Source organism: Microtus oregoni, unplaced genomic scaffold (assembly GCF_018167655.1).
Source record: "Microtus oregoni isolate MIOR12 unplaced genomic scaffold, Mior012 000010F_ref0000083, whole genome shotgun sequence".
Classification (NCBI taxonomy): Eukaryota; Metazoa; Chordata; class Mammalia; order Rodentia; family Cricetidae; genus Microtus; species Microtus oregoni.
The window spans coordinates 25,762,607-25,906,408 of record NW_024543069.1 but is presented as its reverse complement, the minus strand read 5'-3'; the positions used below and the strand labels follow the sequence as shown (position 1 = coordinate 25,906,408).

The 143,802-nt window shown below is 42.1% G+C and overlaps 4 protein-coding genes and 2 non-coding genes across 7 annotated transcripts in view; 4 read left to right on the top strand and 2 right to left on the bottom strand.

Moving 5' to 3' along the window:
• The first annotated feature begins 11,926 nt into the window (after window positions 1–11,926).
• Trnap-ugg lies at window positions 11,927–11,998 on the top strand. Its single transcript has one exon. It is a non-coding gene; the product is annotated as a tRNA-Pro (tRNA).
• A 966-nt stretch (window positions 11,999–12,964) lies between these two features.
• Window positions 12,965–13,036, top strand: Trnap-agg. Its single transcript has one exon. It is a non-coding gene; the product is annotated as a tRNA-Pro (tRNA).
• A 19,798-nt stretch (window positions 13,037–32,834) lies between these two features.
• LOC121452972 (mitochondria localized glutamic acid rich protein) lies at window positions 32,835–40,682 on the bottom strand. Of its 2 annotated transcripts, XM_041659462.1 has the most exons (5): window positions 40,588–40,682; window positions 35,540–35,643; window positions 35,154–35,247; window positions 33,386–33,744; window positions 32,835–33,343 (listed from the first exon to the last, which is right to left on the bottom strand). In XM_041659462.1, the coding sequence occupies exons 1-5, from the start codon at window positions 40,667–40,669 to the stop codon at window positions 33,113–33,115; spliced, it is 870 nt and encodes a 289-aa protein (XP_041515396.1). In that variant the 5' UTR covers window positions 40,670–40,682; the 3' UTR covers window positions 32,835–33,112. The 2 variants fall into 2 exon arrangements, with proteins under 2 accessions (XP_041515396.1, XP_041515395.1); XM_041659461.1 differs by having other exon boundaries at window positions 32,835–33,744.
• Window positions 40,683–46,524: 5,842 nt separating this feature from the next.
• Ndufc1 (NADH:ubiquinone oxidoreductase subunit C1) lies at window positions 46,525–50,065 on the bottom strand. Its single transcript, XM_041659230.1, has 4 exons — window positions 49,934–50,065; window positions 49,191–49,294; window positions 48,218–48,297; window positions 46,525–46,666 (listed from the first exon to the last, which is right to left on the bottom strand). Exons 1-3 carry the CDS (start codon window positions 49,998–50,000, stop codon window positions 48,238–48,240), a joined length of 231 nt encoding a protein of 76 aa, XP_041515164.1. The 5' UTR covers window positions 50,001–50,065; the 3' UTR covers window positions 46,525–46,666; window positions 48,218–48,237.
• A 6,463-nt stretch (window positions 50,066–56,528) lies between these two features.
• Window positions 56,529–126,817, top strand: Naa15 (N-alpha-acetyltransferase 15, NatA auxiliary subunit). Its single transcript, XM_041659053.1, has 20 exons — window positions 56,529–56,824; window positions 86,853–86,937; window positions 90,130–90,234; window positions 92,133–92,290; window positions 93,198–93,332; window positions 94,924–95,077; window positions 96,555–96,674; window positions 98,837–98,932; window positions 99,056–99,162; window positions 101,861–101,933; window positions 105,393–105,562; window positions 106,852–107,004; window positions 108,299–108,427; window positions 109,835–110,048; window positions 113,196–113,389; window positions 115,974–116,082; window positions 118,733–118,831; window positions 119,513–119,656; window positions 121,041–121,138; window positions 124,137–126,817. The coding sequence occupies exons 1-20, from the start codon at window positions 56,771–56,773 to the stop codon at window positions 124,335–124,337; spliced, it is 2,598 nt and encodes an 865-aa protein (XP_041514987.1). The 5' UTR covers window positions 56,529–56,770; the 3' UTR covers window positions 124,338–126,817.
• Window positions 126,818–135,546: 8,729 nt separating this feature from the next.
• Window positions 135,547–143,802, top strand: part of Rab33b (RAB33B, member RAS oncogene family) — an 11,778-nt gene continuing 3,522 nt past the window's right edge. The window contains exon 1 of the mRNA XM_041659463.1: window positions 135,547–135,961. Coding sequence (XP_041515397.1) covers window positions 135,713–135,961 — 249 coding nt within the window. The 5' untranslated portion in view covers window positions 135,547–135,712. The remainder of the gene's footprint in view (window positions 135,962–143,802) is intronic.

Below are 143,802 nucleotides of genomic sequence, written 5' to 3'. Positions count from 1 at the left end.
GCTATACAAAGAAACCCTGCCTCAAAAATAAATAAATAAATAAAAAAGGCTCCAAGTCTGGGGAGATACTTTAGTTGTTGAAGTGCTTGCTGTGTAAGCCTGAGTAACTGAGTTTGAACCCCAGAACCATGGGGTGTGTGTGTGTGTGTGTGTGTGTGTGTGTGTTTTAATTTTATGATCATCGGTGTTTTGCCTGCATGTCTGTTAGAGCCCTGGAACTGGAGTTACAGATAGGTGTGAGCTACCATGTATGTGCTAGAATTGAACCCAGGTCCTCTGGACTAACAGCCAATGCTCTTAACTTATGAGCCATCACACCAGCCCCCAGAATCTAAGTTTTCAGAAAAGCCATTCCTGAGCACATACCTTTAATCCTAGACCTTCAGAGGCTCAGGCTGTAAAATCTCTGTAAAATTCAAGGCCAGCCTGTCTACATATTGAACTGTAGGCCAGCCAAGGCTACATAGTAAGACCCTGTCTCAAACAAACAGACAAAACAAAAATCAGGCATGGTCACTTGTAACTACAACACAGGTCAAGACCTGGACTAGGCCTCCTGAGGACAAACATGGGGGGTTGACCTTGGCTAGCTTCATATTCACACACAACAGCAACAACGAAACGTTGAATCCAAGCCCCTCTATAGTTAGGCTCTCTTACTTCCCCAGTCATTCCACAGCTCTCCTCGTTCTCGAATACCCATAGAAACAGTCCAGCACGTACCTGGATCCTCAGCAAGACCTCCAGCACAGGTTTCAGATGTTTTATGTGCACATATATGCATATGCATATGCACATGTGAAGGCAAATTAAAATATACACGGGATTATATAATGTGTGTTGGTGGAATATTTTTATGCATCTTTTCTCTGTGTTTATTCCCCTCTGCTCTCTCTCTCTCTCTCTCTTTTTTTTTTTTTTGTGGATTTTTCGAGACAGGGTTTTTCCGTAGCTTTTTTGGTTCCTGTCCTGGAACTAGCTCTTGTAGACCAGGCTGGCCTCGGACTCACAGAGATCTGCCTGCCTCTGCCTCCCAAGTGCCGGGATTAAAGGCGTGCGCCACCACCATCCGGATCCCTCTGCTCTCTTTAATCACACAGGAAGTCTTTTTAAATTTTAGCCTGTCTTCAGTAGGACCACTTGAGCAAAGGAAGAGGTTTTCCTGCTTCAATACCAGTATGTTAAATGGGAAAAGGACCCTTCAGGGCCCATTATAGGGGTTGCGGTGACAACTGTCACGGAAAACACAAGAGGAAACTTTCCACAGAGTTGGCCACTAAACTAGTTCCCTCTACTTATCAGGGTATTTACTTTTGGGTGATCAGAGTTATTCTAATTAAATAAAGCCATACTTCTTTATAACCTTGGAAGTCGGTAGTCTAAGAACAAGGTATAGGCTACTCTGACCTTGCCTGGGAACTTACACACCATCACTTCTGACATAGTGACCTAGTCCAGTGTTGAAGGCCACTACTCAAAGATATTAGTAAGCTGAGAGGTGTCAGGGATCATGCTCATAACAGTTTTTAAACCTTACCAGTGTTTAAACTCATGTCTCTATCATCTCAGGCTGGGATTATTTCTGGCTATCAATGACCATACATACCTTATGAGATCAACCAGGAAAAAAAAAAAAAACTTCTTTTGCCCCTTTTCCTTCCTTTCTTCCTTCCTTATTCCTTTTGTGCCGAGTCAGGGTTTCCTGGTTATCTGGAACTCACTCTTTAGACCAGGTTGGCCTCAAACTCCACCTGCCTCTACATCCTGAGTGCTAGGATTAAAGACATGTGCCACCTTTGACCCCTCCTTACACAAGTGGTTCTGAGCAACCAGCCAGTTGAATTCTGGTGTTGGCATACTCTGTCTATATGGACCAGTATTGCTGTCTGTCCCACTCTCCTTTCTGAACTTCAGCAGAGAAGGTAATTCATGCTTCTACAATGGGGCCACAAAGGAACTGCTCATTATTTAGTTTAGATATTGTCTGGCCTATTTTTTTTAAGTAATTTAATTTATTTTATGTGCATTGGTGTGAGGGTATCAGGTTCCCTGGAACTAAGTTACAGACAGGTGTGAACTGTCGTGTGGGTTCTGGAAATTGAACCCGGGTCCTCTTGAAGTGCAGCCAGTGCTCTTAACCACTGAGGCACCTCTCCAGCCTCTTTTTTTCTTCATTTTTTATGTGTAAGAGTGTTTTGCCTGCATGTATGCCTGTGTACCACCTGCATGCCTGTTGCCCAAGGAGACAAGAATGAATGCATCAGAAAACCTGAGATTGAAGTTACAAGCAGTTGTGAACAACCATGTGGGCTCTAGGGATTGAACCCATGTCCTCTGGAAGAGCAGCCAGTGCTCTTTACCGCTGAGTCATCTCTCCAATCCCTTGTCTTTTATGAAGCAGAATCTTTTAAAACCTGTGTAATGATCAAATTACCAAAGAGTTGTCAGCTGGGCAGTGGTGGTGCACACTTTTAAGGCCAGCGCTCAGGAGACAAAACCAGGTGAATCTGAGTTCAGGGCCAGCATAGTCTATAACAGTGAGTTCCAGGACAGACAAGACTACACAGAGAATCCCCTGTATAAAAATAAATAAATAAATAAATAAATAAACTGAAAACATAAACAACAACAACAAAACCAGGTATCTTAGAGAATCACAAACCCAAATTGCTTTTGAGAGAACATGTTAAATTTCTAGACTACAATTTAAAAAACTATTTTTTACATTTATTTATTGTGTGTGTGCCTGGTAGTGCAAACAGATACCAGGACACACTTGAAGAGGTCAGAGGACAACCTGAGAGAATCAGGCCTCTCCTTCCACCATGTGGGATCCTCGGATTGAACTCAAGTCATCAGACTTGACAGCAAATGCCTTTCCTTGCTGAACCATCTCACTGACCTTCATAAAGCAATTGCTTGTTAGTTTGTTCATAGCCTTGGCCAACCTGGAATGTCCTATGTAAACCAGCCTGGCCTCCTCCAGTTCATAGAGATCCTCCTGCCTCCTCCTCCCGAAGTGCCAGGATTAGAGGCATGAGCCAACCTCTAATGAAGTAACCTTTGAGGATGAAATTTGTACCATCAGATGCAATCAGATTAAATAAGCAGAAAGTACACCATTTTCAACAATGTACAAAAGAAGTTAGGTCCTCATAATTCTGCACATAATGTTTTCTATGAAACTGTCATTTTATAACTCGTGTTATAAATCTATATATACTATATTATAATTTTCTATGTTACATATAATCCATATATAATATATAGAGAGAATTTTCCTTCCCCTTTGGTTATTTGTTTGTTTGTTTTGAGACTGGGTTTCTTTGTGTAACCACCCTGGCTTCCCTGAAACTCGCTCTGCAGACCAGGTTGGCCTCGAACTCACTGAGATCTGCTCTCTCTGCCTCCGGAATGCTGGGACTAAAGGCGTGCGCCACCACTGCCTGGTCCCTTTGGTTTTTAGAGACATAATTTTACTCTGCATCCCACGCTGTCCTGAACTCACAATGCAGCCCAGGGTGGCTGGCCTCAAACTCCTGGCAATCCTCATACCTTGGCCTCCTTCCGGAGTCCTGGGATTAAAGGTTTATCTGCTCATGTCAGCCACCAAGGACAAAACAAATACTGTCCTCTGCTTCAGCCTTGACACCAGCATCATTTCCATTCCCCCAAATTCATGAATGGCACTACCCGACTCTTTTCTACCTTGCCTGCTGTCTCTGCCTGTTAAACCAAGCACTATCTCAGAGGCCAGGCTCCCTAGCTCCAGACATCCCTACACCATGCTTGCCAACAGATCCCTCTGCAGCCTGTGGCTTCTGTATCCTGCTCTTCCTGCTCCCCTTCCTGTCTGAACACACAGTCTCTTTTCCTTAACTGCTGGTTAACTGTTGCTAAGGAGAGAGGGGGAGGAGTCGGAGTAGCAGGAGAGTCAAGATAAGCCTGCTAATGCATTCACAGGAGGCCCCGGGATTAACATAAAGACCAACTACCTGTAGCTCCAATTCACAAGAATCTGATACATTCTTCTGAATTCTGTGAATTTACATGTGAATACATACAAACAGTTGGAAGAAATACAAAAGAAGGCCTGAGAGTCATAAAATATAATGAGGGTCAGGGAGATAGCTCAGAAGCTAAAGGTACTTGTGGCCAAGCTTGATGACCTGAGGGAGGAGGTCACATGTTGGGAGGAAAGAACCAAATTGTACTCTGACCTGTGTATATATACACTGTGTTATACACACCCCTATCCATACACAAAATAAACAGCGAGTGAGCCGTGGTAGCACGCGATTTTAATCCTAGCACTCAGGAGGCAGAAGCAGGCAGATCTCTGTGAGTTTGAGGTCAACCTGGTCTACAGAGGAAGTTCCAGGACAGCCAGGGCTACACAGAGAAACCCTATCTCGAAAACAAAATAAAACAAGAAAAAATATGGATGGATGGATAGATAGATAGATAGATAGATAGATAGACAGACAGATAGAGGTATGCATGCATGTACCTGGTGCCCACAGAATTCAGAAGAATGTATCAGATTCTTGTGAATTGGAGCTACAGGTAGTTGTAAGTCACCATGTAGATGCTGGGAATTGAACTCAGGTCTTTTATTAAAGCAACGAAGGCTCCTAACTGCAGAGTCATCCTTCGAGCTCCATTGTGTGATGATTCTGAAGCCTTTGGCATAGATTAAAATTTGTTTTGTTATTGTTGATTTGGAAAAGTTTGTATCAGCCTCACAATTTGTAATCAATAACATCTTATGAACTCTTAGGTTTGTCTTTGATTAAAGGAAACCTCTGTCACTTTTCTTTCATATAGAAGTATTTTGGGGGCTGGTGAAATGGCTCACAAAGATAACAGGCTACTCTTCAAGAGAAACAGGGTCCAATTCCCAGAACCCACAAGGTGGTTCATATAACTATCTATAACTCCACCCTTACGGACTTTAATGCCCTAATCTGGCCTTTAGGGCACCTGCATGCATACAACATACCCAAATAGACACACACACTTGCACACAACGCACATATACATATGCAATTTTTAAATTTTTTCGCTATTGTTGTTTTTGTTTTTCAAGACAGGGTTTCTCTGTGTAGTCCTGGATGTCCTAGAACTTGCTTTGTAGACCAGGCTGGCCTCAAACTCAGAGATCCACCTCCCTCTGTCTCCAAAATGCTGGAATTAAAGGCATGTGACACCACCCAAAGTCCAACATGGTGAACATCATTGAGTTGCTTTGGGATAACTTATAGGAATACTGGTGAGAGGTTACCTATGAAAGCAGAAATGACTCAAAGACAGCTGCATCAACAGAGCCTACCCCAGCATGGGTGACAGTTCATGAAAGCTAATAAACTGGAGCATGCTCTATAGTATGCAGGCAGCTCACAGGTTGCGGGGTGTCCTTTCCACGTGTCTCAGTTGGTCTAACCTCTTCCAAGCCACTCAGCTGCTTTCTGCTTCTTCCAAGCAGCTATTTTGGTATCAAGAGCCCTTTCTGAAGTTTGGCTTTGCTCTTCTGAGGGGGACTCTCAGCTTTTCTTTCTTATTCTAGTAGGGAGGGGCCTAGGGAATCCACTGAGTTTCAGGGACTTCCTGAAACTCTTTTATTTACCTTCCTGCTTAAGGAACGTCCCTGCAGAGTGAAATGCTGTAATCTAGAGAACACTGTTACACAACATTGGCGCAAAACACTGAAATAAAACCTCAAACATTGCACAAGCAGATTTTCTCACTCCAAACTCCCTCCCAAGTGAAAATCGAAAAACAAAGTCTGTGTGTGCTGTTCACTCTTCCTGGGATTGAGTCAACAAATATCTCCTACCAGTTAGGGAACCAAGGACAGCTCAGGGTGAGTGATTCCACCAAAGCCCAACTTGGTAACCAATTAGTGTATTGGGCTTGCTTAACAAGAGTGAGGAAGGGGTTACTTTGGGCCTCAAGGGTGACCCCAGAACAACTCTGTCACCAACAAAGTCTATACCATCATAATGATGACCTCTGGGAAGTCGCATCACTAAGGACTTTTTTCAGTTAACCTTCATTTCATTATAAATGCTAGCATCTCCCCAGATCCCTTGCAGCTGGCAGGAAGGGGGAGAGGGGCTAGTTGGGAGGGGGTAGAGCTATGACATTTGGAATTCCAGATCCCAAACCTGTGAACTTTCCTCTCTCCTCCTAACTGGAGAACGTCAATAGCTCCTTAGCATTGTCACGGGCCTACCTCTCTCCACTGGTGTGTTTATTTCATTGAGAATGGCAATAGGATGCCCACGTTATACCCACAAGAAAAAGCTACACTACCACATACTGTATTGCACAGACCTCAGGCGTGTGCAGCTAGAGTGATCAGGGTTGAATCTCACGGTGGTTAAAATGTCTTACGTTGCAGTTACTTGGCCACTTGAGTAGTTAGATTTCAAGGGCTCACCCATATTCCCTTCCCGAAGCAATCAGTTTGAGAGGCCCTCATGTTCAGGTTCACTGCTCTGAGGCTCACCTGTCCCTCAAAGGTTTCTAGATCACTTTTTCCATAATATACTGTCATTTCCTCCTTCGCTTAGATCAAGTTGGTTCCCATTCTTTACAAAGTGTCTCATTCAAACTAGTATTAGATAGTGTGCGTAGATTGCTGCATCGGAATCTCCGACAGGAGAATAAAGACTGGGCAGCCTTCTGCACCTGTGTTTCATAACACAGAGAGATGCTCAACAAAACCTGCATCCTATAACCCTGGGCGAGGGGGTTGCCATAGAATGATTTGGAACGGGTCCTGGGCCGCATGGCCAACTGCTGCTTAAGCTATTCTTTTAGCTCACTGGTCAACTCCCATTCTCATGCTTTCTGCTTCTCAATAAACTGTGCCTCTTGGTGTGTTTGTTTCCTTGTTTGTGTGTGTAATGGTCCTGGCTTTATAGACCAGGCTGGCCTTGAACTCACAGAGATCCCCCCCCCACCTCTGCCTCCTCAGTGATGGGATTAAAGGTGTACACCACCACATAGGAAATGACTCTTCCTTTTTCTAACCAAGTGGTTCAACTCTTGGTGTGGTACCCATCCTTAGGTGCACACCTGTACATGGTATTCTCAGCATGAAAACAAAAACACAACTCTCACCTCGAAGGGGATAAAAGGTAATGTATTTTGGAGCCAAACATGAATGACCATGCCCATGGAATTTAAGTTACCCCAAATTCCATATTGCAACATGGGAAGCAATTTCAGGAAGGTTTTTTGGATAACAAAAAAGTTAGACATCAAGACACTTAAAAACAAACAAACAAAAACAAAACAAGCTTTTAACTTATTCTCTAAATTAGATTTATTCATTTTATTTTATGTGTGAGTGTTTTCGTGTGTGTGTGTGTGTGTGTGTGTGTGTGTGTGTGTATGCACACAACACTCATCGTTGGTACCCACCGAGACAAGAAGAGGCCATTAACTGGAGGTACAGATGGTTATGAACCACTGTGGGTGCTGGGTATCAAATCTAGCTCCTTTCTCTCCAAGAGCAAGTGCTCTTAATTGATGCTTTATCTCTCCAGCCTGCCTTTGTACTTCTTTTTTATGTGTATGTGTGCCTGTGTGAGGTTACTAGCTCTACTGGGGTGCAGGAGCCCATAGAGGTCAGAAGAGAGCCCTGGATCCCCCAGAACTGCAGTGGAGACCTCTGTTTACTACCACGTGGGCGCTAGACCCAAACCCTGATTTTCTGCAAGAGCAGTAAGTTCTCCTAACTGCAGAGCCACCTCTCCAGCCCCAGGCCATCTCCTAAACACATGTGGTGGAAACACTCAGTAGGCACACAGCAGGGAACTCTCACCTCTAACTTTCAGATGCTATCAGTGAACATTCTCAGCTTCTGGTTGGGTAGAACCTGGTGTCTGCTAAAGGAACACATTCCTGAAGGTTTTTAATCTGTTAATCAAGGAATGTTAGGTCCAACACAGGTGGGCAAGGAAGGGCTATTTAGGGAGCCTAAATATAGCACAAGATAAATAGTAGTTAGGTTCTGGACCGGCAACATTCCAACCTCCCCAATTACTGAGGCTCTTATCAGTCAGCCTTTGCAGACACAGGTTCTCTCCAAGAAACATCATAGAAGGATGCCTTACTATGGACTGATCCTGCCATTAAAGACCTCTACACATAGTCTGAGTCAGTCCTAGCCGTCCAGACAGACCTCCCAAGACTTTTCTTTACTTTTCTTCCTCCCTCGCTTCCTCTTCTTTTTTGAGGGTCTGACTAGCAGCACTGACTAGCCTTGGACTCAGAGAGAGTCTGCCTGCCTTTGCCTCCCGAGTGCCGAGATTAAAAGTGGAAGTTTCTGGACTGGAGAGATGGCTCAGGGGTTAAAACACTAGCTGCTCTTCTTGAAGTTTCTGGACTGGAGAGATGGCTCAGGGGTTAAAATACTAGCTGCTCTTCTTGAAAGAGGATTAGGTTCCCAGTGTCCACATGGCAGTTTATAACTGTAACGCCAGTTCTGGAGACTCCAGCCCCCTCTTCTGGTATCTATGGGTACTGCATGCATGTGCTGCAAGCACGCATGCATAAAATAAATAATCATTAAAAAGAAAAAAGTGGACTCTACTACTTGGTTCTTTTTCTTTTCTTTTTCTAACAGTTTACTGAGCACAGCACAGGAGGGCGGTAATCTGGGTAGTAACTAGAGTACCTACATGCAACCCCAAAGCTTATCTTTTTATTATTACTGCTATCACTATTATTATCATCATCACCATCATATATCTGGGTGTTTTGTCTGCAGGTATGTCTGCACCACTAGTGTGCCTGGTGCCCACGGAGACCAGAAGAAGGTATCAGAGCCTCTGGAGATGGAGTTACAGACTGTGATGAGCCACCATGTGGGTGCTGGGAATCGAAGCCAGCTTAGTCATCTATCTCCAGCCCTCAAGACTTTTCTTAATGGAGTCACAAATGGTTTCTCATTGGTCACACCTCGCTGTCCTTGCAGAAGATCTCCCTACCCCAAATTCCCTCCCTTGCCCTGTCTGTCAGAGGTGCTTGTCTTTCAGATTCGAATTTCACATCCAGGAAGCCTTTCTGGTTTCCCAGCACGTCCCTCAGCTTCCCTTGGACTCACCACAGCCTTTGGGTTCCGCTTCCCCACCAGCACTGAGTTTCACCTTAGTTTATAGTTGTTGTAATCAGCAGCCTTAAATCTCAGACTCCAAAGTCAGCAAGCAAAGGGGTGGGTGGATGGCATGTGTTCAGAACGGCTACTGGAAATTTCTTAAGAAGGTACTAATTTAAAGAGCAATTTACTGGTCTACACGCTCCTGCAGGATTGAAGGCACGATAGAAAGATCAGACTCCAGCGGGCTGGAGAGATGGTTTAGCATTTAAGAAAACCCACTGCTTTTGCAGAGGGTTTGGGTTGGTCCCCAACACCCACATGGTGGCTCCCAACTGCCTATATAACTCCAGTTCCAGAGGACTTAACATGCTCTTCTAATCTCCTGAGGCATCAGGCACATACATGGTGCCCAGACAAACCACTCATATAAATAAATCATATATATTAATTACATAAGATCTGACTTCACGTAGGGACACTCACATATTAACTGCAAAATCTTCAAGGCAGAGTCACAGGACCCAAAACACCTTAATCCCAGACATGTGATAAGATGCCTGACTCATTTAAATTCTTCCCTCCTTCTCTGAGAGCTCGCAGTTGACCCCGTGTATTCCAGAAGCACTTACAGTGGAACTTTACAATACCTAAAGTAGATTTAAGAATGATTAAGACCCAGACTCTGACAATAAACTGGTTGTTCCATCCCTGGCTCCACCACTTACTGAGACGTACGTAACCTTGCGGAGGCACTTAAGTCACGTGTCTCGTTCCATCGCCACACACGTCTGCAAAAAGGGAATAATAATAAGGCCAAGTTAGTAAGCTTGTTTGAAGGATAAAGTTAGCCAGTCCGGAAAAGTGTCGTACCCTCAAAGCCTGCTCTGTGGCTGTTGTCTTCTGTTGCTCTGTGGCTCTGGCTGTAGCCTGGGACTCAGCCTGTAGCCCACTCAGGTTGACTCAAATTGACAGTCTCCTGGGTGCTGAGATTCATAGGCCTACACCATGCCTTGCCACACCCTTTATATTTTGAATAAAAGTTAAAGGAGTTAATATATACATATATTACACACTTCACACAGGAGTTGATGCTCGGTAGATGCGAGCTAGTATTCCTTGCCCTGCCTGTGTTCTCACCTTCAGCTCCCGGTGGAGAGTAATGGGACCTTTCTCATCTACTTAAAAAGGATTGCATAAAGCCGGGCGATGGTGGCGCACGCCTTTAATCCCAGCACTCGGGAGGCAGAGGTAGGCGGATCTCTGTGAGTTCGAGACCAGCCTGGTCTACAAGAGCTAGTTCCAGGACAGGCTCCAAAGCCACAGAGAAACCCTGTCTCGAAAAACCAAAAAAAAAAAAAAAAAAAGGACTTCCAAAGGTCAACTCCCAGCAACCACGTGGTGGCTCACAACCATCTGTAATGGGATCTGGTGCCCTCTTCTGGCCTGTAGACATACACACAGACAGAACATTGTATACATAATAAATAAATAAATATATTTTTTTAAAGCGTTACATAGCTCGGGCTGGCTTCAAACTCACAGTAGGCCTCCTATCTCAGCCTCCCAAATGCTAGGATTGTCTTAACACCTTTCTAATTCCCAATATTCCTGATTTAGGTAATGTCTTTGTGTGGCGTGTGTGAGAGAGAGATGGCAGAGACAGAAATGGGGACACAGAGAGACACGTAAAGAGAGACAGAGAGGTATGCACGGGTGCCCTCTCCATGCAGGGCACGAGGAGGCCAGAGGCTGGCATCAGGTGTCTTCCACAATCAGATTGCTGTAGCTTATTTTCTGAGACGTGTTCTGCCGCTGACCCTGAAACGTGCTGATTTGGCTAGGCCGGTTGGCCCCGCAGCCGCAGCCGGGAGGATTGTCTACTGTCTCCACCTCCCACTGCCAGCACTGGGCTGCAGGTGTCTTCTGCTGTGCCTGGCTTTTATGCAGATGCAGATGCTAGCGACCGTTTGTGCAGCTAGCACTTTATCCGTGGAGCCCTCTCCCTAGCCCTCAATACCCTTTTGTAGGTCAAAAACAAAAACAAACAACAAACAAACAAAAAACAGGGTTGCTTGCTTTCTAATTGGAGCGTATAACTTGTTATATAATTGCGTCTTTTACATTTATTGTTTATTTGTTTATTTGATGGTGGGGTGGGACTGTGAGCCACAGCTTGCGTGTGGAGGTCAGAGAACAGCTTGCGGGAGTCAGTTCTCTCCTTTCTCAATGGGAGTCCTGGGGTCTAACTCCGGCTTGGCTGCCAGTGCTGTTTCCCCACTGAGCCATCTCACGTCGTGGGTGAGAATGCTGTTAGTTCAGGGAAGCCTGAGGATCGCAGCCCATATTCAGCAAAGGGTAACCACAACCACGGGGAGCTGGATTCTGCTCTTGACTTCCCGGATCAGGTGAGCAGTGACTACACAGAGAAACCCTGTCTCGAAAAACAAAAAGAAAGAAGAAAAAAGAAGAGAGGGAGGGAGGGAGGGAGGGAAGGAGGGAGGGAGGGAGGGAGGGAGGAAGGAAGAGAAAATGTAAATTCGGCGCTTCCCTTTGAGCTTCCTAACACAATCATGCCTGTAAACCCGCCACTTCACCGACAGGTCCGAACACCTGTGCTATACATTAGACAGGCCACTGGAGAATGGAAAAATTGTGGGCTCAGCAGCTCATTCGTGTGTGTTCCAAATTAACACACCCTGGACATTCGAGGTGAATTGTGGAATCCCTAGTAACTACTGAGCTAACAGAATGATTGGGACGACAGTCCTTTTATCTCACTGCTGTGAGGAGGGGAAAGGTACATTCTAGCCTGGTGGCTCGTTGGTCTAGGGGTATGATTCTCGCTTTGGGTGCGAGAGGTCCCGGGTTCAAATCCCGGACGAGCCCGGTGTTTTTATTCGTTTATTTATTTTTTTACTCTCCAACTTCTTGAAAGTAGTTGTGAAGTTCCTCCTGTTGAAGCCCCGGCAAACAGCGAGACAAGTAGAAGAGCGGATAGCCCTTCCATGGGGTTGGCTGGGTGAAGGTCTCGGTTCCTCGCTACCCAAGCCCTAGGAACTCCACAGAAGGAGGGAACTGGTGGTTTTGATCTCCAAAATCCAAAGACCTGTCGGCCCAGATCTGCTGGATGTTTCGAAGACAACGAAACCTGCTTCGGAGAGGGATTTCCAACTCTGGACAGAGTCCATGGTGCCCCAGAGGCGGCTAGGACCCAGCGACTGTCCCGGGGGACGGAGGAGCATCGCAGACTGGGTTGTGCTCTGCTACGTGGTCCACCAGCATCCCCCGTGTGCGCACCCTTTCTTCGGGTCTGAGGCCACGCGTGCGACGAGCGACTTGTCCAGCCCAAAGGGTAGCGGCTCTTAGCATCTGCCTCTAGTCCACACAGGCAGTCGCCTGCTCTCATCTAGGTTTTGGCCTCGCTGGTGGGCGAGACACAACACACAAGCGGGAAATGCTACAGCCGGCTCGCTCTACCCCAGGGTGCGTCGCCGTGGGCTGCCTGGCGCGATCTGGTGTTCTAGGAGGGGCGGCCCAAGGAGGCTCCAGCAGCCGTCTGTCCGGCTCAGTGACTGTGACCTCCAGGGCGGGCTTACACGTGGGCAGCGTGAACTTGCCCGCCAAGAGCCGAGTAGCACCCGCCTGCCAGGACCAAAGTCGCACTCGCAGGCTAGGGCTCCTAACTTTGTCTGTGATGGAGAGGGACCAGAATGATGGAGTTCTTCCGCAACGGCAATCACGGTCTGAATTCACCCTTTCAGGGCGGGTCTGAAATCCGATTCTCCTTCCAACTCAGTACCGCCCTAAGACGCCTGAATGGTCATAAAATGGATCAAGGACGCTAGTCTACGTGGCTCGTTGGTCTAGGGGTATGATTCTCGCTTAGGGTGCGAGAGGTCCCGGGTTCAAATCCCGGACGAGCCCATATTTATATTTCACACAACTAAAAAACTTGTACCAGGATACAGTTTGCTGTTACAATCTCCGGATCTTTAGGAAGACTAGAGCTTTCAAAGACCTAAAATTCTGCTAGTTAGAAAAGAGCAAAGTCGGGGCTGGAGAGATGTCTCAGAGGTTAAGAGCATTACCTGAGTTCAATTCCCAGCCAACCACATGGTGGCTCACAACCATCTGTAATGGGGTCTGGTGCCCTCTTCTGGCCTGCAGGCATACACACAGACAGAATACTGTATACATAATAAATAAATAAATATTTTTTTAAAAAAAGAAGAAAAAAAGAAGAAGAAAAAGCAAAGTCTTACCCTGTGATGGTGGTGTGGTGTCCTCCTTTAATGCCCACACTAGGTAAAGGCAGGCTGATTTCCTAAAAGTTTGAGGCTAACCTGGTCTACAAGTGTTCAAAGACAGTGGGGAAAAACACTTGATCAGAAGCCAAAAATCTAACATTTCCTTGGTTCGGTTGGTTAGGGTTTCTCGGTATAACAATTCTGGCTACCCTAGAACTCCATTTTAGACTAGTCGGGCCTCGAACTCAGAGAGCTCCACCTGCCTCTGCCTCTGGAGTGCTAGGATTGAAGGTGTGTGCCACCACCGCTCGACTTAACATTTTTTTTAAATATTTATTTATTTATTATGTATACAGTATTCTATCTGTGTGTATGCCTGCAGGCCAGAAGAGGGCACCAGACCTCATTACAGATGGTTGTGAGCCACCATGTGGTTGCTGGGAATTGAACTCAGGACCTTTGGAAGAGCAAGCAATGCTCTTAACCACTGAGCCATCTCTCCAGCCCCCTTAACATTTTTTTAAAATTATGTTTTGCCTTACTATTATTAGGGTGAGGGGGTGACGCCACTGGGGAGGTCAAAGAACACCTCAAGGAAGTCGGTTTTCTGTTTCCACCATGTGAGTCGTTGGCGATGGAACTCAGGTGGTCTTCCCAGGGAGGCAGAGTCGATGAGCCTGGAGCCTGAGGACAAAGAGTGGCATGTTAGACCACCAGAGTCTAGGGCTCCAACCCTACAGGAGACTTTATTTAGGTTTGGTCATAGCGGAGAAAACGTGCTGGGGAAAGCTCTTTGGTTGTTGGTTTATTTCTTTATTTTGCGACTCTCAGACATGGAATCCAGGTACTCAAGAGAGTTGGTCAACGGCTGCCTCCTCCAGCAGCTTTTTCTCTTTTAGTCACATTTATGTCACACGTGTGTGCTTGTATGTGAGTGTGTGTGTGCGTACATGTGCATGCACGCGTGTATGTGTGGAAGCCAGTGGAGACTTTCAGGAACTGGCTCTCTCCTTCCAGTTTACCATGTGTGGCCTGGGGATTGAACTCAATCAGCTTGGCAGCAAACTCCTTTAACCAAAGAGCCATTTCAAAGGCCCTGCTTGTTTTGTTTTCGTTTTATTTTAGTTTTTGGTTTCTTGAGACAGGGTTTCTCTATGTAGCCCTAGCAATCTGGAACTCGCTCTGTAGGCCAGGCCTCGAATTCAGAGTTCTGTCTGCCTCTACCTCCCAAGTGCAGGGGTTTAAGGTGGACCACTACAGGCAGGCTCTATTTTTTAAACAGTACAGTGAAATATCACCTGGTACATTTGGGAGTCAGAAAAGTGATTAACTAGTAAGTCATTAAATATATTTTCTTGAAGGAAGAAAAAGGTTCTTTGGAGGTCAAAGCTTTTGCCCAGTACTCTAGTTATGTAATTTGTAAGGCTCGGTGGAAGGTGAATGACAGGGCCCTTCATATAATAACTTAGAGATTAAAAAAATGTTCTGTTTCTTTTGTTTTGATTTTAGGTTTCTCGTTACGGGGTTTCTCTCTGTAGCCCAGGCTGGTCTTGAACTCACAGAGATTCACCTGTCTCTGCCTGAGTGCTGGAATCAAGACAAGTGCCACCATGCCTGGCTTATTTGTTTATTTTTTTAAAGTGTTATTTTTATTTTTGTGTGTGTATCTGCCAGGGTGTGTGTGCGCATGAGGGCTGGTGGCCCCAGAAGCCCAAAGAGGCTGGCCTGATATCCTGGAACTGGTCTTACAGGTGGTTATGAGTCACCCGACAATGCTACAAACTGAACGTAGATCCTCTGGAAGAGCAGCAATTGTTCTTACCCACTGAACCATCTCTCCAACCTTTAGAAGTTTTCAGCCACACCAGACTAGTAAACCAATCAGTGAGCCTTCCAAAGCATGAAGACCTTTGTACGTGCATAGGCTGCATTCCCTTGAGCTATCTCAAAAGGAGTAAAGTCAAGCTGGAGTTTGAAGCACCATACTGGCCTTTGCGCAAGATGATTTGCTTGTGCAAGTTTGTAGCTGGAGGCTTTTCTCGTCCTACTCAGTCACACCGAACCTGTTTCTCTCCCACCCACCTGCTGGTCCCCACAGCCACTTATAAAATAATCATTCAGAGGCTTGATATTGATTGTAATTGCTTGGCCAGTTGCTCAGACGTATTACTGGCTAGCTCTAAGATATATTGACCCAGTTCTAATAATCTGTGTATCGTCACATGACTTCATGGAATTACCTGTTCCTTAGTACATCTTGCTGCTCTAGTAACTTGCTGGCATCCCTTTGACTCTGCCTTCTTTCTCCCTGTATTTCTGCTTAGATTTTAAAATTCTGCCCTGCTATAGACCAAAGCAGCATACAGGACATCCCACATCATAGTTCCATAGCTAGTTCCTCTGGATTGAAACATTCTCTACTAGATGACAGAAAGATAGACGGAGAGTCATAAAACTTAAGAAACCACCTGACAGTGGTGGCCTTTAATCCCAGTATTCGGGAGGCAGAGGCAGGTGGATCTCTGTGATTCAAAGCTACCCTGGTCTACAAGAGTGAGTTCCAGCCGGGCAGTGGTGGCGCACGCCTTTAATCCCAGCACTCAAGAGGCAGAGGCAAGAGAATCTCTGTGAGTTCGAGGCCAGCCTGGTCTACAAGAGCTAGTTCCAGGACAGAAACCAAAAGCTACGGAGAAACCCTGTCTCGAAAATTAAAAAAAAAAAAAAAAAAAAGAGTGAGTTCCAGGACTGGCTCCAGACCTACTGAGAAACCCTGTCTCAAAAATAAATAAATAAATAAATAGCCCTTGAGCTCTAGTGCAGAGCAGACGGCTGGGTATGAGGAGCAGCAGGTGAAAATCAAAGTTCAGCCCACCAAGAGGAAACTCTCTGATGGGTCAGTCTTGGACAGGCAAGACCCCAGACCACAGACCAAAGGCTTCTGCTGTGCCTTTAAACGTGTGCTGCTGTTATCTTTCTCTACTATCTGGCATGGTGTGAACGGGTACCTGTAATGATCCACAGAGATTCCTCCCTAAACTGTACAGTCTAATTGATAATAATAATGTTGGCTTGTACAGAGTTTTGAGAAATAAAAATAAATACAAGAAAATGTAAGTAGCTGCACAGACCGTAGCTCAAGTTAATGATTAAAAAACAAAAAACAATTGAGCTGGGCGGTGGTGGCACACACCTTTAATCCCAGCACTCAGGAGGCAGAGACAGGTAGATCTCTGTGAGTTCGAGGCCAGCCTGGTCTACAGAGTGAGTTCCAGGACTGGCTCCATAGCTACTGAGAGAAACAATTGAGTCCCTGGAGCCAAGCTGACCCTAATTCTCTCGATGCTGAGAGATGCAGCCACAGTATTCGCTGTGCATCCTTAGCTGAAACAAAGCTTTAAATAACTTCACATTGGATCAGATGTTTCGATAATAGTTTTCAGGAGGAAAACCCTAGAAAACAATCTAAAGTTTCCAAGGACATATAGCTGAGGTCAAAAACACAAAGCAGTCCAACTGTTACTAGCTGATGTACTTTCCTTGCTAGGGTTGGTTGATGACCAAAGGTGATGATTAATCCCTTGTACCCATTTCTGCCCTCAATCTCCTGTTATAAAAACTATTGGTGAGCCGGGCGGTGGTGGCGCACGCCTTTAATCCCAGCACTCGGGAGGCAGAGGCAGGCGGATCTCTGTGAGTTCGAGGCCAGCCTGGTCTACAAGAGCTAGTTCCAGGACAGGAACCAAAAGCTACGGAGAAAGTCTGTCTCGAAAAATCAAAAAAAAAAAAAAAAAACCCAAAACTATTGGTGAATGGGTTTGCACCCTAAGTATTTCAAGTAGATCTGATTCTTTTTCATATATAAAAGTTTAGGTTTGTGATTCCTTTAAAATTACGTATAAGATTACCTTTCAAGATAAGTAATAAAGTAATTGCCCTTTTCTTTATAACCGAGAGTGTGAAATGGAAAGGCAGCCATTGTGGACGGGCAAGATGGGAATCCTGTAAACTTCCTGCCCCGATAGACCTTGAAACATCAAGCAGTACTGACTGCCCGCAAATCTGTGCTGAAATGACTGAAACTTTCAAAAAGCTGGAAAGACTAGAAGTTAGCCCAACCCAAAGGCCTTCCTACAGCTTGGTACGTGGCCTGTGGATACAGAGAGCTAAGTCAGGCAGTCACCCCATCTACACCGCTATACCCGACATTGTTCTTTTGCCAGGACAACTGAAAAAGTTGTGGGACCTTTTCATGTAGTGTTGGACCTTGCTAATACTTTATTATTGTTATTGTTGTTTTGTATTCTCTTGGTTGCTGAATTCCCAAGGTCAGTTTGCCTTCAGAGGAGCTTCAGAATACTCATGTAACATTCCCCTCACACATTGTGTATTTGGCAAGGGAAAGAGGCCTCAGGACCTCGTTTTCTTCTCCTGCCTTCTCCTCTTTGTGAAAAAGCTTCACTACATATAGTGTTCGGAAAGACTTACTGGTGTGCACCTCAAGGAACCAGGATGGGCGGTCAGCCCACGCTGCACAAGTACCGAGCCCAGCTATGAAATTCCTAGGAGTGCTGTTCTCCTGTAAAACACACGTCACATCCAACAGCTTAGTTAAAAGGTATTGTGGTTGCTACCAAAATAAAGAAATCAATGGCTCAAGAGGTTACTGCATAAGCTAAGATCCTTGCCAGATCATTTGTGTTAGAAATCACCAGAAGTTCGGGAGACTACAGATAAAAACAACCTGAGCTGTTTGCTTCCAATGGCTTCTAAAAGGATTTGGGTCCCAGGCATGGAAAGGGAAGGAAGCAGTATATAGTACTAGAGCAGCAATTGCTGACGAACATGAGATATTTCTTTCTTTATTTATTTTTTATTGTTTTTATTGAGCTATATATTTTTCTCTGCTCCTCTCCCTTCCTCTCCCACTTCTACCCTCTCTCATGATCCCCACGCTCCCAATTTACCCAGGAGATCTTGTCTTTTTCTACTTCCCATGTAAATTAGATCCACGTATGTCTCTCCTAGGGTCCTCTTTGTTGTCTAGGTTCTCCATGGATGTGAATTGTAGGCTGGTTTTTCTTTGCTTAATGTCTAAAAGCCACTTGTGAGTACATATTATGTTTGTCTTTCTTTTTTTTTTTTTTTTTTTTTAAAATATTTATTTATTTATTATGTATACAATATTCTGTCTGCATGTATGTATGCAGGCCAGAGGAGGGAACCAGACCTCATTACAGATGGTTGTGAGCCACCATGTGGTTGCCAGGAATTGAACTCAGGACCTTTGGAAGAGCAGGCAATGCTCTTAACCACTGAGCCATCTCTCCAGCCCTTATGTTTGTCTTTCTGGGTCTGGGTTACCTCACTCAACATGATGTTTTGTAGATCCATCCATTTGTCCACAAATTTCAAGATGTCGTTATTTTTTTCTGCTGTGTAGTACTCCATTGTGTAAATGTGCCACATTTTCCTTATCCATTCTTTGGTCGAGGGGCATCTAGGTTGTTTCCAGGTTCTGGCTATGACAAGTAATGCTGCTATGAACATAATTGAGTACATGTCCTTGTGGTATGATTGAGCATCCTTTGGGTATATACCTAAAAGTGGTATTGCTGGGTCTTGAGGTAGGTTGTTTCCTAGTTTTCTGAGAAATTGCCATACCCATTTCCAAAGCTGCTGTACCAGTTTGCACTCAAATGAGAGACATTTCAAAAGGTGGGACCTGCTTTCTCAATAACAGTGAAGGCTGCTCATCCGACTGAAAGTCTCCAGCGGCATAGACTCAAACTTGCACAAGGTGGCAGGCATATTTCCAGCGGTGTGGGTGTGGTGTTGGCAAGTCCTAAGGCTGACGCCAAGTGAGCTGCACTAGGGCCAGTGTTTTGTCCAGTTTCTGAACCTCTGCCGGTAACTGACCCGAGAGCTAAGACAGATAAAGTGCGAAGAGAAGCCCCGGCTGTCTGACGATGCCTGCTACATGCAAGGCCTAAGTGCAGCACCCAACAGGACCGGGCCGCTGCTGAAATGCAAATGAACACTGACCCCGTGTGGCTGGAGAGAGAGAGAGAGAGAGAGAGAGAGAGAGAGAGAGAGAGAGAGAGAGAGAGAGAGAGAGAGAGAGAGAGAGAATAGCCAGTGGGCTGAGAGAAGAGCCGCAGGGAAAGCGCCAGTGCGCGGAGGTTTACCCTGTGACAATCTGTATCCACAGCTATTGGGCTATAGTCAAAGGTCTGACTTTATGGATGGCCCAGTGGGGAAAAAAACGGGCACGTGCTGGTTCCACCACCATGGGGACAGCAGATGTCGGAGGGACTACATAACGAGTTCAACCCGAGTCAGTAGATTTCCATATGGCAGCCCATAGCTCACTGAGTTTTGGAAATCAGGAAGCATATGTACTTACCAAACTATAAGCCATCTTCCCCCACAGACAGCTGGAGGCTCGTTGCTACGCTTCTCTAAAGTCTGGGAACCGACACAGGCTGGAAAGTAGCAAAAGCTACCAACATTGTCACCAAGTGTTCTGATGTTCGGCATGGTGACCCACAATGTGAGGCATGTTCCAAATCACAGCACTGAGAGATTAGACGGGGCCTGTACAGGTCAGTAAGGATGCAAATGCATGCTCACCTGTGGACACTGCCACAAGCCCATTGAAAACGTTTTTACTTATTTATTGTGCAAGCAGTCAACCGATGAAGCCCATAGGGTCATGTCCAAATCAGACACCCCCCCCCCCCGCCCCGCCCCACCCCGGAGAATGGATAGCAATTAGAGACACTCATTTCACAGCCAATGATGCAAAGGACTGCGTTAAGGACCTCAGGACTAATTGTACTTCCGTTTGTTTTACAACTCTACACAGGCTATATTGATTGAAATAAATAACGGGTAATTGAAACAGAAGTTAAACGGGGTTGAAAGGGTGGCTCAGTGGTTAAGGGCACTTGCTGCTCTTTCAGAGGACCTGGGTCACTTTACAAAACCAACCTCATGCAGTTCACAACTGCTTGTAACTCCAGCTCCACGGTTCCAATGCCTTCTTCTGGTCTATGAAGACACTGAATGCACATGGTGCACATACATACACTCAGGCACACACACATACACTCAGGCACACACACACACACACACACACACACACACACTCACACTCACACACATTAAATAAACAAACATACAAATAAATACAGATTTTTCCTTTCTTTCTTTAGTTTGGTTTTTAGAGTCAGAATTTCTCTGTGTAACAGCTCTGGCTGTTCTGGACCTCACTTTGTAGACCAAGCTGGACCTCACTTTGTAGACCAGGCTGGACCTCACTTTGTAGACCAGGCTGGCCTTGAACTCACAGAGATCTGCCTGCCTCTGCTGGGATTAGAGGCATGCACCACCACCACCTGGCCATAAATAAATATTATTTACTTATTTATTTGGTTTGCTGAGACAGAGTTTCTTTGTGGAACAATACTGGCTGTCCTGGAAGTTCCTTTGTAGACCAGGGTGGCCTCGAACTCACTGAGATCCACCTGCCTCTGCCTTCCAAGTGCTGTGATTAAAGGTGTGTGCCACCACCACCTGGAAAATAGATATTTTTTTAAACCCAACAACTAGAGTGTGAACAAAGGTGTCCTGCACAGGAGGGGAAAGGCTCTCCTCAGGGCTGGTGAGATGGTTGGTGTTTAAAACACTTGCACTAAGCCTGAACACCTGAGTTTCACCCGCTCCCTGGCCCCCCCAGGAGTCATATGATGGAGGGAGAGACTTGGCTCTTATAAGTTGTCCTCTGCTCACCACCCTCATGCACAAACATTAAAAATAAAGAAATGTAATTTTGGGGGATATAAGATCTCACTAAGTAGTCCTGGCTAGTCTGAAACTTTCTTTGTAGACCAGGCTGGCTTCAAACTTGCAAAGATCCACCTGCTTCAGCCTCCTGAATGCTGAGACTAAAGGCTTGAGCCTGGCCATGCCCACCTAATGTCTTTTTTTTTTTTTTGCAGGGAGGGGCAGGATCTTACTATATAGCCCTGGCTGACTTGGAACTGGCTATATAGACCAGACAGCTTTTGCACTGGAGAGCTGCCTGCCTCTCCTCTCTGGTGCCAGCGTGAAAGGTGTGTAAGCTCAGTGCACACTCTTAACTGTTGGACCATGTCACTGCCCCATGGTTTTTAAAAGAAGGACTCCCAGAAGCTATGAGGTTATGGAATGAAAAATGAAAAATCCCTGTACCAGAAGTGGACTTACTGAAAAAAATAAATAAAAAGTAGACTTCCCTGTGGGTTGTCAACCCCTGAGACTCCACATTCAGTAAAGCCGTTGATATTGATTGCATGCCAGAACTAGATGTTAAAGCCCCACTGCAGAAGACAGCACACACTTTTGCTACAGAGCAAGGAGAAATCAAGCTGTGATGGACCTGGAGGCTTTCCTGGTTCTGGAAGACACTACAAGCTGCTGAGCAAAACTGGTTGTTATCAGTCCAACTTAATAATGAACGCCATGTGCTACACTATTGTCTTACTTTGGGTTTCTATTGCTGTGATAAAACATCCTGGCCAGAAACAACCTGGGGAGGAGAGGGTTTATTTCATCTTACAGCCTGTAGTCCATCTTCCTGGGAAGTCAGAGCAGGAACTCAGAGCAGGAGCTGAGTCATGGAGGGGTGCTGCTTACCAGATTGCTCCTCCTATCTTGCTCAGCCTGCTTTATTATACACTCCAGCACCACCATGCCAGGGGTGGCACCAGAGGAAGGAAGGTGAGGGCTGCAGACAAGGATGGAGTGTCGTGTGGTTATTTCCTCCCAATTTAACATCCTCTCCAGGAAGGAGAGGGAACTTCATAAGACTCAGGAATGTCATGAAAGTGGTTTTGTTCTTGGCTGTTCTTGGCTGCATGCTCCAGATGCAAAGCTGCCATCATGAAGAACATTGACAATGGTTCCTCAGACCTCCCTTATAACCTTGTTTTGAAGGGATTAAATATATATCTATTTAATTTAACATATATATATATATATATGCTATTTGCTTCAACAGAAAGCTAAAAAGGTAAATTACCCTAGATTTTTACACTTTTTCATATTTTGACATTGACATATATTCACAATGTAGTACTGAGTGAAAACTCATATTCCACATTGAGGATATGATTAATAGGTAAGAATATTAAAAAGGGGTGCTATAGAGATGCCTCAGCAGTTAATAGTGCCTACTGCTCTTGCAGAGAACTGGGCCTGGTTCCCAGTACCCACACCAGGTATGGTACTCCAGTTCCAGTGGATACAACGCCTCCTTCTGGCTTCCACCAGAACTGTACCTATTAGGTAGACACAGAGACAAGCAGGCACACTTATAAACGTATAAATAAAAAGAAAAAAATAAAATAAAGGAGAGTAGGAAAGATAAGGTTATCTGAGTTTACTTTTCATACTCTTAAATTATTAAATTTCTTTACAAGGAGCATATACAAAGTTTTTTTGAAGGCTGGCAAGGTGGCCCAGTAGGTAGAGGTGCCACCAAGCCTGATGACTTGAATTTGATCCCTGGGGCCCAAATAGTGTAAAGAGAGAATAGATACTAAAAGTTGTCCTCTGACTCCCAGTAGAAGCTATGAAAGATTTGTTTATTACAGTGAAAGTTATATTTATTACAGTGTTCCATCTGTTTGTTTGTCTGTACACCAGAAGAGGGCACCAGATCTCATAAATGATTGTGAGCCACTCAATGTTACTGGGAATTGAACTCGTGACCTCCAGAAGAGCAGTCAATCCTCTTAACCTCTGAGCCATCTCTCTAGCCCCATAGACTTAATTTTTTAAGATTTATTTCTTTTTTTTGGGGGGGGGGTTTCGAGACAGGGTTTCTCTGTGGTTTTGGAGCCTGTCCTGGAACTAGCTCTTGTAGACCAGGCTGGTCTCGAACTCACAGAGATCCGCCTGCCTCTGCCTCCCGAGTGCTGGGATTAAAGGCGTGCGCCACCATCGCCCGGCTAAGATTTATTTCTTAAATATATTTATTTCTTTTTCTTTGGGTCTTTTACATTTTGCATCTCAGCCCCATTCATCTCTCATCCCTTTGTATCCATACCCTTTCAACCTCCCCGCCGCTGAAAAAATACAATAATATAAAATTTAAGATTAAAAAAAGAGAAAATTCTTGTCGTGGGAGCTGTAGTGAGTCACACAGTATACCCTTACTTACTTGCAAGTGCTTATTACAGAATCATCGATGTGATTAGAGGCCTCTGGTTTTCACTACACTTTGGTGCTGGGCTCTCACTGGGTCTCTTCTTGGATATCCTGTTGTTGTCCTGTGTCGTGGAGATCCTTCAGCATTGGGTCTGTATGATCTGACCCTTCACATGCTCCAGCAGACCATAGATGGGATGGATGTTGGGGTGTGCCAACTCATAGCCCTGGTTCTGGGCCTGGGTAGTTGCAAGACAGCCAGGGCTACACAGAGAAATCCTATCTTGAAAAAAAAAATCAAATCAAATAAAATTATTTATTCATCTTTAACTGTAAAATAATATTTGTGTACGCATATGTGGTGTTATCTATATTTTATCTATAATGACATGGTAGAAAGAGTCAACCAAGCTGTTTACCTACCGTGTCTTATTTTTAAGGTGAGAACATTAAGAATCTATTTTAGCAATATAGTACTGGCCACTAGGGGGAAGAGTAGAACGCCAGAAATTTCAAATGTCATCCAGAGATTTGCAATGTGTGGTGTTAGCTTCTTCTATAATAATAGCTCTGCATAGAAGTTCTACTCTATTTCTTATTATGAAAGGTCATTTTAAAACAAAGTCCATACCATGCATGCATATTTCTTTCTAAAAGAGGTGGATATAAGAGATTATATATTTTGTGATTTTTGTTTAAACGAAACATTCAGAGATAACAAAGCTGTACAGGCATAAAGCAGATTGGCAGGTGGAAGGACCAGAGGCTCGGGAATTGGGGTTCACAGTATACGCTCTTGAGGAACCTTCTGCGTGATGAAAATGTCCTAAAACTGATTTACAGTGACAGTTGCATGGGCAAAACTGTAAACATAAATGTACAAGTCAGTGAATTGTGCAACTGACATTAGTGAACTATATAAAGTGTAAAATAAGCTTCAATAAGTTGATCTGGAGGGGGCTGGAGAGATGGCTCAGTGGTTAAGAGCACTGACTGCTCTTCCAGAGGTCCTGAGTTCAATTCCCAGCAACCACATGGTGGCTCACAACCATCTGTAATGAGATCTGGTGCCCTCTTCTGGCCTGCAGGCATATATGCAGGCAGAATACAGTATACACAATAAATAAATTAATAAATATTTTAAAAAAAATAAGTTGACCTGGAGTAGTGCAAGGATTCCTCCTCTGATGCCAGCCTGTGGTACAGGGGGGCCACTCAGAACAACCCCTCACCCCAACGAAGGTAAGGCTCGTGAGAACTGTGGGCTTAGATCACCCACTTATTCTCACCAGGACTATTCTCCTATCTTGAGGAGATGGCTCTGACCCCACTGCCCCGCCCCACCCCATGAGCCTATGGGGACATTTCATGCTCAAAGTACCATGGCAACGCACAGATGTTCTGAAGAAAGGGAAATCCGCTGGGAGCCAAAAGGCAGGGCAGTGAGATCCGGAAAACAGGGCTTACTCCTTTATGTTGATTTTTAAATTTTATTGATTTACCTTTTGGTGTGTGCATGGCCTGCAGGTGTCTATGCACCAGATGCATGTCTGATGCTCTGATGCCCAAGAAAGGCAGAAGAGGGTGTCTGGTCGCCTGCAGCTGGAGTTACAGACAGTTGAGACCTGCTGTGTGGGTACAGGGAATTGAAACCAGGTCCTCTGGAAGAGCAGTCAGTGTTCTTAAGCGTCGAGTCATCTCTTAGTCCCAGGACTGCTTTAAAAAAAAGTGTGTGTGTGTGTCTGTGTGTGTTGTGTCTGTGTGTGTGTGTGTGTGTCTGCATCTGTGCTAGAGGGATGGCTTAGCAATTAAGCGTACTTATTCCTCTTGTAGAGGACGAAGGTCCAGTTCCCAGCACCCACGTGGTGGCTTACAACCAACCAGTTTCAGAGCAGCCAACGCCCTCTTCTGGTCTCTGCTAGGCACACAGAGTGGTGCATACATACATGCTAGCAAAACACCCATACACATAAAACAAATACAATGTGCTCTGGAAAGATGGTGTAGTGGTTATGAGCACCGGCTGCTCTTCCAGAGGACTGAGCTCAGTTCCCAGTTCTCCAACACCAGGTTCCAGTCTTCTGTGAATCCAGTTCCAGGACATACGATGCCCTCTTCTGGCCTGCACAGCCATCGGGCACACCCGTGGTACATAGACATGCAGGCAGGCAAAATACCCATACACATAATATAAAAGTTAAACAAATTTTAAATATGTAAATAAAAATAAAAATGAATGAAAGTATGGAATTTTCTTTTGTAAGGACTTACAAAATGTGATTTGAATGTAAACCATTCCCCACAGGCTTACGTGTTTGAACATTTGGTCCCCAGCTGATGATGCAGTGTGGAAACGTTGTGGAGCCGTAGTTGGAGTCTTGGGAGAGGAAGTACATTACTGGGGCCAGGCCTTGAGGTGTCCTATAGCCCTGACCCACTTCCTGTCCTTTGCTCTACACACTGTCTGCTGATACAATGTGACAAGCCGGCCCGCTGTGATAGACTGTCTCTGTGGAACCATAAGCCAAAATAAATCCTTTCTCCCCTACATTGCTTTAGCCAGAACATTCTATCGAAGCAGAAACTAAGACAAGAGAGTATTACTTGGCCAAAACTCAGACCTCTCTTTATCCCTAGCCCATATCTTACATTCCTGAAGATAAAACAGGAAATTACTTCAAGGAAATCTCTAGAGTAAAAGAGAATATGTTCAAATCAATCAAAGGAATAAATTTTTTTAAAGTTAATTAAAATTGGCCAAAGGGAGAATAAAATCAAGTAATAACTGATTATTTAAAATCCAGGAGGGGAAAGGAAGTAGTTATTCAACTATTCAGCTACCCATGCCATCATGTCTGACCCTCGCAGAGCTATTTATTATTCGTATCTGGGAGAACAACTGGGCTTCCTCTGACCTCTTGTGTCCAGGAGACCCATGAAAGGGAAAGCAGATGACTTCCTGTGGTTTTATTTTATTTACCTTTTTTTTTTTCTTTTTAAGAGAAAGAAGGGCACAGTTGAACTTAGAGCCCCATGCTCGTGCTTGTTGGGAAAGTACTCTACTACTGAACCATAGCCCCAGCTCTCCCTTAGCTTCTGGGTCAGGGCTTAGCTAAATTGTTCAGGCTGGCCTTGAACTTAGGATCCTCTTGCCCCAGCCTCCTGAGTAACTGGGTTGACAAGCCTGCGATACCAGGCCCGGTTTCCTTGTTTCTCTGTGATCCGGCTGTGGAGTGTACTTCAGCTGACACATTCTGCTTCCAAATAGCCATGCTGACTGGAGACAGGTCTTGCTGCCTTAGGGTCGAAACGATGCCTTAACACACTCTCTCTCTCTCTCTCTCTCTCTCTCTCTCTCTCTCTCTCACACACACACACACACCTAACAAATAAATGCTTTAAAAATTCAATAAATAAATTAACAAAAATGTAACACACTATATGGTACTTGTTAGGAAAAATCCTAAGACAAGCTGCTCTGCCTGCACAAAGATGTCCAATCAGACCAGATTAAAACACATCAAATGCCCATGTTTAATAGACCGCAGTCCTGGGTGGCTAGAAGAGCATGGCAAGGGAAAGACAGAGAGCGCGTGCGCGCACACACACACACAAATCACATGTTCTTCTTTCCGGCACAAGCCTAAAAACCTTGGGGGGAGATTGGTCCTGACCCTCCCCAGGAAGGGGTCAGCACTTGGTAGGCTGGGAGCTGGAGTCCAAGCCAGGGCAACTGCCAGGCCAAGGGCTTCCAATCATCCCAGACTTCTTGGATATAGGGGTGTTAGAGGGCTGGGGTGATGCCTCCAGCTTAATATTACATTTCAGACTCTTTGGATATAGGGGTGTGACAAGGAGCTGAGGTGATATTTATGATATGGATGCCAGGGACTGGGGTGACGCTTCCAATCAGTACTTATATAATGCAAGTTTATTTTATTTATTTGGGGGGGGATAATAATGAAAGAGAAAAAGAAATAGATTTCAGGAGGATGAGTAACTTATTTTCAAATACTCAGAATAGCCTCTGAAAAAGACCAAGACAGAAGAAAAGGGAGGGGGATGGGTGGGAATGGTGACTATGGAGAAAAGTTAAGATTAACCCCTTACAGCTGTGCATATCTGAAGTAAGCCCAGCATTTGGGATGTGACTGCAGGCAGGATCAGGTAGGTGTTCAAGGCTATCATCAGCTGCACAGGAAGTTAAAGGCTAGCCTGGGCTACATGAAACTCTATTTCAAAAGAAAGAAAGAAAGAAAGAAAGAAAGAAAGAAAGAAAAAACTAAGGAAGTGGGCTGGAGGTATAGATTAGTGGTAGAACATGTATGTAGCATGTGCAAGATCATAGATTCAACTCTTATCACTCCTTTCCCCGAGGGAAGCAAAACACCCATTGGAACTCTAGATTGTGGGTCAACAAATGAATGACGCTAACGGGAGCCATTCAGATGACCAGCTGGTGGAAAGTGCTGAGGCCTCTAAGCATGCTTTCATCTATTTTGTTTATTTATTTGTATGCATGTGTGTGGCTGAGCATGTGCCACCGCCCATGTGTGAGGTCAGAGGACAACTTTTGGGAGTTAGCCCTTTCCTTCCACCATGGGGATGCCAGGGCTCAAACTCAGGTCCTCGACGGTGGCCGCAAGTGACCTTCTCGGCCGAGCCATCTCATCACCCTGCTATCCTCACCCATGTGTTTGCAGCTAGAAAATTCCTCCACAGGAAAACAATCGCAGACAGTTGAGACGACGGCCAAGTATGAGTGCCGGAAAAGGGCAGAGAGATTCTGCTTCCGATTAATACCTGCAAAGAAACAGGAAATTAAGTTTTCGAGAGAAGCCGGAAATACCCCTGCCGCCAAAACCAGTCAACAGGCAAGAAAGAATGAAGACGGTCTTAGAAACCAGGCCTCAGTGCTGTCCTCACGAAATCCTCTTTGGAAGCTGCCTGTCACTGGACCAAAACCAATGTCCTTGCAAGAACTTATGTAAGTTCTCTCAGTAACTTTGTGTTGCCGATTTTTCTTGAATGAGCTTTACAATGTACTGTGACACAGGTTGTTTGTTCAGCATTCAGCTTAGGAGAGGGCCAGTCACCCTGATGCGAGGAGTCAGTTTTGAAAATAGCTGGGAACATCTCTTGAGGGGCAATGAAGCTAAACTAATTCGAGGCGGCAGATGCATTCGCATTCGGCCGCGCCTGGCCCGCGGCAGGGGCAGTTCTTACGTAAGCTGATTAGGATGAGCAGCTTGGTGGACTGTTCAGAGCTCTGCTGAGCCCACGCCCTGCATTTGCCCTCTCTGGGTTAGCCGAGGCACACACCAAGGGCAGTGGACTAGAGGGAGAACAGAATAATGCATCAATAAATAGCATGCTTCTTGAAAAGGAGAGAAAAATCCCACTTGGTATAACAAGCGGGTTTTCTCCTAAGCAAAACATAGGCTTTCTTCTTTTCTCTGAAAGACTCATTTATTTCTAGTTTATGTGTATTGCTGTTTTGTCTGCATGCATGACTGTTTGAGGGGGCCAGATTCCCTAGAACTGGAGTTACAGACTGTTGTGAGCTGCCATGTGAGTGCTGGGAGTTGAACCCAGGTCCTCTGGAAGAGCAGCCCATTCACATAGCCACTAAGCCACCTCTCCAGCCCCAGACTTACTTCTTTAGGCAAAATATTTGTATTTGTATTTGGGAATTTTTTTAGTTGAGTACCTCTATAATCTGAGGAGTACATACCTTGATGTTGGGGAGGGGTGCGTGTGTGGACATCAGAAGACAACTTGATGGTGTCAGTGATCGAATCTTTCAGCTAACCTAGAGGGACTTCAGCTTGTGAAATGTCTCTTACAAGCTCCTGTTTGCACACTTGGTCTCTGGCCACTGGTGCTGGGGGAGGCTGTGTAGCCTCTCTGGAGGAAGTGGGTCTCTGGGAAAGAGCCTCAGTGGATCTACATTTAATTGCTGCCCTTTGTACAATGCTGGTGATTGAATGCAACCAACCCTAGCCAAATTCTCATTATCCTGTTACACACGTAGGTTTCATTTTGTAGGTTTGCCCTTCACATCTGGTATTAGCTACAGGCAGGGCCCAAGACAGAGTGGTTGAAGGCAACGGGGGAAGTATGAACACAAGGTTTACCGCACGTTTCCAGTTGGTAAAGCTTCGCGTAGGGCACATGAAGTTTTATTACACTATTCCTCTTTTGTTTGAGGTTTTTCTTTTTCTTTCTTTCTTTCTTTTTTTTTTATTTTTTGGTTTTTCAAGACAGGGTTTCTCTGTGGCTTTGGAGCCTGTCCTGGAACGAGCTCTGTAGACCAGGCTGGTCTCGAACTCACAGAGATCCGCCTGCCTCTGCCTCCCGAGTGCTGGGATTAAAGGCGTGCGCCACCACCGCCCGGCGGGTGTTTGAGGTTTTTCTATAATAGAGTATTGAAAAGAGAATTCTGCCTTTAAGGTTTGCTTTCTAAGACAAGAGAACTTCTTGTTGTGAATAGGACCTGGTGATGTGTCCTGCGACGATGAGGAAGACTTGCTGTGCCCAAAGTAGTGGCTGGCCTGGAACTCAGAGACTGCAGCCTCTGCCCCCCAAGTGCTGGGATAAAAGGCTTGTGCCACCGTGCCTGGCTTGCCAAACAGCCAAACATTCATTCATATATATATATATATATATATATATATATATATATATATATTTCAGTACAGGATTTCTTTTTGTATGCTAGGCTGTCCTAGAACTCACCCTGTAAACCAGGCTGGTCTCAGACTCATAGAGATCCACCTGCTTCTGCATCCCAGATGCTGGGACTAAAGGCATGCACCACCACCACTGGCTTTACATTTTATGATTTTTATGTATGTATGTATATGTGTATCTGTCTGCACGTGAGTGGGAACAGAGGGACATCAGATCCCCTGACACTGGAGTTACAGGCAGCTGTGAAATGCCAGATGTGGCTGCTGGGGATAGAACTCAGGTCCTCTGCAAGAACAATATGTGCTCTTCACCCCTGAAGCATCTCTCCAGGTCCAGCTGCCAAACATTCTTGATTGGAAGCTTGATGATAAACATCCCAGCTCTTGATGACCGAGTCACAGAAACCAGCTCTGGACACCAAGTTGTGTGACAATGGCCTCTGTCCCTGGATCATTGTCAGTTAGTCTCGCCTTTGCAACAGAAACTATCCCAACTAAAATAGTACAAAGATCTGGGCAGTGGTAGCGCACACCTTTAGTCCCAGCATTCTGAAGATGGAGGCAGGAGGATCTCTTAAGTTCAAGGCCAGCCTGGTGTACAGAGTGAGTTCCAGGACAGCCGAGATTACACAGAGAAACCCTGTCTCAAAAACAATAATGACAAAAAGAAATTAATTATAAAATAAAACACTGACTTCTGTGTACTGCTTCTGTGTGTGTGTATGTGTGAGTGAACGAAGGACTGTTCTCTGTATGTGTGTAGACCAAGGAGTGTGTCCCTGAGTGTGACAGCACTAAGGAGGGTATGCCTGAGTGTGAGTGCACTCAGGAGGGTATCCTTCAGTGTGAGTTCTCTCAAGAGTGTATCCCTGAGTGTGAGGGCCCTAAGGAGTGTATCCCTGAGTGTGAGGGCCCTGAGGAGTGTATCCCTGAGTGTGAGGGCCCTAAGGAGTGTGTCCCTGAGTGTGATTGCACTAAGAGGCACTTCTGTTTCATCTCAGAGGACTGGTGAGTGTTAAATTTATGTATCTCACAAAGGATTGACACTGAGACAAACTAGAAGCAAATACAAGGTGACATTCTGTCCACAGAGTTGTGATTAAACCCTGCAGTTTCTGTGTCTCTACCTCTCAAATCCCATGGTCATTAACTGCTCAGTCTATTGATTTCATCCATCTAGTCCTTCCTAATCTAGACACGCCCACTGCCAATCATCCGGAGCACTGTCCCTGGAAGAATGTTCTCTGGAGAAGGCGAGAGGGAAGCAGGATATAGTCTCTCCCAGGGACCAGCATCCGTTCTGAACCACTAGAGCCCTGGAGCACTGTACTTCAGCTGGCCCCACCTTCCGTGGTGCTCTGAGGTCAGTCATGGTTATAAGCTGCCTGGAGTGAGGGCCAGGCAGGGTGGGGGCTGGGGAGGGACGTGAACAGTCATAGCAGCTGGGAGCAAATGCTCCGTTAAGGGGATCAAACCAGAATGTCATCAGCGGCCACATGCCCCAAATCTTGCATAACTCCGTGTTATCTAGGCCATCTCCCCCTACCCCACCCGTCTTCTCTCTTGAAACAAGGTTCTTTTATTGTATTTAGCTAAAGATGACCTTGAACTCATGAACTTCCATGCTCAGTCTCTGAGTGCCGGGGGTAAAATACGCAGGCATCACTATGCCTGGCTTCACCCCCTCCCTTTCTTTTCTGAGACCGCTCCAGTTATTCTCCCTCCTTCTGACTCCGCTTCACTCATATGGACCACCTCAAAATTCTGGATTGTCCCAGCATGCTTTGCTGCAGATCAGGTGTGTTTCCTGTTCCCCCACCTGGCATGACGTCCTTCCCAGAACCATCAGTCTTTATTAAAAGACACCTTTGTAAAAAGTCTTGCTCTGGTTGGGTGTGGGGGCACACATCTATAAGTTTAGCACTTAGGACACTGAGGCAGGGGGATTAGAAGTTAAAGGCTAGCCTTGGAGCTATATAGTGAGTTTGAGGCAAGGACTGTCTCATAAAATAAAGACTTGTTTTTACTGCCGTATCTAAAGTGACAATTTCACTCCCAACTGACACTTTCAGACTCTACCTAATCCCTGTATATAATTTTATTTGTCTTATTATCTAGTCCCGCTCTAAGCTATAAACAGCGGCTGGTGGGCCGAAGGCACTCTGAATGTTTGCTGCCTGCATTCGTGCACGAATGAGTCCTGGCAGGGTGTGTAAATCCTCAGTAAACACTGCACTGAACCAGAAAAGCCGGGCACCCCCTCTCATCCTCTGCCCCCTTACATAACAGCCAGGGAAAGGGCAGAGCTCTCCAGAGCCCTGCTCTTCCTGCAGTAATGTTATAAAGCTTGGTTTCTCCATGTGAGGGTGTTTGTGTGGCTGTTAATAGGAAATACAGTGCACATCGTGAATATAGAAACCGTAGGCCTGGTGTGATTGCAGCTCAGGACTGAGCAAGGCTGCCAGCCTGGGTCATGGTCATCCTTTTCCCAATCACAAGTCCCCGCGCCCCCAACAAGAAGAAAGAATAGAAACAGTTAAGATTTTCTTATTTTATTTAAATGAGTTCACATCAAACTCAATAATCCGGTCTTACATATAATAAAGAGAAAGGTAGAGCAAAAATCAAAGGGAATACAGGCTGCATGGATACCTTAATTTCTAAAACGTAAAATGTAAATCCAAAGTTAATACTATTTAAGCTCTTGACACAGCCTGATCTCAGAGGGTAGAAAACTATTAAGACATATGAAATACCAAATCCCAATCAAACATCTATTAGTAAAAGCCAAATTCTTTAAGGAATATTAAATTCTAGAAAGAAGGTCTAAGGTTGCTAAAAATACAAAAGCAACTCTGGAGTTTTGCAGATCAGCCTTGAGGCGAGGCTCCTTCTGCGGTGACCTTGGTGGATTCTTCTTGTGAATCCTGCTGGGCAGAGGGCTCTGAGCCTAAGGGAGGGTTTTCTTCTAGTTCAGCACCCTCCTGGCAGCTCCGGTTCCCAGCAGTACCCTCACCCTCCTCTCTGGTACAAGCCCCGTCCGCCTGGTCCGCAGCTGCGCTCTCCACCTCCGCTGTGGGTTCAGGAGCCGCGCTCTCCACCTCTGCAGAGGATTCAGAGGATTCAAGAGCCGCGCTCTCCACCTCTGCAGAGGATTCAGAGGATTCAGGAGCCGCGCTCTCCACCTCTGCAGAGGATTCAGAGGATTCAGGAGCCGCGCTCTCCACCTCTGCTGTGGGTTCAGGAGCCGCGCTCTCCACCTCCCCAGTGGGCTCAGGGACTTCCTCGGTGGTCTCCCCCGGAGAAGCCTCGGTGATCTTCAGATCAGTCTCCTCTCTCAGTGTGGATGTCTCCTCTAGCGCAGCCTCTGAAGGGACCAGGGACGTCGGAGACCCTTCTGGAGGCCCTGCTGCAGCCTTGGGCACTTCCTCAGCAAGCACCAATTCAGTTTCCTTTACAGAAATTTCTCCGGCCCCAGCTTCTGCCACATTCTCCTTTTCACCTTTACGATTCGGTTCATTAAGCAAAGTATTGATTTGAAGAACATGGGAATAAAGTGGAATAATGTAATCAATTTATCTTATTTTAATTTGGGGAAGGGAATTTTTTTGAGACATTTACTACAGCCTAGGTTAACATGAATCTGCTATGTAGCCTGGGTGACCTCGAACTCCCAATCCTCCTGCGCCAATTTTGCAAGTATTGTGATTACTTTTATTCTCCTGCGCCATCTTGCTGGCTATAATATTCTGTTTCCTAGTACCCTAACAAAAAATTATAATTGAATGTCTGGCCCTGTAGTGCACACTTGTTAGTTCCAGGACTCCAGAAGTGGAGGCAGGTGAGTTCAACCAGCCTGGCCTACATAGTAGATTCTGTCTCGAAAGAGCCAAACAACCAAAACAAGAACCCAAACAACCACAACAAAAAACCTCAAACCAAACCAAAACAACCTTCCGGCCAAAACAAAGAAAGCTCCCAAAGCAAAACCTGACTCCTGAGTTGCTAATATCCTTATTCCTAAACAGTTACCCCAGTAATTGATAATAATTTTGAGTTGAGACAGAAAAAAAAATTCATTTAAAGTAATTAGGTTGGGGCTGAGAGACAGTTCGATGTTAGGAGCGGGGCTGCCCTTATAGAGAACCTGGGGTTTGTTGTCCAGCATCTGTTATTCTGCTCTGGGCTCTGGGGATCCCTCTTCTGACCTCTGGGGCTGGGGCGCAGGTGGGACAGGATGGGACACTGATGATAACCAGGTATGCCACCTGTACTTACTTATCTACATGCAGGCAAGACACACACAAAATAAAATAAATATTTAAAAAGTTAAAGTAAGTAGTTTAAGGCAAGAAGTGGATGTGGGGGTGCAACTGTGAAGTTTCTGTCCCCCCAGGGGCCATTTTCCAGGCTCAGGGTCTCAGGATGCTCAACTGATTTAACTCACGGGAAGCAAACTTTGAGAAAGACACAGTGGTGGTGCTTGCCAACACTGAAAAAAAAAAAAAATCAGCTTACAATTGAAAACAATGGTGGGGGAAATGAGAGGTCAAACTGCTGAGACAGATGCTAAAATTATGCTTGCATGAATGGGTGTCTACGGAGTAGAAATAATATTACCACACAGAGGAATGAAAACTGCCTCTCAGCAAAACACACACAGAAAACTCGCTCATTTATCAAATGTCCTCATCCAAAGCTCGAGGTTACCACGATCTTCTTCCTGATCCAACCCCTACACATAGTCGTTCTAGATAAAGAACGGAAAGAAAGAACCTAGGGTGGGGGTATATGACTGTCATCCCAGCTCAAGAAGTGGAGGCAGGGGTACCACACAGTGTAGGGTCATCCTGCCTGGGGTTCATGAGACCTCTTGTTTAGTAAATAAACAAAATAAGAAATTCCCTTTACCTGGAAGTGGCCATGACTCTGCTTTTTTTTGTTCTTTCACGTCCCTTATGCGGTCTGTATGTCTGGCTTGCTTTGATGTGACAGCCTTGTAAGTCTGAAAGAAAACGTGTGCTTAGCTCTCTTTCTCCTGCTTTAAGATTCATCATATACATTTCTCTGTGCTACCGCCATTAGAAGTTTCAGGAACAATTTCAGTGCAGCACAGAAACCAACGCCTACCCACCACCCTCTCTTTGGGGAGACAGGACCTGTCTCCATAAGGGACCTTTGCTGGTCTGGAACTCAGAAAGCAGACCAGACTGACCTTGCATGCAGAGTACTGGGATTAAAGGTGTGAACCAGCAAACAGGGCACGGGAATTCTTTAGTAGGTCCTTAAGCACTTACATAATATCCACCAGCACTAACGGTCACACCTACAACCAGGTAATAAATCATATTGGACCCAGACGTTCCAGGGAGTTTTCTGGATGACATTCGGCGAAGAGATGCTAGGAAAACAAATTTAAACATGGTTACCTTCACCACGTGTAAGAACAGGCATTTTAAATAATTACATCTTTTAGGCATTTTCTCCGCAGGGAACTTGGAACCTATTAACATGGGGGATTTTCACTCCAGCAAACACAGCATTAGAGGCAGGGGTAGTAATTCCACCCAATGGCCTCTAGCCTGATTTGAAGAGTGCTTGAGAAGTCTGCCATCTTGCTGCTAGGCACCGGGAAGGGCTGATGTGGATGAGGGGAAATGACAGAAGAACTAAACAAGCTGACCAGCCAAATGAGATGCAGAAGAAAGACACGCCTCCGTATGTAGCCAAAGCAGACACCATCAGAATTACTTCTTTTTTTTTTCAGTTGTCCACTTGAGAAAGAAGGAACTGATTGCTTCAACAGTTAATTAAACACACGTATACCTTAAGATAAAATTTGTATTTAAGGGGCCAGGCAGTGGTGATGCTCACCTTTAATCCCAGCACTCAGGAGGCAGAGGCAGGTGGATATCTGTGAGTTTGAGGCCAGCCTGGCCTTCAAGAGCTAGTTCCAGAACAGCTTAGGACTGTTACACAGAGAAACTTTGTCTCAAAAAAAAAACCAAAAGAAAAAAAAATGCATTTAAGGATGGGTGGGACACATGCTTAGACCCTAAGCTTTTTGAAGTAAGATCTCACTAGTTAGCCAAGGCCAAACTCTTGGCCATTCTCTTGTCTCAGCCTCCTGAACACTGGGATTACAGCCTCATGGCTGGTTTGCAGTGACACTTTTGTGGGCTTAAAAACATATCTGTGGGGCTGGAGAGATGGCTCAGAGGTTAAGAGCAGTGCCTGCTCTTCCAAAGGTCCTGAGTTCAATTCCCAGCAACCACATGGTGGCTCACGACCATCTGGAATGAGGTCCGGTGCCCTCTTCTGGCCAGCAGGCATACACACAGACAGAATATTGTATACATAATAAATAAATAAATATTATAAAAAAAACCATATCTGTGATCTGGATGTACATTTCCCTGTCCCAGTCGCTTAGGAGGCTGTAGCAGGAGGGCGTCTGGAACATGCTTTCATTTAGCCCGTATGTGGAGGTCAGAGGACAACTTGTGGGAGTTAATTTTCTCCTCTACTGGGTGGGTCCTGGAGATAAGACTCTGGTCATCGGGGTTGACGATGAGCACCTGTACCTGCTGAGCCAACCCCCTGACCCAAATGTCACAGCTAAAACAAGCAAACTTCCCCCCCAAGCCCCACCCCACCTATCTTAGAGTGTGTGTCAAATATGTAGGAGGCCTGAGTTCCTTCCTCAGCACCAAAAATAAATGAAACCAAAACAAAACAAAAACCTCACAACCTTTTTGACATTTGTGTGTAATTATGTTTCTTATTTGATCTAAGTTTTTTTGTTTTGTTTTGTGTTTTAAATACTAGGAGTGAAATCCATTGGTTTCTGTTTGCTGGGTAAGCTATGCCCCATGTACTCCAGAGAGTTCTTATTAAATAGGTAAAAATAAAGAAAATTGTTAGTGATGGGATGTGGTGGCCCATGCCTTTAATCCCAGCACTTGGGAGGCAGAGGCAGTCTAATCTCTGAGCTCAAGCCCAGCCTGGTCTACAGAGGGAGTTCCCAGGACAGCCAGGGTTACACAGAGAAACCCTGTCTAGACAAAAACAAAACAAAAAGAAAACTTCAGCAATACAAGTAGACTTAAAAATTATTTCAGCTGGGGCTGGAGAGATGGCTCAGTGGTTAAGAGCATTGCCTCCTTTTCCAAAGGTCCTGAGTTCAATTCCCGGCAACCACATGGTGGCTCACAACCATCTGTAATGAGGTCTGGCCTGCAGACACACACACACAGACAGAATATTGCACACATAATAAATAAATATAAAAAATTATTTCCGCTGAATTATTTAAAATAGCAATAAGAGAACCATCTAATATGAATGAATTAAACATATTTTAGGTTGGGGGTTTAGCTCAGGGCTTGAGTGCTTGTCTAATAAGCATAAGGCCCTGGGTTTAGTCTTCAGCTCTGGACAAAAAAGATAAAATAACATAAAAAGCTTTGAAGTTTATTTTAAAAACCTGTATTTTAGTAGTCTCATACAAAGTGAAAACTAGGATTTACTTATATAAGAAAAATTTGATGTTTTTAAGATTATTTATTATTTTATGTGTATGAGCGCTTTGCCTGAATGTATATATGCACCATGCGCATGCCTGGTGCCCTTCAAGGTCAGGGTGGGCTTCAGGTTCCCTGGTACTGGAATCACAGACTGTTCGAGTAATCTTGTGGGTACTGAGAATTGAACCCAGATCCTTTGCAAGAGCAAGAAGTTCTCTGAACTGTTGAGCCAACTCTTCAGACTATGAGAAAATTCTACCACACGTTATATGAAAATCTACACAAAAATCTTGTGACACAGATCTCAGGTGTAAGAAGAAAAAGACCTGCAGTTATCACATGTGCTGGTGCACACCATAATGCAAGTACTTGGGAGGTTGAGACAGGGGGATTAAGTGCTTCAGACAAGTTTGGGTAGCTAGTCCTGTTTCTATAAAGCAAGAACAACAAAAATCTCTAAAACTAAGTAGACTAACCGTAAACAATGATATTTACTAATAGGAAGATTATATGTGATTTATGTATTATATCTTGCCTTTTTGGCATTTTCCCAATGAACTGTTCCAAGCCTAAACTACTCATTGAAAAGTTACAGTTATTTTGAAAAGTCAAAAAAGTTACATTTTGGGCTGGAGAGATGGCTCAGAGGTTAAAAGCACTGACTGCTCTTCCTGAGGTCCTGAGTTCAATTCCCAGCAACCACATGGTGGCTCACAACCATCTGTAATGAGATCTGGTGCTCTCTCTGGCGAGTAGGCATATATGCAGACAGAACACTGTATACATAATAAATAAAAACCTTTAAAAAAAAGTTACATTTTGCTGCAAAAAGAACAAAATTTAATGATAGTTAAAATGTGTCTTTCAAAAAAGAAACCACTGAAACAAATTTATTACCAAAGTAGAAAGTACCAATAAGACATCAATCAATGCCCACAAAGGAAGACAAATTCCCGATTCCAATCAATGCTGGACTGTGGTAACACCAGCACTGGAAGGCAGAGGCGGGAGGCAGAGGTGGGAGGATCTCTGAGTTTGAGGCCCCTGGTGAGTTCCAGGACAACCAGGACTACACAGAAAAACCCTGTCTTAAAAAAATGAAAAAACAAACAAAAAAAAAAAGCAGTAATTATGACTGTGGCTGTAGCTTAGTACTCAATGGAAGCATGCTTGCCTAGAAAAATGATGGCCCTTAGATTCAACCTACGCTGAATGGACGCCATAAAAAGTGAAAGTAATTAGGGGAAATAAGGTCAGTGCCCTTGTGCCTGGAACTTTTAACTGCAGTTTAGAAGGTTAACATTGCCTTTATTTTGATGGGTCCTGAGGAGGGGGTAGAGGCATATAACAGTGTGGTGCAGACTAGAGGGTAAAGGTGTCTGCAGTCAAGTTTGAAGACTTAGTTCTGCCCTGGGACCCACTGACTCCTGCAAGCTGTCTTCTGAACACATGCAGGCTCTAGCATGTGTGTGTGTGTGTGTGTGTGTGTGTGTGTGTGTGTGTGTGTGTGTTCATCTTTCTCCTTCTCCGGACATCAGAATAGCCTCAGCATCTTCAGCTTAAACTAAACGGCTTCTCCCTACCTCATGGATGATGAAAATTGCTATTTTAAGAGTTAAACAGTGCCGGGCGATGGTGGCACACGCCTTTAATCCCAGCACTCGGGAGGCAGAGGCAGGCAGATCTCTGTAAGTTCGAGACCAGCCTGGTCTACAGAGCTAGTTCCAGGACAGGCTCCAAAGCCACAGAGAAACCCTGTCTCGAAAAACAAACAAACCAACAAACAAAAAAAGAGTTAAACAGTGAGGAGAAGACATCTTAACACGTGTGGGGAGACGTCTTTGAAGTAACATTTAAAAGAACAGGAGGATGGATAGATCTTCTTCTCACCCCCCACCACCCACATAGGCCTAATCAAAGCGGGGGAAACAAGTGGACAAACGAAACTCAAAAACCCCTGAGGCTCATGGAATTTTCTGCACGCGTTTTCCTGTCTCCCTCGCTTAAATCCTTGCTCTGGATGCTGCCATAGATGCCTCAGGGAGTCGGGTGAAGCACCCAAGAGCTGGGATTCAGTGAGTGATGGACGAGGGGCGCGGGGCGGGGGGTTGGACCAGGAAAGGCGGCTAGGAGAGGAACTGCAAACCCGTCTAGATCCGGCACCTTTTAAGCACCTACTCTGTTCTAAGCGGTGTTATGTTACTTGGTGCTTTCCTCTTTAGAAAATTCCCAAGAGCTCTTTCCTCGCGCATTCCCTAATCCAAAGGTGATGGAGCTGTAAGCTTCTCAGCAACGTCAGAAGAATGACCAGAGGCCGAGGCCACCCCCTTTGAAGGGACGCTCAGGGCCGGGAGATTCCGGGATCAAGACCACCAGTGTTCCCTGAACCGGGACCTTGACTGGAGCCCACCTGCTGGCGTGTGGACAACCCACGTCCACCTATCCATCCGTTTCTTTATCTCTTGGGGAGCCTAGAGGTTCATTGAATAATCGACATGGGACTCTAAGAGTGAGCCAGATGCTCTTCGAAGTGATTTTCCACTCCACATTTATTGATTACAGCCACTGTGATCCTCACTTAAAAAATAAGAGACATTACTCGCCGGAGATAAGCGCTGGAACCCAGGAAATCTAATTTGGATTCAGAGGCATACCTAGAAAAACTCCCTATTTCCAAAGTTTCCAAGAACTTCGGAGTGCTTGCCTGAGACCCTCCCTCACTGTTCCTTCACCTCTGGTCCAGGCTTCTGTGACTAGGTGCTGGCGGGTTCGGGGCGCTGGTTCCAGCCTGGACCCACGGAGATGTGCGGGGCACTCACCGTCTCTCCCCAGTGGCACAGGTCCGGAGGGCGCCCTCCGGGGCAGCGCCAGAGTCTTAGACACAGCCCTTCGGAGATACATCGCCCGACGCGCAGAAATGCAGCCGGGGAGCAAGCAACCCAGGCTTCGAGGGCGGAGCCTCAGGAGCGCCCCGCCCGGCGGTGGAGTTCCAGATCCCGTGCCTCCCTAGCCCGGGGCACGTGGAAGGGGGTTTGAGTTAGTGGTCTGCACCTTGGTCCGCTTATCCTGCTCTAATAGTGCTGCTTTCCTGCGCCCCTTCCCGGGCAGCCGCTTAAGGGCTGCATCCCAGAAGAGAGATTGGTAACTGAGAAGTAGCTGTTACGTGCCTGACCCGCTCTGTTCCATGGAGAAACTCTCCTCCAGGTCACGCTGGACACCAGATTCAGGATTCATTGTGTAGGCAAGGTTTTTCCTCCAGGTGGAGGCCACTTTATCCCACCCACTGCGTTAGCTTTCCTAGGAAAAGGTAGTGGGGAAACTTCACAGGCGACAGGTTTATGAATAAAGGCTGCTGCGTAAGGTTTCCCCCTGGCGATGGCTGAATTCTAAGCGAGCCACTGTTTCCAAGACCTTAAATACAGGATAAAGCGCTTACCTAGCATGGGATCAATACCCAGCAGCGCATAAAACCAGGTGTGCTGGCGCAAGCAGATAATCCCAACACTTTGGGGGCGGGGGTGGAGGCAGGAGGATCAGGAGTTCAAGATCTTTGGCAACATAGCAAGATATATATAACAAGGCTATATGAGACCCTGTCTCAAAAAAAAAAAAATCACTAAGAGCATTGGGGTGGGAGGGAGAGGGAGGAACGAAACTACTAACAGGACAAGTAGGTAAAGGCACTCTGGAGTAGCAAGCGCTTTTCAACACCAAGCCATCCCTCCAGCCAGAGTTGTGAATCTTGGTTTTTTGAGACAGGGTTTCTCTGTGTAGCTCTGACTGTCCTGGAATTCCTGTACACCAGGCCGGCCTCAAAGCTCAGAGATCCTCTTGCCTCTGCCTGGAATGAAAGGTGTGAGCCACCGCCGCTGGGTCAGAGCTGTAAATCTTGCAGGACTGAGTATCGCAGCTGAGGAGAGTTCTGAGACACACTGGATGTGAAACGTTCTGAGTCAGATGGAAGAGGCAGCGCTTGGCCTCAAGCTCACGATTCCTCTGCACCCGTTCAGTCTGGCATACAATTTTGGTTGTATCTGCCAAGAATGGCCGTCCCAATTGGGAGAGACAGTACTGGGACATCGTACACCTCCTCTAGATGCTTTTCCTCAAGGCTCGGGTCTCGGGGCAAAGGAATTTTCTACTTACTCTTCCATTCTTGTGGGCTTTGGTGGGTTCTTTTTATATTTTAGTGAGCTATTTTCAGAAATACACAAAATAAAACAAAAATCCAAAAAACCCATGCCTTTGGGTTGTCAGATTTGCCTGCTTTCCAGCTGCTTCCGCAGAACCCCAGACATTTCCACATTAACTCTTGCTGTGGCTGACCAGGCTCAGACATTCCCCTGCAGCTCAGATTCTTCACTGCCCTTGAGAGAATCCTTGACATTTTTAAAACGTCTAGGGTCAAAGAGATATATTGGCTTAGCTCAGATGACCTCCACTGAAACTCTGGTTGTTGACAAAGATGCCACTTTTGAAAACATCGGAAGAGTCCAGTGCTAACAATAATTATGATTTCATGGCTTATGTGCTGGGTAACTTTAAAGTATTTCGGTTCCCTGTGTGATGGCGCACACCTTTAATTCCAACACTTGAGAGGGAGAGTATTGCATATACTGGCTTTGTGGGAGCCTAGTCTGTTTGGATGCTCACCTTCCTAGGCCTGGATGGAGTGGAGAGGACCTTGGGCTTCCCCACAGGGCAGGGAACCCTGAATGCTCTTTGGACTGGAAAGGGAGGGGTAGGGGAAGTGGGGGGATGGGGGAGGGAAATGGGAGAAAGGGAGGAGGTGGAAATTTTTAATAATAATAATTATAAAAAAAACCACATTTAATAAAAAGAAAGAAAAAAAGAAAGAGAGGGAGGGAGGAAGAGTATTATCCCGCGAGTTCAAGGCCAGCCTGGTCTACATGCTACACACCGAGACCTTGTCTCAAAAAGGAAAAAAAAAAGCATTTGAAGAAATGACAGCCAGGCAGATGTGAGTCTTCAGCTGGCAAGCCTGATGCCCTGAGCTGGCTCCCTGGACTGGCATGGTGGAAGGGAAAGAACTGACTCTCGAAGAACTGTCTTCTGATCTCTGCGCACCCACCTATGGCATGTGCACCCGAACAGATACCCACACCTAAAGAAATACACCTAAAAAAGAAAGAATCCTAGCCTGGCGGTGGTGGCGCATGCCTTTAATCCCAGCACTTGGGAGGCAGAGGCAGGTGGATCTCTGTGAGTTCGAGACCAGCCTGGTCTACAAGAGCTAGTTCCTGGACAGGCTCCAAAAAAAAAAAAAAAAAAAAAAAAACCACAGAAAACCCTGTCTCAAAAAAAAAAAAAAAAGAATCCTTTCCCAAACTCTACAGAATCCTAGAAACAAGTGGATAAGACCTTGTTGCTCCGACAGAGGACTAGGGGTTTGTTCCTGGGTGGTTTACAACCTCTTAAATTCTGAACACACATATACACAAACATTAAAAAAGTTAGGAAAACCGAAAAAATTTTTGGGAGGAGGAAAAGAATTTTTTGTTTTGTTTTGTTTTTCAAGACAGGTTTTCTCTGTTTAGCCCTCGCTGTCCTGAAACTTACTTTGTAGACCAGGCTAGACCCAAACTCACAGAGATTTGCCACCTCCCCCCCCCCAAGTGCTGGGATTAAAGGCATGTACCACCACCACTATTTATTGAGACCAGATGTCTGAAACCACAGTGTGGGCCAAGCCATGCCCTGTATTTTGTAGTTTGGGTTGTCTTCCAGTAACCTTCGGCTTGTAGATGTCCATGATTATCACAGGTGGATTTGTGAGTGTAAGGCCAGCCTGGTCTACAGAGGAGCTCCAGGCCAGCCTGGTCTACAGAGGAGCTCCAGGCCAGCCTGGTCTACAGAGGAGCTCCAGGCTAGCCTGGTCTATAGAGGAGCTCCTGGCCAGCCAGAATTAGAGCTGCACATTAAGATTCTGCCTCAAAAACAAACAAGCCAAATTAAAAAATCCTTTGTTCTAAATTCCTTTGGGAATTTAGAACCAAATTATTCTTGTGCAGCCCATCTCTTCATTTGAGTGCAAAGCCTGGCACTATTTGCTTCTCCTTACCATGTGGGTGGGGGTGGCGGTAGCGCTGAGGAATGATGCAGACACATAGTTAGCAAAGCTAAAGCTAAGAGTGTTTTTTTTCTTCCTGAGGATGGCTCTCACTGGCTTCAAGTTTACAATTCTCTTGCATCCGTCTGCTGAGAGCTGGCCTTACAGAGTGCTCCCATTATGGTAGATTCTTCCCTTCACCCACAGCCCAGGTTATCAGAAGGGCTCTCCCTAGAGTTAAAATGGATACACTCAAGAGAAAGGCTTAAACTAACTGCAGTCTCAAAGCCTGACATGCGCAGATTCTATTTACTAAGTTTCTAAAATTGCAGATGTTTTGGTGTTTTCTGGACTTTGTGGAGATATGAGTTGTTACAGCGCTATTACTTTGGACTTAACTGACTTTTTGGCCTCTTGTGCTGGCACCAGTTTCCTGCAGGTGTGCTAACCCCAAACACCGTGCATTCAGTAACTCGAGGCTCATGGGTGTCTCACTCGGCTTACATTCAACAGGGGCATTCACTTTTTTCTTGCTCTTCTTAGCTCTTATCCTCCTTCTACCTTGAAACCCAGAAATGGTGGGGATGGAGCTAAGGGGGTGCTTGTGTGGCAGGTGCAGAGCCCTAGATTCTCCACTCATACACTATAGCAGACACCCCAGCAACAGCAGGTTGGTGTCATATAGCCACGTGTAAAGAAAGACCCTTGTGATGAGATACTCCAGGGCAATTTCCTCAGGGTTGCCCTATCCGCAGCCCTAATTCCACCTGCGACTTCTTCACTCCCTTTGCCATTGGGTCTAACAGTTAGACGTGTCCTCGCGAGAACGTGGCTTTGTTGGACTTCCTTCCTGATAGTGTCCTTTTCTGTTCTTGCATTTGCATGAAATTGATCTACAGTCTCCTAAGTTTTCCCACACTAACAGGAATCCAAACCGACACAAGCTAAGTCACTACTATATCTGACTTTTCATGGCATTAGCATATTATCAGATACTACAGTTTTGAATTTTTGTCCAGAAGTGACATCAAAAGACACTAGGCCATGCTTTTTTCCAGGCCCCAAACACATGCCATATCATTTATAGCGGACTTCAAAGCAGAAATCATTTTAGACCATATATATATCTCTTTCCTTTTTAACATTTTCATGATACTCGTGATTAAACCTAGGGCTTCAAGAATGCCAGGTAAGGGTTTCACTAGTGGGCTGTCTCCAGTCTTTTGAGGCAGGACCTTGGTAAGTAGTCCTGGCTGGTTTCAAGACCACCATGTAGCGCCCCCACCTTTACTCTGTTTTAGTTTATTGCTACTATGCGTGTTTGGTCAGAGGATAATCTTGTCAACTCTCTTCTACCTTTCAAGGATTCTAGAGATTCTATTCAGGTGGTCTGGACAGCAAGTTCTTCCCCCACTGAGAATCTTGCCAGCTTGGTCCTCTTCTTTAAAAACCTATAGCTAGCTGGGCGGTGGTGGCGCATGCCTTTAATCCCTGCACTCGGGAGGCAGAGGCAGGTGGATCTCTGTGAGTTCGAAGACAGCCTGGTCTACAGAGGGAGTTTCAGTACAGCCTCCAAAGCTACACAGAGAAACCCCATTTCAAAAAACAAACAAACAAAACGCTATAGGTTGTTGTAACTCGACTGAAAGCCAATGGGAAAACTTCATGTGACCATAAGAGTGAGTAGAAAGTCACTCTGGGGCTAGATGGCCTGGCATTCAGGAGCACTGGGCTGGTTCTCAGTGCCCACATGGAAGCTCACAAACAGTTCCAGGGCACAAGACTGCGTGTGGTCTGCACACACAGGCAGGCAAACACCCCTCATTCACATCAAAACAAACAACACGGGAGCTGGAGAGATGGCTCAGAGGTTAAGAGTATTGCCTGCTCTTCCAAAGGACCAGAGTTCGATTCCCAGCAACCACATGGTGGCTCACAACCATCTGTAATGAGGTCTGGTGCTCTTGCAGGCATACACATAGACAGAATATTGTATACATAATAAATATTAAAAAAAAACAAAAAACAAACAACACCCAGTCATGCCAATAAAAACATTCATATTCAAGTAAATGGAGACAGAGGCAACTGTCAGAACAGAGTTTATCTTTACTATCTGACTTATACCTCTTCATTAATAAAATATTACTTGGACTCTTTGGCATCTAAGTGTTTCGGTAAAAATGTTGAGGGCTGGCCAATGTCTTAAAAAAATAAATCAAAATAAAAAAATAACCAAGTAGTGGTGGTACACTTGGGAGGCAGAGGCAGGCGGATCTCTGTGAGTTTGAGGCCAACCTGGTTTACAGAGTGAGTTCCTGGTCAGCCAGAACTCTGTCTGAAACCTTATCTCAAAAAACAAAAACAAAACAAAAAAAAAGGAAGAAATGGAGGAAGGGAAATAAGAAGAGAGGGAGAAGGTAGATGAGGAAGGAGGGAGGGAGGGAAGAAGGGAGGCAGGAAGGAAAGTGACAGAGAGGCTTAGCAGTCAGAAGCACTTGGTGCTTTTGCAAGGACCCAGGTTTGGTTCCCAAGGCCTTTGTCAAGCACCACAGCTCCAGCTTAGGCTTCTATGAGCACTGCATGTTACAGTACACACATATATACAAGCACTCATACAAACACATAAAAAGTTAAAAGCTGAAAAGAGTCCATCAGCACTGATTAGTGAATCCATCTCTACACATGAAGAACATAAGTACTTTTATTTAATAAAGTAAAAGCCACGTTAACTTGACTGATACATATTTACATATACTTTCCCTTCATATCCACAACTCAACAGATGGATGAATCCAGAGGAATGGACTCCATCACATGAAGAAGACCTACAAGGAAAAGAAAAGAAAAAAAATCAATCCAAGGCACTGATCAGATAATGTTAAAACCAGACTTCTCTGACTAATTCACCTTTGAGTACCAGAAAAAAAAATCTAGAAAATATATCTATTAAATAGAATCAGTACTTGATTTTAAATTTATATCAATAATACTGAAATGGACAAAGTGGTATTAATAGAAAAAAGAGGCAAAAGATTTAGATGATAAACCCTAAAGTGTTAATTTGAGAATTCTTAAAATGTGTTTTGTGATTACTATGTTTATAGCATGCTTATCACCTACTAGATTTAATCCACGGGCACCAAGATATGTGTATGGGGTGTGCATGCATGTCTGCATTTGTGCACGTGAAGGCCCACTGATGCCGGGAGTCTTAGTCACCGAAGTAGGGTTTCTCAGCTGACCCCAGAGTGCACCAGTGTTAATTAGCCTTCTTATTCTGGTGATCCTCTGCTCACCTGCAGAGTTTTGGAATCACAAGTGGTTGCCAATCATCCTTACATGGGCTCTGGGGTTCTGAGCTCTGCGCTCATGCTGGTGTGGCAGCTGTTTTAACCCCTGGGCTATCTCCTCAGCCCAGAAGCTAAGGGCTTTTTTAAATGAGGGATTTTTCACTTCATAAAGAGTAAAGGATTTCTTTCAAATAATTTCAGGAATAAAGTATATATGTTACATGTTTATATAATAACATAGCATATGCATGTTATGCGTGTGATACATGTGCACATACACAGACTCACAAACGTCTCTCTTTTAAATTAGAGCATGTAAAATACATTATCTCATTAATATTAGGTTTTACCTGAATTCTTCAATTGGATGCTAGCTACAGTAACAATCATAATGAAATGGTTAAGCAGAAAAATGCAGAATCCATTGCCTTTACACATTCATTCGTTCTACGAACATTAAAGTCCTAGAATGGCTGGGTGCTCAGTGCAGTGCAATGTTGAGAACATAAGCATTAATAGATAGGAACTCTGCTCTTACAGAATCCACACACAGATTATACCAACTGTCCAGAGCGCTATGAACACAATGGGTGAAGTACTAGTGAAGAAGACATGATTTTAAGGTGATTTTGGTTTTATTGTTGCTTGTCCTTACTTTGTTTGGGACTGGGTCTTGCTGTGCAGACCAGGCTAGCCTCAGATTACTTCCTTGTCACAGACTCTGCAGTATTGGCATTATAGGTATTGACTTCATCTAGTACTGGGGTTATTCTGCAGGTCCGGAGTCCTGGCATACTCCTAAAATGCCAGCACTTAGGAGGTAGAGGCAGGTGGATCCTTGTCTACATAGAGAGTTCAAAGTTATACAATAAGACTCTGCCTCTCTCTCTTTTGAGACAAGGTCTCTCTGCTTAGCCCTGGCTATCATGGACCTCACTATGTAGACCAGGCTGGCCTCACAGAGATCTGCCTACTTCTCTACCTCCCTAGTGCTGGCACTAAAAAAGGCAGTGGAGAGCCTGTCACAGCCACAAACAGGCAGATCAATTAACTTCCATCATCTGTATACTTTATAAACATACTTACTATATTAATATCTCCGAAGTTTATTCCAATCCATTTCTTCTTTTATACTCCAAAACATCTTCATTATGTTGATTGATGAGCTATAAGTTAATGATTAAAACTAGAAATGTAATCTTTCTGTTATCTTAAAGAGGAGGAAACCAAGTAAAGATCCTTATGATTCATAAGAGAAATAGGGTAGGTTAAAACAATTACTATTTTACTAGGTGTAAAAAGCGAAAAAATTCAAATCGAGATAATTTCATGACAGAAGAACTGTCACACGTGTCCAGGCTGGTTGATAAGTAAAATGCTATACTTTTGTGTACCTGTGTGTATGTGCAAATCTATGGACAGGTGAGCTTGCCTGTGTACGTGTGTGTGAGAGAGAAACTATGGACAGGTGGGCTTGCCTGTGTGTGTGTGTGTGTCTAAATCTATGGACAGGTGAGCTTTCCTGTGTCCGTGTGTGTGTGTGTGAGAGAGAGAGAATTTATGGACAGGTGGGCTTGCCTCTCTGTGTGTGTGTAAATCTATGGCCAGGTGAGCTTGCCTGTGTGAGCTCACATAGAGGATCGGCCCACTGTATCCTACGGTGCATGCTCTATTCCAGTCTTAGCAGCCTGCCACTGTGAGTGAGTGACCGAGCCATCCCTCACCTCTCTGTGTGTTAATCAGAAGTCCGGGAACAACTACTTTCTTAGATCCACTGTCTGATAGATTATGTAGCTGGAACAATGACTGATACATGATGGCATTCATGGGAATCAAAGACCTAATTTCAACCTTTAATGTTCTTGGCAGTAATTAAGCCTTCCACCAGCAAAAAAAATTTGAGAATGAAATATGAAATTGGGGCTGTGGAGATGGTTTCGCAGTTAGGAGCCTTGTACTGCTCACAAAAGACCCAAGTTTGGTTCCCAAGACCAACAACTGCCAGTTCACAAAAGTTTCTAACTCCAGTTCCTCGGATCCCGATGGGTAGGGTACTCACATAAACCCACAGGAAAACCGAGGTGCCCAAGGTCAGCCCAACTTTCAACCAGTCAGGTTTGGCATGGACTGGCTCCCGGACGTAGAACTTTGACCGCGTTGAATCTGAAAAGAGAAAGAGAATATGTATCTTACTGACTTGTAGTGAGGAAAACCTAACATTTACTAGTGTGCGTGCGTGTTAGTGCATGAAATTCTCTCTTCTGAGACAGGAGTTCTTGTAGTCTAGGGCGGTCTTGAATTCCTGATCACCTGTCTCCACCTCCCCAGGGCTGGGATTCCAAGAGAGCCCCACCATCCCTGGCTTTACATTGTCATTTATACTCTATCTGCCCAACCTCAATTTGGGCATAGTCCAGAAAACAAAAGTAACTTGTCCGGGGCCACTGGCAGAGCCACACGGCCGTCCTTGGGACTCAGGACGCCTTCAAAACCTCGTTAAAGTGTCGCTGGCCTTCACAGGCTGGGGAGTGGGAGGGTGAGAGGCAGCCCCGGGAGGACCTCCCTGTTTGTTGTCTCCTGGGCATGTTTGTAGAGCCGGGGGGCAAAAAGACACAAAATCCACTCTCAAGAGGTCAGGTAGTTTGGAGGGCCGACAGCCGACGATGCAGAGTGGAGAACGCGGATCGCGGCCTGTGAAGGTCACTGCAGGTCGGCCTGAGCCGCGACCTCCTCCGGAGTTTCCAGGGTGGTCAGTGCCGGGTGGGAGTAGGCCGGGAGCCCAATGGGCCTGGAGACACTCACAGCAGCTCGGGAACCTGGCAGGGGCCAGCAGCCGCGAAAACGGGCGCAGTACGGCAGACGGCGCCATCTTGCCCTACAGAGTCCGTCTCTCCTGGGCATGCGCGACGTGTCGGGCGGGCACCACCTTCTCACTGCGCGCGCATCGCCGGGGGTGGCGCGGAACGCAGCGCCCCCTGGCAGCAGAAGCGGGACTCGCAGGTGGACTAGCGTCCTAGCTTGAGGACAAAGTTTCCTAAAACCCAGACTATCCGGAAAACCACCGGTGGAAAGGGGGCTGGGGCGGGGAAAACAGTTTGTCAGAGCGCTCGTCGGACTTTTCATTGGTGAGCCTCAAAACTGAAAATGGAAGTGTTTTGTTGAAGAATAAAATTTGGGCTGAATTTAGTGTTTCAGGTACAGTAAGTTAATTCATTGTGTGGTTTACAGTCATTATTTTATCACTACATTGGCTACAGGATATGCAGTGATTATTAGCATCAATTAACAGACGGACTCAAAGACAAACTTGTCGACTAAGGGAACTTTTTATTTGTAAAGGCCTCAACGGTTTCTAAAATCCATTTATCAAGACAACTTTGATGCCTCTCAATCCTGTGACATAGAAATATGTTATTCGGCAGGGAGGGAATACAGGGCTTTCTACATCACAGTCAAGTGCCTAATCACTGAGCTACATATCCCCACATAGCTTTTTCACTTTTTGAGATAGGTTCTCACTAAGTTGCCCAGATGGCCATGAACTTGATCCTCCTGCCTCAGCTTTTTGAGGAGCTGGGATTATAAGACCTTTGCCACCAGGTCCTGACAAAATTCTTGTAGATGTTACATGAAAGTGCTCCAACTGATTCAGGAGGGGCATCCAGATGGCAAAGGGATCCAGTGTGTGGTCCTCGGATTCTGGGTAGAGTGGTCCTGTTGGCCTATCTGACAAGGTGGGACTGGCTATAAGGCCATGTGTCTTACGTGGAACAGGATCCAAACTGTCATGTCTCCAGTAGCATTTGTGTCGGCCACACGTCAACACTATGATCGTTAGTCGTTAATCTCTACCACAGTTTTACATCTGTAACATAAAACCTATCCTGTAGGGTTGTTGGGAAGCTTAGGAGTTATCTGGGAGTAGTAAAAACCATTTGCCAGGGGCTGGAGAGATGGCTCAGTGGTTAAGAGCATTTTGCCGGCTCTTCCAAAGGTCCTGAGTTCAATTCCCAGCAACCACATGGTGGCTCACAACCATCTGTAATGAGGTCTGGTGCCCTCTTCTGGCCTACAGACATACACACAGACAGAATATTGTATACATAATAAATAAATAAATTAATTAATTAAAAAAAAACCCGTTTGCCTATTCAAGACATTTGTAATAATCAGCTGGAGTTTTTTTTTGTTTGTTTGTTTTGTTGTTGTTTTGCTGTTGTTTTGAGATAGGGTTTCTGTGTGTAATAGTCCTAGCTGTCCTGGAACTAGCTCTTGTACACCAGGCTGGCCTCGAACTCACAGAGATCCGCCTGCCTCTGCCTCCCGAGTGCTAGGATTAAAGGCGTGTGCCACCACCGCCCGGCTACTTTTATAATTTTTATGTGTAGATAGATTCACATTGTGGTATGTGTGTGTTGGCGCTTGGAAGGTCACAGTGAAGGTCAGAGGCTTTGGATTGCCCTGGCTGATCAGCTGGGTTAAACATCTTTATGTCTGTGTTTGGGCCTGTTTGTCAAGAGCAGGATGTTGCCTACAAATGCCCTAGGAGGCCAGAAGAGGTCCCTGGACCCCCCTGGAACCATAGTTATAGGCAGCTCTGAGTTGTCCAGTGTGCTCTGGGTGCTAGGAAACAAAGCCAGGTCTCCTGCAACCCTTGCAGCACTCTTAATTGCTGAGCCATCTTTCCAGGGCATGATCAGCTGGTATTTATGTTGCACAACTGACAGAGATTCTGTTTCACTGGATTCTTAATTCTACCTGGTGTCCAAAGACCCTGTTTAAAAAAAGAACAGGTCAGCCGGGCGGTGGTGGCGCACGCCTTTAATCCCAGCACTCGGGAGGCAGAGGCAGGTGGATCTCTGTGAGTTCGAGACCAGCCTGGTCTACAAGAGCTAGTTCCAGGACAGGCTCCAAAACCACAGAGAAACCTTGTCTCGAAAAACAAAAACAAAAAAACAAAAAAGAAAAAAAGAACAGGTCACAGATGATATATTCTTCTTACTTTGTGAGATTTTATTTTTAATTATGTGTGCATATGGTGTGTGTGGGGGTATATGAATGAAACTCTCCTTGGAGATAAGAGAGCATTGTATCCTTTGGAGCTGGATTGATAGGCGTCTGTGAGTCAACTGGAGTGGGTGCTGGGAACCAAACTCAAATGTTTGTTAGGGAAATATGCTCTCTTAACAACTCAGCCATCTCTCCAGCCTGCAGAGGATACAAACTTGTCCTTAAAAGCTGTTTGTTAAAACCTAAAGCTGCTTACATCCACTTTAATAGCAAAATAAGTGTTAGCATTTTTCTATGTATGATTAGCAGTATTATTTTTAAATCTTTTTATTAAAACAAGTAGTCATGAGCAGAGTGTGGTGGCTCATGTCTAATCCAGTTCTTGGGAAGCTAAGGCAGGAATGCCTCAGTTTTGAGAGTAGTTCGAGTTTCGTAGTGAGTCCTGGGCCAGCCTGGGCTACTATGAAAGACCCTGTCTCTTAGGAAAGAAAAGGTGAGCACAGAAAGATAATGCATAGTCAAGGTACTTGCTGTCAGGCCTGGTGACTTGAGTTCAATTGGCATGTCCCATTTGATGGAAGGAGAGAACAGATTTTTAAGAGTTTCCTTCTGACCTCCAGATGGCAACTCTCACAAGCACACATGTGTACACAAATATATACACTCACACTAAATAGATACATGTATTTTAAAATAGAGGAGAAAGGAGATAAATTATTGATAAAAGATAAAATAATTATATTGTGCTTTGTGGCTCATTTTAAAATGCAAATGATGGCTAAAATGTTACTTTACTTTAGTCCTTTAGTTTGTAACCTAGTTTGAGCCTCCTGAACTCATGCTCAAGTAAGCAAACCAGCCCACTAATGCGCTGAGTCAGTTGTTGGCTCCCAACTTGCTGGCTTCTTGTCCACTCAGCAGGCCGTCAGTTGTATACTCTTTCTACCCCACGCTGCCAGAGCTTGTCCTGACACAGCTTGCTAGTCTTCAGCGAGTTGAAACAGGAGCCACCGGCTGTCAGAGTGTACAGAACCAGGAAGCCCAGGACCACTTCATGATCTATGCTGGGGAATTCAGTTTTGTTCTTTTTCAGAACTTTGATCCCTGTGTCCTTTCCTAGTGTATATTTGGGGGCAGCAATGAAGTATGAGCATAGCATTTTCAGCATATTAAGGCTCACTGGACCCCCAGAGTTGGAGGAGGCAGATGAAGATAAAACTTGTTTTGAGAAGAACACGAGCTAATAGCTAATTCTAGTTTGGTAGATGTCTTTTTAAACATCCATTTAAACCATGTTTAAATGCTAAAAACCTTACTTGTGACCTAGGTGAAGGGCGATTTGCGTTAACTGCTGGAAAATAAGTTTTAGCCCTGATTTTTCCATAAAAAAAAAAATCTTACTTGGCTGATGTGTCCAAGAAAGGAAGTAAAGAACAAGAGTTGAAATAAGAAAAAAAGAAAAACACTAGATACATAAGCCCATATATCAAATTCAGGGCCTGAAGAAGCATGGTTTCTTGTATACATGTAACTTTTTATTAAGCAAACATACCCAAATTGACTATTTTTTTTTTTTTTTGTTAAGTCTCGGTGACAGGCTTCCCTAATGTTGCAAGAACAGACTGGCCTCCGGTCTCCCATTCAAGATAATCTTGAAGTCCTTCTGCCTTATTCTTCCAGTACCAGTATTGGGATTCCATGTCTGCAGCACTACCCTTAGCTGTAGCCCTGTAACCGTAGTAACAGGGAAGGACGAGGGGAGGGGGGAGGTCCTCAGCAGCTGTGTGTCAGAGAGCCGTGGGTGTAACTCCCTGGAAGCACACGAGGCACGCAAAAGCCCAGCTCCAGCTCATTTCTACTGGTCAAGTAGCCGTGTTTGGAGTCTACAGTTTATTACTGGGTCCAGGCTATGTCATTGACTGTGTGGCCAGGCTGTAGGTGCATGTTAACTCAGAGATGAATCAGATCACTGTTATAATCACACCATATTAATCGAACCTTAAAAACCGTTGTTTGGGCCTGAAGAGAAGGCTGAGCAGCTATGAGACCTGCTGTTGTTCCAGGGGACCTAGGTGGGTGGCTTACAGCTACTCTCAGTCCAGCTCCAGGGTATCTGACACTCTCTTCTGACCTCTGTGGGTACCAGTAGCCACACACTTGTAAGTGTGCACGGGCAAACAAACAGAGATTAAATCTTTATAAAAATACAAATGTTAAGACTTGGATGGGGTATTATGTCTGTAATCTCAGCATTTGGGAAGCAAAGAGGGAGGAAGTGAGTTCAAGATAAGCCCGGGCTACTTAGCAAGATAAAACAAACAAGCAAAGTTACTATTTAGTGGGAAAGGAATCAACAGTAGTAGATGGAGACAAGGGATGGCAAGGGTATGTATGTGTGTGAATAAGATTGAAATATATTATGCACATACATAAAACATAAGGAAAACCATTATTGTGTATAATTAACATGCTAATAAAGCATTACAATTTAAAAAATTACGTGTACAATTTCAAAAAACAAAAGTCAGTATCTAGTGCTGTGGGTGTTGCTAGCTCAGTGGTAGGTGTGTTTGTGTGGCCGGTATGAAGCGCCAGGCTAGAGCTCCGACAGCACACGCTCACAAGAGAAGCTACTCATGCCGGGCGGTGGTGGCGCACGCCTTTAATCCCAGCACTCGGGAGGCAGAAGCAGGCGGATCTCTGTGAGTTCGAGGCCAGCCTGGTCTACAAGAGCTAGTTCCAGGACAGGCTCCAAAACCACAGAGAAACCCTGTCTCGAAAAACCAAAAAAACAAACAAACAAACAAAAAAAAAAGAGAAGCTACTCATATGTGTCTTTGTATGTGCTGAATTTTCTTTATTTTATATGTATGGGCGTTTTGCCTGCATGTATGAATGTGCACCGTGTGCTCACCTGGTGCCTTCGGTGAGGCTGAGAGCCCTACCCAGATCCTCTGCAAGAGCAACAGGGCTCTTATTCGAGGAACCATCTCTCCAGCCCCATAACTTCATTTATTATTTAGTGTGCCAACATGGAGGGCAGGGAACAACTTCGCGGAGCCATTTTTCTTTTTCCATCTTTTTGTGGGCTCAGGGATCAAACTCACGATGCCAGGCTTGCAGAGTAAGAGCCTTTACTCCCCGCGCCATCTCACCAACCTGATTTTCCTAAATCTTTAGGAAGATTACAGTATTCAAGGAGACCCTAGGGTTCGACTGCTATGATCCCTCTCTCTTTTTGGTTTTTCAAGATGGGGTTTTTCTGTGTAGCCCTGGATGTCCTGGAACTCTGTAGAGCAGGAAAGTTAAAGGCTAATTTGAAAACTACAACGTATCTGTTAAAGAAAAAAGACTAAAAAAAGCCAAGCTCTCACACATCTTTATGATTCACGATGCACAGAATACGACAAGGTCTGCACGAGATAATCACGGGTAAATGGCTCTTGTGACTCAATGGCATGCCACTTTGTGAAGGTTTTATTGTCAGCGGTTAGTGAAATGCCTGCTCGAGGAAGGGATCCTCTTCACTCTCAGGCCTGATCTCGTTCAGTGAAGTTTGCCCTCTAAGGATTTCTCGCAACTGGCAGTTGAGTTCAACAGTTATAACCCTAAGCACGAACTAGAAGCCAACTCGAGGAGTTTCGACCCTCAGCTCCTCTACATCAAGGTGACAGTCCGTTCCTCAACCCTGCCTTGACTTCAGCAATGAAATAAACACGAACACTTCAACCTTCAGAGGCTCCTTCGGCGGGCGGTACAAACACGCCATTTCAGATCTGGCTAACGACCTTTCTTGGTTATCTTAACTACAGTCAACAAAATCACAGATACCCTAGCTAGGCAAGCCCATTTCGCAGGTCGCGCTCTCTGACGCTTTTCAAAGACGATTAAGCCCTCACCTCTTCGGATCGGTTCTCAAGTCCCCACTGAGGCGAAAGGTTTTCTCATCTCACCCTTCGCCTCTGCTCACAATTTGGGCACTTGGGCCTTGACCGACTACGACTACATCTCTTCTTAAAACACCTCCACTGGCATTTTGGCACTCGAGGCTCAAGCTATGATTACCGCACCTGGGCGCGTCCACCCCAATGAGTGAAAGAAAGGCCGGTCTAGCGAGAAGGGGCAGAAAGGCTGTCGGCGGCGGAAGCGCCGTTGGCGGCCCTCCCAGACGCTCCGCACTAGCAAGACCGGCAGAGCCAAGCCAGGATCAGCGGTTCCGCAGGCCGACCCGGCCTCCGCCTTCCCGGCAGGCGCCGGTGCAGCGAGGGTGGGGAGAGCGGGTCACCGCGCCTGCGCGCTGGGAGGTGTGACCCGGGTGGGAAAGCCCTCGGCGTCCGCCATTTTGGCTGCCTCTGTCGGTCTTTTCAGTTACCACGTGAACCGCCGACGGAGACCCGTGAGGGGGGAGGTGGCGGCAGCGCTAAGTGAGAAAGGGGAAAGAGGGGAGGAAAAAAAAAAAAGGAGGAGAAAGGGGTGTCAGGACAGGGCGACGCGGCGACACCCGAGGCCTAGTGGCGGCGGAGCGGAGGATTCAAGGCTGAAGCGAGCTTGGGAACGGCAGCGGCGGCGGGCGGACAAACGGACTGACCGAGCCGGGCGGTGGCGGGAGCCGCGGGAGGAGCCGGAACCATGCCGGCCGTGAGCCTCCCGCCCAAGGAGAACGCGCTCTTCAAGCGGATCTTGGTGAGTCCGAGGCGGCGGGCGGGCGGCAGGGAGCGTCTCGCTGGGAGCCGGGCCTGTCACTCCCCAGCCCGGGACGGACGGGAGGGCGGGCGGGCACCGGGCCACCCCGCGGGGGACCCCGCCTCGGCCGTGCTTCCCGGCGGAGCGCGCTCCCTCGTCTCGCCCCGGTGGCGCCCATCTCGGTCCGCGCGGTCGCGGACGGCGGGCTTCGGAGGCCTCGGTTCCGGGCTAGGCCCCGACGCCCCGGCTTCCTCGCGGCCGCCTTTTCCCCTCCTCGAGCGAAGGGAGGAGCAGCCTGGCCTTGAGCGGGGCCAGCGGGCCGCCCGGGCTGCAAGTCGCGGCCCGCTCGGGCCAGGGATCTTGCTGGCTGCTCGGGGTGGCACCCGTCGGGAGGAACAGGTGGTGTGGCTGAGGCACGACTCATTCATTCCTTGAACGCGCTTCTCCCTCCGCGGCCCGTCCCTCCCTCTTCCTCCCCACCTGGGATTCACCTGTCCCCGCCCGGCCGGGGTCACTACGACTCGAGTGGTGGCGGGGGTTGGGGGGGGGGGAGGATAGAAAAACGAAGGGACCTTTGCAGTCTGCTACCTCCGTGTAATCGCTTGTGCACTTGGCCCTGCATCCCCTGGGGAGAGTGGGGGGGAATAAAAACATTTTCTTAGTTTGAGAGCAGAGCTGTCCCACCCCGCCACCCTTCGCCGGAGGAGGTGGAACTCATATCTAGGGGGCGGTCCGGTTGGAAGTTCTCGCACAGATTTTACGCTGTGAAGTTTTAAAAACACCGATGCAAAACTTAGCAGAAGATAATTTCCGAGTCTTCTGAGACAGTTCTTGCCGACGCTAGCTGTGTTTTGGATGTTTGCCGTTTGCATAAAAAATAGAATAGATGCATTGTTAATTCCCAGGGGCACTGGATTGAGCCTGTTTACTTTGTAAACTGTGCCCTGAAGTCTTGGAGCTGTCATTAATACATTGTAGCACTTTCTTTTGCCGTTGTTGTTTGGTGTTTAGTGTATGGGTCGCTTCTTTTGCACAAACATTTTCTTAGGAAGAAATGAAGTGCGTTTGCCAAATTTGGTACTTGAGTGGCGGTGGTGGTAGCGCACGTCTTTCATTCCAGCACTCGGGAGGCAGAGGCAGGCGGATCTCTGTGAGTTCGAGGCCAGCCTGGTCTGCACAGAGAACCCCTGTCTCGAAAAACGGAGAGACTATCTTGAATTTTGGAACGTGTGTTAGTGTTAGCCATTTAGCTTACAATTATAGTTCACTTGCTTGACAAAGAAATACGGAAATTTAGGGTTTTTTTCCCCCTTCCTTTCTGTGTAACTCAGCAGTTGAGAGCACTTGGACTGCTCTTCCAGAGGTCTTGAGTTTAATTCCCAGCAACAACATGGTGGCTCACAACCATCTATAGTGGAATCTGATGCCCTCTTCTGCTGTGCATGCAAATAGAGTACTCATATACATAAAATACATAATTGTAAATAACCATTTATGTTGAGGTAACTGATATTGCAGAAATATCCATTATAGATAACCAGTTCTTATTGAAGTAAAATATTAATGATATTGTTTTCAGACTGTTTGAAGTGAGATTGTAGCATAGGTTTTTTTTTTTTCCTGTGTTCTGAGACATTTCTCTCCCTGTCTGTCTGAAAACACACACACAAAAACAGACTTGGCAGCAAGTGTTTTTACTCACTGTGCCGTCTCATCAGCTGAAGTCTAGAATAGTTGCTGTTATTTCTGTGCTGGTTATCTAACCCAGGACTTGTACATGGAAGCAGGTGAGCCGCGCTCGCTATCCATCCATCCATCCATCTATCTATCTATCTATCTATCTATCTATCTATCTGTTTTTGTTTTTCAAGACAGGGTTTCTCTGTAGCTTTGGGGAACTCACTCTGTAGACCAGGCTGACCTCGGATTTACAGCGATCTGCCTGCCTCTGCCTCCCGAGTGTTGGGATTAAAGGCCTGCGTCACCAGGCCTGGCTACATTCAATTATTTTAAGACTAATTGATGTGTAGGTAGAACTATAGCATAGTTTTCTTGCAACATTTACCCACCCACCCCCTTGTCCCTTTATTTTTCTTTATTTTTATTATGTTGGAGGTTGGAGCCAGGGGTTGGGTTGTCTCCCAGCTCCTTCTCCCTCTGTTTATGCTGACTAGGGAGAAAATATGGAGAGCACCAAAAATACGCTTAAGTCTTTTACCTGTATTTAACATATCACCAAGATTACTTTTTCTTTGCATACATATGAAACAAAAGAAAACTGTACTTAATGCTTCACTCCTTAGACATAAAGATGTTGCCTTGTATGGTTGTAATACCATTAATAGTTTTTTTTCTAATATTCAAAATTTCCAACTGTTAGTGACACCTTTTTATTGTTTGTTTGTTTGTATTTCTTTTGAGTCTTACCTGTAGTATAGGCAGGCCTCCATTTCTTTCATACTTGAGTAGCAGGTATGAGCCACCATGCTGAACAGAATCAACTGTGTGGCTGTGTATATTCTTGTATTGGGGTTGACTCCAGGTATTGTTGCATATGCTAGGCAGATGCTATCACCGAGTAGTATATATCTCCTCTTCTAAAAATTATTTTTATTTTGAGAGAGCCATAAAGTTACATGTAACTTGAGATATTCTTTGTATATTTTACCTACTTTTTCAAATATTAATATCTTATAAAATCTTATAGCTGATTGTAACATTGATAATGTCTACCAATTTTATTCACATTTCCCAAGTTAACTTGTAGTTGTGTGTTTAGTTCTATGCAGTGTTATTACATGTGTAGGTTCTTCTCTATGTCCAAGATACGACAGTTTTCTGTCAACACAAAGGAGCCTTGGGTTGCCCTTTTAGAACCGCATCCACCTATATCCTTCCCATCCTCTCTCCCTCCCACTGTCTAGCAACCGCGACTAGTGTGTCTCCTATTTGAGCAATTTTTTAAAGAGCATTTATTTACTAAAGAGAATCATAAAGAAAGTATATAACTTACAGATTGGCGTTTCTTCAGTGCAGCAGAATTTCCTTGTTGGGTTATCTAAGTTTTCACTTGTATCAGTTGTCTGTTCTGTTTTATTGCAAAGTAATATTCTGCATTATAGACTTAGTAGAATATGTTTAAGAATTTATAGAATTATGGTTCTTGGTTGTGATGGTGAGAAAAAAAAACCCTCTAATTTCATTGCTAAAACCACAGTACAAAAATTTATTATTTTACAACATTTTATTAATCGTGTGTTTGTGTGAATGTGTGTGCACGCCTCATGCCAACACACATATGTATAGGGCAGAGAACCGTTTTCTGGAATTGGTTCTTTTTTTCTACCATGTGAGGCCAGGGATGAAATTTAGGTTTTTAAGTGGCAAGCACTTTGACTCACTGAGCATTTTTGCTAGCTTACTGAAGGATTTATTGTGATAAGGCATAAATAAGAAAAATGTGTAAATCACTAAATGAAGAAGAAAATGAGATACAGTGTTTTTATTGTTGGCAGGCATTAGGAATGAAGAAAATGTTACCAAGCAAAATAATAGTTTTGTTTCAAAATTGCATCTGTTTCAGCTTTGGTTTTGTGTGTGTGTGTGTGTGTGTGTGTTTTGTTTTGTTTTAGTTTTGGTTTTTTAAGACAGGGTTTCTCTGAGTAACTGCCCCTGCCCTGGCTGTTCTGAAAGTCATCCTGTAGACCATGCTGGCCTCCAACTCACAGAGAGGCTTGTCTCTGCCTCCTGAACGCTGGGATTCTGTTTCAACTTTTACAGTGTCAACTCTTTTTTTTTTTTTTTCCAGAGACAAGGTAGGGGTGAGGGTGGGATGGGGTCTCTCACATAGTTCTGAGTGTCCTGGAACTCACTGTATAGACCAGACTAACCTCAAATTTTCAGAGATCTCCCTGTCTCTGCCTTCTGAGTTCTGTGATTAAAGGAGTTCACCATAGTGCCGGGAATTTTAAGGGTCTCTTCCCCACTTTTTCTTGTCAGGTAAAGAGAAAGTAGGGCATTGTCTAGTGCTAGAATCAAGTTTTGGTAGGGTTGGTGACAGCAGCACTCCTTTCGTTGTGTTCCCTACTTAGTAAACTGATACAGCACCAGTTCATACTTCACAGGGACTTTCACCCTCTATTTCAGAATGATGAAATGTTTCTGGCTCAGTATTTTAATGGAAAGTGGTCTGAGTATCATTTTGCACAATTTCATACTTTCTACAGTGGGTTTTCTTGGCTTAGTGTAGTTTGTTTGATACCTGCAATAACATCTGTTGCACATCTGCCCTCCCTTTCTCCCCAGTGCAGTGTCCTGACTAGGCCTGGTTATAACCTGATAAAAGCATCTGCAGAGTATCTCTTGTCTCCAGTTCATCTAGAGAAAAAGGATAACGTTTGGTATTACAGTCTATGTATATTGTATTATGTGAGATTGTACTTGGTTACTTGCCAGTCCTTTTAAAGTTTCACATCATTTTAATATGTTTAGAGAATGAAGTTGTTAGAAAATTGTGGCCTCTGTATACTTTTCATGCTGTTCATCTAGATGAGTGGTTCTCAATCTTCCTAATGCTTCTACCTTTTATTGCAATTCATGTTGTGGTGATCCTCAACCATAAAATTATTTTCATTGCTACTTCATAACTGTAATTTTGCTGCTGTTATGAATTGTAATGTAAATATCTGTGTTTTCTGATAGTTTTATGCAACCAATGTGAACAAGTCATTCAACCTCCAAGGGGGTTGTGACCCACAGGTTGAGAAACACTGATAGAGAAGTTTGAGAATTGTCCTAAAGCTTTTCATCACTCTCTTGGTTTTTTGAGACAGAGTTTCTCTTTGAAGCTTGTCCTGGAACTCACTCTGTAGATCAGACTGGCCTCAAACCCACAAAACAGCCTGCCTCTGTCTCCAGAGTGCTGTAATTAAAGGTGTGTGGCACCAATGCCCAGCTTTACATCACTTTCTTGGGATCTAGGATTATGGTAAGAAAGATGTGGCCAACACCCACACCTTTCAGATTTCAGCCCACTGGAAAAGTGGAACCTCCTTCATGCCTAAATAAAATCACAAGCTGGTTGTTGCTACTGCTGCATCCTTCTCTTTTACTCTTTAGATGTTAATGTGAGTCATAAGAAAATAAAATCCAAAGTGGGAATATGTACCACTGTTAATAAATGTTTTGGGGTTGGAGAGATGACTCAGCAGTTAAGAATTCTGACTGCTCTTCCAGAGGACCTAGGTTCAATTCCCATCATCCACATGGCAGCTCATGCCTATGCTTCAGTTTTAGGGGATCCATTACCCTCACACAGATATATATATGAAGACAAAATACCAATGTGCATAAAATACAAATGAATTATAAATGTTGTTTTGAACTTTAATTTGAGTGATTTGTTTTAAGTTCCAAGGGCAGAGTATTTCTTAGAAAAGGGTTAGTAGGAGCCGGGCAGTGGTGTTGCAAGCCTTTAATCACAGCATCCGGATCCCTCTGTGAGTTTAAGGTCAGCCTGGTTGACAGAGTGAGTTCTAGGTGAGGCTCCAGAGCTATAGAGAAACCCTGTCTCGGGGTGGGGAGGAATTGTGGGTTAGAGAGATGGCTCAGTTGTTAAAGACTAGACTCACAACTAAAAATATAAGAAAGAGGTTAGGAGCTTGGTGATAGTTTGTGATTTACTGAACACCTTCCATTTTCCAGGCCGTGCTCTCAGCCTTTCAGAGTAGCCTCTGATTTCTCAGTACTAGATACGGGTGTGTGCCACTGTGACTTTCTCTGCAGTGCACTTTTGAGAGTTCTTTCTTAATCTCAAAATCTCAGAAGGTTGCAAAGCAGACTTTTAATTTACATATTTGTTTATTTTGTTTGTGTATGCTTGCACATGTGTGCCCACATACACATGCCACAGTGAGTTGTGATCAGAGGCAGTTTGTGGGTTCTCTGCTTCCACCATGTGGATTCTGGGGATCAAACTCAGGTCATCAGACTTGGCAGCAAGCGTCTTTACCCGCTGAGCTATCTTGCTGGCCTCAGGCAGATATTTTTATTAAGCAAACAGACTGAAGTTAAATTAGGGTTCACATCTAGAGCTAGGAGTCAGGAATCAGACTTTATTTTTTCAGAGCAATTAAATCATACTTATCTAGTGTTTACTATTTGGGGGAGAGAAGAAGAAAGAAAAAAGGTGTCCTTATAATTAGTGACAGGTTAGTTTAGTTGCTGATGAAATTCATATTAGGAATTATTAACAAGGAGATTTTCATATGCACCGGAAGGGTCATCTGCCTTTTTTCTATTACATCTGCCCAAATTGGAGATCAAACCCATGGCACACACATGCCAGGCTCAGCTATTATTTAAATTTCATTGTGACATTATTCTAGTTTTGCAGTTGAGTATATAGGCAGTTACTTTGAAATTGGTTTCCTTTTTCTTTTTGAAATTGGTTTTAATATATTTATGCCTATACTACATTCATGTAAACCAGGATTGCTTAAACCTTTTCCACTTGTGATCTCCTTTTACCTGAGAAATTTTATACAACCCCTTAATGGAGATACATAAAGTAGATAATCAGATCAGATACTAACTGATCATGAAGAAACATTTACTTATTAAAAAATTTGATGTCTTCATTAACATATATTAGCTACACAAGGTAATGGCTTTCATTAAAACAATTTAAGAAAAACCTAAAATTTTTTTTACATTTATTTATTTTGCATGTTGGAGTGCATATTACAACACTCATGTGGAGGTAGAGGACAGCTTTCAGTTGTGTGTTCTTTTATTATGTGGACTCCGGGGTTCCAATTCAGGCCCAAGCACCTGCACTTACCCTAAGCTAGCTTTTATTATTTATTTGTCTGTTTGATTTTGTTTTGAGACAAGGTCTTATATAGCCTAGAACTTGCTGTGCAGACCAAGCTGGCCTTGAACTCAGAGATCTGTCTTTTTGTTGGGATTAGAGGCGTGCCAGTCAAGAAAATTAAGACAGTTCTTTGATACACATTAATCTTACCAGTTAGTGAAGAGGAAAGTAGGATGTAAACTGAAATGACTGTATTTAATTGTGAGCATGACAGTCTAGAATCACCTAGGAAAGGAGTCTCCCATTTACTTTCTTTTCATTTTCTTTCTCTTCTCCGAGTCTGTGCTGGTTAATCTCTTTTGTCAATTTGTTGAGCTCTAGAACCACCCAGGAGCCAGGCCTCTGGGCATGCCTGTGGGGGATTATTTTGATTAGGTCATTTGAAGAGGGATGATCAGCCCACTGTGGTCAGAGCTATTCATTAGGTTGGGATTCTGGCTGGGAAAGGAGTCTTAATGAGAAATTGTCTAGTCCCAGCATTTAGGAGGCGGAGACAGGTTGATCTCTGAGTTCGAGGCCACAGAAACTGTCTTGTAAAACAAGTGTGTGTGTGTGTGTGTGTGTGTAGTTGTTTAGATCAAGTTGGTTTGTGGGCAGCCAGTGGAGATTATCTTGATTATGATAATTGAGGTGGTAATATCTGCCCACAATGGGTGGCATCGTTCCTTAGGCAGGGTTAACTTACTGCAAACATGAATTCATTTGCTCTGTTCGTGGGTGTAATATCACCAGTGCTCTTGTGCTGCTAGGTCTATGCCAGCTTGATCCAAGCTAGAGTCATTTGGAAGAGAGAATCTCAGTAGAGAAAATGCTTTCACCAGATTGGCCTTTGGGAAATTCTGTAATACGTTTTTTTTTTTTTTTTAATTAACATGACTGATGTGAGAGGACCCAGTTCACTGGGGGTGGTGCCACTCTTGAGCAGGTGGTCCTGGGTCCTAACAGAAAGCAGGGCTGAGCAAGTCAAGCCAGAAAGCAGCACTCCTCCCTGGGTTATGCATTTGTTCCTGCCTCAGGTTCCTGCCCTAACCTGCCTGTGTTAGAAATGGACATTACTTGGGGAAAAAAGATGAAATAAGCCCTTTCCAAGTTGTTTCTTGTCATGGTGTTATATCACAGCAATAGAAACTATAAGACAGCTCTTGCTGTGACTTCCCTGCAGTAATGCTCTGTAACCTGGAATTGTGACTTAATCCTTTCTCTCTCCTAAACTGCTTTTGCCATATTTTATTTCAGCAACGCAATGAAATTAAGACATACACTAATGAAATGGATGTACTTATTTATTTTTACATGAAGAATTAAGTCTTGACTTCTTCCCCATTCCATCCCCTCTCCCTGTTTCCCCAAACAGGGTTTCAGCCCTGAATTTCTGGAACTCACTTTGTAGACCAGGCTGGCCTCGAACTAACAGATATCTGCCTGCCTCTGCTTCCTGAGTGCTGGGATTGAAGACGAGTGCCACCATGTCCAGCTCAGTTTTCAATAGTAAACAATACTGTATTCTTACAGAAGCAATTATAGGAACTGAAATTACAGTTACATTTCATAGATATTGCAAAGCCATACAGTCCCAGGTCATGTGCATTTGATAATAGAACTGCCATGGGATGTGAAGCACTGATGAGAGTTTTCCAGAGGGGAACACTTGGCACCCTGCAGGATTCGAGGTCTGGAGTGCAGCTGACCAAGTGCCCTCAACTGGATGGATGGGTTACTTTTTAGTGTGCCATCTTATTTCCTTTCCTATTTCAGCTTCTGAAAATGTACATAAGATAGAGGATTGATTCATATACATACATACATACATATTGTTCATTAAAGTGTGTGCTTGTACTCAAAAGGTCCACATTGTCTGATAGAGCATACACGAATAACTGGGTGTTGGGAAGTTTCTCTTCCAAGAAACTGCATGGATCCATTTGCACATTTCTCTTGGGCCTGTGTATAAGTGGAGTCCTCTAAACGTTGTTTGAACCTTCTTTGATCAGGAGTATTTCTCAACCTATTTCTTTCTTACTTCCTTCATGGTTTTTTCTCCAGTATAATTATGACCATTGATATATACTTAGCTGTATATTTATCACATCTTTTGCATTTAAAATGTGGATTTTATGATAGGGACTTTGTTTTGTTAATTGCTATGTTCATATTGGGTAATGTGCTAAATAAATGTTGCGTAAAACAGGTGTTAAAATAGCAATTACAGTGCAGGAGAAAAGGCTCTTTGAATTGTGTTTGCATGAGTATTTTCAGAGAAGATAGTTGAGCTGGGTCCTTGGCATTATAGACTGTATTATTATACAGGGTAATTGTAGGATATTGGGCAGAGCCTGCGTTATTTGTTTGGTAAGACCTTGGAAATTGCATTTATGAATGAATCATGGTATTATTTCATTTGCATGGCCTATTTTTATAAAAGCATAATAAAAAGGAAATCTTTGTCATTGTTTCATTTTTGCTTGTTTTAGCATTAGAGAAAAAACTGATAAGAGGTTTGTTGTCAGGTGTTCAATAAATTAGTCTCTAAAGGGAAAGACTTGGCCATGTATTTAAAGCTATACTAGTGATTTTTACACAGCTAGACTGGGGGCCACTACATGTAGTGTTACAACATGAATAGAAAATAAATATAAATGTTCAAATATGTTACTTTTTTCCCCCCCCAAGACAGGGTTTCTCTATGTAGCCCCGGCTGTCCTGGAACTCTCTTTGTAGATCAGACTGGCCTCAAACTCATAGAGATCCACCTGCCTCTATCTCCCGAGTGCTGGGATTAAAGTTGTGCACCACTGGGGCTGGGGAGATGCCCCAGCTGTTAAAGAGAACTGACTGCCGGGCAGTGGTGGCGCACGCCTTTAATACCAGCACTTGGGAGGTAGAGGCAGGCGGATCTCTGAGTTCGAGGCCATCCTGGTCTACAAAGCAAGTTCCAGGACAGCCAGGACTATTTCACAGAGAAACCCTGTCTCAAAAGACAAACAAACAAACAAAAAGAACATTGACTACACTGCCAGAGGACCTGGGTTCAACTCCCAGCACCCATATGATGGCTTACAACTGTCTGTAACTTCAGTTCCAAGGGATCTGACACCTTCACACAGACATATGCAGACAAAACATCAATGCACATACAATAAAAATAAACAATTAAAAAAGAAAAGGTTGTGCACCGCCACCACCACCTGACTCAGATGTATGTTATACTTCCTTTGTGATTCTTTTTCCAAATATTTAAAAATCAAGTTGAGGTTTTAGGATTGATCAAAGTTGTGAAGTTGATGTAGGAAAGAGTAAGCAGTTGATTTAACTTAGTATTGAGTTGAGCCAGTTGTCAGCATTCACATATAACTACTGCTTTTTCTTTGTAGAGAGAAAACTGATGGTTAGGAAAGTTTGTTCTTAAAAGAACGCCATTTTGTAGTTCTGGTGTTAAAAAGTGCAAGGTTTTGAGAGTGACATTTTTAAAGATTTATTTATTTATTTATTATGTATAAACATTCTGCCTCCATGTATGCCTGCACGCCAAAGGAGGGTGCCAGATCTCATTACAGATGGTTGTTAGCCACCATGTGGTTGCTGGGAATCGAACTCAGGACCTCTGGAAGAGCAGGCAGTACTCTTAACCACTGAGCCATCTCTCCAGCCCGAGAGTGACATTTTTAAACGTGATATTAGGCTATGGAGGACTTTAATGTTGTGGTTATAATCTTGATTTTTGGGGATTTTGTTGGAATAGCAAGTGTACAGTTAGGTATCTAAACTTTGAAGTATGCTTTGCCTTTCACATAGATTTGTATTAAAGTTGTAATTTTAAAAGACAAAACAGGACTGGAGAGGTGGCTAAGTGGTTAAGAGGTCCTGAGATCAGTACTCAGCAACTGCATGGTGGCTCACAAGCTATCTGTAGTGGGATCTGATGCCCTCTTCTTGCATGTAGGCTTACATGCAAATAGAGCACTCATGCATAAAATAAATCTTTAAAAAAACAAAAAGAAGTTTTTTTTTTTTTGGTTTTTCGAGACAGGGTTTCTCTGTGGTTTTGGAGCCTGTCCTGGAACTAGCTCTGTAGACCAGGCTGGTCTCGAACTCACAGAGATCCGCCTGCCTCTGCCTCCCGAGTGCTGGGATTAAAGGCGTGCACTACCATCGCCCGGCCAAAGTTCCTATTTTTAAAGTAAAACAAAAGTTATGCCGAAGTAAATGATGGAGCTGCTGTTTTCTAAATTTTGGTTTTGGTTAAAAAATGATTTATTTTAAATGTCTGTTTTGTCTGCATATATGTATGTGCACCATGTGTGCATGCCTAGCCTAGTGCTCACGGAAATTAGAGGGCTACAGTTAGTTGTAAGTTACCAAGTAGATGGTGGAGTTGAGAAACCCTAGTCTTTTGCAGTTGAAGCCAGTGCCCTTAGCTGCTGAATTTGGTTTTTGGGATAGTCTTCTGTTGCTCATGCTGGTCTGGAACTCACCATATAGCCCAGGCTAGCATCAGATTTGTAGTAGTCTTTCCAGCTGCATCTTTCTGAGTGCTAGAATTACAAGTGTTTGCTGTGTTATGCCTGACTGAGGGTACCTACCTCTCATATTCTCTACTGTGATTATCTTTTGTTAGTGTAAGATGAACAAAACTTTAGTTGAGGTAATTTGGAGTATCCATTAGATTTGCTGAGGAAACTGTAGGGTGTGTGAGTTTTTCGATGTTTTATCTTTGTACAAAAGGAGAAATGAAAGTTTACTTTTCTAAATGCAGAGCTGGAGTAGGGTACATAGTCTTCGGATGGATTTTCTACTTTCAAACACTTGCTGTACCAAGTAGCTAAATAGCAATCATCGTTCCTTCCCCATGATAAGGTCTACTTAAAATGGTATTGTTGGTTTTTCAGAGAGATTTCATTGACTATTCACAAAATCTCCTTTGATTTTCAATGTTTCAAGACTGCATCAAAATGAAGAATGAAGTAAACTGTAATATTTATTGAATACCTTTATTGAACCAAGATGATAGCTTTGTTTGTTTTGTTTTTATATATTGATGAGTCTAATTTAACCTTGTAACATTCCTTTAAAAATTTGTAAGATAGGTAGTTCTTACTATTACGTTGTTAAGTATCTTTCTCATTGCTTTGTATATGTTCTATCTATATCAAGGCATACATGTTCCTAAAAGACATTATATTATGCAAGTTCAGAATAAAAACTACAGGGTATGTGGGGAAAATGGACCTGGCACAGTATCACAAATACAAAAAAGGTGGTACATGCCTATACAGTCTTAGCAATCCACTCTGGAAGCCAAGTTCCAGACTGGCATGGGCTACAAAGAAAGACCCTATCTCAAAAATCAAGTCCCCAATAACAGCAAAATAGGACTTTAATAAAAATGATAACATACGGGGATTGATGAGATAGCTCAGTGGTTAAGATGCTTATTCTATCAGAGGACATGAATTCACATCCAGGCACCCACTTGAGGTAGCTAACAAATTGCCTCTAATTCCAAGGAACTGTACAACAGTCATACAAGACCACACACACATTAAAATGACTCTTTTAAAAAGGTAGCATAGATTTACATATGTAAAATAATTAACAGATACCTAAATACTGTAAGAAAATGGTACATTTTTTTTTTCATGGAAAAACACTTGAAGCTAGCTTGTTTTGGAAGTGAACATCCAAAGGAGTATAGTTTGCCAATTACTGTGAAGAGGTAAGGTAGGTTTTTTGAAATCTGATACAAGGTAGTATCAGATGTGGGTAGATGTGGCATAGTTTGGCTCAGAGTACACAGGGTGAACTGAGGTAGCTGGTAGATGTTTGATGGCTTTGCAACAATGTGCTGTGCATGCCCACAGGACTTGTTTCAACTGGCTGTTTTCTGTGTCACTTAGTTTTCTGGAAGTTGGAATCCCACGTAAGCAAACACAAAAGTTTAAGAGATTAAGACATCCCCTAATATATTAATTCTAGTGGAGCAAATGTGTATATTCAAAACAAGCTTTAGAGTTTGCTGTTCCCTGCCTAACAACATTGTAGTGTTCTCAGAGGCCACTAGTTTCCCAGCTGTCCTAACTCGAAGTAATCACACAGAAACTATATATTATATGCAGTACTGTTTGGCCAGTAGCTTAAGCGTTTTTCTAGCTGCTCTTATATCCTAAATTAACATATCTACATTAATCCGTACATCATCATGAGGTTGTGGCCCAGTGCCAAAGTTCCAGCTGGCTTCAATGGAGGCATCTGGCTCCCGTGACAGCTACATGGCTTCTCCCCTACTCTGCCTACTTTCTCCCAGCATTCAGTTTAGCTTTCTCCGCCTAGCTCTATTCTGCCCCGTAACAGGCCAAAGCAGTTTCTTTATTCATTAACCAATAAAAGCAACAGAAGGACTTCTCACACCATTTTCCCTTTTCTGTTCAAATAAAAAAGGTTTTAGCTTTAACATAGTTAATTTACATATAACAAAACAGGTATCAAGCAAGAATTTATATCTACTTTATCTTTTATCATAACTAAGTAAAACTATAATTATAACTATTTTTCAATTCCATCAAAGACTCCAGAAGGATATATTATCTAAATAAACAGGAAGTGCATTGTGAGCAACTTCTAAAACTCTAGAATTAACAGAGACATCTTGCTGCCTGGATAGTAGTCACCCAAAGTTCTGTACCATTGGGGCACCTGTCTTCAGCCTACAGGCCCATAGTATCTGGCAGACTTTTCCATGAAGTAGGAAATTTCAAAGACAGTTTGGACTATATTGGCAGTTTGTCAGTCACTTCTATATCCTGAAGGATTGTCTCATCTTTAAGTTCAGTAGTCATTTCTCTGTGGATCCTGCATATCCAGTTCATACAGCATAACATCAAGCAGTCCAGGCAAGAGCAATTTCTTGCTCAGATGGCTAGCAAACTCCATAAGGAGCCTCTTTGATGCCCATCATTCTCTTGAAGTAGATTGGTGTTGCCAGGAGCAAACGTGTCTCATTGTTAAGAAAAGCCCTAAGTTTTTAAAATATTTTAAATGCCATATTCAGTAACTATTCATCTGAAATATATCTCTGTACATCTAGAAAACCTAACTAACATGACTACAAGCTTGGCTATTATAGATGACTATTATCCTGTATTTCTTAATTATACATTACATCTTTAAATGAGATGCCCAAACACAATAACCTTAATCAAGAGCAGAAATATACACATGACAAAATTGACCTAAAATTTGTATCAGTAGACCAAGATCTATACCAATGCAAAGTATTCATATCTATAACATTGTAGAGACCATAGACTTTGTGTGGACTCTTCTGTCTATGCTGGGTTTTGGCCCTCTTGTGTGTCGCTCCTGAGGCATATTCATGTTCTTTGCTATTTTAGTTGCTACTGCCAATGCATTTGATAATGCATTTCTTTCTTCTACCCTTCCTCTCTTCTTCTTGGGTTTTAGGAAGAATTTTTCCTTTTTTTCTTCCTTTCTTTGGTTTTTTTTTTTTTTCGGTTTTTTTGAGACAGGGTTTCTCTGTAGCTTTGAAGCCTTTCCTGGAACTAGCTCTTGTAGACCAGGCTGGCCTCAAACTCAGAAAAATCGGCCTGCCTCTGCCTCCCGAGTGCTGGGATTAAAGGCGTGCGCCACCACTGCCCAGCTTTGTTATTGTTTTTTTTTCTTTTCTTCCTTCCTTCCTTCCTTCCTTCCTTTTTTTTTTTTTTTTTTTTTTTTTTGAGACAGGGTTTCTCTCTGTATCCTTGCTGTCCTGGAACTCACTCTAGATCAGGCCGGCCTCGAACTCTTAGAGATCTGCCTGCTTCTGCCACATGAGAGCTCGAATCGAAGGCGTGTGCCACCACTGCACAACTTGGAAGGAGTTTTCTTATAGAAGAGAGCTTCAGTGAAAGGCTGGCAAGAGGTACTCCTGTAGAGCTAGAGGGTATGAGTGGGTTGCCACTGAGGGTCAGTGCCCACGTTCTTCTTTACATGTGACTTTAATAAATTGTATCTGGGGGCTGGAGAGATGGCTCAGTGGTTAAGAGCATTGCCTGCTCTTCCAAAGGTCCTGAGTTCAATTCCCGGCAACCACATGGTGGCTCACAACCATCTGTAAAGAGGTCTGGCGCCCTCTTCTGGCCTTCAGGCATACAGACAGAATATTGTATACATAATAAATAAATAAAAATAAATAAATAAATTGTATCTGTGTCTCTTTGTTTGTTTGCTTGCTTGCTTGTTCATTTATTTATTTTTGAGATGGTTTCACTGTATAGCCCTTGTTGTCCTGGAACTTGCTATGTAGACCAGGCTAGCTTTAAACTTGAAGATCTGCCTCCTGAGTGCTAGGATCAAAAGGCGGTTGTGGCTACCAACTACCTCAAGCCTTCCTTTTAAGTAAGATACCTCCTTTTCTCTCTAAAGCTATATGTTGCTAAAAAACTGTAACCTTTATCTTAACAGGTGTTCAGAGTCGTTTGTGACTTCCCAGTAGACAAAGCTAACTCTATTGTGTGTCAGATCTCCTGTCCATTCTTCCTTTCTGATAGGGGACCTGTCTTTTTGAGAGCAAATTTCAGGTGCTGTTAATAAGTGCAGTATGTGTAGGACCCTGCTCTGTTGTTCTTTGGACAGTTGCCATTGAGTTTCTTTGTCTTAGATATTATGTGCACTTATCTGAAAATTTAGGTTTTTAGTTGTTTTATTTATGTTGTGTGGTCAGTTGTGGTTGTAGGGAGTCTTTCTCTGTCCAGCCTTCCAACTCCCAGATAACCACAGGGAGATTTCTTATTAATTATGAAAACTTGCCCGATAGGCATGTTTCTAACTAGCTCTTATAATTTAAATTATCTTAGACATACATTTCTTCTAATTTACATTCTTTTACATGGCTCAGTAACCTTTACTTTCTAATGCCCATGCTGCCATCCTGGCGTCTCCACCTGCCTTCTTCCTAATGTCCTCCCTGCCCCGAAAATCCTGCCTAGCTATTGGATTTCAGCTTTTTATAAACCAATCATAGTGACACACCTTCACAGTGTTCAAAAGATTATCCTACAACAAATGGTTGGTTATATTTGTTCTTTCTGGGCCTATATTGTTTTAAGAAATTTAACTTTAATTTCTGTTTATGTACAAGCATGGATATATGTAAACTAATGAATTTATGTGTGTCGCGTGTATATAGGTGAAGTTACGCTTAGTTTGTGAGCTGCCTGATGTAGATTCTGGGACCTGGAGCTGTGTCCTTGACAAGAACATTAAGCTCTTTTTAACCTCTGAGCTTTCGTTCAGCCTCCACCTGAATGTTCTTTTGTAGTATTTGTGCATTGTTTATTAGAGGGCAGTAAATTTCTTAGACTTTATCTTTATTGTATGTTTTTCCTGAAAACAGCAATATTTGATTTAAAATAATCTTTAATTCAAGTTCTAACTGAATTGTTGGTTATGGTTGTTTTTGTGTCCTGTTCAAATTTATTTATTTATTTTTAAATATTTATTTATTATGTATACAATATTCTGTCTGTGTGTATGCCTGTAGGCCAGGAGAGGGCACCAGACCTCATTACAGATGGTTGTGAACCACCATGTGGTTGCTGGGAATTGAACTCAGGACCTTTGGAAGAGCAGGCAATGCTCTTAACCTCTGAGCCATCTCTCCAGCCCCCTCAAATTTATTCTTTGCAAAAATTTCATGTAATTATGAAGTTTGTTATGGCTGACTTTCAATCATACCCTGAGTTTTGTAGGTAATACTAATATTATGTAGAGATCATAAAATCCCACTTCAGCTAGTTAACCCTCCTGCCCACCGTTCCTTCTTAGTTTCTTTCTTTTCTAGGTTGTCTTTAAACTCACTTTGAAGCCAAAGCTGGTCTTAAAAATATATTTTTATTATTCCCCAGCCTTCTAAGTCCTTCACTGTGTTTGACACCCTCCCCGCGTGCTTGCTTGCTTTTTTTTTTTTTTTTTTTTGAGACAGTTTCTATTAGTAGTTCTGGCTATCCTGGAACTCACTCTGTACCAAGCTAGGATTCAAGAAGCTGATGCCTGCCTCTGCTGGGTTATCTTGATCCTATTCATTCTGAGTCCTTTCACGTCTGCCCCCTGTTCAGGGGGTATTCCCCCCACAATAAAACAAAATTCAAGAGAGAAAAAAATAAAATGAGAAAAAGGGAAGGAATTAAAAATCTCGTAATGGAAGCTGCAGTATGATCCAACAAGTCATGCTGTTCACTCCTTTGTCCATACATCTCTACTTGCAAGTGTTCGTTGCAAAGAGTCATTGATCCAATTTGAGGCCCCTGGTCTCCACTACATGTTTGATGCTGGGTCCCCACTAGGTCTCTTCCTGGACATCTCACTGGCGCCCTGTATTGTGGACATCCTGCAGCTTTGGATCTGTGGGTCTGGTCTCTTCACGTGCTCCAACAGAACATAAAGGGGTGGATGTTGGGACAAGTCAAATCATAACCCTGGGTCTTGACCTGGTCCTGGCCGCTGTAGGATTGTTGGTCTACCAGATAGGAATGGCAACAGCGCTTTCATGGTCACAGTTTTGGGGCTGACTCACCTATACTTGTGCTAATTGTGTTGTTTCTTTCTTTCTTTCTTTCTTTCTTTCTTTCTTTTTTTTTTTTGTTTCTTTCGAGACAGGGTTTCTCTGTGGCTTTGGAGCCTGTCCTGGAACTAGCTCTGTAGGCTGGTCTAGGCTGGTCTCGAACTCACAGAGATCCGCCTGCTTCTGCCTTCCGAGTGCTGGGATTAAAGGCCTGCGCCACCATTGCCCGGCTAATTGTGTTGTTTCTATTGTACTACCCTGGAATAGCACTCTTTCTCTCTCTCTTTTTTAACTACTACCTTTTTTTTTTCTTTTTAAAATAATTTTTATGTGCAGTGGTGTTTCCTGCATATATACTGTTGTGAGGGTGTTAGATCCCCTGGAACTGGCATTTCAGACAATTGTGAGCTGCCATGTGGGTTCTGGGAATTGAACTGGGTCCTCTGAACGAACAGCCATCTCTCCATCCCCTATTTTTCCTTTTTTAAAGATTTATTGGCCGGACAGTGGTGGCTCATTCCCTTAATCCCTGCACTCAGGAGGCAGAGACAGGCATATCTCTGAGTTCAAGGCCAGCCTGGTCTACAGAGCGAGTGCTGGGACAGGCTTGAAAGCTACACAGAGCAACCCTGTCTCGAAAAACAAAAAGATTTGTTTATTAATATACTGTTTGCATATAGGTGTTGTCAGCATGTACATCTGCACACCAAAAGAGTCTCCAGCCTCCTTTCACTTCTTCTTTCATCTTCTTTTGACTTTTGACTCTTCTTTCAAATAACATAATTTAATACCAAAAAGAAAAGAAAGACCTGGTGAAATCTGGCATGTTTTATGTTGAGTGTGAATGTAGTACCAGAAAAAGTCTGTGACAGCTGTCACCCTTAGTTCTGCTGTTAGTAAAATTGAATCTCTGTTTTTTCACTTTTGAGCTCCAAACCTAGAGGCAAAAAAAAAAAAAAAAAAAAAAAAAAAAAAAAAAAAAGTGGCTCACAGCCTGGTGGTGGCGGCGGCATATGCCTTTAATCCCAATATTCAGGAGGCAGAGGCAGGTGAATGTCTGTAAATTCAAGGCCAGCCTGGTCTACAAAGTGAGTTCCAGTGCATCAGAACTGTTACATAAAGAAACCCTGTCTAGAAAAACCAGAAAAAGAAAAAGAAAAAAGACCTCAAATTCTAAAAAAGTATTGGTGTGAAATTTCCACAGATCCTTCTATATTATTCTGGGACTATATACTTGTTGCTTAAGAAATATTAAGATGTGCTGCTCATATTGACGCACATCTAATCTCAGGGCTAGGGAGGCAGAGACAGGTGAATCTCTGAGTTTGAGGGCAACCTGGTCTAAATATTGAGTTCTAGGCTAGCTCCATGGTGAGGCTGTCTCCAAATATATATGTGTGTGTCTGTATGTGTGTGTGTAGTAATAAGGGGCAGCGGTGGCTGCGTTCTCAGCACCCCCGGCCGCCTGCCCGGCTAGCTTATGCCCAAAATAATTACACGGACACTGTATTCTTTTAAACACTGCTTGGCCCATTCTCTTCTAGGCTAATTCTCACATATTAATTTAGCCCATTCCTAATCATCTGTGTGTAGCACCCCAAGGTGCGCTTACCGGGGAGATTCTCTAGCCTATGTCCATCCTGGGTCGGAGCTTCATCCCGGGAGCGGGCCTGGCGTCTCTCTCTGAGGCGTCTGCTCCCGAGAGAGCAGAGCTGTGGAGTCTCTGACCTCACTTCCTCTTCCTCCCAGCGTTCTGTCCTGTTTTCTCCTCCCACTTATCCTCTAACCAATAAAATGGGCCAGGGCAGTGCCTTTATTAGCCAATGACCTTCCTCCATCATTTCCCCTTTTTCGGTTTAAACAAAAAAAAAAAGGCTTTAACATAGCAAAATTACATATAACAAAAACAGTTGTCAAGTAAAAGTTACAATAATCTTTATAATAACTAAGGAAAATTAAAGCTATAACTAACTATTCTTAACTCCATCAGAGACTCCAGAAAGATACAATACTACCTAAGCAAACAAGAAAAAAGCAACTTTTAAAATTTTAGAAATGACAGAGACATCTTGCTGCCTGGACAGTCACCCAAGGTTCCTCTGTACCGTTGGGGCATCCATCTTCAGCCTTCAGGCCCATGGTATTCAGCAGACATTTCCATAAAGCAGGAAAATTCAAAGTCAGTTCAGTCACTATCTGTTGTGTCCTGCAGAATGTCTCGCAGACTCTTTCATGAATCAGGAACCCCGAAAGATCATCTCACCTTAGGCAAGTTCAGTAGTCCTCTCTCTGCGGGTTCTCTGTGTCCAGTTTATGCAATAGTCCAGGCAAGAGCAGTTTCTTGCCCAAATGGCTATCAAACTCCATAAGGTGCCTCTTCGATGCCCATCTTCCTCTTGAAGTAGATTGGTGCTGCCAGGAGCAGAGTGTCTCATTGTCAAGAAAAGTCCTAAGTTATTAAAACATTAAATGTCCTATTCTGTAATCTTTGAAAGACATGAAGAATGCCTATCTAAAATATATCTATGTACATCTAGAAAATTTTAACTAACATGACTACAAACTTGACTATTATGATTATCTATTAACAATCTATATTTCTAATTATACATTACATTTTTAAATGAACTACACAATCACAGTTCCTTAATCAAGATCAGAAACACATATACATAAAACAAAATTGACCATAAATCTCTATCAATAAAGCAAAATCTATACTAATGTAAATTATTCATATCTATATCATATCCCCCTTTAAATGTAAAAGGACGTTTATAAACCATATTTGGGAACATGGGCGCATTTTTTTCTCTCCAAACTGCTTCCTGCTGAATGGGGGCGTCGTTAATTAGGTCTTTCATGGTATAAACTGTGTGCTAGTTTCATCTCAGTTGGCAGTTGAGCGAAGCAATTTTTTGAAGGCGTTCACACCAACCCTTCAGGAGGGCGTGGTCCATCATACCAAATCGGAATAGAAGAAATGAACAGGGTCTCATCCTCTGTGAAAACAAAATAAGAAACTCCTTTCCAAAGTATCATATCCTTAGATCCAAATTCATAATATCTATGTTGGATTAGTTCAGCAGTATTTATAAATAAATATCTTTTAGTAGCTTTTGCTCTTTCCTCAGCATGCAAACAAATCAAAGAGAGCATAATAGCATACAGTCTCAAAATTCTCTGTGTATTTTCCATCTTTGTACAGGTTTGTTTTAACCTCTATTTCGTTTATTTTTTACTTTTAACTTTTTGCTTTTTGAGACAGGTTCTCTGTATCTTTGACCTGAAGTAACTCTGTAGACCAGGCTGTCTTTGAATTCTCAGAGATCCGCCTGTCTCTGCCTCCCAGGCATTGGGATTAAAGGTGTACACTACTACACCTTGAACTCACAGAGATCTGTTTGTCTCTGCCTTCTAGGCACTGGGATTAAAGGTGTGTGCTACCACACACAACAACTCTCTTCCTTTTTTTGTTTTTTACTTTAAGAACTTCAACTTTTAGTCTGCATATATTTTTAACACACTGTAAACCATTTAAAAATTTTCTTTGTCTTTGAATCTCTCTTTACTGTATATCTCTCTTTTTTTGACCACATGAGTCTTTAATTTACCATGCAATATCAGTAGGATTAAAGGCGTGGCTTTGCCAGCTAGATCCAGTCCATTCCTTAGCTTTCTAGCCTCATGGCGGATATACAGGCTGTAGCCATGTGTACTGCAACAACTGTATGGCATTTCAAGGTCCCTGCCAGCAAGTGAGCTACAACAGACAACACTCAAGTCCTCTCTCTCGGTAGCCGGCCCTCCTGCCTCAGTCAGAGTTTGCCCTGGCAGGATGGCCCAGAAAGCCGGCATTTTTAAACGGTGCAGCTTTTTTCCTGCTACGGCTAAAAACCGAAAAGCATGCGTTCAGCTTTTCATCAACACCGTTTAAGTGTTTCGTGGCAGGACCTCTTAATGAGCTGCAGGGTTTTGTAGCTAAAGCTGAGTCAGGAAGCTTCTCTTAGATGAGAGCGCTTGCTTGCCTCTAGAAAGCAGAGTAGAACCGAGAAATGGCAGCTACCAAGAAAACATGCTTTACTCTTTCCCAAGCTTTTCAGGCTTTCAGTGGATTCAGTTGTCCACACGTCTGGGTGCCATCTGAAGTAATAAGGGCGGCAGGGCTGCGTTCTCAGCACCCCCGGCCGCCTGCCCGGCTAGCTTATGCCCAAAATAATTACACGGACACTGTATTCTTTTAAACACTGCTTGGCCCATTCTCTTCTAGGCTAATTCTCACATATTAATTTAGCCCATTCCTAATCATCTGTGTGTAGCACCCCAAGGTGCGCTTACCGGGGAGATTCTCTAGCCTATGTCCATCCTGGGTCGGAGCTTCATCCCGGGAGCGGGCCTGGCGTCTCTCTCTGAGGCGTCTGCTCCCGAGAGAGCAGAGCTGTGGAGTCTCTGACCTCACTTCCTCTTCCTCCCAGCGTTCTGTCCTGTTTTCTCCTCCCACTTATCCTCTAACCAATAAAATGGGCCAGGGCAGTGCCTTTATTAGCCAATGACCTTCCTCCATCATGTGTGTGTATATATATATATATATATATATATATACACACACACATATATTGCATTTTGTTTTATAAACTGCTAATAACATTTTTATAAACTGTACTTAGAAGAATTAGAAGATGTATTTCAATTCTTCAGTTTTTTTTTTTTTGAAACTTGACTTTTAAAATATGAGAACTTTGTGTTGGCCTCAGAGAGTGGTCCAGAGAATTAAGGAGACTTGAAGCTTTTGTATAAGGAACAGTTAAAAGAACAAAGATTTTTGGTTGAATTAAGCAGGGTGAGAAAAGAGAAACTCTAAAATCTTAGACTAAGCTAGACTCAGTTGTGAAGTTAAAAGGAGATACTGTTTAGATCAGTTCCTAAAATTATTTGCTAAATGCTGGCATTAGGCACGAGCTGTGGTCACACTTTCAACAGATGGGATTTAAGAGTTCTTCAGATTAAAGGATAATCTTGACTTGTTAAATTTTCCTTTGGTGGGTCTTTTTTGGGATGGTGGGTCTTACTATGTGGCTCTGACTAGCCTGGAACTCAGGGAGATCTGCATTCCTCTCTCTCCCGAGTGCTGAGATTAAAGGCATGCACTTCCATACCTAGTCTTAAATTCTCCCACCCCACCCCTGAGACAGGGTTTCTCTGTGTAACAGCTCTGGCTATCCTGGAAATTGCAGGCCAGGCTGGCTTTATATTCACAGAGATCTGCCTGCCCCTGCCTCCCAAGTACTAGAATCAGAGACGTGAACTACCATGCCTGCCTGACGGTTTGTCTGCCCATCCGCCCTTTTCTTCCTTCCTTCCTTTTTTTTTTTTTTTTTTTTTTTTGGTGTGACAGGGTTTCTCTGTGTAGCTTTGGAGCCTGTCCTGGAATTTGCTCAGTTGACCAGGCTGGCCTTGAACTCAGAGCCTACCTCTGCCCCTGACTCCGGATTAAAGGCACGTGCGATCACCGCCCGGCTAATGCCCGACTTTTAAGACTAATTTTGATGGTATATGTAGGAATGTTTTGCCCGAATGTATATAAGTGCATGCAGTGACCGTGGAGGCTAAAAGAGGAACTTCTGATCCTCTGAAACTGGGGTTACATATTGGTTGTGCTGGGAACTGAACTTAAATCTGCAAGAGCAGGAAGTAACTTAACCACTGAGCTATCTTTCCAGCCCACATTGTGGGTTTTGATGCCCTGTTTTCAAGGCATTATACTGCTGTCATGTCATAAAGATAGTATATAAGTAAGTCTTATTAGTTGAGTATCTCACCTCTACATGGCTTCTTTTTACTACCATTCTATAGCCAAGTTGAGATTTTACTGTTTGAATGTTGATGTTTATGTTCAGCAGATCAGTTAGGTTTAAACTGCAAGTCCTAACTCTTATGGGATGTGATTCTAGCTAATGTCAGTTCAATTTTTGAAAACCCTCCTGTTTCTGCTTTGGTCTATTGCTCATAAGCCCCTCCTCACCTCATGGCCATATGGTTCTTGCAGCTCAAATTCCTAAATGTGAATAGGATCAGATCCAGGTACACGGAGTTTTGGGGTAAACAGCTTTGTATGATTGCTTTCACAGTTCTTTTCTGTGTTCTTTCTGAGTTGTTGGTCCTTCTTTTCATCCTCTGGCTAGAAAGCTTGGGCTTTAATTATTCTGCTGTATGGTGTACTTTTGAGACTGTGCTTCTGGCCAGAGGTTAATTCATATTTTTTTGTTATCAAAGAAGTAGCTTTTGATTTCTGATATTTCCCTTTTCATTTCACTGACTGCACTGCCTTTATTATTTTCCTCTGCTTGCTTGTTTCCTGCCTGCTTTCCTTTTTTTTTTTTTTTTTGGCCTTTGCTTTCCAGCAATTGGATTGTGATAGAACTTTTGTTTCCTTTCTTTTTTTTTTGAAGCAGTCTCATATTCTATAAGCTAGTATTATAGACATATGCCACCGTAGCTGGTTTCAGTATTTTTTCACTCATTTTGGTCTTTATTTTCTCTGGTATTGTTATACTTGATATTGTTCCCACAGGTTGTTGGAATGTGAGTTTCATTACTTTGAACTGTTTAAGCTTCCATTTAGATAGTTTCTATTAGTATGACTTCACGTTTTCTGTAGTGTTTTTATAATCACAATGGCTTCAACATTACTGTGATGTCTATAATATTTTTAATTTCTATAGGTAACTATTTTCTGATTGTGTTCAGATTTTCTTTAATTTTTACGTATTATATAATAGAAACTTCGTTCAAAGTCTTTGCTGCCTCCCTCATTATTTCTGAATGTTGCTCTTAATTTGTTGTTCCTGCAGGCTCTGGGTCATTTTTCTGTATCCTTCTATTTCTAGTAGTGCTACCTTCCTTTCATAATTTTAGAAACAGTGGACAGTCAGTTGAATGAGTGAATTCTGTTGCCTTTAATAGGATTTTGTTTTGGCAGACAGCTTTTGTATGGGGTAGGTGGGGGCGGTGCATGCATTAGTTTGTTCTTTTCACGGTTGTCTTTATTATTTATTTATTTATCTATTTATTTATTTTGGTTTTTTCGAGACAGGGTTTCTCTGTGGCTTTGGAGCCTGTCTTGGAACTAGCTCTGTAGACCAGGCTGGTCTCGAACTCACAGAGATCCGCCTGCCTCTGCCTCCCGAGTGCTGGGATTAAAGGCGTGCGCCACCATAGCCCGGCCTCTTTATTATTTATTTATTGTTTAAATATTTATTTATTTATTATGTATACAATATTCTATCTGTGTGTTTGTCTGCAGGCCAGAAGAGGGCACCAGACCTCATTACAGATGGTTGTGAGCCACCATGTGGTTGCTGGGAATTGAACTCAGGACCTTTGGAAGAGCAGGCAATGCTCTTAACCACTGAGCCATCTCTCCAGCCCCTTGTTTAATTTTTTTGAGCCAACGTTTCTTGGTAGACAGGCTTTGTAGGCTCATGCTGCATTGTAGTTGTCCTTTCCCTGGCTTAAGTATGGTGTGGCCCTGCAAAGATTCCTAAGGATGTTTCTAAAGGTTGTATCTGTTGACTTCCCTGTACTGCCCTTTCCTGAGAGTCTAGCTGTTCTGCAGTCTTCACACTACAGCTGCTTAGATTGCACACTGCTGAATGCGTTCTTTTTCCACCCCTAATCTGCTGCTAGGAAAATGCCCTTAGGCAGAAAAGGGGATTTACCTGCTTCTGAGACCACAGTCCTGTGCTGTTTTTGGTCCAACAGCCGCTAACAGATATTTTCAAACTTGCTCTACACTTTTATACTTGGCATGTGTCTAAGCTGATGGCAGTTACTCCTGTATATTTGGGAGCAGATAGCTCAAGAGTGTTATATGGGTGCCAGAGATGGGATTTTTTATTGTTTATTAGAATAGTTCATTCTGTTTTATTATGCCTTGTTTTGCTCTATTTTTTTTTTTTTTTTTTTTTTTTTTTTAGGGTTTTCAAAACAGGGTTTTACTGTGGAACAACTCTAGCTGTCCTGGAACTCTAGCTGTCCTGGAACTTGCTTTATAGGTCAGGCTGGCCTTAAACTCAGAGATCCACCCATCTCTGTTCCTCCCTAGTGCTGGGATTACACGTGTGCACCATCACACCATCTGGCTGGCTCTCAGTCTTTTTAAAAATAATAGCACACTAATGAAAATGAGGTAATATCTGCCGGGTGGTGGTGGCGTACGCCTTTAATCCCAGCACTCGGGAGGTGGAGGCAGGCGGATCTCTATGAGTTCGAGGCCAGCCTGGTCTACAAGAGCTAGTTCCAGGATAGGCTCCAAAGCCACAGAGAAACCCTGTCTTGGGGAAAAAAAAAAAAAAGAGGTAATCTGTGATCTGTTTCTCAGATGCTATGTTGAATATCTGTTAAAGGTGGTTGTGCATTTTTATTGTATGTGTGTGTGTACATGCATGTTACTGTCTTTAAGAGATCCACTTATGATAAAAATATGCAAGCTAAAATATGAACAATTTTGCCAGGCGCTTTCATTCCAGCACATGGGAGGCAGAGGCAGGTGGATCTCTGTGAGTTTGAGACTGGTGTGGTCCACAGAGTAAGTTCTAAGACAGCTTGGACTGCTAACACAGAGAAACCTTGTCTCAAAAAACAAACAAACAAAAACCCATTGAATTACTTATTGGCCATGTGTATATCTTTTCGGGTAATTATTTTTCCATTTCTTTTTAGAGTCAGGGTCTTCCTGTGTATTAGTAGCTAGCCTGGACTTGCTATGTAGACCATGCTGGCCTCAAACTCAAAGAGATCCACCTGTTTCTACCACCCAAGTGTTGGGGCTAAAGGCATGCATCACCACACCAGCAAATTTTAATTGTTTTTATTTGGGGAGGGGGCTTTTAAAATTACATTTTAATGTAGACCCTAGCATGTGTGTGTGTGTGTGTGTGCACATGCATGCATGGATGCTTTTCTAAAAACTGGGGAAGAGAGCCTGAGGGAATTGCTCAGTAGGTAAAGCGCCTGTTATCCAAAAATAAGAGCCCTAGACCCCTGTAAGTATTGGATGAGAGGTAGCAGCCCACCTGGCATTCTTACTCTTCAAAGATGGCCCCAGGGGGTCCCTATTTTTTTGCATTTTAAAGGTTTATTTGATTATAAAACTGGATAATAAACAAGGTGAAACAAACTGGGTGGTGTGGTGGTGCATGCCTTTAATCCCAGCACTTAGGAAGTAGAGGCAGGTGGTTCTCTGTGAGTTCGAGGTCTACAAAAGTTCCAGGACAGCCAGGGTTACACAGAGAAACCCTGTGGATTGTATATGCAAGTAGGTCTGCATAGTGGAGAATAGAAAGCTGCTCTGTTGGCTTAAGCCAAAAATAAATCTCTGGGGAATAAACTGGGCATGATTTATCCATCATACTAAGTGTTTGGCAGTGGAAAAACAGTGCTTTCAGTAGCAGGAAATGAAAAAAAAAATACATTAGAAAGAGAGTGAGAGCAGAGTTCATTCCTGAGAACTTGGAGCGTTCTCTGCTCTACAGACTGAGTGAGCGAGCAGCCACAGAGGCTTGGAGCTATGACGACAGGACATTTTTGCTATATTTCAGTAACATAAAGAGCAGAGAGAGCAAAAGCATTGTGCTGTTTCTGGGTGTGCAGAGGTACAGAGTTGGTGGTGGGAAGATACTTAACCTGAGCAGTGACAAGAAGCTATTTTAAAAAGACCTCTCCTGCATCTTACCAAACCGACTTAGAGCCATGCAAAGTCCCTATTTGCATGTCTAGTAATTCAGAGCAGGTTCATGGACTATATGCTTAAGACCTGGCCTATAAAAAGACTCTGGGTAAAGGGGAACAATCTTTGAGTAACAATTACAGTGATCCAAGAAGTAGAAACCTGGTCGAGTTATAGACCTGGGTGACCCACACAGATAGTTCCACCACTGTTTACCAGAGGATAGGGACAAGGCAGGCTTAGTGTCTGTGCCCTACCTAAGTGGAAAGAGATAAGATTGACTTGGCTCCCCATTGACTGCACAGAATAGGAACACCTTATCCTAAGCCCTGACAAGGGACTGCAGGGCACACCCCCCTCCAGCTCTGAGGCAGGATGGGCTGCCCAAATGACCTATCAGGCTCAGGCAAAGACCACATAGATTGTCATACAGCTACCTCATTCTCTTTTCCTTCTTTAAAAAAATTCTTTCTTTGGTAATTTCATATATTAACACAGTGTATTTAGATCATATATATCTCCTCAACCCCTCCTTCAATTCATCCTGTAGCATCTCCCTCCCCTTCCCACCCTCCTCATAACTAGCTGAGTCTACTTAGTGCTGCTCCTGTACCCTGAAGCAGTCAGTCTATCATGGGCCCTCTAGTGGTGTTTAACTACTGTTCCTCAGCTAGATGTGGGACTTGAGTAAATCTCTTTCTTCTCCGTGCTGGAGTGTTGACTGGTTTAATCTTGTGCCAGGCAGCTTTATTTAATATCTAGCTTCAGTTTAATGAACTGGCTTTGTCCTGCCCAAAAGACAGTTATCCTGGAACTAGGAATAGGTTTCCCTGCTGAGTGTTGAGATCATTTAAGGTTATTTTGTTATATTTTCTTTATCTTCCCTCCCCTTCCCTCTCTCTGACTTGTTTTTCAAGATTTTTATTATGTTTTGTGTTTTGAGACAAGGTCTCATTCTGTAACCCTTGTCTCAAATGGAGCTTGCTACACACACACACACACACACACACACACACACACACACACACCATGCTGGTTCAAACTCAGACATCTGCCTGTCTCTGACTCCCAAGTGCCAGAATTAAAGGAGTATATTATTTTAATGATTATTTTTTATTAATTTTTTGTGTGAGTTGGGTGGAGAGGGAGAAGTGAATGCAGGTGCCTGTGGAAGCCAGACAGAAAAAAAAATCCGCAAAGAAACTCCTTACATTATATTGGAAGCATACAGAACAAAGAAGGTTGAAAGCTAGCCTTTAAAAACCCAGCACTTGGGAGTCAGAGACCAGCCTGGTCTATAGAGTGAGTTTCAGGGCAGCAAGGGCTACATAGAGAAACCCTGTCTCAAAACCATGGGGGTGGGGGGAGAAGAAGCTTGAAAGGTGCGAGAGATAGGCATCAAGTTATATATAAAGGCAAATGATAGAATAGCAGTGGATTTCTCAGCTCTGAAAATCCAAAAGGTATAGACCAATATATATCAGTCTGAAAGACAATAACTGCTGATTTAGCATAGTCATCTTCATAATTGAAGGAAAAAGATATCACTAAAGGAATTTACTTGATCACTTTTAGTGGCAATGTAGAAAATATTTAAAGGAATCCTAAACATTGGAAAGAAAGATAAACACATCCCAGAAGATTCAAGATGCTGCTAGAACCTAAATAAGGATTAGGAAAATATCCTAATTTTTCTGCAAAGAAACCAGTGCAGCACAGTGGCAGGCCTAGCTCTTGAAATCTTTTGTTGTTGTTGTTTTTCGAGACAGGATTTCTGTAGTATGAGGAGGAGTGGACTGGCTTACACCAGGGCTGGCGGGCTGCTTATTGTCGTGTCTCTCCCCCTCCAACTTATACCTGAAATAATCATATGGAAATCTGTATTAATTAAATCACTGTCTGGCCATTAGCTCTAGTCTCCTATTGGCTAATTTTTACATCTGAATTTAACCCATTTTTGTTAATCTGTGTATTACCACGAGGCCGTGGCTTACCAAGAAAGATTTAGCATGTCTGACTTCAGCAACTCCATGGCGCCTCTCTCCGCCTGTCTTTTTTTTTTTTTTTAAGCATTTTGTTTTGTCTACTCTGCCCACATAAGGGCTGCCCTATCAAAAGGACAAGGCAGCTTCTTTATTCAACCAATGAAATCAATACAAATTCAGAAGGACCTCCTACACCAGGTTTCTCTGTGTATCTTTGGCTCTCCTGGAATTAGCTTTTGTAGACCAGGCTGGCCTCAAACTCACAAAGATCTGCCTGCCTCTGCCTCCCAAGTGCTGAGATTATAAAGGCGTGTACCCTCCGCCCCAGTTTAGCTCTTGAAGTCTAATGGTTTCATTTTCTCACAAAAAGATGCAGGTTAGCAGACCAGGTTACAAGACAGAATCAAGCTGTTTGTTGTCTAAAGGAAATCTCACTGTGGAGAAGAAACACACTGTCTTAGTGTGAAAAGATGGAAAAAGATATTTTTTTTTTTTAGTGGTTGAATTCGAGTCACAATTCTCTGCGTAACGGCCCAGGCTGTCCCCAACTTGCTGTGTAGCCCAGCCTGGGTGGGCTGTCAGACAGAGAAACTCTGACTAGATTTTTAAAAATTAGCTTATGATTTTTCAAATCTATATCTTTCATTTTATCCTGCTTTTAATTTTTGTATTTAAACATTTCAACTTTTGGTGATAGATAGAGATTTGGGTATTCTAGGCAAGTACTCTGCCAATTAATTATGTTCTCATCCCCTTTTGGTGAGTATTTAAGGGGACTTAGAAGAATCTGAAAATAATATTATGTTTAATAGCATAAAAATTTAACAATGAACTTAGAAAGTTTCTGCAATTATTGTTAAACTGACATACTTTCTTTTTTTTGACAGAGATGTTATGAACATAAACAGTATAGAAATGGATTGAAGTTCTGTAAACAAATTCTTTCCAATCCCAAATTTGCAGAACATGGAGGTAAGAACAAATACTGTGTACCTTTAATTAGATTTGGCATAATTGAATGACTGTCTGGCTTCCCTTACTTTGCTGTTACCCAGCTGTCTTTATTTTCCAGAGTATACCATTAACTCTTATGAGAGGATAAAACTTAATAATAAATGAATTTTGAGTTAAATACCAAGAAAATGATTGCACATTCAGTTTGTTTTGGTTTCTTCTTTTCAGTATTAGTTCTTCTAGTAGAGCTAATGGAAAGGCAGAAGAGCCCATTTAGACCGGATGCTTGTTTTAGTTAATATGTTCATAAGAACATTTTACTTTAGAGCTTGCAGCTTGAAGAGTTTTATTCTTTACCATAAGATGTTCAGAATGTGACCATTTAGTTACTTATTTATATTGTATCTTAATTAGCTTACCACTGAGTCATGTTTAAGACATTTGTATTTACATCCAGATGTATAACTTTTGTCTGAATAATGATGGGTGGTTAGATTCTTGTAGAACAGTTGATGAGTATGTGACTGAACTTATAAAGAAATAAATGGAAAATAGCATTTTGGGGGGGTCTGATTTCTATAGATTTGGGAAACATGACTCATTTAGTAATTAATTGACATTGTGTATTGAGAAGGGGAGAATGACAGTTTTCATCATTCCTTCTCTTGTATCTTGTTTCCCTATGCTTGAGGCTGCAGTTTTGAGATACAATCAGTGAGAGTAAAAATACCTAAATTGATCTTCGTTTCTTATTGATACCTAACTTCAGCCAGGCGGTAGTGGCACATGCCTTTAATCCTAGCACTCAGGAGATAGAGGCAGATGGATCTCTGTGAGTTTGATTAAGGTATCCTCCTAAAAATCATTTGTAGGCTGGGCAGTGGTGGCGCATGCCTTTAATCTCAGCAGAGGAAAGTGGATCTCTGTGAGTTCGAGATCAGCCTGGTCTACAGAGAGAGTTCCAGGACAGCCAGAACTAAACAGTGAAACCCTCTCTGTCTCCCTCCCTTCTCCCACAAAAGAAAGAAAACCTATCTTCAGTTGTTATCTGGATAGTGGGTTCTTTTATATTCCATTTCTCAAGTATGTATTCTGGTAATGGAACTCCTAATTTCATCATGGTAGTTTCATTATCAGAAAAGTGTCATATCTCATAATTTTAGAGCAGTTTTCCCTCTTTTTTTTTCTAAAACATTTTAGGAAGAAAGAACATCTTCATATCATAACAGACTGAAATTTGGTTGAATATGAAGTATCACAAATTCACTGAAGATATATTTAAACCGATAACACCTTTGGGCTTTATTTGTTAGTTTGTGAGAACAGAGTTCATGCTGGTTTTTAATCCATGGCCCTCCTGCCATCTTCTACTAAGTGCAAGGGTTGGGTTACTTGTGCACACAACAGCATCTGGGCCTATGCATATCTTTATTTTTTCCTATAGTTCTTTTTTTGAGACAGGTTTCTAGTGTAGCATAGGCTGTTCTGTCTTGTAAACCAGTCTGGCCTTGAACTCTCAGAAATCTGTATGCTTCTGTTAGGATTAAAGGTTGCACTACCACCACCTGGCTATATCTAAAATTTGATCTTAAAAATTAGGCAAATCCCCAGGTGGTAGTGCTTTTAATCCCAGCACTCATAAGGCAGAGGTAGATGGGTCTCTGTGAGTTTGAGGCCAGCCTGGTCTACAGAGTGAGTTCCAGGACAGCCAAGGCTATACAGAGAAACCATGTCTTGAAAAAAAAATTAGGTAATTATATTATTTCTGTTTTAACTGTCATAGGATTATGCATTATAAAAATTAGTAATACTTTCCTTTTTTGAAAAGTTTACTATTTCCCATAATATTCTTCTTAAAAATTAATCTACTTTTGCCATGCAGTGGTGATGTATGCTTTTGATCCCAGCACTTGGGAGGTAAAGGCAGGCGGATCTCAGTGAATTTGAGGCCATCCTGGTCTACAAAACGAGTTCCAGGACACCTACGACTGTTACACAGAGGAATGCTGTCTTGAACCCCCCCCCACACACACACACACAAAAAAAAGGAAAAAAAAAATCCTACTTATTAAAATTTATTTTTACTTTATGTGCATTGGTGTTTTGACCACATGTTTGTCTGTGTGAGGGTGTCAGAGGCCCTAGGACTGGAGTTATAGACAGGTGTGAGCTGCCATGTAGGTGCTGGGTTCTTTGAAAGAGCAGCCAGTGCTCTTACCTACTGAGCCATCTCTCCACCACCGCTGTACTCTTAACCGGTGATGGGAAATGATGAGCTTCTGACATGTTTCACTGTGTTAGTCATAGTAATCCTAAAGATTCAATAATAAATTTCTGAAAATCAGAAATGTAGGGGATGTGTAGATGCCAGTGGGTAACGTACCTGCTAAAGCAAACATAAAGATCTGAGTTTGAATTCCTCCAAACCACAAGAAAAGACAGGCAAAGTACTGTGCACCCATGTAATCCTAGTACACTTATGGGGAGATAGGAAGCAGAGAGGAGAATCTCAAGAAGCTGGGAGGCCAAATATTTTGGCATATACACAACTACAAATAACAATGAGGCGTTGCCTCAAACAAGGTGGAAAGCAAGGACAGAAACCCAAGGTCCTTCTCTGACCTCGATACGTTCAAATGCACAAGTCATAAATACACACAAAATCAGAGCTGTAGATAATTTATGTGTTTTAATGAAGAATTGATTTAGCCTTCATATAGCATAGGTTCATAAAATTGAAGTTGTTTTCAGGATAGTATTTCCTGTTCTAAAGGACTAGGTATATAGCCAATCTCATGAATTTCCCTAAGAGTGCCAACAGAATGGTTATTACTAGATAGTCTGCCTTAGTCAGATGTAGGTGCATTTTATGTTTTTATCTTTTTGTAGATCAGTCTGGCCTCAAACTTACAAGAGGTCTGTCTGCTTCTGCCTTCAAGGGCTGGGATTAAAGATAAATTCCACCATGCCTGGTGAGGTTTTTTTTCTTACATTTATTCATTTAAAAAAAAAAATCTCTGAGAGCCTGTAAGAGTAGAATCTAGAGGTTTTTGCTTACTTGCCTTATTGGCTTTTGAAAATACTTTAATTCTGTACATACCTGGAAATGCCTTATTAATCTTGAAATGTTTGTAGTATTTCCATGAAATTATAGTTATTTCTTATTGATTACTTTCTTCTACCTTCTTTTTTTCTTTGTTATTAAACCAGAAACTCTGGCTATGAAAGGATTAACGTTGAACTGTCTGGGAAAAAAGGAAGAAGCTTATGAATTGGTTCGCAGAGGTTTGAGAAATGACTTGAAAAGTCATGTGTGTATCCTTTTGAAGTGTGTTTAAAGATTGAGTAGGCTGTTTTGACATAAGAATATGAATGGAGTCAAGAAGTGTAGATCCCTATTACCACGAGGAAAGGATTTTTTTCTTAAAGTGAAAACTGCAACTGTCATTCAGGAAACTCCCCCTTTCCCCCATATACCCACTACATTTTAACAGTACATGTTAGATATTGTATCTATGGAAGCTCTTCTCATTTTGGGATGGGATATTGATATGGCTTGAATATTTATATCCTCTAAATTCACATGTTGAAGCCCAATCATCAGAGTGATGGTATTTAGGGGTAAGGTTGTCTAAAAAGTGGTTAGGGTATGAGGATAGAGCCTTCAGGAATAAGATTTGTATAAAAGTCCCTTTGACACATGACGATACAGTTAGGATATGCCATCTGTGAAAGAGAGAGCCAGACTCACTAGATAACGGGTATGCAGAAGTAGTATCAACAGCAAATTTCTTTCGTTTATAAATTACCTATTTTAAGTAAGTTATTATATATTACTTATGGTAGCAGTCTAAATGGTCCAAGACGAGTATCATGTTGATTTCATTCATCCATGACCATAACTTTAGAGAGGCTAATTTGTTGTTGTTCTTTGAGACAGGGTTTCTCTGTATAGTTTTGGAGCCTGTCCTGGAACTTCCTCTGTAGACCAGGCTGGCCTTGAACTCACAGAGATCCCTCTGCCTCCCGAGTGTTGGGATTAAAGGCATGCACTACAACCTCACGCTTAGAGAGGCTATATAAATACGGAATATTAAAGAACCTTATACTGTATATAATATACTGAGTAAAAGCAGAGGCTGTGAGGTTTAGTGTGTAACGAGCTTCACTTGGAACTGACACCCTGCTCAGCCTCTTTCTATTATCTTAGGCCTCAGTTTTCTCATTTGTGAAAAGGGAATATTCATACTCTCCTGGTAGTAGTGACTTAATATATAACAAAATTTGTCTTCTGTTTAAGGGATTGATAAGGGCTGTATTTGAGTAGAAGTATATGGTGGAAAACAGAAAAAAAAATGTGCCTTGGTAGTTTTCAATTTCTAACAAGGACACCTATATGTGTTTCGTGGGCTAGCATAATTTAAGAGCTGAGTTATTTCGTACATTTTCAATTGTTAACTGTCTGTTAGGACAGTACAAGTGAAGTAAATAGTCTGTTGAAGTAAAGTGCTAGATAGCTCTAGAGTGCATTCTGAGAGTGTATAGAACTTGATTTTCAAAGAAGGACTACTAATCCTGCAAAGCAGAAGTCTGTCAAGAAGAGTGATCAGAGGACCAAAAAAGAAAGACATGGCTAATAGTGTGTTTTATAGCTTTCTGCTCTGGTTTTACTTCCTCAAGAGGCAGAGGCAGGCAGATCTCTGAGTTCAAAACCAGCCTGGTCTACAGAGCGAGTTCCAGGACAGGTTCCAAAAGCTATAAAGAAACCCCGTTTTGAAAAAAAAACAAAAAACAAAAAAACAAACAAAAAAAAAGAGTGGGTGGGAATTGGTAGGTTTAGTGATTAGTGATACAATTAAAAGTTTATACTAGGTGAGGTATGACCTCCTTTTATAGTTTATCCTCGTTCATATTTCCCCCCTCATCCCCTTTGCCCCTGCTCTCCTGGGACTCTATAGATCAGGCTGTCCTTGAACTCAGAGATCAGCACCACCACCATGCCCAGCTATTGTATTCTTAGAACCAATTGTTCATTCCCTTGCTTATCTCTTTCCTTTAGTAGACAAGGTTTCACTGTGTATCCCTGGCTGACCTAAAACTCACAGAAGTCTGTTTTTCTCTGCTTCCTGAGTGCTGAGATTAAAGGCTACCACACCTGGCTGGGAATAGTATTTCTTGACATGGATGTTGTATCCTTAACTAAGTTCCTTTAGGTTGGCATGTTTATGGCCTTCTTCAAAGGTCAGACAAAAAATATGATGAAGCCATTAAGTGCTACCGAAATGCACTGAAATGGGATAAGGACAATCTTCAGATCTTAAGAGACCTTTCCTTACTACAGATTCAAATGCGAGATCTTGAGGGTTATAGGGTAAGTAAAATACGTTTCTTATTTTATAAGAAAAAAATCTTGTTACTTAGGACTTATATTCTGATAAAGAAATTTTTCTTTCCATTCTTTGAAAGAAATTTAACTGGCTGCCCCCTAAGTGATTATACCTGTGATTGGAACAGTTAGATTTTAAAAACATCATTTTTTTATGAGATAGAAGAGTACTGTGTAGGTTGTTACTCATTTTGTAAAACATTAACATCCAGATAGAATGTTGCTATTAATATTTTGTAACTATATAGTCTTTTGTAATTTTCTGTAAAGTAAGTTTTTAAGTTTGTGTTGTCTCTTTATATTGAGATTTAATATAGTTTAGTAGCTTCTCTTTAACCCTTAAATCAGTAGTGGGTTTTTTTCGTCTTTAATGTTCTGTTTCTTCATGGTTGTTAGTGCTTGCCAAGCTGTTTTCTTTACAGGCCTTATACATATTTAGGGTGTACTTTCTAAAGAATTTCATTTGCTGATTTTGTTGAGGAGATCAGAAAATAAAGAAGGATATCTGGTATCAAGTTAAAAAACACTGTAAGATTAGCTCATTTCTTTGTCTCTATACAAGTATATAATATTAGATGATGACGTTCTTTTGAAAATAGTTACCAGAACGAATAATTTTAAAACAGATTAATGTGATCTTTTTTGTTTGTTTTTTTCGAGACAGGGTTTCTCTGTCTAATAGTCCTGACTGCCGTGGAACTCACTAAGATCCTCCTGCCTCTGCCTCCCAAGTTTTAAAGGCGTGCCTCCAAGGATTAAAGGCGTGCACCACTACTGCTCAGCTAATCTTGTTTTCTTAAGGCCCTGAGGGCCTTGTGTGCTAGTTAGTAGAGAAGCATTCCATTTAACTGTTAACCTAAGCACAAGTTTTGTTTTCTTCTGCCCCGTGAAGGAAACAAGATACCAGTTGCTTCAGCTTCGACCTGCACAGAGAGCATCATGGATTGGTTATGCTATTGCTTATCATTTATTAGAAGACTATGAAATGGCAGCAAAAATTTTAGAAGAATTTAGGAAAACACAGCAGGTAATAAGAAACTAGCTTATTGTATCTGATTTTAAGTATAGCTAAAAGAAGTTTAGAATTTAGCTAGCGTTTTACTTGGAAATAGCTTCAGTTTTGTTCTCAATTGAGAGTAGTAGAAAAAACTATAGGAATGTACTTTAAAATCTTTGTGGCTAATATTGGTGCTTACATTTTTTTTCATTAAACGGTTGCAGATATGCTTGCTCTTTTACATACTTCTTAGTGCTTCTCAGGATTACTGAAGTTGTTATAACTGCAGATGGTCTCGCATATTATCAAAATTAGACTTATTTTAAGCTTAGTACGTAGTGAAAATGGTCTTAATTTTTTTCTAATAATTTTTTTCAATTATGTTGTCTGGTTTTAAAGCATACCTGTCATGTAGCGATCATTTCTCTGGAGTCTATCTGAAATAATTTTAAAGAGTTTGTATTTTAGGGGCTGGAGAGATGCTTCAGTGTTTAAGAGCACTGACTTGCTCTTACAGAAGACCAGGGTTCCATTTCCTTGGATACATGGCAGCTCACAATTGTCTGTAATTTCAGTCCCAGGAGACACAACACCCATGACAAAACAATATTTTCTGCTGTTAATTATTATGCTGAGCATACAGTAATGTTTTTGGAATGTTCCTGAGTTTGGATTTGCTTCCCTTTCCTCATTGTTAGTTAAAACTACACTTTTCACAGAAATTCACAGACTTAATGATGGTTGCTTCTCAGTTCAGCAAATCAACTGGTACATAATTTATCCGTTCTATTTTATTACTGTGTTAGGGTGGTATTTGCAACTGTAAACTTGTTTTGCTTTTTATTTATGAACAATCTAAGACCAAATAGCTCACCTGACATCAGATTTTGACCACTAGCCTTTAGCATTCACTGCCTGGTTCAACAGTTAAAATGGCATCTCTGAAATAGAGATTCTCTCACTTCCACTATATTTTTTTTCAAGATTTCTTATTTGCATTTTATTGCTGGCAGATTCCACTTTTTTCGTTTTTATTTACCTACTTATTACTCATTCATTTATGGTTTTTCAAGATAGGGTTTCTCTGTGTAATTTTTTGGAACCTGTCCTGGAACTCACTCTATAGACCAGGTTGGTCTCGAACTTACAGAGATCTGCCTTCCTCTGCCTCCCGAGTGCTGGGATTAAAGGCATGAGCCACCATCGCCCGACTCATTATTTATTGTATACCAGAACTTGTGGGTTATTTTAATAGGTTTATTTTTTAATATTTATTTATTTATTTATTTATTCATTATGTATACAATATTCTGTCTGTATGTCTGCAGGCCAGAAGAGGGCACCAGACCTTATTACAGATGGTTGTGAGCCACCATGTGGTTGCCGGGAATTGAACTCAGGACCTTTGGAAGAGCAAGCAGTGCTCTTAACCACTGAGCCATCTCTCCAGCCCTTTAATCAGTTTATTATGAGCTGCTATTTGTTTAATATTTCTTAAATATTTAGGAATTTTAATGTATTGCTATTAAACAGGTATTATCTTTTTATTTGAGGTGAGTAAATAATTTTCCAATACAAAAATAAAATTCTTACTGTTTGCATTCCATGTGTCTACATGCAGACATCTCCTGATAAAGTGGATTATGAATATAGTGAACTCCTTTTATATCAAAATCAAGTTCTTCGGGAAGCAGGTCTCTATAGAGAAGCCTTGGAACATCTTTGTACCTATGAAAAGCAGATTTGTGATAAACTTGCTGTAGAAGAAACTAAAGGTACTTTAAAAACTATATCATTGTAACTTTTAGTTATAGCCAAAAGTGGGCTCAAAATTCATATTTTCTGCTGACAGTCACATATAATTCAGCTTGTTGATGATGGGAAAATGTATCATTCATGCATTTTATAGAATTTATGTTCTCATCATATATTAAATGATGAGCATTGCTGATTAAGGAGGAAATTCACAAAAAAAAAATCATTTAATAAAATGACATTGGTAAAATGTTTCTGTTTTTGATTGTCTTTAAAGGGAGCTGTGCTTTGCCCTCTTGGCTGGTCTTAAACCCCCGGGCTCAGTGGTCCTTATTCTCTAATTGGGAGTAATTGAGACTACAGGGTTAGGCTAACAACCAATGTGAGCATTCATTCTGTAAACCACCCCTGTATTGAAAATACAGGGTTCGAGATATAGCTCAGTTGTAGTGCACTAGCCTAGCATGTTTGAGGCCTTAAGTTCCAATTTCCAGTATTACAAAAAAGGGGAAAGAAATTCCTACAGGATTTGGTCAGAAACACAGGAGACAATTGTAATTTTATATTTTAAAAATTAATTATTTTAGAAACAACTCATTGGAAAAATTACTGTGTAAGTACTATATGTCAGATTTTATTTTCAGTAGTACATATTTATAAGTTCTTATAAAATATGTAGTGGAAGCTGGATGTAGTGGTGTGCTCCTGCAGCCCTGCACTGAATGGACTAAGGCTGGGTCAGGAGTTTGAGGCCAGCCTGGATTCTAGAGCAAGAACTTGTCTCAGTCATCTCTTCCCCAAAACAAAGAAAGAAAAAAATACAACAGCAAAAAAAAAAAAAAAAAAAAAAACAAAAACTAGAAGAGAAAGGTTTTCCAAATCTCTTTATGGTTATTTGGATTTCTTTGAGAAAAATAGAAATACCATAAATTCTTCGTGGAAAGGAACAAGATTTGGATTCTTTTGTGATAGAAAAGGTGGGTTCTTTAGGAAACGTCTCCAGATGCTGAGACATTTATTCCTAGGCTGAGAAAAAAAGAACTTTATAGTTCTTATTTGTTGGTTGATTGGCGACCAGGTCCTTTTATGCTGTTAGAGGTTAGCCTTTCCGGCTGTTGTGTTGATATTCTGGCTTGGCTTATTAAAATTGGGTGTGTTCTGTGCATTGTAGGATGTTTTACAGTATTCAGAGCTTTGTCCTGTTAGAAGAGCAAGCTAAATGTCTTTAAATATTGTCAAATATACTTTGTTTGAGACCCAACCACATGTTGGGGTTCGAAGTCTATTATAATATTCTTCAAGACCCTTCACAAGTTAAGTTACATCTGCTTTAAAATACTGAAAATCGTAGTGAGTTGATAATGATAAGCATGACAGAAGCTGGGAACTCAGAAGAACACTATGCACTGTGAAACAATTCAAAATGAGGCTTTGAAGGGAATTTTTGTGAAAAAAATTTTCTCAGGTATTTTAATTTTTATCTTTTTTGTTAAATAGGGGAACTTCTGTTGCAGTTGTATCGTTTGGAAGATGCTGCTGATGTTTATAGAGGATTACAAGAGAGGAATCCTGAAAATTGGGCCTATTACAAAGGCTTAGAAAAAGCACTGAAGCCAGGTATAGCCACTGATTTCATCCTTTTCTTTTTTGCGGGGGTTGGGGGAGGGTATGTGCAAGACAAGATTTCTCTGTGTAGCCCTGGCTGACCTGGAACCTTCTTTGTAGAGACAAAGCTGACCGCAAACTCACAGAGATCTGCTTGCCTCTGCCTCCTGAGTGCCTGGATTAAAGGCGTGCGCCACCACAGCCCGTCTCCCCTCCTCCTCCCCCCCACGTCCTTTTCTTAATGTATGTTTTATTAACTATTTGTCTATTTGTAAAGTGCAGCTAGAAAAGTAATGGTTAGGGCTGTACAGAATCTAGAGCCAGGCACACCTTCAGTCAATACCTAGGAAGTGAATTCCAGGCCAGCCAGAGCTATATAGTGAGACTATGTCTCTAGAAAACTAACCAAATAAAAGAAACACGAATTATTAGTTCAAAGTCTAACATGCTAATTTTCTTTTAGTTCATGTTTATAACTTCTGTACTTGAGAGGGTGAGGTAGGAAAATTTTGAGTTTAAGGCCAACCTAGGTTGAAAAAGTAGGTTCAAAGCCAGATTTTACATGCTGATACCCAGAAATAACAGCAAAACAAGAATAGATCCAAAATTTAAATGGACAAGTATACTTCTCAGTTATATAAAAGATTGAGAATATTCTGAAATCTACTTTTTTTTTTTTTTTTTTTTTTTGGTTTTTTGAGACAGGGTTTCTCTGTGGTTTTGGAGCCTATCCTGGAACTAGCTCTTGTAGACCAGGCTGGTCTCGAACTCACAGAGATCCGCCTGCCTCTGCCTCCCGAGTGCTGGGATTAAAGGCGTGCGCCACCACCGCCCGGCTTCTGAAATCTACTTTTACAAAGTGATAGAATTGCTAGAAAATAGCCAGTGAGATGACCAGTGGGTAAAGGTACTTACAAGCTTAGTGTGATCTTATCTTAGTACCTGGGACTCACGTGGTGTAAGAAGAGACTTGACTCCCAACCTGTAACCTTAAAATGTGTACAGTGGCATGTAAATGCATGTGTGTGCACCTTCTCCCAAAACACACCGATACTACACTCAAATAAGTAAATGCCATAAGTTTAAATTTTTGTGTATATGAATGGTTTGCCTGCATGTATGTGTGTGTACCACTTTTAGCATGCCTGATACCTGATAGGAGAAACCTTTGCTGGTGATTACTTTATCCAGGAACTTATACTTTCATAGGAACTTCATCATTCCATGTTAGATAATGGAGATAATCTAAGAGAGGGTTTTATGACCGTGAAACATAGTTACGAGAAATATTTATTAGAAATCTGAGAATGAAAAGCCTACTTACTGAAATAAAAATTTTAAGTTACATTATTTTAAAAACGATACTTAAGTGTGTATGTGGGAGGGGGGATGTTGGCGGATGCCAGAAGAGGGCTTTGTATCCCCTGGATCTCCATTACAGACAGCTGTGAGCTGCCTGAAGTGGGTGCTGGGGTCTCAATTTGGAGAATTCTGGATCACAGATCACATTCCTGAAGTAAAGATCTGAACAGATCAGGTTAGGACACATCAAACAAATGGAAATGGTAGATTAAACTAAAGACTGGCTTTCTGCTGAGAGAAAAAAAAAACCATAAAATATGAAGACATGGAAATAAAGGACAGATCCACACATTCCAAATAATCAAAGGAGAGTTAGAGTGGAAAAGCTCGGGAAGCCATGTACAGTAACTAAGTTTTTTATTTTTTATTTTTGATGGCCTATGGTCAGTCCATTTGCAGTACAAAGTGAAGATAAGTAGGAGCCACCATAAGTAAGTTTTTTAAAACGGAGTCCTGAGATTTCGAATTAGTTACTTTGTATGGCTAATAGGCTTTTAAAATATGAAAATAATTGGAAATACTTTTAAATGATTGTTGATATAGTTAATTGACAAAAGTTACACATAATTTTCTTGTACAACTTTCCCTTTTGTTTTTCTGTTGGAGACAGAGTCTTGCTATGTAACTTATTGGCTTTAAATTTGCTGTGTAGACTAGGCTGGCCTCAAACTCAGAGATCTACCTGCTTCTGATAGATTAAAGATACATGTCATCACACCCAGCCAATTGTAAAGAAAACTTGTAATTGAGTAGAAATATGCAGTTTGTAATTACATATAAAAAGAAAGTTTTCTCTACTTTTTTTTCTACAGCTAATATGTTTGAACGGCTAAAAATTTATGAGGAGGCCTGGACTAAATACCCCAGGGGGCTGGTGCCAAGAAGGCTACCATTAAACTTTTTATCTGGTAAGTAGAGAATTGCAAAGGAAAGAAAAGAAAATGCTATTGTGATTTAAGTATGAATATGTATGTATCTGAAGGCCAATGTATGCATTGTAAAGAGTTGTCATCAGATTCTTTCTCTTCCAGGAGAGAAGTTTAAGGAGTGTTTGGATAGATTCCTAAGGATGAATTTCAGTAAGGGTTGTCCACCTGTCTTCAATACTCTGAGATCTTTATACAGAGATAAAGAGAAGGTAAAGTCAACAATCATGATGTGTTTGTTCTCTGTGCTCAGGGTCTACCTGGCTGGCTTTCCATTACCTGGGTCCAGTACTACCTGTTTTGTGAAGCACTATTTAATTAGTCTCCTGGCTTCTGGTGGGAATGCTTTTCTATACCCTTCTTTTGTAGTCTATTTGCCCTTTGGTGCTTTAGTGACTTCAGTATTTGCTTTCTTTCTGTTAGCTCATATTAACCTTTTTTTGTGTGGAGGGGAGGGATTTAAGACAGGGTTTCTCTGTGTAACATCCCTAGCTGTCCTGGAATTAGCTCTTGTAGATCAGTTGCCTTGAGCTCACAAAGATCCTCCTGCCTCTGCCTCCCAAGTGCTGGGATTAAAGGTGTATACCGTCACTGGTTGGCTGACAGCTAACATTTTTTTCTAACCTTTCTTATTATTAGAAGTCAGAAGTGATTTTTTTTTCTTTTCCTTGAAACTAAATTTTAACCTTGTAATCCTCCATTTTTATTCAGTAAACATGTTTTGTCAGAAATTTTTTTTTATTTTATTTTATTTTTTGATACGTGGTTTGTCTGTATAACTGCTCTGGCTGTCCTGAAACTCGCTCTGTAGACAAGGCTGGCCTTCTCACTCACAGAGATCCACCTGCCTCCTCTGGGATTAAAGGCATCACTTTCCAGCCTTCAAGTGATTTTTAAGAGGGCATCTTAATCTTTATATTGATTGCTTCCTTGCAACAACAATGTCACCAAGCTAGAGTTAAAAACTTGAAAGACATTGAAAAGAACTAGAAAGGTGGACAAAATTAAGGATGCATAATGCATAATGTATATGTAATTGGCTGTCTTTTGTGGAAAAGCCCAAGATACAGGCTTTATTGATTTCTCTTTTTTTCTTACATAGGTCACATCCATAAAATCTAACCTATTCTAGTTTTGGAGCAGTGAGAATTGTTTGTGAAGCAGTCTTAAGTATACAGTTCCACAATTTTCTTCTAATCTTTACATAATATAATTATAGAAATAATTTTCTACTTGTACTAAGTTTATATAATATTGGATTAAATTCTGCATTATGATAGTTCTTTCAGTTGTTACTAAATGCATCTAATTTAAACAGTTTGGGGACATCATAGTCCATCTTGGTATAAGTGTGTAGCCTGACTTGGGAGGAGAGCACAGGTATACCAGAGTAACCTGGCTGTGACCATGCTATGCCTACAGTCTGCTCACAAAGAGAACTGTAATAATCTGTTTGTGGGCCATTTAAGAGTTTCTGTAGTAACAGAAATCATTAAGGATGAATTAATCAAATCTTGTTTTTAAATTTTGGTTTTAGATTTGGTGCAGGTATTGTGCTGTGTTGCCCAAGTTGGCTAGAATAACTGGGGTCATTTGATCCTCTTGTCTCAGATACTTGAATAGGACCACAGACGTCTACTACTGTTCTTTGCTTAAATTAGGGAATTAATGAAATAAAAGTACTCCATGCCTCTGAGGAAGCCAGAAGTATAGTTAAAATTTAGGAGAAAGTACAACCTGGACAAACAGGTATTTTCCTGAACTTTAAGCACCCCACTTTGCTGGGCTTCAGGGTTAGTGGTATTTCTCCTGAATTATGAGAAGATTCATTTAACAGACACTTAGAACAATACCTTTTTCGATGTAGAAAAAGACTATCTCCTGAGTAAACTGGGAGCATGGGGACCATGAGAGGAGAGAAAGGGAGGGGAGCAGAGAAAAATATATAGCTCAATAAAAACAATAAAGAAAGAAAAGAAAGAAAGAAAGAAAGAAAGAAAGAAAGAAAGAAAAATGCCCTTTTCTAGCCTTTAGTTCTTTTTATTTATTTGAGACCAGGCTTCATGTCACAAGTTTCAGGTTTGCTACATAGTTGGAGCTGACCTGGACCAAACTCTCGATCCTTCTGCCTCCATATGCTGCCATCATGTGCACGTGCCACCGTGCTAGGTCATGGCATTTAATTCTTGATCATAAAGAACAAATGATGACTGTTGGTATTTTTTTTTATTTTTTTATTTTTTTTTTTTTTGGTTTTTCGAGACAGGGTTTCTCTGTGGCTTTGGAGCCTGTCCTGGAACTAGCTCTGTAGACCAGGCTGGTCTCGAACTCACAGAGATCCACCTGCCTCTGCCTCCCGAGTGCTGGGATTAAAGGCGTGCGCCACCGTCGCCCGGCCGACTGTTGGTATTTTTTTACATGTTTTAAGATAAAAATTAATTTAGATGTATGTTACTCATAACATTATTTCTGTCCAACATTCACCAACTGCTGTTTTAGTTGATGATTCTCTATTTTCTATCAGGGAAAGGGACTTAGTAAGGTTTTAGGAGATTGAGTATTAATGTGTATCTTCAGTTTTAGATTTTTTTTTTATTATTTATTATTTTAAAGACAGGGTTTGTTTCTCAGTATGGGCTAATAGGCTTGGCTACTCTGGAACTCGTCAGTATACTCGACTGATCTTAAACGCACAAAGATCCACTTGCCTCTGCCTCCTGAAGGCTCGGATTAAATGTGTGTGCCACCACTGCTTGGCTGAGACTTTGCAGTTATTGTTTAGAGGTTAAAATACTCATAAAGGGAGGGGGTATGTGTTGGAATATTTATTTAGTCGTTTATATAAGAAACATATTTTTCACAAGAGCAGTAACTTTCTTTCATTAAAATGTGGTCGTGTTTGTACTCTAGGTGGCAATTGTAGAAGAACTAGTAGTTGGTTATGAAACCTCTCTAAAAAGCTGTCGCTTATTTAACCCCAATGGTAAGTACATAAGTTTTTAATAGACTATGAAATTATTCAGGTTAGTCTTCTTTATTTTGATAGCAAGTATGATGCATTTAATTTCTTTATTATGATGAAGTTCCATTAATTGCACACCATGTTATGATGTTTTATTAAGAATCATATTAATTTATTGGTATGAAAGCTATGTCAGATTTAAAGGATCTATAAAACTTGATTGAATAATACAGTGAGCCTCTATTTACTCATCACTTGGCTGCAATAATTTTAAATTCATGTCTAAACATTTCATCATAGCCTAACTACTCCCCTCTATTCTTTACTTTTATTTTTCTTTTTTGGTTTTTCAAGACAGTGTTTTTCTGTTTAGCCCTCGCTGTCCCAGAACTTGATCTGTAGACCAGGCTGGCCTCACACCCACAGAGATTGTCTGCCTCTGCCTCACGAGTGCTAGGATTAAAGACATGTGCCTGATTTTCCCTCTGTTCTTAACATTTTTTAAAATTAATTTATTTATTATGTATACATTGTTTTGTTTGTCTGTATGCTTGCTGGTCAGAAGAGGGCACCAGATCTCTTTACAGATGGCTGTGAGCCACCATGTGGTTGCTGGGAATTGAACTCAAGACCTCTGGAAGAGCAGTCGGTGCTCTTAACCTCTGAGCCATCTACAGCCCTCCTTCTATTCTTAAATCCAAAAGTTTACATTATTCCATGAATTTTTCAGCATATCTTAAGTACTTTATTTCAAACAAAACTATAATATCATTTCAACCTAGTGGCATGGGCTTGTAATCCCATCTACTCAGTATTTGAGGCAGGAGATTTTTTTTTAAGAAGTTCAATTCCTCTGCACAAGTGAGATCTTGTATCAAAATTTTAAAAAAAGAAGGAAAAAGAGGGTTGCTGATACAGCTCAGTTGTAGAGTATTTGCTTGATGTGACTTACCAGGCCATGGAGTTCAACCTTAAGTATTCCATGCCCCCCCTCCAAAAAAATCACAAACAAACCAGGATGATATCATCATTATGTTTACAGATTAGTACTTTCCTGAATACAGAGATAACTCAGTCCATTAAGTATTTGTTGGCAAGTGTAAGGACCCCTCCCCCAGCTTGTTTTCAATGCTCACATTTTTTTTTTTTTAAAAAAAAGGCAAGGCCTGGTGGCATGTGTTTATGTTCCCAGTGCTAGGAAAGATTTAGTGGATAGCATGCCTAGCCTAATTTGCAAGCCTTGGGTCCCAGTGAGAGATCCTATCTTAAAAACAAGGTGTTTTGCAATTGAGAAATGACACAGTCAGTACTATCCTCTGTCCTCCACATACATGTGCATTGGGCCACACACAAATAAGTGTGCATGCACACAGAGTAAATATGTCTTTAATTCTTATAACCAGTTGTCATATTTTCAGTTGTCTTCTTTATCATCTCTTGAACCTGTGATTTTTTTTTTTTACTGGAGAATGCATTTTCTTAGCCTAGATTTTGATGGATATATATTATATATATTATTTTTCTGCCCTTAGAAATTTTTTTAAATTGGTAGTTCGGTGTAGAAGTGGATTGTCTTCTCCATTGGCCACATAGAAAGTCTGGTTCATTAATTCTTAACCCTCCTAATGCTGTGACCCTTTAATATAGTTTCTCTGTTGTGTTGATCCTGATCAGTCCTTAAAAATATTTTGTTGCTACTTTTTGTAAGTATAATTATGCTACTGTTATGAGTTATGATTAAATATCTCTGTTTCTTAAAGGTCTTAGGCAACCCTTGTAAAAGGATCATTTGACCCCCAAGGGGGTAGTGACCCCACAGCTTGAGATCGCTGATCTAATTCTTTAGTTACAGTATAGATCAGATGCTGGTCAGTAGCACATGTATACAGCTAATGTCTTTTCTGCCCAGTAGGCCAGCTAGAGAAACATGTCTGTTGCTCCAGAACTCTCTAGCTAATGGTTTGATGAAGGTTGATTATTTGGATCTCCCCATCTTTCCCTCCCCTTTCTCTCCCTTTCCCTCTATGTGTCTTCCCCCCTTTCTAAGCTGAGTGAGCCAAAATGATTTTCTTCTATCAGTAGGCAAATACTTTTATTTTAAAAGCTAAATTTTATTTCACTTATTACTTGATTTCCAAAAGTTTCAGCTTGTATGGAGAAAAACAATTTTTTTTCTCTCTTATGCTGTACTTTGGTTCTTTACCAGTTTTCAAAAGATTACACTGGTTCTTTGCATCCTCCTACTTGGCAAGTAGTTTTATTTTAAAAAATAAGAGTTCAGGACCTGATGATTTCTGAGTTTAGTCTCGGATTGCACATGGTAACAGCACTGAACTTACTGGAGTAAGTTGTCCTCTGACCTCTCCGTGTACACTGGGGCAGGCACACACCCAGGCATACACACTTTCAACAAATCACTATAATAAGTGTTTAAAAGAAAATAATTTATATTAAGCATGTCTGGTATTTATTTATTTAATTATACGTGGCTCCATCTTTCACACGCTGTGGTGGTAGGTGATAACTTACTCGCTGACAAGAGCTTGAGCACTTACCTTGTGCACTGCCACTGAAGATCTGGAATCATTTTCCCCACAGAGTTCTGGCTTCAATAGTGGAATAGCCCACCGTGGGACCTGGGGTGCACATTGCTAGTAAGCTGGCCGTTGTTTCTAGGCTCAGATTAAATTTTAGCAGTACTTTTAAAAAGGCATACCGTGGTTTCATTGGTTAATTGTCATGATATTCCTTTGGTTATCAGCATTTTTCTACATATTTTACAAATGTGGAAGAGGCTCAATGACATGCCCATGAATATGCAGCACTTGTGTTGCAGATCTATCAGATGGGGAGTTGGTGAGTTCCACTCCTATTATTTTCCACTGAGCCACTCTATTTTTATTAGGAAAATAATAAGCAAATAGAGTTTGAAATCAATTACAGTTTTCAGGTTATAGAAATTTATATTTAAGTACAGAATTTTTGGTGTGTGAATTCTGTGTTTAACTTTCACATATTATGTTAAAATTACATCTTTAAAAATTACATCTTGTAGTAGAATACAGAAGAAATATTTTGTCTTTCTTTGGAAATAGCTTTTATTCAGTTTCTATAGTAATTTTTACATATTCAGCATAATATTAAGACCTGAAAATGTCACCAAAAATAAAAATGTCCACGTCAACAATATATATGTGGGTTAGTATATTACTTAGAAAATTAATCAGGCAGTTAGACTTTTCTTTTTAAAATCTTACTATGCGCAAGGTATTATGCTAAGGAGTGCATAAGATACAGAATAGAAAACATGCTTTGCTAGGTCTTAATGTGCTTAGCTGTAGATTATATCTAGATACATATATAAGCTACTTTAAAACTACTTTCCTTATCAATGGAGGGACCAATATAGGGGAGTGGATATTCTTCTCTTAATGTTTGCGATAGCTAATCTTGATTTTTCTTTCATTTTTCCCTTTCAAGATGATGGAAAGGAGGAACCCCCAACCACGTTACTTTGGGTCCAGTACTATTTGGCGCAGCATTATGATAAAATTGGTCAGCCATCTATTGCTCTGGAATACATAAATACTGCTATTGAAAGTACGCCAACATTGATAGAACTCTTTCTTGTAAAAGCTAAAATATATAAGGTAAAAACTTTTACTTGCCTTTTTTTGTAAGGTAATGATATTAGTCATTATTTTTGTTATTTTACAGCTTCTAGATAGAATAAATAAAATATCATTCTGTGAGAATTATCAGGCTGATTTGTTCTTGGATTTGTCATGGTTATGTGTATTTGGTCATTTGTCTAACTAACTATACAAACAATAGGTAAGAGTATGTATGTACACACAAGCATGCACACTCAGATTCGAGCTCACATTATCACTGTAACGTGTGTTTCTGCTAACAGTTAAGTATGTTCACATGTAAGCATCTGATGTTAATTTATTTTGATAGTACATGTTACCATTTCTTGACTCAGTCCCTGAGCTATGGATCTCCTGTTACAAGTTCTGACATCTTACAGTTGCCTCATCTCTATCTTATTTGCCAGTATATCCATAATCAGATCTTTTAAAGATGTTATTGTAAACCAGTAATTATTTAGTAAGAAAATAGTGGAATTAAATAGTATTTCAAAGCAATCCCCCTTTACTGTACTGGATATTGAATCTAAAGCTTCATACATACTATATAGACATTAACACTAACTTGCACCCACCTGCAAGGGCTTTTTTTTTTTTTTAATTACTGCCTTTTATTTTCTTTGAAGCTTGGTCTTTGTAGTCTAGGCTGGCCTCAAAAGTGAGACTTCTGCCTCAGCCTCCAAAGTTCTGGGATTACCAGTGTGCACAGCACTATTCTGTGTCCCAGAACTTTAAAAACATTTCTAAAATTATATTTATTCATTTTGATGGATGCAGCATATGTGTGTATGTCAGAGGACAACTTATGCAAGTTTTCTATTTCTATCATATGGGTAGAAAGGTTTGAACAGGTCATCGGGCTTGGCGGCAGTTTCTGTTTACCTGCTGAGTGAGCCATCTTTCTTGTTTGCTACCTAACCCAAATGTTTTAAAGTCAAGTTTTACTCAGTTTTGTGGCTTTACCAGAGTATTAGCTAAATGAGTTATGATTAGAATAGTAGGGGATGTCCATTAATTTCTTTGTGACCTGGGGCTTGCCTGTTCTGCGAGGCTAACTGGCTGGTGATGTCCAAGAATCTTTGTATTGACCTCTTCCAGAATTAGAATTAGAGATTCAAGCTACCACAACTCTCTGTTTTACATGGGTGCTGGGATCCAAGTCCAGGTCTTGAGTCAGAAGAATGCCTGTCTTTACTTTATTTATTTTAATTATTTATAGGTCGCAAACTTCTTAACCTAGTACAATTATCATATTTACTGGTTAATTTTGTTTTTGTACTTTCAAGCATGCTGGGAATATTAAAGAAGCTGCCAGGTGGATGGATGAAGCCCAGGCCCTGGACACAGCAGACAGATTTATTAATTCCAAGTGTGCAAAATACATGTTAAAAGCCAATCTGATTAAAGAGGCTGAAGAAATGTGCTCCAAGTTTACAAGGGTTTGTATGACTAATGTTCTGGAACGTAAGACAATGTTGACTTTGTACTTTTACTTTTCTCTCTTCCAAAGTCAGTTCTTTTATGTGTTTTATGTTTTACTGGCCTGTTTATCTATGAGCCTTGTGCTTGCCTGGTGCTCACTGAGGCCAGAAGTAGGCATTGCATTTCCTTGAACTAGAGTTAGAGATGGTCTAGAAGACCACTTAGTTCCTCTTAACTGACTGAGCCATTTTTCCAGCCCCCAAAGTTTGTTGTCAGTTTCACAGTTTTCCATATATTAAATTACTGTATTAGAGAAAGAATAGAAACATTGGATAAAAGATTTTCTTTTCATATTGTTGGGACAAATTGTTTTTTTTTTTTTTTTGTTTTGTTTTGTTTTGTTTTTGTTTTTCGAGACAGGGTTTCTCTATAGCTTTGGAGCCTGTCCTGGAACTAGCTCTTGTAGACCATGCTGGTCTTGAACTCACAGAGATCCGCCTGCCTTTGACTCCCGAGTGTGGGGATTAAAGGCGTGTGCCACCACTACCTGTCCAAATTAGTTTTAAAACTGGTTTGTAGCTGGTTGTAGTTACATAAACCTTTAGGCCCAACATTCTGGAAGCAGAGATATGCAGATCTCTGAGTTTGAGGCCAATCTAGTCTACAAAGGGAGTTCCAAGACAGTCATGGTTATTCAGAGGAACACTTTTAAAGAGCCAAAAGAAAAAAGCCAGATGTGGTGCCACACACCTTTAGTCCCAGCACTCAGGAGGCTGAGGCAGATGGATCTCGAATTTGAGGCCAGACTGGTCTGCAGAGTGAGGTTCAGGACAGAGTTACAAAGTGAAACCATGTCTTGAAAAACCAAACCAAACAAAAATACTGGCTTGTAATGATTAATGTTGAGAATGTCTTACTTAGGGTCTGTTGGGGGGGGGGCTAATATTTTTATTACTTATCTGCTGTATGATGTTATTATGTTCATCCCTGACAGCCAGTTATTATAAACCTTTTGTGGAGCCACTTGCAAAATTATCTCTAATGCATAGAAAGAGAACTTAAGCCACGTGGTAGTGGCACACACCTTTAATCTTGGCACTCAGGAGGCAGAGGCAGGCAGATCTCTGAATTTGGGGCCAGCCTGGTCTACAGAGTGAGTTCTAGTGAAGCCAGGACTGTTACACAGAGAAACCCTGACTCAGAAAATTATTTCAGAAATTTGATCAGTTGGCCATTATTCCTTTTTAAATATTATGATAACGTAATGTATTTGGTGGGGATTGTCTGGAATCACTATGTGATTTTCATCAGGAAGGAACATCAGCAGTAGAGAACCTGAATGAAATGCAGTGCATGTGGTTCCAGACAGAGTGTGCCCAGGCATACAAAGCAATGAACAAGTTTGGTGAAGCACTTAAGAAATGTCATGAAATTGAGAGAGTAAGTATTTTACAAATGTGAACCTCTCCTTTTGTTTGGTTAGGTCTTGAAGCCTTTCATACACTACCACCCCCCATTTATAATTCACAGCATGTGATTTTAGAATGACCAATAACATATTTCAGGTTTTAAAAATGAAAATATTATGCACTGTGTTTCTAGCCATCCTTTGATTATCTTTTATTTAAGAATCCTTTCCAAAATGTTTAGGAAACTTGTGTCATGATGATGGTTTTAATGCATTTGAACGTTTGAATTGCTTCTGCTTATTCCCTAATACATAAAAACTAATTGATTTCCCAGTCCTGTTCATTGTGTTTTTAGTTCATACCATCTACCCTTGATAAAGATTTGATCTTTAAAACTTTCCCCCTTTGCTTCTGTATGCAGTGCAGCTAATAATTTTCTTACAAAATTATTGTTTTTCAACCCAGGTGTGGTAATATGTGCTATAATCCCAGCACTTGGGAGGTAGAGAGAGACAGGAATATCTGGAGTTCAAGGCCTACTATCTATCAATGTGTGTTTGAGGTCAGCGTGGGCTACATAAGACCCTATCTGAACACCATCCCAAATAAAAATGACTTTTCTGTTACTTCATTCTAGATTCATTCCTATGGCTACTGTTTGTGTGTGTGGTTTTATAGATAAATATAAGTTCTATGATTAAGTTTACATTTATAATGCCAAATGTAGACTATTAGTGCTTGGTTGAATTATGAGGTTGCTGATTTCTTGACTTATTGGCTACTTAATTTTTTATTTACATATAAGCTGCAATCTACATAGATAGAGTTCAGATTTAGAGCCTCAGCAAATTACTAATACTATGTGCTGTAATCCCTGCCATAAGTTTTCTAAATAAAACTACTATAATATATGTGCCAACTAGCATCATCATATATACTAGTTAGTGGGCAGTTTGTCAGAATAGTTTTACTGAGTATAATTAAGGAAGAAAGAGCATAGTCGAAGCATTATTATCCCCTTTCATTAAATTATTCAGTTCCTCTTGTATGTTCTTTGCTAGGTGGGAGCCAACTGTATTTTTAAAAATGATTTTCTTATTTTTCATTTTATGTTCATTGGTGTTTGGTCTTCATGTATGCCTGTGTGAGGGAGTTGGAGCCTCTGGAACTGGGTTTAAAGACAATTTTGAGCCACCATATGCCTGTTGGGAATTGAATCTGGGTACTCTGCAAGAGCAGCTAGTATTCTTAACCACTGAATTATTTCTCCAACCCCTGCCAAGTATATGTTTTTATATGCAAACTATATCAAATGATTATTTTTTTATTTTTATTAATTTTTAATTCTATTGAAATAAGTAATTCCAAGGTTTTGCTTTTATTGTTTTCTTAGACAATGTTATACTCCAGTATGATAATAAAAAGATAATTTTGTTAGCATTTTATAGAAATCACCGATGACCAGTTTGATTTTCATACATACTGTATGAGGAAGATTACTCTTAGATCATATGTGGACTTATTAAAACTAGAAGATGTACTTCGGCAGCATCCATTTTACTTCAAAGCAGCAAGAATTGCTATTGAGATCTATTTGAAGCTTCATGACAACCCTCTTACAGATGAGAATAAAGAGCACGAGGCTGATACAGGTATAACATTGTAAGATTTATCATTATTGCTCCTTGTGTTTGTAGGTACTTATGTTCGTGAATAATGTAGTTTCCCCCACCCCCATCGATTTTATTGTATATCTTGGTGTGAGGTTTTTATCCAAGACTAAAAAATGATGGGTATTTTGTAAATTTGTCTAAGGAAAATACCACTTTATGTTTCCAAAATAAATGAGACCTTTGGTGTTTGGTTTTGATTCGGAGAGGTTTGTTTCAGGGGCTACTAAGGATCCAATCCAGTGCTTTTTCCTTACTAGGTATTCTATTACTGAGTTACTTTCCCAGCCAGGGGCTTAATTTTAATTAAATGTTTATCTAATGAGGTTGAATTACCTAAGTTTCACATTTAATATCGTATTCACTCAGCTAACTATAATACCATAATTCCTAGCCATATAATTAGTGTGCAAACTCCATTAGTGTTGACTCTTTAGTATAACTTGGTACTCCTTTAAAAAGAAAATCTAGTTATATTTATTTGATGCATGCATTTGTGCGAGCATCAGTTCTGTCTTTCCACCATGTGAGTTTCAAGAATCTAACGTAGGCTGTAAGATGTGGCAGCAAGTGTCCTTACCCACTGAGCTACCTTACTTGCTTCTTCTTTAGTAGAAATTTGTAATTGACCCAGTAAAAAATATACTTATTTTGAACATTAAAATACAGCTTAGAGTTAAACTAGAAAAATTTCTCAGGAAAAATGGTTCACACCTGTAATCCAAGAAAGTTGTGGTGAGTTCAAGGTCAGTCCGGGCTATAGAATGAAAACCTGTCATTAAGAAAGAAAAAAAAAGATTGTTTTGTCTTTTCGAGACAGGGTTTTCCTGTGTGACACGGAGAGACCGAGTTTGCAAACTTGTATAAAATAAAGGCTCTTCGCTTTTACGTACGGGACTTGGTCTCCTTGTTGGTTTTGGGGGGACTTCACGGATCTGGGCATAACAAGGTTTACACATATCAACATGATTTTTTATTGTTTTTTTCCTTTTGAGATAGGATCTCACTCGGTATTCCTGGCTATCCTGGATCTCACTAAATAGGCTGCAAAGGGAGACTGTTTGGAGAAAAGGAAAAAACAACAACATAAACATAATAGCATTTATTTGCAAAGGAATGATTTCACTGTCTTCTAGTAAAAATATGAGTCTAGTTGGATAGTGAGTGGTGGCACACACCTTTAATCCCAGCACTTGGGAGACAGGCAGGTGAATCTCTTGAGTTTGAGTATTTTGTTACTAGAGTCCACATACACCTTTACCACTTTAGCATCTCCTTTTTGTTGTTTTCTTCACTGAATGGTCTCTGCGTTCTGGATTTTAATGTCCATGTTTGCTTTTGTTTCAGCTCCCTGCTACTTTAGATTCTTTCTCTTGCATTTTTATTACAACAAGAAGCAGATGTTACACTCAGTGCTTTGATTTGAAAATCACTTTAGCTGGGTCTCTTAGTTTATTTGATATGTTTTGTTTCACTATTGATGTTTCCTACTTTCTTCACTTTAGCCTGCCCTTCCTCAAGGCTTCTTTTTTCTCTTTCCACCTCTTCCTTCCTATTTTCCTATCTTTTCTTACTCTAAAGCCCTTGCTAGCCTGACTCACTGTCTAGACCAGGCTAGTCTTGAATTTATAAAGATTGCTTGCTTCTTCTACCGTCCAGGTGCTAGAATTACAGGAAGGTGCCACTATGTTCTGCTCAAAAAAAAAAAACAAAAAAAAACCAACAACCGAAAAAATTATGTTAGAACATTCTATTAGAGTGTTTTTTTTAATATGTAAACAGTATTACTGTACACAAAGTTGGCTTACAATAAATAAAAACCAGTTAGGAGCAGAGAGTGGTTAATGGTTAAGATCATGTGCTGTTCTTGGAGAGGATTCAAGTTTGGTTCCCAGCACCCATGTTGAGTGGCTCACAGTTGCCCATATCTCTGGCTCCAGGGATCTGATATCGTCTTTTGGCCTTTATAGGTTATTGTTTTATTTGTACCCAGTCCTCTCCACATACATATACTTTAAATAGTTAAATAACTAAAGTCTTGTGGGGTAAACATTAGAGCCTGGTGAGATAGCTCAGCAGTTAAGAACACTTGCTACTCCTGCAAAAGAGATTGCTTCCTATGCCCACTCCTGTTTTAGGGGCTACAATGCTCTCTTCTGACCTAAGGGCACCAGTTATACACACAGTACACATAACAGACAATATATCCTCTTAGTCATTGTTTCATTGCTGTGAAATGTCATAACATGGCGCTGGTGTGTGGGTTTAGGCAGGTGTGTGAAATGAAGACTCAGACACTTGAGTCTGCTTCTGCAGGGGGCTCTATGAACTGAAGCACCTTTTCTAGCTCTTTCGCTTTTTTATTTTTCCCTGTGTTTACACTTTAGCTAGTAGATTGCCATATCTCAAAACAAACTGAATGAAGCTTCCAAAAATACAATGCCATGTGCAAATACTTGATTCAGAGGAGCCACAATTTTATGAATTTCCTCTTAACCAAGTTTTGCATTAGCTTTGTATCCTTGGGAAACTCTCAGACAAGATTCCCATAGGGCAGCAAAAGGTATCTGTAACACAAAGGGTGGATTAAAGGCTGGATGCTAACTGCAGTGGGGTTTCATGGCTAGGAGAGGTTTCTTGCTTTCTCTCTGGTTTCAGGTCAGCGGGACATTACTCCCCAGTAAAAAGACACTGACCAAGATAAGTATTATAAGAGAAACATTTAAGGGAGCTTAGTTCCAATTTCAGTTTATTACCATCATGGTGGGGAGTATGTTTGTAGGCATGGCAGGCCTGGTAGGTGGAGTAGTTGAGAGCTATATCCTGATTCTTGGGAAGCAAACAGAGAGAGAGAGAAAGGAAGAGGGAGGGAGGAGGAGTGCTAGTCCTGACATGGGGATTTGAAACCTCAAAAATCCCCCCATCCTTGCAATATGGCCTTACCCTCTAATCCTTCTCAGATGTGCCAGTCTGATGATTACGCATTCAATTGTATGTGCGTGTGGGCGCCATTCTTATTTAAACCACCACACACCCACACCCATCACATAACATTGAAAGTGTCTACGGTAGTTGCAATGACTTACTTGGTTAATATGTTTATAATTCTATTAACATTATTTCCTACAGCAAACATGTCTGACAAAGAGTTAAAGAAACTACGTAATAAACAAAGAAGAGCTCAAAAGAAAGCTCAGATAGAAGAAGAGAAAAAAAATGCAGAGAAAGAAAAGCAGCAGAGAAATCAGAAAAAGAAAAAGGATGATGACGACGAGGAAATTGGAGGCCCCAAAGAAGAACTTATCCCAGAGAAACTAGCCAAGGTACTTTATTATCGTGCTTAGCACAAGTGAGTGAGTTCACGGCAGGCTTTTGGCAGATATGTATGTACATATGTGTGTGTGTGGCTGTGCTTGTAGAGGTTAAAGGACAATTTGTAGAAAGTTAGGCTCTCCTAGCTACTTAACAAAGACCCTATCTGAAAAAAATTTTTTTAAAGTCTTTATTTTTTAAAAACCAGACTCTGATATGTGGATTTTAACCATTGAGCCCAAACCTATCTACTTAAAATCACTTGAGTTATTTTGGTTAGTAACCTATCTTTTGATCATAGGAATCCTAGTCTGTAGGGGTAGTAATTGTGTAACTCGTTGTGTTACGTGGATAGAATAAGCATGTTTTAGTATCACTAATCATTTGAAATCTGAAATCTTTTTTTTGCTGCCTTATGTAAGATAATTAGTATATGAAAGGGAGAGTTGGAGAATACATTTAGAATTATATAGGACATGTAGTCAGTACCTTCTCTTAGACTTCTCTTAGCAGTAGTGGTATAAGAAAGAGCAGTATAGTTTGGCTCTCATATGGGAATATTGAATGTTTTTACAGTTTGTAACTACTGGGAGAGAACAGTGGTTTCTGAGCTCTCTGCAAAACAGAACTGCTATGCCAGGCCACCTTTGGAAGGTTTCCTGAGTCTTGACTGCAGTGTTGTTTTTTTGTGCCCAATGTCACAATGTGGGCTAATGATTATTAGAACTAGGGTTGTAGAGGTTCAGAACCTAGTGTTTGTATATGCATTGTTGAGAGAGACATAGTAAAAGGAACTGTTCTCACAGATTGTTCCTCACTTCATAGTATTATTACCTGCTAGGAACATAAGACCCCCTATCTTCTCAAAGATGCCCTTATACAGTAGCATTCCCCTGTATCTGGTAGTGGCAAGGTCAGATTACATCAAGCCATGATTATTAGTTGTAACTTGAAGGCTACTTTAGAAATTGCTGCCAAATCTGGGTAAATAGCCTAAAGTGCCGTGTGTGTGTGTGTGTGTATCAGAAATTAGTGTTAATCAACTCAAGATAACATAGAAAAAACATTAAATCATCAGTAATCCAACCCATCAAGAAATGGAAAATGGTGTGGGTTTAGTTAATAAGTTTGGTACTCAGTCAGCTAAGGCTAAATCTGAAGTTTGGTCTTTTTGAGACAGGGTTTCTCTGTAGCTTTGGAGCCTGTCCTGGAACTAGCTCCGGTAGACCAGATTGGCCTGAAACTCAGAGATCCGCCTGCCTCTACCTCCCGAGTGCTGGGATTAAAGGCATGTGCCACCACTGCCTGACCAATCTGAAGTTTTGGTGAAAGCTCCTTTATTTTTTGAGCAGGGGCTCACTCCCACCCAGGCTATTTCAAGCTTGTGGCAATCTTCCTTCCTAAACTCAAGTGCTAGGATTACAAGCATGAGCCATCATACCCAGCATACAATCTTCAAATTTATAAATTGCTTTGAATTATAGTCATATAATTCAAATATAGACATACTGTATAGGAGTATATCTTTCTGTCTCCCTTAGTATGAGGTGGTAATCTGTATTCGTGAGTTCTTCATGTACTGCTCATGTTTCTCTTTATACTTTCCAAGGACCATCAAACTGTAGTTTTCTTCTACAGGAGTAAATCATTTCTTTTAGATTTATTTTATTTTATGTGTATGAGTATTTTTCTTGTGTGTATGTCTATGCACCACAGGCGTGCCTGGTGCCAGCAGAGGTAAGAAAAGAATGTTGGATCCCCTAGATCTGGAGTTTAGCATGTGTATAGATGGAGGCTGCTCTTAGGTTTCGTGGCTGCTCATGCCCTGAATAATCAGACAGGAATTATATAAATTACAGCATTGCTTGACCAATAGCTTAGTCATATTCCTAGCTAGCTCTTATATCTTAAATTAACCCATTTCTATTAATCTGTGTATCACCACGAGGTTGTGGCTTACTTGGAAAGGTTCTGGCTACATCTTTCTCCTTTGGCAGGTACATGACGTTTGCTTGACTCTGCCTTCTCTCTCTTCTTCCAGTTTGACTGTATTCTGCCCTGCCATAGGCCAAAGCAGCTTTATTCATTTGTCAATAAAAGCAACACATACACAGAAGAATATCCCACATCACCCATGTGAGTGCTGGGATCCAATCCTGAATCCTCTGCTAGAACAAGTGCTCTAATTACTGAGCCATCTCTCTAGCACCTAGTCAGTCATTTTAAAACTGCCCTTCTAGAGGACTGGTACCCATTTCATGGCGTACAGCAGTCTTAACTCCAGTATCAGGGCATCTCAGACTCTTCAGGCCTCTAAGGTCATTGCACACATGTGATGCACAGGCACACATGCAGACAACACCAATATACATAAAAATTTTAAAAATAATTAAAGTTCTAAAGTTGAAAATTGCTTTTGTATAGCTTATAGGAGGTTAAGATTTGACAGTGTATATTTGGGTAACTGGTAAGTGCTTTTTTTCTATTTTTTTTTTCTTTTTTTTTACTTTTGGAAAAAGAAAACAGGAGTTTAAATTAAGTTTATATTTTTCCAGAATCTTACTTCCTTTTGTATAATGTCTTTTATTTTGTTAGGTTGAAACTCCATTGGAAGAAGCTATTAAGTTCTTAACACCGCTGAAGAATTTGGTGAAGAACAAGATAGAAACTCATCTTTTTGCCTTTGAGATTTACTTTAGGAAAGGTAGGATATTAGGGTACAGTGGCCCTTCTACAACTGATCACGACATTTCGTAGGGTTAGTGTCACCCACCACTGTTGCATTTTTTGGCAGTTGCCAATGTAAATTGCTCATAGAAATGCATGCTACGCACAGAAGTTTGTGAGGAAATAGAGTGATGTGTTTGTCCTCTTAGACAACCAAGAGCCCAACAGTATATACACACCTAGCTTTAAGTTAGAGATAGTAATTACCTCATGTATAATTTGAGGAAAGAATTTAGAAATTTGTACATAAAAATACTTAATATAAATGTAAAGCTTAGAATAGTGGGTAACACAGTTAAATATCAGATAACTTTTAGCTGTTAATAATTGATGTCATAGGGCTCAGTGATTAAGAGCACTGGCTGCTCTTCCAGCCTGAGTTCAATTCCCAGCAACCACTTGGTGGTTCACAACCATCTGTACTGAGATCTGGCGCCCTCTTCTGGCCTGCGGGCATGCATGGAGGCAGAATGTTGTATACATAATAAATAAATAATAAATCTTAAAAAAGAATTGATGTTATAAATGGAAACTAATCTCTGAACTCTGTCTTAATGGATAGTTCATGATTCTGAAGGAAAGATTATCCACTAAAAACGCTAGAAAGTGTCAACAGTGTTAGTGTCAGAATTTTTGGAGGGGCCAGGAGAATGGCCTTGTCTTTCACAGTTTGAATGTTAATGTGTACACACAAACACACAGACACACACGATTTCATAGTTAAGAATTTACGTAATTCAGATCATTGGAAAAGTTTATTAACGGTAGTATGAATTGAAGTGAAAAGAAGCTGTTTATTAGTAAGATCAGACTAGGGCTCATGAAGCTAGGATGAGATAGTCCCAGCTCCTGGGAGTTGAGGGAGGAGAGTTGTGGCCCATTAGTTCAAGGCCCGCATGGACAATACAGAGACTGTAATGTAACTTTTATTTTGAAATGGGATGCAAAACTTAGTATTAATTGATTGATTATTTGTTTTTTGAGACACATCCCTGTGTTTATCCTGGCTGGCCTGGAACTTAGTATTTAGATCAGTTTAGACTTGAATTTGGCAACAAATTTTCCTGCCTTTGCTTCCTGAGACTGGGATCATGGGTGTGTTTCAGCATGCCCAGCTATTAAAATATTTATATATTAATATATTTATATATAGTACAGAAATGGCTAGGAAGAAATAGATCAAATGATAGCAATTGTTTCTTGATAGATTTTTTTAAGTACTTAAAATTTATCTTAACTATATTCTTCACAGTTAAAACTTTGAAAATAAGTTTTTTTAAAATATTTATTTATTTATTATGGATACAATATTCTGTTTGCATATATGCCTACAGGCTAGAAGTGGGCACCAGACCTCATTACAGATGGTTGTGAGCCACCATGTGGTTGCTGGGAATCGAACTCAGGTCCTTTGGAAGAGCATGCAATGCTCTTAACTGCTGAGCCATCTCTCCAGCCCCGAAAATAAGTTTTTTTAATCAGTAATTTTTACATTTTTGACCGCTAACACCCTTTTTTTAGATGGGAATAGATATGGTTTCACTATGAGCCAGGGCTGGCTTGAAACTCATAGCGGTCGTGACTCCTTTGCTTCTTGAGTGCTGGGCTTAAGGGTACACACCATACTTGGCTAACCTAGTTCTTTTTAAAAATTAATCTTACAGGGCCAGGATCAGGTACCCCCAGGCTGGACAGTTGAGTTCCTACCCCAGAACCCAGTTATTGAGAAAAAGGAGAAAACTGACTCCCACAATTCTCTGACCTTCACAAGCACATTCAAAATCATTCAGTCAATACAATTCTTAGTCCAGTGTAGCAACTGCTCATGTAATCTCAGCAGGAAAACTGACTCCCACAATTCTCTGACCTTCACAAGCACATTCAAAATCATTCAGTCAATACAATTCTTAGTCCAGTGTAGCAACTGCTCATGTAATCTCAGCAGGAGGCTCATGAGTTCTAGGCCAGCCAAAACATAGTGAGATCCTATGAGTTTGGGAGCCATGGGAAAGGAATTGTTTGAGAAGAACTTAAGGTTTTATACTTTGAAGCATGATACCAAATTTAAGGAAGTCTCCACAAAGAGGTGACGATCAAGAAGACTCAGTGTAAGTTTCTGTTTAACAGGTGGAGGCACCGCTGAGACTTGGGAAAGGTAAGCAGATGGGAATAGGGATAGTGTAGCACAATTAGAAAACATAGACTGGGTAAATGCATCCAGAGGTGACAGAGGAGTCAGAGCTGGATTGGAATAGTCAGGTGGAAAGGGAACTTTGTGCCACAGAACACAGGAAAAGAGATAAAGAGTTTTTCTAAGTAATGGAACATGTTTTTGTTTTAATAAAAGGAAGCTAGAACTGAAATGGTTTGAAATTTTGTTTCTCAGTTTATATGATACTAGTTCCTATATCACAGACTGTCGTATAAGTTCTGTTTTGTGGAATCACTTGAAGAATGGCATATATGAACATAACTGACTTGTAGACAATTAGAAGGAAAGTGTTTGCTTCAAAGGATGTTATTGACTCTAAATTCACTTTTTGTGTTTCTAAGATCCTTGGCCCTTCCAGGAAAGACAGCTTACTTTATCGCATTATCAACATAATATCTTTTTTTTTTTTTTATAGAAAAGTTTCTTTTGATGCTACAATCAGTAAAACGGGCATTTGCTATTGATTCTAGTCATCCCTGGCTTCATGAATGCATGATCCGCCTCTTTAATTCTGGTAAGGTTTTATTCCCATACTGCACAAATTTGACTAGTAATGAGTGTGGGGCTGGAGGATGGCTCACTGGCTCAGATTTTGCTGCTGCTCCAGAGGACTTGGATTTGATTTGCAGGACCCACATTAGACTAATACCTCTTAACTCCAGCTCTGGGCCATCCAGTGCGATTTTTTGGCCTTCATTGCCTAAATCAAGTACACATGATATACACATACATAAGTAAAAGCAAATAATAAAAATAAAAATATTCTAAGCATCAGCTCAAAGTCATTTTTAAGGTCAGCGTATATTGCATATGTCAAGGATATGGGATATATGTTGGTTACATAAATGTTTAGCTGTAGTAAAAGTTTAAGATTGACCAGCAGAGTTTTTTACTGAGAAAATCTACTGTTTTCAGACGTATAGTGAAATAATAAGTATAATTTATTTACTGCCAATTATATACAGTTTTGACACACAGTAGCTTTTCCTTAAGGTATCTTCTAGACTACTTCTCACCCTCTTTCAAGTTTATTTTATAGTGAATAGCTCTTCCCACAGTTCTTGAAGAAAAAGGTCAGTGAAGTTGGTCATATTTCATTTTGCTTTAACTAGTAAAGGCTCCTTGGGTGTAGAGGACAACGAACTATTATAAGCTTTATCAGAGTATCTAACTGTCTTTTTAATTCATCCAACAGTGTGTGAAAGTAAAGACTTACCTGAAACGGTTAGAACAGTATTAAAGCAAGAAATGAATCGTCTTTTTGGAGCAACAAATCCAAAGAATTTTAATGAAACTTTTCTGAAAAGGAATTCTGATTCATTGCCACATAGATTATCAGGTAATCACTGAATTTGGTCCGTCTAGTATCTTTCTTGTAGCCTTCCTGAACAACTTCAGTGCTGTAATGAGTCACTGTTAAGGTAGGGTTTGTATTTTGCTCAAAATGGGAATGTTCACTATATTTTGTGAAACAGAATTGTTAGAGTAAAACAAGATGCATTGTTTTCTACTAATAAGTACAACTGATTTTGTGGGTAAGGGTAAGGTTTCACTGTGTATACCTGCCTGACCTGGAATTCACTATGTAGACAAGGCTGGCCTCTAATTCACAGAGATCTGCCTGCTTCTGCCTTCAAGTGCTGGGACTAAAGGCGTGTGCCACCCAGAAGTACAACTGAATTAAATGGGTTTTATCTCGAGTACCCATCCACCCCAGAGTGGATTTAAGTGTCTTATTACAATACTGTGTAGGCAGAGCTTGTACTCTTCTCATGCTTCCATTGTTGTGATTATAAAGTTCACTTAATGTGATTTTGATTTTTTTTTATGCTAATGTACTTATCGGGCTCGGTAAGCTAAACACCTGAAAACCACCTTATATTTCAGAAAGTTTGAATCAAGAAGAATCAGTCACCATGAACCAAAGTCTGGGTTTTATTAGTGTGCTTTTACAACTGTTGGCACATACTATTAATTCACAGTACACTGGAGATAGAGGCAAATGGATCTCTGTGTATTCATGGCCTGCCTAGTCTACCTAGCAAGTTCTAGGCCAGAGCTATGCAGTGATGTCTGCCTCAGACAACACAAAGTAAACCTGGCTAAGTCCTAGAGCTTTGTATACTGTTGTGGAAAGCTGAATGCAAGCTTTGTCTCATGCTTTTCGTCTCATTGCCATTTTTCTCGCTGTCTTTCCCACATGAAATTATTGAACCATTTCCCTTCGCTATTTATTTTAGTTGGAAAATAATTCATAATCTCATTACACCAAGACAAGTATTAGAGTATTTGCATTGCTCCATGTTTTGATTATGCATAGTTTACTAACATCCATGGATCTCTTACATACCTTAATCCTTTCTCCTATGGGCTGGAGAGGAGGCTCAGAGGTTAAGAGCACTGGCTGCTCTTCCAGAGGTCCTGAGTTCAATTCCCAGCAACCATATGGTGGCTCACAACCATCTGTAATTTGATCTGATACCCTCTTCTGGCATGCAGACAGAACACTGTATAAATAATAAATAAATAATTTTAAAAAATCCTTTCTCCTAATTTAGACAATTCAACCCTCTCAGGGTATTGTTATAATAACAGTGTCTCACATGGCTATAACATGTAGCTGCTTGAGCATACCTTCTATTTTATATCTGAATGAGTAGATGCTGAGACTCTGTTCAAGGTCCCTAAACTAAGACACCTCATTTTTTTTTTCTTACATTTAGCTGCCAAAATGGTATATTATTTAGATTCTTCTAGTCAGAAGCGAGCAATAGAGCTGGCAACAACACTTGACGGATCCCTCACCAACAGAAACCTTCAGGTAACAGGGTTTACTTATTTCAGGAGTAACTACTCTTTTACTTCTCACTGAACGTTTTGAGGGGCTGTGTGTGCATGTGTATTTGTATTCTTGTACAGAAGTATACCAACTTCATTGGTATACTTTTGATAACTAGTTTCATGTATATAAATTAAAATAACTTAGAAATATGTTATGATAAAATTACGTGTCCTCAGGCTGGAGAGATCGCTCAGCAGTTAAGAGCACTGCATATTCCTCCAGAGTACCTGGGTTCAGTTCCCAGTACCTACATAGCATCTCACAAATGTAGCATCAGTTCTAGGGAATCTAGTACTCTTTTCTGGCTTTCATGGACTCTCTGAGTATACATAAAGGTAAAAATACCCATTTATTTGGAACCAAAAGCTACGGAGAAACCCTGTCTCGAAAAATCAAAAAAAAAAAAAGTAAATCTCTTAAAAACTAAAAAACAAAACAAACAGTTCTTTTTGGATTTCAGTTATATTTCAGGATATCTGTATATCTTGCAACCATTACAGTAGTCTCAGCGAGGATTCTGATACATTTAAAATGTACTTAAAGCTAGATGTAGTGGTGCATTCCTTTAATTCCAGCATTCAGGAGACTGAGGCAGATCTTTATGAATTCAAGGTCAGCCTGGTCTAAATATTGGGTTCCGGGACAGCCAGAGCTGCATTAGGTGAGACCCTCTTCTGAAAAATAAAAAAGATTTTCTTAGCGTAGCCAAGTTAAAAATTTTAAAAACAAAAAAAACCCTAAATTTTAGAGTAATATCTATCGTGAGAATATGACATTGTTGATTCTAATTTCAACTATAAAGAAAAGGCAGCTTAGGCTGGAGAGATGGGGCTCGGTGGTTAAGAGCACAGGCTGCCCTTCCAGAGGTCGTGAGTTCAATTCCCAGCAACCACATGGTGGCTCACAACCATCTCTAATGAAATCTGGTGCCCTCTTCTGGCGTGTGGGCACACATGGAGGCGAAATGTTGTATGCACAATAAATAAATAAATAAATAAATAAATAAATAAATAAAGAGAAAGAAAGGAAGAAAAGACAGCTAATATTATATTATAGTTAGTTCAGTAAAGAGTGTATTTGGCTTGGCCCAGGCTGATAATACCAGCACTTAGGAGACAGACATAGGTAGATTTCTGTGAGTTGGAGGCCAGCTTAGCCTACAGAGTCTGAAAAAAAAAAAAAAGAGTGCTTGTTGAAAGAAAGCTTAATAGTATTTAGTCAATACAAATGGAGGCAATATATCTTTTAAATATTTATTTAATGTTTTCTTTTAAATATTTATCTGTGTGTGCATTAATGAGCATGTACATTCGTGAGAATGCATTCTGGAAGATTGTATCAGATCCCTTAGGTTTGTAGTTTCAGGCATTTCTTGGATACCATCTTGTTACATGAGAGATCAACTGGGAGCTGATTTCTGGTCCTCTAAACTACTAGGTTAAGAATGAAAGTTTTAGAACTCTTGGTTATCAAGTAATGCACCATTAGGGCTAGAGTGTGAATATAATGTTTTTTTTTTTTTTATCTTGGCAAGATTTTTGGAGTGCCTCATATATGGAAACCAAGTAGTTTTGTCTAACTGAAAAGAAAATGTGAGGGGCCTGGAGAGGTGGCATTTAAGAGTACTGATTGCTCTTCCAAAGGTTGAGTTTATCCCCAGCAACCACGTGGCAGCTCACAACCATTCTGGTGCCCTTTTCTGGCTTGCAGGCATATCTGCAGACATACTACTGTATACATAATAAATAAATCTTTAAGGGGGAGGATGTGGGAAATGCACATAATGTGAAACATTTTAAAATGCAGATTATAATATAGGGGATATTGAAAGAAATGTGTGTGAGTGAAATATGTGTTTCTAATCACTTTGTACTGAACATTTTTCTGCTTAATTCTTGGATGTTCTTTAAGATTGCTTTTTTTAATTTTTTTTTTTTTTTGTGGAGGTAGTTGAGGCAGAGTTTCTCTATGCAATATGGACTGTTCTTAGGAGTGTTTTGCCTGTATGTGAAGATATGCACCATATGCATTCTTTGTATTCTTGGAGGTCAGAAGAGGGTGTTGAATCTCCTAGAACTCAAGTTAGATGATAGTTGTGAACTACCATGTTGATGGTGAGAATCATTCCTGAGGCCTCAGCAAAAGCAACAGGTGCTCTTAACTACTGAGCCATCTCTCCAGCCTCAAGATTCCTTAATTTGAATTTAGAGTTTAATAGCAGGGTTTGATTTTGTAGTTTGTTGAGAGTAGCCTTGGCTGGACTAGAACTCACTATGTAACGTAGACCAAACTGACTTTGAACTCACAAAGGTCTACCTGCTTCTGCCACACAAGTGTTGGGATTAACCATGGGCCACCATGACCGGGCCAGTATTTGATTTTGCTGGCTCATTGCTTCCCCAAAAGAAGGAAAGAAAATTTCCTAGATGTGGAAGTTGGCATTGACGTTGTAAGTTTAACACATTTATACATAGGGCCAAGCTAGTCTGTGGTAATGTCGTTTCATAAGGCTGTGTACTTGCACAGGGTACCCCTTTAAAGAACACTACTTTAGCTGGGTGGCTGATGGCACATGCCTTTAATCCCAGAACATGGGAAGCTAGGGTTGTCTGAGTTCGAGGCTAGCTTAGTCTAAAGAGTGAGTTCCAGGACAACCAGGGTTATATAGATAAACCCTTTCTCTAACACCCCTCCTCCCAAAAAAGAAAACCAGACCAAAAAAAAAAGTACTTTTTAATATCATGTATTTAATCAAATGTACATACATTCGTCTCTTTAATTTGGGTATAAACCCTCCATTTCTAAAGAAATGGTTGATTTAGGCCTTGAAGACCATCCTAGTGGGATATATAAGCAGGAGGAAATGCTTTTGTTTTGCTTAAATAAGCATTTTATTCTTATTTTGGAAATGGTTGAAGTGTCTCATGCTAAAACCTGTTTTGTGCCGACTTCTAACATGACCTTTTCTTTTCTTTAGACTTGCATGGAGGTGTTGGAAGCCTTGTGTGATGGTAGCCTAGGAGACTGTAGAGAAGCTGCTGAAGCTTATAGAGCAAGTTGTCATAAGCTTTTCCCTTATGCTTTGGCTTTCATGCCCCCTGGATACGAAGAGGATGTGAAGATCACAGTTAATGGAGATAGCTCTGCAGAAACTGAAGAACTGGCCAATGAAATTTGAACATCATTAAACAAGCAAATGGAATGACTTTGGACCATATCTAGTGTATAATATTTTTGTCACGCACCTGCTGCATTGCTCTAACTTACACAAAATGAGAGGAGTAAATGTTCTTGCCTTCAAATAGTCTTTTACGTTTTTTATCCTGCTGAAAACTATATATAAAATATCTAACATTACAGGATATAGGTTCAGTTTCTTAAAAATTAAAAGCTGCTAAAATTGAGGGGTTTAAAAAAATTCCACATCCTACTCCTACCTTCCCTGCCCATATTTTTAAACTAATTTATATAAAATCTGGAGGCTATTACAGCTAACATAGCAGGTGTGTGGCAGAAATATTACTTTGAATTTGTCTTGTGAGATTTTACTATATCTCAGACAGCATAAATGCTGTTTAGCACTGGATTCTTTCACTGAGCACAAAGAGTTGTTGGGGCTTTAGCATCTGACTGATTTTGTTATGGGGTTGATTCTTGACCATAGGAAGTATGCAATGTGAATCACTATGTACAGAGCCATCTACAACAGTTGGTTGTAGAGACTGGGACACATAGCTACCAAGCAGATTATATGAAACCTAGAAGGTGTTCAGTACGCGTGTTGTGTTTCCAAAATTTGCTGTACATGATCAGTTTGGTGTTCTTGTACCACAGTTTTTAACCGAAGGAACCAGTTGGAACAATCTCAATTTTAACTAAAACTTGAAGAACTAAAATAACAATGCAGACCTTTAGCATTGTTTTTGGCCAAACTTGTTAAAACTGTAATGCAAGAACCAAATGCACTGTGATGTGGCACCAACTAATTAGCAAGCATGAATTTTTCACCCGAGAGTGAAAAACAAGAAAATCTACCATGGCTTGAAGTTAAAGAGCAGAACTCCCGACTACCATTCTATGACTGATCAAGAGACTAATAGCTAAAAACCTCAGCAGGCCTTGTTCACGATATGCAGAAAAAAGTGCTGCAGTTTAGATACCTCTGGAACTTTTCCACAGTGTCACAGGTTTGTAATACTTGAAGCCCTTCATTTCTAAGAATATATTTCTTGCTCAGTTGTTTCAGGCAAGCCCAAGACTTTGTAATTTTTAAAGGGCCCAAGATTTTTTTTTCAATAACAGACCAGCTTCTTTTTCCTGCAGTTACAAATGTAATTTCTTTTTTGTTGTCAAACATAAGGTACCAAATATGATGCAATAAATTGTTTTGAAAATTTGTTGTGTGAATATTTCCACTAATCCGAGTTGGGCTTCTGTGAAATACACAGGTGGAAACAGAGGTTGCAAGCCAGAGGCAATGAAATTCATTGTAAGGCTAGTACGGAGGGGAGCTTTTTAGAGTGGGTTAAATGATGGTGTCAGGGAAGTTCCGGAATGAAGTAGAATGCTGCTCCTTTGTTCAGATTTCACTGAGGGCTAGGATTGTGGCAGGTCCTATGAATGTAATTCATAATCTGAAAAGAAAACGAAACACGACTATTTTGATTGGGAAAACGAGCCTTAAATACGTCAAACCTGTACACTGAGAACTAGCCTCAGGCTCAGTATTCTCTTTATGTTTGCAAGGTCTGAGCAATTAAGTTTAAGTAAAATTAAGTGTATATAAAATCAAACTTTTGTAGTATTTTAGTTATAGATAGTTCATACGCTAAAGGGAATTTTCAGAAGATCAGATCCTTTTGTTTCATAGTACATGATCTGCATTCCACATCCCAGTCTAACAGGTTATTGACGCAAAGATAATTACAGTCTGAACTCGAGTGCTTTGCTTTAACAGGCCCTGTCTCAGGAACATCTTAACAGATGGCAAAAAAAAAAAAAATGTAAACTTTAAAAATACTTCTCCTATGAGTGGCAACTGAGGCTCTTACTGTTTGGAATAAACACTAGTGCTACCTCTGCACTAGTTCAGTGTTGGAGGAGGCACCAGCCATATAGTAGGCGTGTATGTGTGGTTTTGTTTAAACTCTACTGTATATCACAATGAAATCCGTCTATTTGTCTTGACAATGTTCAAACGATGTAGATTGTCTTAGGAGGAATACTCAAAAGTATTCAGAACTCTAATGCAGATGCCACCGGAGAGGAGCTAAATTCCTATCATGTATATTGTATTCCAGCCCAATTTTACTGAAACTATTGAATAAATCTTTTATTTTCCTTCAGGTTTACTTTATAGTGTATACATTGTCTGGTGTCAAAGGACCTTGACTGGGTTCGCCTAAAACATTGTACTGTACTCTCTGAGTATATCAACTGGATGATTTCCCATTTACCCCATCCATATTCAGTTAATTTCCAGTGATACTGTGGGGGAAAACAGGGTTAGATAAACAAGTTGGAAATGCAGTGTGATGTTGTAATCTAAACAAGTGCCTTATGTTTATTGCTAAGAACTGGTGTTATCAACCCTTTTAATAAGGGGTTCCCTCGGCCTGTATTAATATAGGAAAGTAAAGATCTTTTTGTTTTTCTTTATATTCACTATTGTCATTTCTCATTGAAAAGCTAAACTCTGACTAGCTTAGTTTACTTAGCTTTAATTAGATAGTTGAGTCATTTTCACTATTTTTTCTGTATTTATTATGCACAACAATAAAATGATCTCTAATAGCATGACTAAAAGTAGTGCCGATGTCACTGGAAAGCTTTCTGGGTCTTCTTAGGCCCTGTTTTTTTTCACCATGATTGTACTGCATACTCTCCTGCTCTCAGAGCAATGAAATGAGAGCTGTGACTGTGAAGAGCTCAGAGCCATGGTATAGAGTCAGGTGGGTTGTAACAAATTCAGACATCCCTTCTGGACAACTGGTGAGACTATTTCTGTTGCCATGCATAGCATACATTTGGGGAAAGCTTAAAGACTAGAGTATTAAACATGGTGGGCGTTTGTTTTAAATAATACTGTCCTTGAATTCTGAAGATCATGATACTAAGAGTTCCAGAGCAACATTTCTGATGGAGTCTTTTCTGCCTCATGCTCCTGATTTTTTTTTTTTTTTTTTTTTTTTTTTTGGTTTTTTCGAGACAGGGTTTCTCTGTGGTTTTGGAGCCTGTCCTAGAACTAGCTCTGTAGACCAGGCTGGTCTCGAACTCACAGAGATCCGCCTGCCTCTGCCTCCCGAGTGCTGGGATTAAAGGCGTGCGCCACCACCGCCCGGCCGCTCCTGATTTTTTTTAACTGAAAGATTGTCAAATCTAAGACACAAACCCTATGAAATAGCTGTTGCACCACAGGAAGCAGAAATGGTTTCAGTTTTTGCTCGTTGGAAACTACAATTTACAGCAATAAAAATTTTTGGAAGAGGTTATTTATCAAGTTTCACTTTTCCCTTCTACAGCTATGAGATGGAAATGGAAAGTAAAGTGTGTAGGAGATTCTGGAGAGTGCTGTGTTTAACAAAGAATATCTTTTATGTATACTCTAGTTTGTATAGCAAAATGAGTACCACATACTCATGGTATACTACTAAAACAAGCAGAGTGCATACCTATAACCCCAGCACTTGGGAGATGGAGTTGAGGACCAGTCTGGAAAGATAAAGCATAGGGAAAACCTATAAAAGGAAAGAGTCTGAAAGTCTCCAGTTTGTTAGTTCATGCACTTGGCGCTGAGGCATCATTTTGGGATGGTAGCCAGAAGAAAAGTTTGGTACAATATAAATTAGGATTTACTGATGCTGTAACCTCAGTGTTCTATGTACCTAAACCAGACTGTAGCCCTTGTGTCAAGGCTGCTTGTACCAAATGTAAGGATGTTACTAGCAGTGTAGCAAAACCATTCCAAGGTCTGTCTTACATTTTTTGGGACAGTATCTCACTATGTACCCTTGTTTGCCTCAAACCTGAGTGCTGGGATTAAACACGTGTACCATCACGCCTAGCTATGAAGGCTTAAAAAGATGGGTGGGGGGTACACACTTATGTGAGGACAACTTGCATAGGAATCTCACCTTCCTTACATTTCAGGGATCAAACTCAGGTGACCTGGCTGCATGGCACATCTACCTGCTGAGACATTTAATTGGCCTGTAAGTGAGGCCTTGATTTCTAGTTCAAGAACCTGTATTTCTCTACGTGTTGGAAATCTCATTGTCATGTAAAGATGTCTGGCCTCTCTGAGGACAAACTTTTCTCATTTAGGAGTAAGGAAGTGAGGTAATTTTGAGAGTGTTGTAGATCTCGAGTTGTTTTCAACCAATGATGCTTGTCTTCTGTGTTTACCTGTACATGACTGGCACGGGAACCCTGTGCTGTTTCTGGTTTTCCGTTTGGTCCTGAATGAATTTGTCCACCTGTTTACTTTGTAATTAGAGTTTTTCAGGACACACTTGTGGCTACACTGTTCTTCCAAACTGGCTTTTCTTAGGAGCTCAACTTACCTGCCCTCAAGTAATCATATTGTTGCTCTGTACCTTTTAAAATGAAAAAGTTGCCATCTAAAGTAGATGGTAACAGGACTATCCCCTGGATTCTGGAATACCAAATACTAAATAACTTCCGTTGATTAACTTAGTTAAAAAAAAAAAGTGAGAGTAAGAGACATATTTAGGAACATGTATTCAGCATTACTTGTTCAGAAGTTCATTAAAAAGGACCTAAGAATAAGCCAACTGCTTCACTTGTTTGTTTTTTTTTTTGTTTTTTTTTTTTGTAGTTTGAAAACTTTAAGTACTCTGTTGAACCCAGTATTTTCAGCTTCCTGCAAGAACTAAGTGAGTGAAATGTCCAGTGTAACATGAAGTTACATGACTCATGCTTTGCTTCAAATTCCTATGAATCCATTTTTAAATTTGTTTTATTATATATTGTGTGTGAGCTTTCAGGAGTCAGTCTCTTCTCCCACCATATAGGTCCCAGGAGTTGAACTCCGATTAGCAGGCATGGTGGCAGGTGCCCTTACTTAGTCATCTCTCCAGCCTGTAAATCTATGGAAGTTTAAAAGACGTGATGCCGAGAAATGGTGGCACATGCTTTTAATCCCAACACTTGGGAGGAAGAGACAAGACAGGCAGATCTCTGGATCTATGAGAGCTCAAGGCCAGCCTGGTAGAGCGAGTTCCAGAACAGGCTTTAAAGCTACAAAGAGATGCTGTCTGAAAAACAACAAAACCAAAAAAGCCCCACAGTGACAGCCATGCATAATTGCCTCACAGAATATAGGAAGTGAACTTAGACCTTTTGCAAAATCTCAAATTTCCTATCCCTTGTCTGTGGTTATAGAAGATTCATCTTGGTCCTATCTGTTGGCCATAAGTAATCATCTCAAAATATTACAGATATTTATTGATGTTAGTACTTTTCCTACCTGTAATCGTTATCAGTCAGGTGTGCCTTTAATCCTAACACTGAGGAGGTAGAAACAGGTGAATCTCTTTGATAGTTTGAGGATAACGTGATCTACAGAATGAGTTCCAGGACGACCAAGAAAGAGTACACACAGAAACCCTATCTCCAAAAACAATAAGAAAAACTATGGAAGTACAGAGATTGTGTCTTCTCTTATACTAAGTAAATGAGCCCAGTATTTTAAGTTTGTTAAGAGCTTTCTGATTGGTTTCTCATCCACACTGTTCTGATAACTTCAGTCATGTTTACTATACTGGGATACGAGTTGAAAAACTTGTGAGTTTACTGCATTGAGACCACTTTCAATTTTCCCTAGACACAGCACTTCTAAGTGGATGTTGTGCAGATCCTTGAACTTGAAGAGGTTCTGTAATTCAAGGTCAGCCTGATGAACAGTGAGCTCCAGGACAGCCAACACCCTGCCTCAAAAAAACAAATGGGTATGGTCGGGTGGGACATCAGCTCCACTTAGGACACAGAAGCAGGCCTAGTTAGCAAGTCCCAGGTCAACCAGTGATGCATAGTGAGAGACTGTCTCAAAAACAGTCCACCCACAAAAAGCTGGAGACTGATAGAGTACACTTGACATGGATCTCTGGCTCCACATCTAGGTTCACACACACGTGCATGTGTACTCCTATACATGTGCACACCCATGAACATGTACATACATACACTGTACACAGATTTATACGAAAATGAAAGATGCAATGCAACTAATACAAAATATCCCAGGAGGGAGCCAGAGAGGTCAAGAACATCGTAAGGAAACCCACAGAAACAACTAGCCTGGGCTCATAGGAGCTCACAGACTGGATTCCTTCCAGGCTAATGTGGTTTGATGGAACAAGACTTCCCCTGAAAGGTTTCTGTGACCCCTAAAAATACTTTGCCCAACAAACAGCAGGAAGCAGTTAGAAGAAAACACCCAAATTCTCAAAAAGTAGATCATGGATGCCCGACTTTATTTAGAGTGTTGGTTAAAACTTTTTATGGATAATGGTCAGGAAAAAAGCTAAACAAAGGAGATTAGATTCAGAGTTCTTGTTTTGATAAGACAAAAGGGAAATACTGTGGGATAATGCTCTTGTACCCTGTAAAGATTTGTCACTCATATTGGGAAACCAATAAAATGCTGATTGGCCAGTACCCAGGCAGGAAGTATAGGTGGGGTGACCAGACTAGGAGAATTCTGGGAAGAGGCAAGGCTCAGTCTGTAGTCACCACCCAGATGCAGAGAAAGGAAGATGAGAATGCTGCATTGAGAAAGGTACCAAACCACGTGGCTAAGTATAGATAAGAATCATAGGTTAAGCTGGGCAGTGGTGGTGCACGCCTTTAATCCCAGCATTCAGGAGGCAGAGGCAAGTGGATCTCTGTGAGTTCGAGGCCAGCCTGGTCTACAAAAGCTAGTTCCAGGGCAGGCTCCAAAGCTACAGAGAAACCTTTTCTCAAAAAACCAAAACATATATATATGTGTGTGTGTGTGTGTGTGTGTGTGTGTATATATATATATATATATATATATATATATATATATGAGTTAATTTGAGTTGTAAGAACTAGTTAATAATAAGCTTGAGCTAACAGGCCAAACAGTTTATAATTAATAACATCCTCTGTGTGTTTCGTTGGGACTGAATGATTGTGGGACTGGGCGGGACAGAAACTTCTGCTCTACCATTCAGGGCGATATTACTTTACAAGTCTAAAGATGGCGGTGGGAAGAACAGAACATCCAACCCGTGTAGCCACCAGAGGGTGTAAGTGGAAGGCTTAGCAGCCATTCTATTCCTATTTTGGAGAAATCTTTCTCTCTACTATGTAAGTCCACTGTAAAAAAAAAAAAAGCAAGTTTAGTCATTCATAAATGTTACTCTGAGACCGTTGACATTTTTAAGACATTTTCTTCAATATTGGGGATCAAATGCAGGGCGTTGTAAGGGCAGTGCTTTACCACTGAGCTACGTCCTGGCTCTGTGTTGGCATTTCAACATTTTCTTCACATATATGTCGAGGTTTGTTTTTTTTTTAAATATTTATTTATTTACTATGTATATAATAGTCTGTCTACATGTATGCCTTCAGGCCAGAAGAGGGCACCAGACCTCATTACAGATGGTTGGGAGCCACCATGTGGTTGCTGGGAATTGAACTCAGGACCTTTGGAAGAGCAGGCAATGCTCTTAACCACTGAGCCATCTCTCCAGCCCTTATGTCGAGTTTTTATTTAACATTATGTAGACACATTAGGTATACTTATTAGTATAATTAGGTTATTATGCCAACACTGTTAGGTATACTGTTTGTTTATTTGAGAGCATATCTTGCTAAATTCAGCAGGTTGACTTTGAACTTAGACTCCTCCTGCCTTATTCTCCGAGGATGTGGGTTTCTAGCTATGTGCCACCTAGTTTGGCTGACAAACTTTATCAGATTTTTTTCTTCTTTTGACACAATATATTCAACTCCATGCCTTTTATATGCCAAGCATATGTTCTACCACTGTCTTGGCATTGCCGATATGATTTTTTAAATCTTTGCTATTTTATCTATATGCACATATGATTCAAAAAACTTTGCTATTTTATCTAGCTGCATATCTAGTAATGTTTTCAGAATTAGAATGCCTAGGCAAAGCCCACTTTTTTTTGTTTTTTTGTTTTTGTTTTTTTGAGACAGGGTTTCTCTGTAGCTTTGGAGCCTACCTTGGAACTAGCTCTTGTAGACCAGGCTGGCCTCAAACTCACAGAGATCCGCCTGCATCTGCCTCCAGAGTGCTGAGATTAAAGGCAAGTATCACCACCGCCTGGCCTTTTTTTTTTTTTTAAAGAAAAGGTTTTTAGCTGGGTGGGCAGCATACCTTTTAATCCCAGCATTTGGGAGGCAGAGGCAGGAGGATCTCTGGGACTTCAAGGCCAGCCTGGTCTACTGAGTGAGTTCCAAGAGCTACATAGAGGTTCTGTCTCAAAAAAAAAATCCATTTATATTTATTTGTGACATGGTCAGTTAGGGTCTGGCTGTATATCTGAGGCTGAACTGAAAGTATGTAGCCCATGCTGGTCTTGAATTTATTATCCTCTTGCCTCAGTTGCCCTAGTGCTGTTCTTCAGGTACACACCCACACCTAGAACTATTTTATAGAACTTTAATCGCATCTAATCTAATCTAACTTCCCACTCTTCTTAATTTGTTTTGACCCTTCCAAATTCTTGTCACCAAGGCCCCTATATCATTAACTTTTCTAGACGTTTCCTTCACCAGCTTATTCTAACACACATTTAATCTTCTATTAACACAATTTGCTTAGAATACTTAAAATCTGTATTCATGGTTCAGCTGTTGGTTTGAGTCCCTCAGCACTAGACAGGAGGTGGGTGGATAGACATCTACTACTGTACTGGTCACAATTAGAAAGGAGCTGAGATAAAACTACAGAGATGGCTCTGTGGGGTAAGAGCCCTGACTTGTTCTTCCAGAGTCTCAGGGTTCAATTCCCAGCACCCAAATGGCAACTCACAACTGTTTGTAACTTCTCTTCCATGGATCTGATACCCTTACCCAGACATACATGCAGGCAAAACACCGATGCACATAAAATACATTTTATTAGTTTCAAACAAATTTATTCTTCCTACTGTTATGGCTTTGGTCCCTTTAAGAGACAAGCCACACCCATTCCCCTCCCCATCCGCTGAGGCAGGCTGATCTTCAGCTTCCGGCCTGAGCTGTCCTCTCTTTTCTTTTTCTTTTTTTTTTTTTTAAATATTTATTTACTTATTATGTATACAATATTCTGTCTGTATGCCTGAAGGCCAGTTGAGGGCGCCAGACGTCTTTACAGATGGTTGTGAGCCACCATGTGGTTGCTGGGAATTGAACTCAGGACCTTTGGAAGAGCAGGCAATGCTCTTAACCACTGAGCCCCCTTGTCCTCTCTTTTCTATCTTCCTCTCGGAGAGGCAGCTTCACTTCTGCCTCTCTCCCCACTTCTCTGCTTCCCCCTTCTCTGTCTCTTTCTCCTCTCTCTCTCTCTCTCTCTCTCTCTCTCTGTCCCCCGCTTCAACCTTCCTCCTCCATAACCCCCTGAATAAACATTCAACCTCACCCTGCATGTCGTGTCTATCCATGTTTCTGTTTTCTGCCCGCCTGCCATGTGTCTCCCTGCCTGGGACCAGCCATTGCTCGAGGACCAGCAGCCGTCTCTGCCTGGGGCCCACTGCCTGCTGCCACATGGCCTGCCACCACTGCTCTGGGACCAGCAGCCGTCTCTGCCTGGGACTGGCTGCTCCCAGGGCCCGGTGCCTGCCACCACATGGCCCGCCGCCACCATTTGGGACCTACAACATTTCTGCTGCCTACTGCCGCTGGGATCTTGCAGCATTTTTTTAAAAAAGAATAACACCTACTAAATTCAGCCTTTCATCATTAGGCAATTCCTTTCTACTTCTAGCTGTTTTTCTGCCACCAGGACAAGCTAGATTGTCAACTCTTTGAGTACGTTTGTTTTTTTTATGATGGTGGGATCTGAAACTGGGTTTCTTATATGCAGTAAAGCATTCACCAAATGAGCTACATCCCTAACCATGTTTGCTTTTGAAGACAGGGTCTCTATAGTCTTGTTCTGAGGTATCCACCAGAGAAGATCGATTGGACATGCATGGGTTCAAGCAAATAGAAGTTTTCATTTGGGACCTGGGTGCAGTCCCAAGCCTTTCTCAGGGTGAGTTTTTAATCACACACACACACACACACACACACACACACACACACACATCCTGGGTTGACATACTTCATTTAAAAAGACCAGTTAGCCAGAAGCAGAACCACAGAAGCCAAAAAAGTAAGGTTACTACATTGGAGACTTTCCCAGAACTATGAATTAGGATTTTGTTCTCTCTCTCTCTGGCAGATGTTGCTGTCCAAGTGCTGCTGGGTTCCAAGGCCTGAATGGTACTTCAATTATGGTGTCAGCTGTGCTAAGAAAGGTGTGGGGGGCTACTAAGGTCTGAGGGGCCTGTTAAAAGCCTTGGCTGGCCAGGCGGTGATGGTGCATGTCTTTAATCCCAGCACTTGGGAGACAAAGGCAGGCGGATCTCTGTGAGTTCGAGGCCAGTCTGATCTACAAGAGCTAGTTCCAGGACAGGCTCCAAAGCTACAGAGAAACCCTTTCTTGAAAAATCAAAAACAAACCAAAACAAAAGCTCTTGGCTGTGTTGGAGCTCGCAACGTAGCCCAGGCAGGCCCTGAACTCAGAGATTCTCCTGCCTCTGCCTCCTGAGAGCTGGCATTAAAAGCCAACCCCGAGAGCTCCGACTTTCCATCCTTCTTCCTCAGCTCCCTCCAGCAGGCATTCTAACGTGGACCGCCACGCCCAGCTGCGTAAAGGGTTTGGGTTTCTCAAGAGTCCCACAGTGATCTCCTCTACGGGATGGGGGAATATTTAAAGCAAAGAAGCCTTGGGCGCCAAGCTCCGAGGATAACTTCAAGGGGCCGTGGCGGCGCTGGAAAAGGATGGGGTCCAGCGGGTGAGCAGCCTCACACTCTCCGGCCCACGCGGTTCCGCTCCGCTGTGGCTGGAGTCTGGAGGAGGCGGCAAGCGCTCTGCCGGGTGGCCTCTCGCGAGACAGCATCCCGGCCACATCTCCTTCCTCCCCGCTGTCTCTCTCCCCGCCCCTGAGGAGCTGCGCCGCTTCCTCCGGAGCAGGGGACAGCGGACGTGGCGGGGCGGGTCCAAATCCGGAGTGCCGCACACAGCGGCTCCCCCAGGCGGCCCTTCGGTGCTGCGGTCCGGCCAGGGAGCGCCGACCGCTCTTTCCGGATACACCACGCCGGCGGGGCGTAGAAGACCGGAGCGGGGCGCCACACCTGGGAGGGGGGCAGGGGCGGGCGGGGCTCGCGCACGCGCGCTGCGGGTCCTCGGGGAGCCCGCTGTGCTGTAGCGCTGCCCGGGAGCGCTGTCGCTGAGGTGGCGCTGAACCCGAGGCTCCTCTCCTCCGCCTCAGCTCGGAGAGAGTCGGGAGGATGGCTTCGGAGGTGGAGTCGTCGCTGGAGGTCAGCTTCTCGTCCAGCTGTGCGGTGTCAGGGGCGTCCGGGTGTCTGCCTCCCGCCCGCTCCCGCATCTTCAAGATCATCGTGATCGGCGACTCGAACGTGGGCAAGACGTGCCTGACTTACCGCTTCTGCGCCGGCCGCTTCCCCGACCGCACCGAGGCCACCATCGGAGTGGACTTCCGAGAGCGAGCCGTGGAGATCGACGGCGAGCGCATCAAGGTGAGCGGATGGCGGCGGGGAAGGGGGCTGCGCAGGGCCGCCCCGGCTTTGCAGGTGTCTGGACCGCACCCTGGCTCTGTGCAGGAGTGCGCGCCCCGACTGCTCCCACGCTGGCGTGGAAAGTGCGTTTGTATGCAGTAAACTTCTGAGACAGTGCCCCCCCCCCCCCCACCTCTAACGAGCATCAACTTTACCTGGGGCATCTTGTGTTTCAAAAAAAGCACGTTGTGATTTGGTGTTAGGCAAATGCAATGAACCTGTGGACCGCTCTGTCAGTGGTGTCAGTGGTGTAGGGGAGTCACCCCTCCCCCCATTGCCTACGTGAGAGTTATGTGCTGGGAGTTTGGGGAATATGATGACCAAAGGAAACTCTTAAGCATAGAAAGCTCAAGTTATTTCTAAGAATTCGTTTGAGCATTGCATAAATGCATAAGTATTGTGGGAATAAAGCCTGTTGCGTTGGAGACAGTTTCTGCATGATAACCTATTTAGAAAAAAAAAACCTATTTTCTCATTGAAGCATTATATATGTGGGTTGCCGAAATCCCGTCTCTCGATGCAAGTACAGACCCCCTCCCAGGTGGCTTCCGAGACATCAGACATCGCAATCATAGTAGGGAAGGCCAAGACAGCCAGGATTGGGATGGTGAAGCATTCGCCTGCTGAAACTGCAGGATAAGGATCCGTGGCAAGTCAGGGGCCTCCTCACGGTGTAAACCTTGACACTATTGCAAAACCACTAGGTTTACTTAATTCTGAGAGGTGGGAGTGGGGAACTACTGTGAGACCCCATCTCAAACTAAACAAACAAATCAATCCCGCCCCCCTTCCCCGCACGAAACTGAGGAATTCCCCTGACTTCCTTAAGCAACTGCTTTCACTTTGCCTTACGTTGGGGATCCTCTACTTGGAACAGGTTTGATTTGTTCCTCCTACCCTTTTATCCTTGAGGCATGAAGTTTCTGTTTCTTTACTCCCCTCCCCGCCCAAGAAAAGGGGAAATCATCTGAGTTAAGTAAGAGACCACCTTTTCTAGGCCCCTCTGCTTTCTGTTTCCATCTATCTTATGTGTGTGGGTGCACATGTGTGCAGTGGGGGTGAGTCTAGACTCTGTATGTTCATGTCAGTCTTCCGAATTTGCTCTCCATCTTGCGTTTTTGAGGCAGTCTCCCAGTGAATCTGCAGCTCCCTGATTCCATGAGACTATTTGACTAGCAAGCTCCAGAGATCCTCCTGTTTCTGCTTTCCTTGGGCTGGGATCGCAAGTGCTGAGGGTCCAAATTTAGCTTGGCAAGCACTTTCCCAACTGATCGTCTTGTTCAGGCTGTTGGTAGTTGGTCGTTTGTGTACCTTGTATGTAAAGGAAGATGTATGGGAGTAGGGTGTAGTTCGGCGATAGGGTGCTTAATAGGGTGCGCAAGACACAGTGTGTGATCCCTAGCAGAAGCTGGGGGAAGAGACTGTGTGCATGGGCATGGCAAGAAGAGCTAGATGAGTAGAAGGTGTTTTGTTTTGTTTTTTTTATCATCAAAACTTGGTTAGGTACAGAAACCGGTGGCAGCAGAAAAGAACGAGGCTTCTGGTGTGTGCACGTTTAGTCTGGGTAAGCAGTTGTGGGAAGAGTTACGCAAGCTTTGGAGCTCAGCTAACCCAGGTGCAAAGTGTGAGCCTATGAAAAGTGTCGGGCTATGGTGTGGCTTGAAATTGTCTTCCAAGTTCATGTGTTGGAAACTTAATTCCCAAGTTCCTGAGCTAATGGAACTTGGAGGCGGGACATTTGGGAGGTGATCGGGTCCTTTGGATTTATGAATGAGTTAATCCCTTCACAGATTAATTAGACTAATCTGTTGACTGGTTAAGGGATTAGTTCATTCATAAATTAGTGGATTAATCTCATTTATGGATTAAGGGGTTATTGGGAGTGTGGCTCTCGCCATCCATCAGGTGTGAACCAAATAGGTCTCCATTCTCTAAATTATCCAGCAACAGAAAACAGACTAAAGTATGTGGCCTGTCACGCTTTTTGTTTTTCTTTTCTGTGTTTTTTTAAAAATTATTTTTTATATTTATCTATCTTTGATTTTGAGAGCCTTTTTTTTTATATTTTTCTTTATTATGTGTACAATATCCTGTCTGTGTGTATGTCTGCAGGCCAGAAGAGGGCACCAGACCTCATTACAGATGGTTGTGAGCCACCATGTGGTTGCCGGGAATTGAACTCAGGACCTTTGGAAGAGCAGGCAATGCTCTTAACCACTGAGCCATCTCTCCAGCCCCCATGCAGTGTTTCTTAACCTGTGGGTCACAACTCCTTTGGGGGGGTGTCAAACGACCCTTTCACGGCAGTTGTTGAAGACATCAGAAAACACAGATATTCGTGTTATAATTCTTAACAGTAGCAAAATCACAGTTATGAAGTAGCAATGAAAATAATTTTATGGTCAGGGTCATTCTAGAATAAGGAGCACACAGTTAGCATTTGTGAACATTTGCTCAGTGATAAAGTCAGTCTTGTTAGCCCTGAACTATCATGGGTGAGCGTGGTAACATGCTCAGTTATTACACACACACACACACACACACACACACACACACACACACACACACACACTTTATCTCTCTCCATCTGTCCACCTGTTCAGTGCATCTGACAGCTCACCTTAGTCTCGTCTGCTGGAGAAGTATGTACTGGTGTGGTAGTGGTGGTGTAGGTGTAGATCCAGACTCTACCACTTCCACAACTAAGCTACATCCCTGGCACTTAAAAAATATTTCTTATATTATGTGTACTGGTGCTGCCTGCATGTATGTCTTTGTACTATGTGTATGCAGTGCCCACAGAGGCATTGTGTTCTCCTGGAACTGGAATTACACATGGTTTTAAGCCAGCATGTGGATGCTGGGAATCAAACCCTGGTCCTGGGGAGAGCAGCCAGTATTCTTAACCACTGAGCCATCTCTCCAACACTGTATGCCTTTTTCAAAACAAAGGGTCTCACGTACCCAAAAGCTGACTTCAAAGTCTATATATATATTCAAGGATGACCTTGAACTCTGTGTGTGTGTGTGTGTGTGTGTGTGTGTGTGTGTGTGTGTGTGTAGGCTGGACGTTGGTTAGACGCCTCCCTCAGTTGCTCTTTACTGCTGTGTTTTTTGAGACAGGGCCTCATCTCCCTTCCTAACCTTGAACTTGTGAACCTCCTGACTTTACCTTGTGGGTGTTGGGATTACATACACGCCCCTGTGGTTTATGCAGCACTGGGGATTGAATCCAGGGCTTTCAATGTGTGTATGATGGGCAAGCATTCTGTGGACTAAGATCTGTCCTCATCCCTGTGGGTATTAAATCTTTTTAAAACCTTTCCTTAAGCTGGGTGTGGTGGCACCTGCCTTTATTCTCAGCACTGCTGAAGCAGAGATAGGTAGATCTATGTGAGTTAGAGGCCTGCCAGAGCTACGTAATATGAAGCTGAGCCAGGAGGATGGCCTTATTAAATTCAAGGCTAGCCTGACTACTTAGTGAATTGCAGACCCCCTTGTCCCCCCCCCCCAAAAAAAAAACCCACAAAACTGAGGCAGACATGATAGCACACCTTTAATCCCAGCACTTGCAGATCTGTCCAAAGACTCCTCACTCAGTCTGTGTCGCTCGGCAGCTGAACTGTGGGTCCACGGCCACCAACAGTCCTGTAGCTTTAAAGAGTCTCCTTTTTAACTCCAGGCCAGCCCGAGCTACATAGTGAGGGCCTTTCTAAACATACACATACAAAAGAAAGGAAGCAAAACCCTGAGGGTCTGTGCTTGCTGATTGATTTCTGAGTGCTGTATACATAAACTTGAAAGAGGAAAATCTCGTTCGAGAATTTTGGCAGCTGAATACAAATGAATTCCTTAAATAAAAATGCATTTGGCTTTCAGATCGCTGTCTCAGTCTTCCTCCATATGCTCCTCTTTGACTGTCTAGCTGGGTTCCTCTCTCAACAGTCATTTTGCCCTGGCGGGGGCTTCAGTAAAATCTGACATTTTGAGATTTAATCCAGTCTTCAGTCAGGGATTAGCAGTCAGTACTTAAATATGTCAGTGGCTTTCTTGTTTATAGCGGGAGAAGAGAGCAAGATGTTAATATTAACTAAGGAAAAACAATCACTGTATCTCCTTCCCATAAATCAGTATATTAAGCACAAAGAATGCTAGTCCAGTGTGAGGAGTAGCAAACTGTGACAGTCAAATGCTCTGCTTCCTGTTTTAGGTGACATGCAATCTAAGGATGAGTTTTGTATTTTCTCTGTGCTGAGGATGAGCACAGGGCTTCTTCATTGCACGGTTCACAAGCCAGCACTCTTGTCACTCAGCTATACCTCAGCCATGTCTTTGTATGGTTGGAGAGAAGAAGAATGAGATTTCATGATAAGTGAAAATTACATGAAATTCAGAATCTACCAGGTCATCCTGATACAATCTTTATCTTTTACTCCCTAGATCCAACTAGCTTCCTACTGCAATTTTTCATGTTACTCCTCTCGTCAAAACCCCACTGCAGTATTTCTTCCAAGCGTCCCTTCGAGGGGATAGAGATCTGCAAAGCTCAGTGGTGGAGCCCTTGTCTGGCACATTCGGGACAGTGGGTTTCATCCTCAGCACCGGGGGGGGGGGGGGGGGGGGGGGGGGGGGGGGGGGGAATTCAGACCTGACTTTGAACTTTGGTAGCAGCTCAGTTGATCTCGTTTAAAAACAGCTAACACAAGCCATTCCTTTTTTGTTTGTTTTTTTTCCGAGACAGGGTTTCTCTTTGTAGCTTTGGAGCCTGTACTGAAACTCACTCTGTAGACCAGGCTGGCCTTGAACTCACAGAGATCCACCAGACTCTGCCTCCCAAGTGCTGGGATCAAAGGCGTGCGCCACCACCACCCAGCACCACAAGCCATTCTTTGTTAGGCCATGCTGCTTCCTTCAGTCACCCTATAGTTCAGCCGAGTCATTTGCTGGTTTCTCACTGTTTGCTTGGAATATCTTTCCTTCCTGTATTTCCCTGCAGGATTGTTGTTGAACTTCTCCTTAGAATCCCAGCCATTCTACTTCCTTCAGTGAAAATCCCCTTAGCCCTCCGTCAGACCAGGACCATCTTATTGTATTATATATCCATCTTCCCTGTTAGAGTGGGGTCTAGGTCTGGTAATCCCTATAGTAGGGGTAGGAGCTCAGGGCCTAGGTGTGCAGTTGTGCAAACAGGACAGTTGGTAGGTTACCCTGGAATTCTCACAGCCAAGTGGCAAAGAAAGCTAATGAAGGTGACAAAGAACAAAATCCTAAAGCCATGGTTTCAGTAGCTGGTTTTCGTTGATGAAGAAGGCCCACCAAGGCAGGTCGTGGTACCTGGAGATAATAACTCTAGGGACAGAGGTCATGAGAGTGAGATAGAACATCTACTTTTAGGATTTTAAAGAAAGCTTTCATTTGTTTTATGTGTCTGAGTGTTTCTACACCATGTGTGTGCCTGGTGCCCACGATGATGGCAAAAGAGAATGTTGGGTTCCCGGAACTAGAGTTACACACCATTGTGAGCCAACCTATGGGTGCCATGACCCAGACGTGGTTCTCTACAGTGCAGGAAATGCTCTTATCTGCCGAGCCAGCTCTCCAGCCTATGAATCTTTAAATTTAAGGGCAGGGTATTGCTCAGTTGCCCACGCTTGTCTCAAACTCTAGATGCGCCTGTCCTAGTCTCCCGAGTAACAGGACTAGGACACAGACAGCAACACATCTGGTTGAACTTTGGCTTGTGTTTACTTTTAGATGCTTTAATTTTAAATTACATATACTTAGTGTCTGTGTGTGTGCGTGTGCACATGTGTGAAGTGAGTGTGAGTGTGAGCATGTAGAAGTCAGAGGATAGTTTGCAGGATCTGGTTTTCTCCTTCCACAGTGTGGGTCCTGGGATTGAACTAAGGTCATCAGACAAGCACCTTTACCTGCTTGAGCCATCTTGCCAGCCCCTGAATATAGGATTCAGATACCTATATTTGAGACATGGTCTCACTATGTAGCTCTGGCTGTCCTGGAACTCACAAAGGTCCACTTGCCTCTGCTGGGATGAAAGGTGTGCACTGCCATGCCAGGATAGAATTCAGATACTTTTGAGGGTTTATTAGTATCTTATCTGACAAATTCAGAATTGTGGGATTTCCCGAGTAAACAAAGTAGGTAACTTTTAAATAAGGTAGTGTAGTAGATAACTTGACAGCATTATCAATGTCAAGGGAAATTCAGCAGTGGTGTTGAACCTGTAAAAGGTCTTATCTTGTCATATAAAAATGACATCTAGAGGCTGGAAAAATGGCTTAGCAGGTGAGAGCACTGGCTGCTCTTCCAAAGGATCCATGTTTGGTTCCCAGGACAGTGACTGGCAACTGTCCAGTTTTAGAGGATCCTGTGCACACCCGCAGTACACAGGCATCCATGCAGGCAAAAAACATAAATACACATAAATAAAATCTTAAAATTTTAGAAACATTCAAAAAAGAATAAAACCAGAGGTAGCAGTCATGTGATATCCCCAGTTGTTGGTAGGATGCCAAACTTACCCTTAGCTCTGTATTGTAATCTTATTTTTTTTTTGTTTGTTTGCTTTTTGTTTTTCAAGACAGGGTTTTTCTTTTTTTCTTTTTTTTTTAAATATTTATTTATTATGTATACAATATTCTGTCTGCGTGTATGCCTGCAGGCCAGAAGAGGGCACCAGACCTCATTACAGATGGTTGTGAGCCACCATGTGGTTGCTGGGAATTGAACTCAGGACCTTTGGAAGAGCAGGCAACGCTCTTAACCTCTGAGCCATCTCTCCAGCCCCTTAGCTCTGTATTGTGCTTTCCTTGTGAGGCTAATTTTATTCTTACAAAATACCTGTTGTTGCTGGGCAGTGGTGGCACACACCTTTAATCCCAGCTCTCAGAGGCAGAGGCAGGAGGATCTCTGTGAGTCTGAGGACAGCCTGGTCTACAGAGTGAGTTTCAGTACAGGCTCCAAAGCTACACAGAGAAACCCTGTCTCAAAAAACCAAAAACTAAAACAAAAACAAAAATGCCTGTTGTCAGGCAGCCAAGGGGCAGTGTGAGCTGTGACACATGGCATGTTTTAAATGCTCTACTGTGTATGTTCATGATCGTGTGTGCTCCTGTGTGTGCAGGCATGAATGGAGGCTAGAGTTCTTCCTTAATTGCTGTTGTCTTCCTTAGTTTTGGGGACAGGGTTTCTCACTGGCAACTGAATGGTCCAGCTAGTCTGGCTGGCCTGCACACCTCAGAGATCCATTGCTGGGGTTCTAAGTATGACTGCTGCCCCTGGCTGAGAGTATTGGAGACAGAATTCAGGTTCTCATATTTGCAGGGTCATAGCTGAGGTTTCTGTTGCCGTGAAGAGACACTATGACCATGGCGACTCTTACAAGGAAAACATTTAATTGAGGTGGTGGTTTACAGTTCAGAGATTTCAGCCCATTATCATGGCAGGGAGCATGGCGGTGTGCAGGCAGACATGGTGCTGGCTATATCTTGATCAGAAGGCAACGGGAAGTGGCCGGTGACACCGGGCAGGATCCTGAGCATAGGAAACCTCAAAAGCCCGTTCCCACAGAGTCACACTTCCTCCAGTAAGGCCATACCCACCTCAACAAAGCCACAACTCCTTATAGTGCAACTCCCTATTAGCTTATGAGGGCCAGATACATTCAAACTATCACATGCAGCAACACTTTATTATCTCCCCAGACCCTCTTTTTTCAATCTCAAAGACAGCTGCTTTCCTGGAATGCCTTCTTCCCAGGAAGGCTGGCTGCATGGTATTGG

Excerpts from the sequence above, each read along its gene's own strand:
- LOC121452972 (XM_041659461.1), bottom strand. The coding sequence starts at position 40,669 with ATGTATCTCCGAAGGGCTGTGTCTAAGACTCTGGCGCTGCCCCGGAGG. Across the intron at positions 35,644-40,587 it reads TGTGCCACTGGGGAGAGACG|CATCTCTTCGCCGAATGTCA; the intron begins GTGAGTGCCCCG and ends TTGTTTTCCTAG. Across the intron at positions 33,745-35,153 it reads AGAGTCATGGCCACTTCCAG|GTGAAAAGGAGAATGTGGCA; the intron begins GTAAAGGGAATT and ends CGAATCGTAAAG.
- Ndufc1 (XM_041659230.1), bottom strand. The coding sequence starts at position 50,000 with ATGGCGCCGTCTGCCGTACTGCGCCCGTTTTCGCGGCTGCTGGCCCCT. Across the intron at positions 49,295-49,933 it reads TGCCAGGTTCCCGAGCTGCT|ATTCAACGCGGTCAAAGTTC; the intron begins GTGAGTGTCTCC and ends TTCTCTTTTCAG. Across the intron at positions 48,298-49,190 it reads CGGTTTTCCTGTGGGTTTAT|CTCATCAATCAACATAATGA; the intron begins GTGAGTACCCTA and ends ATTAACTTATAG.
- Naa15 (XM_041659053.1), top strand. The coding sequence starts at position 56,771 with ATGCCGGCCGTGAGCCTCCCGCCCAAGGAGAACGCGCTCTTCAAGCGG. Across the intron at positions 56,825-86,852 it reads CGCTCTTCAAGCGGATCTTG|AGATGTTATGAACATAAACA; the intron begins GTGAGTCCGAGG and ends TTTTTTTGACAG. Across the intron at positions 92,291-93,197 it reads GAGATCTTGAGGGTTATAGG|GAAACAAGATACCAGTTGCT; the intron begins GTAAGTAAAATA and ends TGCCCCGTGAAG.